The sequence below is a fragment of the Sciurus carolinensis genome, chromosome 10, assembly GCF_902686445.1.
Source record: "Sciurus carolinensis chromosome 10, mSciCar1.2, whole genome shotgun sequence".
NCBI lineage: Eukaryota > Metazoa > Chordata > Mammalia > Rodentia > Sciuridae > Sciurus > Sciurus carolinensis.
The window spans coordinates 129,895,563-130,039,741 of record NC_062222.1 but is presented as its reverse complement, the minus strand read 5'-3'; the positions used below and the strand labels follow the sequence as shown (position 1 = coordinate 130,039,741).

At 43.7% G+C, this 144,179-nt stretch overlaps 1 protein-coding gene and 1 pseudogene across 4 annotated transcripts; one reads left to right on the top strand and one right to left on the bottom strand.

Moving 5' to 3' along the window:
• Positions 1 to 37,423: 37,423 nt before the first annotated feature.
• On the top strand, positions 37,424 to 142,392 carry C1qtnf7 (C1q and TNF related 7). 4 transcript variants are annotated; one of them, XM_047567404.1, is made up of 3 exons: positions 37,424 to 37,692; positions 134,264 to 134,509; positions 138,807 to 142,392. In XM_047567404.1, exons 2-3 carry the CDS (start codon positions 134,272 to 134,274, stop codon positions 139,436 to 139,438), a joined length of 870 nt encoding a protein of 289 aa, XP_047423360.1. In that variant the 5' UTR covers positions 37,424 to 37,692; positions 134,264 to 134,271; the 3' UTR covers positions 139,439 to 142,392. The 4 variants fall into 4 exon arrangements, with proteins under 4 accessions (XP_047423360.1, XP_047423358.1, XP_047423359.1 ...); XM_047567402.1 differs by lacking the exon at positions 37,424 to 37,692 and adding an exon at positions 37,707 to 38,019; XM_047567403.1 differs by lacking the exon at positions 37,424 to 37,692 and adding an exon at positions 69,824 to 70,225.
• Positions 101,471 to 102,471, bottom strand: LOC124995017 (ELAV-like protein 1; annotated as a pseudogene).
• Positions 142,393 to 144,179: the final 1,787 nt, after the last annotated feature.

Genomic DNA, 144,179 nt, shown 5'->3' with positions numbered 1-144,179 from the left:
TGGGAGATGTATGCAGGTGTGCGGTTTTGGAGGGAACTGTGCTAATCAGAGAGGTCCCATGGAACAGCATGCATGTGCAGAAGGAGTCTGAAATCAGCCTTCCCCGAGAATGGGGACAGGAAGGCGGGAGGATATGTGTGTGATGGGGTCTATAGTTCTGTCACCAATGACAAGACACCGATTAACTTTCTCACGATGCTTTCTGCCCCGGCAGCTCCTTGGCGTGAGCCTAACTTTACTGAAATGGAAAAATGAGGTTCAGGAAAGCAGCCCGGGCTGTCATCGGTGACTGATGGCTTAGAAGGGATTTTGTATCATCCAGGTTACCATTGTAATCGAGTAAAAGTGAGAGGCGGACGTGGCGTCATTTGGGGCCTTGAATTCCCTGCAGTAAGAGAGCGCCAAAAAACAGATTGGACTAGACATGTTTAAAGATCTCCAGATAATTTAAATACATAAAATAGCATAATAGTAATGCTTCAGTGAACGACATAAAGCCTTGAACCTGGCAGGTACTTTGTGAGCGTTTGTTATTTACATGAGGGCCTATCCATCTCTTCTTAAATGTCAGACAGGGTCCTGAGACCACAGAGTGCTTTCAGGTTTAGACTCATTGACCTTTAATGACATCCTGTGGGATGCTCAAAAGGGCATGTGAATTCTTTTTCTCTTGATCACTGAGAAATCTGAGATATGAAGAAGTTAAGTGATTTGGGAAGATAACATTGAATAAATCATGGGTGAGGTCAAGAGAAAACCTGTCTCAAACTTCCTGCTTCCCTTGCGGAGAGCCTTCTGGCTCTGTCACTGTTTCCACAGTCTTGCTGCTAGAAGACACTAAGAACCATGAGGTCCAAACAATGATCTGGAGCAGGACCATTCTTGGTCCATTAATGAGGGATGATGCCCAAGGTAACCTTCCCAAATCCCTGCTCCGTGCCTTCTGTCCGGCCAGGTGTGCTCCTGATGAAAGATTCTACTAAACTGGCAAATTAAAGCGGATTCTTGGCTCAATCAACTTCTGGCCACTCTGGGAAAATGCCAGAACCCATCCCCAGCCCAGGAATATTGAACAAGAACTGGGAACAGGACCAGCCTGAAACCACAGGAGGAGCCATGGGCTGGGGAAAGACAGCCGCAGGCGTGACGTCAGCTCCTGCCTGGCTTAGCTCACCTTCCACAGAGGAGCAAGAGTGACTGTCGGGAGCAGAAGTGCCCCAGGCTCATGCCAGGGCTGAAATCACCCTGAGCGTGATGCTGGCTCCGCAAGGACCCGGGGCACCTCCAGATTCACAGACAGAAGACTTCCAGCCGGAGGTTGGCCCCGCACCCTGGAATTCGTTTTCCTGGGCCGTGGGTCCTGTGATGCTAAACTATGCTCAACTGTATTTGAGATGAACTCAATATCCAGGTTAGGTAGAAAAGGAAAATGTGTGACTAAATACGGAACAGTGAATGTGTTTAGCTCTTAAAAGTCACACTTGGGGAAACGAGTCAGGAGGTGAAAGGTCTTCCCTGCTGGTTCAGCAGCACTAATCTCCTTGCACCCTGAGTCATTTTCTCTATTGTGGCGAAGGCCCTGGTTGAATAGTTGGTCTCTTACCAAATAATCGCCCCACCTTGAAAATTTAAGAACCTCTGGACAAAATCGGTATTTTTAAAATCCCTTGGTTCAAGTATAGGGTGATTGCATGAACTTGGACAGATGAATCTCAGAGTCTGAGCTGCTTCATGATCTTTCAGATCTTCTGGGATGGAGGGTTAAAGGAAATAAACTATGTGAATCCTAACTCAGTGCCTGGCACATATGAAGAGCCCAAGAGAAGCTACTTCCATTTCTCCCTGTGTGACTGGTTTTCCTCTGACTGTTCTGAGGAGAGACATGCTCCTGATAACACCTCTCAAGTTGCTATGTGATGCTGACCAAGTGAGCAACCTCTCTGGACCTCATTTCCCTTCTCCGTAATGAGGAGGTGCAGCTGGGTAATCTCCGAGATGGCTGTGTGCTGTGTTATTCTGATTCTTTCTAGAGAGGAAGCATGTCTTGCTGAAGTCCTCAGCAGTTTGTTTCTTCCCATTTCTGTTCTTGTCCCTCCACATGTTATATATGATAAGGGTTTTCTACTTCCTGCTACCATAATGCTGCCTCAGTTGGCTAAAAGGCATATGAAGGGAGCAGGCAGGTATCTCCACCATAGGCCCATGCAGGAACTCTGGCTGGCTCTGTGGGGAAGGTCCCCAGTCCCTGGCTTCCAATGCAGTCAACTTTACTCCTAGGTGCTCTGGGAAATAAGGAGGGAGCTACATCACTAGCAAACCAAATGCAGGAAACCACACAGTTGTTATTTCATTTACTGTGGCAATTACAGCAAGAATTTACTATCTACAGACTGGCTGGGATCATAGATCAGAACTGCAGCTTCCTAACGGTGCAAACTTGAGCAAGTTACCTAACTTTTCTGTGTTCTAGTGTTTTAAACAGGCATAGTAAGAGTACTTGCCTCATAGGGTTGTTTTAAGTATTAAAAACTTCAATAATATCAAGTGCTTCCAAAAGCTCCTGGCACAGGATTGTGAGCCTTGTAGGGGATACTGTGCCTAATGTCCTGGCCCAGCACACAACACACCTGGCAGGTCCTGCTGGGTACTCACAGCAGAGGATGGCAAATGCCATGAAGGCAGCAGACCCGAGGAGCCTGGAAGCACGGAGCAGAGGCCTCCAGTGCAGACAGGGCTGGGAGGAGTCATCAGGGATGCTCTCTGGAGGTCTGAGAGACCTGGGATGATTGACTGTCAAAGATCAAGCCAGGTACAATCCTGGAGAACATTCCAAGCAGAGAAAACAGGACGGCCTGAAAATGTAGTGCAGGTGGAGTTTTCAGCAGACTTGGAAGAACCTGCAGGATACAAGGGCTCTCCTGCTAGTCCAGGTCAAAGGAAGTGGGATCGTTCTGAGGTTTTAAAAACAGGATCTTGAGTTAATTGCCCACAAGAGAGCAGTCTAGCTCCAAATGCAGGGCCCAATCCCCCAGATTTGTTTATGACAGTGAAACTTAGTGGTGAGGGTGGAAGGTCTGTCCCTGGAGCATCACCGGCCCTTGCCACCTGCATTTGATGTGAAACTTGACGTGAAATAGAGCTCCAGCTTGGCAGAGCTCGTCTTGAGTGGTCCACATGCTGCTCCTCCAAGCAACACCGTTAGCAGCGCGAGGACACGCAGCGCGAGGAAGGCCAGCACGAGCTCCACCTACGGAATGAGCAGAGTTTAAAATTCTGGCAGCTTCTCCCCAAGCCCAGGAGAATCATCAGGCTGGACTGCAATGCCAAAAGCAATTACAGCTCAGACTGCCACCGCAGGAGAGGGGTCTGCGGTCCAGCAGTGCTTAGGGTGCCTCCGAAGGTGGAAAGCAGACGCTTCTGCAACAAATGACCCCCAAGCAAAGCCAGTCCTCAGATGCCAGGCCTCTGCAGATTTTACCAGGAGTCACTTTGAAAATGTTTGCTAGCTCCCTGGTTTAGGAAGGGGAGTCAGAGAGACAGAGATTCAAGCCTCTGCATCCAGGGCCTTCCAGGACAAACTCTAGTGATCATGAAGAACAAGATGGAAAGGAGGATCAAAATGGTCTCAGAAGCCCCTTTTCTCAACTTTATGGATGCCCTGTTTACATAAAAAGATGTGGCAAGCAGCTGGTTTAGTTTGTCTGATCTCTATGCCTTCCCCCAGATTTTTCGGTAAGTTTAGCCTCCTGGCAAGGTGACCCAGGAAAACCCAAAGGTGTCAGCTGCTTCTCTTGGAGTAGCTCCAAGGGAAAACCATCAGATGAAAACCATCAGTCCCTATCACATGCGGATTTATAGAAGAAGTTTTAGGATATGCACAGTTTTTATCCAAAGATCTGCCTCTCTCGTGGCAGCTTCTCATCTTCTACCTAATTTGTAAATGTTAGGATTTCCCCTGACTCTGTCCTGGGTCTTTTTTACACTTATCTTCTCTCTTCAGGTAAAATCGTCAATCTCTAAGACTTGAGCGGCTCTGTGCTTTCAACGTCCGTACTTGTCAGTGGGAGTTACGATGTGCTACAAAAACAAACAATTCCCCAACCTCAGTGGCTCAAGGCAACTAAGGCTTGTTTCCTTTTTATACCAAGTTTTAGTAAAAACTTGGAGTCTGGATGACTCTGAGTTGGCTGTCCTCCATGTGATACCTCAATATTTCTCCTTTATGTCGGGATGAGCTTTCAAGATTGCTGTGGTACAAGAATTTCCACCATAGGCAAGTACCTGATATACCTGGAAGTAACATCCATTCACCTTTGGCCACATCAAACCACAGGGTCCTGCACATACCAGTCTTCCCATCATCACCTCCTACCACTCACACCTCTCTGCATCTTGTTCTAGACTCTGAAGATCTCCCAAAAAAGGATTGTATCCTACCCTAGGACTTCCTGGAATTCATTTAATTGTGACTGTAACTGAGTCCCCAAAATTCACTTCCTCAGTCCATGGTGCATTGATGGTTTCATCTCATGACTTGCTTTGGACTGGGGATGATAGAAAATGTGGCGCAAGCTGATATGTGGTCGTTAGTGGTTGCTGTCTCAGGCTATTCTTTGGAACCCGGAGAAAGCAACGTGAAGAAGCTTAACAAAACTGTCAGTAGATGAGGCAGGGATGTGGTTTCCCACAAGAGGCCTTCTGGACAAAAGCCCTGCAGCCCCTGGACAGATGAAAGGAACCCCCCAGACCTACAGCCCCACCAAGGTGCCAGCTGACCATGGCAATCAGCCATGCCAGCCCCAAGCAGGAAGCCACCCGGTTGCCCCCAAGGATTGTGAGACATAATTCACACTTGTCTTGGTGAGGGGGTTTGCCATGCAGTAAACAGCTAACTGATGCACAAAGACAGTTTTGTTCACAAGCTTCCCTCTCTTAACTCTTTGTCATATTAGCTTCCTTCTTCTCTGTTAGTTTTACATGAAAAATCAACATTTTTAGGCCCTCATCATAATGACGCTTTGATTTACACAAAATCATCAGCAAGAATACCCATAGCTTTTGATTGGCTGGGGCATCAATGATTATTGTGAAAACCTTTGTACTGATCATGCAAAACATCTATTATGTGCATTGCACAACTCAGCTCTGCTCCCTCTACATAGTGAAGCCACTGTCATTTCTAGATTTTTACCTTGCAGCTTCACATTTGGGTCCCTACTTGCCATGTCAACGAATCTCCCTGCGATATTGAATTTGGTTTAATAAATGCTTCTGAGCATCTACTGCATGGTAGGTGAGACACTGCCCATTTACAGATGAGCAAGCCACAGTCCACAGTCACTGAGCAAACAGGAGAACAAGTGGGAATCAGGAAACGCGATGGCCAGGATGAGCTGGAGCGCAGGGAGTGAGGCCCAGGGTCGCCTTGGAACAGGACCCTGGAGGAAGTGGAAAGATGGGGACATGCCTTCCAGGTGGAGGAAAGAACTGGAAATGAAAAAGTCAGACAGCACAGGGTGCGAGGAGCCAGGCTGGGGCTGGACTACAGGCTGCATGTGTCACTGGAGGGGAGGGTAAAGGAAAGAGCAGGCTGAGCAGGAGGGGACACGGTGATGGCAGACCTTGCAGGAAGTCTCTAAGGACACTTCAACAGGTGATTCTGCGTTGCTGGGTGGCTGGGAGAGGGGTCATAAATGACAGTGGCATAAACTGCCTAACGACAGGTTAAAGGAACCTGCTATTGCTGCAGGGTTGGGCCTTCCTGGACTATAAGGTAACCTGAAGGCCTTCCTTCAAACCCCAGTTCTAAGGGGCTGGGGAGATAGCTCAGTCGGTAGAGTGCTTGCCTTGTAAGCACAAGGCCCTGGGTTCGATCCCTAGCACCCAAAAAAAAAAAAGGGAACAAACCCCAGGTCTATTCAGAAAGATTTCAGACAAATCACTCAGAGTTACAGGCATGATTTTATTAGGAGGAATTGGAAAAGAGAAAAGGGGACACCCTCAAGGGAGAGAGGGGGTCCTCTCAGAGAAGAGAGGAACCGTGTGCTGCTTCTGTTCTCCTGTTTTATCGGGGTCCCAGGAGAGTTTCCAGAGAATCCTTCCCAGGTCCACCTCTTGACTTTTTACTGACAGCAGGAGACCAGACTTTCAAGTCCCCACTGCCATGACAACTCTAGGTCACTTTTGCTCATGCTAACTGGTTCTAATTGGAACCTGTTCTTACAGATTTTGTAGTTAGGGGAAATTGTTCTTACCTCCCTGTGTTCCAGGATCTAGTCTGTGTAGGGGTCACAAAAGTCCCCCACCCTGCAGGATAACGTGTGCGCTTCTCACCAGCACCTCAGAGCCTGCATTTCTCCTTCAGACAACAGGTGGTTTGCTGAGGAATGTCACGTGTCCCATGGACTTAAGCCAGGCAGGGTTGCAAGCATCTTGCTGTGTAAAAGTGAAAGTGAGTACGGGTCAACACAGTGGGTCCTTCCTATAGAATTATTCCTTAACCTCAGGTCCCCAATGCTCCTGTCTGTCTGTCTGTCCCCATCACTCCAGGACAATTACCAGACAAACATGAGATGGAGGAATCCAGGGAGATGGAATCCATGAGGAGAGTGGTCCCTCTCTGACTGTGGGTCAGCTGTCTGCATGGGATGTCCACTAATCATCAGCTCTTCACACATGCTCAAGTCCAGACTCGTCTATGGCACTTGGCTATGCAGGTCACAGCATGCGTGTTGCTTGTAATCAACACCCCCACAGCTACCGAAGGTAGCAGGGACTTTAACAGGCAGCTCTGGCCCTTTCGGGAGCTCCGTGCATCCCTCACTTAGATAGGCTTTTCCTCTTCTGACAGCTCGAATAGAAATCTGGGCTTGGAGGCCTCCCATCTGCAATTCCACGTCAAAAGGAATTTTATCTCCACACTCTCTTCTTTTGAATCCTGCCCTGCATTTCTGTCATGAGTTTTCAATTTTAAAGTGACCACAGGGGCCTTCTTCACCAAGAACTCCTCTCTGCCTTTCCACTTTGGTTGTTGCACAATTTACTAGTTGGGGCTTCCCTGCTGGAGAGGGGAGTGGACCTCCTTTCTAGAAAGTGTCCATTAAGCTCAGTTATTGGGTCCCATGCAGTTCTGCCCCTTGTGATGACCTCTCTCCTCACACCTAAGCCACTCTCTCAGCCTGTCCCTAAGATTGTCCTTCTGGTGTCCTCTGTCCTCTCTGTCAGAAGTCTTGCACCCTGGCCAGGTTCTCCCCTGGACAGTGCTCCTCCTCCTGTACTGTCCTGAGTCACTTTTCAGTCCGCACTTGGTCCAGATCCTCTCGTAGTGATTTCCTCTCACACCTGGATATTTCCTACTTCCTTACGATGTTTCCTTGTGACTTATGAACACTTCACACATTATGGAGGTGGACAGACCAGTGTCCCTGAACACCCAAAGACATCCACTCTAAATCGCCAGTGCTTCTGAATATCTTCCTTTCATGGTGAAACTGATGGCCCCTGAGATCAGAAGCCGATCCTGGATTTTTCTGGTTTGGCCCAGCGTAGCCACAGGGGTCCTAGAGATCAAGTGATCATGAGGACGCAAATAACTGCTGGCTTGGAAATGGAGACTAGGAGCCTTGGAAGAAGGAGGGCATCAAACCCCAGAAGCCAGAAAACGGCCCCTCCTGGGGTTTCCAGCCCAGACACGGCCTGCAGACACCTTGACTTCCAACCCAGTGAGAATTGCTGAGCTGCAGAACTGCAGAACAACACAATTACCTTGTTCAAGCCACTAAGCTTATGGCAATTGGTTAACAGCAGCTATAGAAAACCAACCCAGTTCCTCAAATGAGTCTTCTCAGAGATTAAAAATGGAGACTCTGTCAACTGAAATTATTCCAGAAACAGAAACTTGAGGTCTTCTTTGATGAACTGGAGGTCAGCTAGGACACACAGTGCTGTTTGTCCATCTCAGTGAGCTGGGTGCTTTCTGCGTTCTGGACACTCAGGATGGTGCAGGGACCAGCAGCCTTAGCAGCATCCGGGAACTTAATGGAGTGAAAAATGATGAGAAGCCCCCGACTTGGAATCTGCATGTTAATAAAATCTGCAGCTGATTCAGCTGCACATTAAAGGTCAGTGTACTGCTCTCCACATCTAACAGGGAACCTAAAAGCAACTGTGTTGATTGGTTGCTTTCCTGGAGCTAGTCAACATCTGTTTACACTGGTAGCCGAATTCCTCAAGCCAAGAGCTAGACAGCGACCTGAAATCGCCTCGAATGATGTCTTTAACAAGAACTTGGCATCCTCTCAGAAGCCCAGTATATAAAAGTGAAAGTGGAACTTTCCAATTAGAGAGAGGGTATAGGTCCACAGAATCCTTCCTCCCACCTCCTCCCCCTACCACCAGCCCTGGGGTGAACAGTATCTCTTTGAAACCTTAAGGGGTCCTTGCTGCACAGTTTGAAAACAGATTATAAACTAAAGCCTTCTTGTTATATGTGGGAAAATGAAGACTTGGAGAGAAGAGACTTACTCAATTGTAGATACAATTACTAAGTTGGCAAAGGTGGGCCTAGAAAACCAGAAGCTTCTCAACATGATAATCTGTTAATCAGCACACCAGATTGTGCACAGCCACAAGAGTGTTTTCTCTTTCAAAAGTCTCTCCAGGAAGTTGAACTCTCCTGCTGAGGTCTCAAAAACTCACTTGGAATGTTTCTGCAGCTACCTGTGGCTAAGCTCAATTGCTCAGCTTTTTTCTAAAATTCATGATTTAGCTGTTTCCCCAGTAGCTCAAAGCCAGGGATTCCTCCACTTCTGCTGAGTCTGCACATTCCCAGAATTGTTTGAAACTTGGTGGGGGTCAGGGGCACACTTGCATCTTTGAAAATAATGCTAATGGGTTACAGCTAAATCTGGTGACTCGGTGAGTGGGTGAGTGAATATTGGGGAATGTACACCCACTCTTTCATACAGCAGTATGAAGGAAGTCTCTGGAGATTAAGTGATTTGTGATGAGCCCACTAACAGGAGGTAGGAGCACCTACTGTCTGCCATGACTCTCTGGGATGTGTTAGCACACTTGAGCTTGTTTGATCCTGGCTTTGACCTAGGGAAGGAGCGTCTGTTTCATTACTGATGTGATGATTCTTTCCACATCAGAGAAGAAGAAATTGAGACCACAGGGCAATAGAGGATGAGGGAGATCCTTCCTAGTTCCAAAGTCTGTGTCTTTCTATCACAACTTACTTTTCTGGTAGGCTGATTGGAAAACACACAAGCCCACTCTGTGCTAGAAGAGGGCTTGGGTCTCCTGGAGGCCCTTGACGAGGTATGGGTGCTTCTTCTGTTACTCATACCTGTCTGCTAGTGATATGGTGTTCAGATGTCTGCCTGTCCGGCTCTGGGAGAGGTTCCCCATCCCCAGAGCTTAGTACCGTCTCATAAGTGCCCAGCAGAGGTTAACCAGATGCTGTGGTCCGAATATTGGTTTTCTACAAAAAATTCATGTCTAAATTTAACTCCCACTGCTATAGTATCGAGGAGGGGGTTTTTGAGAAGTGAAAAATCATGAGGGTCTCACCGTCATGGATGGGACTGGTGTCCTTACAAAGAAAGCTTACAAAAGTATTGAAGGGAGCAGGAGCCTGCCTGGCCTGGAAGGGCAGACCCGGCGTTCCTTCTTCCTGGAACATGAGATTGCAGTGGAAGTTTCTACCCAAGAAGTGGAGAGTGAACCCTCACCAGATCCCTAATCTGCTGACTTGGACTTCTCAACCCCTAGGACTGTGACAAACCAATTTCTATAATCTATAGTTTAGTCTATGGTATTTTGTTACAGCAGCAAAAGTGGACTAAGACCCAGATAAGTGAATGATAACAGTAGCCCGTTCTTACACAGGTTCACTCTGTCAGGCCTGCTCCTCAGGCCTCGTCTCCTGCTTTATGAAATGATGGGTGAACAAGCAGACACATGGGTGGAGAGCTGGAAGGCCAGAGATAAAGTATCTTCATAGCTGGAGGATCTTCACCAAGACATTGACTCTGGTTGAGATCCCACCCCGCCTCCCCGCCGTAGCTGGAGAACAGTGAGCAGAGCAAAGGAGTTGGCAGTGGTCCCTGCACACTTCTCCAGCCATTCTGGAATCAACAAGTCCTGCCCACTCGGCTCCATAAGAACAGGGCCAGCAGGAAGTTTCTTGAGGAAATAGCAACAGAGTTGCTGGAATCCATGACAGTACATGGGTATCGCTTTTAGGGCTTTTGAAAGGTTTTCTTTCTTTCTTTCTTTCTTTCTTTCTTTCTTTCTTTCTTTCTTTCTTTCTTTCTTTCTTTCTTTCAAGTTTTTCATTATTTCCCACAATAGCCATAAGCATATAGATGGCAAGGTTAGTATTTTATTCAATCTCTTTATTCCCACCTTGAAGCACAGAATCCAAAGTTCAGACTGTTTTAATAAATGTTGGACAAATGAATGAACGAATGAACCTGATTGTTATCTAAACACATTTGAATGTAGAGAGTGTATAAATCTGTCATTATTTCAACAAATGCTAATTGAAAGTCTGGTGTCCCTGGAGCTATCTTCTTGTCACTGTTAGGGATGTAAAGTATATGAAACAATGTCAAGGCAGACATTGCCAACTGCGGCTGGCCACCTGTGGAGCAATCAGTTGTAACAATAGGGCCATTCACTCAACAGGTATCTGCGGGCCAGAGACAACGTGCCAGCTAGTTGAGGCTACTTCATGAAGTTCCTTGAACACCACAGCAAGGATTGTAGACATCATCCCAGAGCGCATATGCACCTCTCGAAGTGCTGGAATTGAAGAGGAGCTGCAAAAAGAGTAATTGCTGAATCTAGAAAAGGAAGAGAAAAGGCTACTGTGAAACAGAAAAGCAACTAAGTATTCTCGCCCATAAATGCTTAGCTGTGTTTGTGTCTGTTGAGCTTGGTTTCCATTTTAAATCTAAAATATAAGAATATCACGTGGTGATGGAGAAGATGTCCCAAGACAAACAGGTGTGATTTTGAGCCCTGGCCACCCCTCTTATGAACAGTGTGACCTTGGGCAAGTAAGCATCTCTCTGGACCTCAGTGTTTGCATCCATCAAGGGGATTACTAATAGCACCACTGGTGCAGAATTGCAGTGAGCATTAAATGAGGTCATACATTCCAAACAGCCCTGAACATAGCTCGTGGTAACCACTCAGCAAATACCAGAGAACCAGAGTGTTGTGAATTCACAGGAGAATGGCCGGCCAGGTTTTGGCCACCTGTTCTGAGGCAGGCTCTCCACTCTATGTTTAAACATGTGCTGATTTGATGAGCTTCATTAGCACTCTCCAGCTATCAGGCACTGTCCTAGGGGTCCAGGCCTGTCCTGACCACCTTGAAGGATGTCAGGTGTACACAACGATTCCAAGTAGTGAAGGAAATAGAATATGAACAAAAGTCCTTGCCCTCATAGAGCTGCCATTCTGGTGAGGCTGGTTAACTCTCCTAAGTGCCTCAGTTTCTCCATCTGTAAGACAGTAATAATATCTATTGGAAAAGTTTGATTGCTAAAGATGAAACTCTTCAAAGATCATCAAACAGAGTAAGGACCATCAAGGAATTGCTGTTAAAATAGTTATGATTATTTTTGTGGTTGCTATTATCATTGCAGAGAATATAATCTTTTTGTACTCTGGCAACCACTACAGAGTGAAATGTGGGAATTATCTATCATTTGCAAAGAGGCTGAATAGTTCTGCTAAAATCACACACTGCGTAAAGGCAGAGCCGGAATTTAAGCAAAATCCACGTCCAAAATCGACACTCTTGCTCTCCACAAACATTCCCCAGTTCCCTCTCCACCTACCCTTGAGAAAAATTTATTTTATATTCACTGACTAATATAAACAGTTGTATCATAGGCTTCCTGTCCTGGAGTCATTTAAGCTCTTAATAGATGGGTCCTCCTGGTTTTGCCGTGATGAATGAGCAAATTAGCAGTACCTGTGGAATTCTGACTCCCAGGCCGACCCTATTAGCCTGGAAGACAGGAAGGCCAGACAAGGCTGTGTCATGTAAAACAGAGGCGGCTCTTACGCGGTGACAGCTTGCTTTGATTACCCGTTTTGCACCATGGAAATCCTTAGAAGTGACTTTTACTATGTGTTTCATACAAAACAGTAAGATGTTTCTGGAGTTCTGAGGTGTAGGCAGGGATTCTTTTTTTTTTTTTTCTGAAAAATGACTTTGAAAGTCATTTCAAATAAGTAAATTTGGTGTTCTTTCTTTCCTTTAGTAATGAACATTCTAGACCTCCTCTCTGAAGACAATTTGGAATCTTTTTAATCTACAGATTAACACCTCGTCGGAAATTACATTCTTTCCCTGATAAAAGGAACAAATAAGACAAAGATCAATATTGTGCATGGCCGTATTTCTCAAACAGCTAAATTCAATGTTAGAGCTGGACGCTTCAGAGGACGGTGAGCAAAGGACCCAAGAGGAAAGTTGAAAGATAAAGAAGAAAAAAAACGGATTAATAAAATCTAAGCCAGGGCAGGAAATCAACCTAGACATTTTTATTGAAGCTTTTTGACTTTCTGTTTAGATTGAATTTCAATGGCTTCAAACCTCCTCACACACACACACCTTTTTTTATAACATCTACAGATGCTTCTTCCTGAAGGAGGGGCTCCGCGTGACTATAGGAATCCCGGAGACCTGAGCTACTTCAGCTCCCAGTCCTTGTGGAAGTGTCTGGATTCTTCTGGTGAACCAGCCTCGCTGCTACTTTCAATGCCCTGGAGGAGCTCTCCATAAGCGCAGGCCTCTGACCGCACCCGAGCACCCCTGCACTGGACTCCAGGTGTGTGGGAAAAGGGGCGCCCACGTTCAAGGAGACACAGGCAACTAGGAGCAGCAGACACGGCCCTCAGGGCTCCCTTGCTGGCTCAGGGCCCAGCCACGCCTTTCTCCCTCCTGCTGACGGGAAAACTGAGAGGCAGGGGAGGGGAGGAACTCACACCTGAATTTTGAACTTTTCTATCAGGAATATAATAGACATAAAATGTAGTATCTTAGTCACTTTTAAAGGCATAGTTCAGGCCTTCAGAGAGCCCCAGTGCTGTGTAGCCGCCCTTGACCTCCAGAATTTTTCTGTCATCCCAGCTGGAAGTCCACATCCGCTGACTCCCTGTTCTCCCTCAGCTCCCAGAAGCCACCTGTTTTCTGTCTCTGTGAACTTGAATATCTTAAGTGTCAAAGTGGAATCGCATAATATTCATCTTACTGTGTCGAGCTTCTTCACTTGGCATGTCTTCAAGATCTGTTCATGTTGTGACATGTGTCTGAATTTCATTCCTTTTTAAGACTGAACAATATCCCATTTATGTGTTTATGTTTGTAGATAGGTATAGGTATAGATATAGGGAATGAGAGAGAGAGAGAGAGAGAAAGAGAGAGAGAGAGAGATCACGTATCACATTCTGTATATCTACTCCTACATCCAGATATGGAATTTTGACTTTCAGCCATCTTGGACCAAGGACATGACATCTCATCTGAAAACCTCCTCTCATTCCCATGACAAGATTGCCAGATTTAGCAAATAAAAATATAGAACATCCAGCTGATTTTCAGCCAAAGAAAAACACCATTTTAGCCTAAGTTGTCCTATGTAATATTTGAGATGTACTCAACAGTCACTCATTCTCTGAAATTCAAAGTGAGCCGGGGTCCTGTATTTTGTCTGAGAGCCTGGTGGTCCACGTTGAGCAAAACCACAAACGAGAATATCCCTGTGTGCTTGGCACCTTGAATTGCCAGAACTCTGACTTTTGGGCTACATTTTAATCAAAATTAGCATAAAGCAAGTGAAAGTACAGTCAAACCCACTCCTCTTATTCCAAAGATCTGTCTGATGGTTTCACCCTTCCTGTGTCTTGTAATTGTCAACTCTGCCTCTGAGGAGGAGAGCGAGGCCCACCCAGGTCACTCAGACTTCCAACTTCAAGCAGGTGGTATTGGGCACACTTCGGCTAAAATCCAAGACTCCCAGATTTCACATCCAGTCCTATTATCTCAAACATTTTACTTTAAAGTATAATGACATGGTAGAGAAAAGCAATTCAAATCATAGCAATTCAAACACAACATATTGTTTTTATTAAGCAAATAGCTGAATCTCCATCATCAGGCACACAGTAGTTGCCCCAAATGCTAGATTCAGCTGAGTGAATCCCGGGGCGCTCTGACTGTTGAGTGGTTTGGTGTCTGAGCCACACAAACAATTGGTTTTGACTTTCCACTTTACCACGACCACTGAGACACTTAATGGAGGACCATGGTGTCCACACAGCTGGGCTCTGGCTCCTCTCCCTGCTCAGCTCTGTCTGTGTCTTCAAACACTTAGCCACCACCTGGTGTCTCTTCTTATGCATGTGCCATTTTGCATCGTCTACGATTCTGGAGCAGTTAAGACGTGTCATCAAATCCCATGAAGTAACAAATGCTACCAACTCAACTGTGACATCGTCAGTTTTCATCCACATTTCAGAGATGTCAAAAAGTGGGGGGAAACTTCATCTAAAATCGTATGCACAGATATGAAAGTGGCCTTATGCATATAAAAATATACCCAATTTTATTTATAATGAGGCAAAAGTGAATTGAAACTACACTGATCCAGCAGTTCTCACCCATCACATTGATTGGAATCTCAAAACCTGATAATACCTGCATCGGTGAGGATGCAGGGAAATGGGGATCCGATACCTTGCTGGGAGAGTACAACCTGTGTGGAGGAAAATTTGACAAAAACAATGTAAAACAATTATCCATCAACCCTGCAATCTCATAGCTGGGAATTTACCCCAAACATACACTTTCAATATGAAAATACATAGGCACATATTTGATTATTTATGAATGATTATTCATTGCCTTATTGGTAACAGAAATATTAGAAATGAATTAAATGTTCACATGCAGGATGCTGGCTGAAAAAATGATGGTGAGCATACTTGATGGAATACTATACAGCTGAAAAAGAAGACAATATTAAATGACAAAAGCAAAGTGCAACAAAAGTACACTATCTTTTCTGTAAAACAACAACAAAAAAGAGACATAAATAACTGCTTATCTTTAAAAACCAGACACGTAGGAAAGATAAAGCCAATAATACTTGAGTTGGGGGCTTCCAGGGTAGAAGGATTGCAGGAGGAAGTACATTTTTATGAATTTTTGTCTGAATTTGGCTTTCAGAAGCATGTTGATGTTTGTTCTTCATATTTAAAAAGAAATTAAACCAATAAATGATGGGAGGGAGGAATTAAAACCTAAACTGGAAAACGAACTAAAATAAATCAGCCCACATGTTTGCAAAATGAATGCAAAATGCAAAATGCAATGAATGAACGAATGCAGAAACCATATTGCTGGCGGAGCGTGTCAGGAATCCAAGTAACGGGCACCGTGTGGGGTGCGTCCCTCAGTCCTGAGTGGAGTGCGGTGTGGCGGAGGACCGGCCCTGGGGGAAGGTTTGCTGCTCCCAGCTGTGCGGCTACAGCAAATGGCGTGTGCAAGGGGCTGAGCAAATGAGCATCACGTGGGCCATGCTGCTGGAGTCCAGGGCTCTGGCTAAGGAGGAAAGGTCACCGAGACACACAAGGAGGGAAGGCCAGGGGCTACTGCCCAGGTCGGAGCTGGAGGTTTCAGTCACTGCCAACTCGTGTTTTCCAAAAGAGCACTTATGTGTGTATGCACGTGTTGCTCACACACGTGTCATGTCAGTGATGAGCTGGAGACAGCCACACTGGCTCGGTAGAGCCTCTTTTTACATTTTGCAGAATTTTGAGCCAATTGTTTATCATAACCACAAATATTTACACCTACGCACTGGAAATCAGTAAATGCTGCAAAGCAAGACCTTCATCTTTGTGGTTTTCGTTTGTTTTGTTTCACCGAGGACCTGACTGTTAAGCATGTGCCGACGCATCATGTGTAAGGTCCGTGAATACATTTTCTAGTTCTACTCTGATTGCAACCTTTCTGAGCTCAAAGCCATTTCCAAATTGGAAGTTTTAAGGATGCACATCTAAGAATCCGTCTACATTCCCTTCTCCTTTGTGGTCTGCCAGCTCGTCCTCTGGAGCATTCCCTGGTGGAGACAGAGAAGAGTGGGACGTTTCTTACCTTGAGCGTCACTGTATCTAGCGCCTGGAATTCAGCCTTCCTGGAGGTGGGTGGGTGGTAACCTTTTGCCAAATAACAAAAGGACAAATGTATGACTGATCATTCTCCTTCAAAATTCAAGAATTTATCATAGGTTAATTAGAGATTCCTAACTTATCATAGTTAAGTGAGGAAGAGCCAACCAAACGATCCCAAACTTATAACCAAGTTTGAGTTTAACAGGCACCCTGTCCTGCATGGAAGGAGAAGGCCTCGGACATTCATGGACTTCGACACCCCGGCTGGAGTCTGACCTCCCCGCCACCACTGCAGGAGGACAGGGGCACCGGGCCGTCTGATCAGTGCCAAGTCTCGTTCTGAGATCAGTGCCTGGCGTCTAGTACTCTCATGATGGGTGACAATAGGATTTCCTCTGGCAGTTCTGCAGAAAATGAAGTGGGACCTCTTTCCTCTTGGATGAGCACCCCACTCCTCAGCATTCACACACAGTCCCCCTTCCTTCCTCAACGTCCATGTGACTTCAGATGAATTGAAGGAAGTTATTCTCAGGGGGAAAAGTGAAGAATCCAATTACTCAAACCAAGTCAATAGTAATAACATTTTTAGAATGTTATTTATTGAAAGCAAATATTGGCCAAAGAGCAAGCCCCCTGCAGAGCCTGCTGGGTCAGCGATACAGGGTGCCCACCCTGTGATGCCGTGGTTCACCATCTGCTTGGGAATTCAGGAGGCAGCTTTCTCCATGCAAGGGATCCACTGAGGGGTGGTGCTCAGCACCCTTCCTGTCCGAGCATAGCTCTGACCTCTGATTTGCTTCGGCTGCTTCCTTTGCAAATCCTTCCAAATCCTGTATCTCCTCCCAAAGTTTGAGGAGTTCATTCACAGCCAGGACCCTGAACTGCTTCCTACTTGAGAAGGGCTCCAGACAGCTTGCTCACTCCCTCCCTGCACTTGGAGAGGACCATGGGGCTTAGAAAAGAAAAGGAATATGGAGAAATTTCCAAGCCATTTAGCCTCAGAGCCTCCACTGGGATCACGAGACCCACAGAAGCAGCGCCACATTGACTCTTTTGTCAGGCCTTAGCAAAACCTGCCCAGATGTCTTCTCCGTCCCTTGAGTGCATCCTCTGGGAAGCAGAGGGCTTCTTTAATAAACACTACTGATCGCTTGCGGTGTCCGGCACTGTAGTAAGGGTGTTACGGTATTAACTCATTCAGTTCTCATAAGTCAGTCATTAATTACGGCCACCAAATATTTCCAGGTGTCCACCTTGCAGGTAATTCCTGGAGTGGGGAAAGGTCATGGGACTACTTCTGACCATTGGGTTGTGATCAGAATGTTGTGGGTGCCTTCCGAGCTGAGCGATTGATTGCCAGACCCTCCAAGTTCTCTTTGGCCTTGACCATGGGTACCAGCTATGGCTTCTCTGTTAAGAAGCAGGTGCTCACACAACTTACCCTCGGGCTCTTATCGCCTTCTTTCTGCACTTGAGAAAACCTGCGCGTTAACTCCCATGACCACAGTCACACAGCTCCTCGGCAGCGGAGTCGGCACCCAAACCCAACGGCCTGGGAGGGAATAGACTGGCTCTTTCTTTCATGGGGGCTATCACCCCATCGATGATGCTCCCACTTCCAGGCTATCGGTGCGGCCACCTCTGAGGACCATGGGACGGGTGTTAGTGTCCCAGGGCTGCTGTAACAAATCGCCACAAGCAAGGTGGTTTTACACAACAGATACATATTCTTTCAGTTCTGGAGGCCAGAAGTTCAAGGTCAAGGAGTGCTCAGGGCCATGCAAACTCTGAAGACCTTGGGATGATCACTTCTTACCTTTCCCAACTTCTGGTGGCTCCAGGAATTCTTTGGCTCCTGTCACATCACTCTGCCCTCTGCCTCCGTCAGCTTTCTCCTCACCTCCTTCTCCATGATTTCAGACCCATGGGGATAATCCAAGACGATCATGTCAAGATCCTTGTTCTGGTTACATTGGGGGGGTGCTTTATAAAAAATGTCCAATTCTGTGATTCTGTGCACATGAAATTTTGGAAGGTTATTCAACACAGTACAGGAGGGGACTGTCAGACACCTGCCCAGGATACTGCCTTTACTGGGTTTCCCAGAAATAAGCACTGCTTCCATGTTGGGCTAAAAGTGTGCCCACCCCTCCAATTCACATGTGGAATTCCAGTGATGGTATTAGGGACTTCTGCAGAAAATTAGACAAGGATGAAACCCCCTTGAATAAAATTAGCACCCTGATAAGAGGGACCTGGTGACCCTCTTTCTACTACATGAGGACATAGTGAGAAGTTAGCAGCCCGTAACTCAAAAGAAAGCCCTCATGAGAACTCAGATATGCCAGCACCCTGATCTCAGACTTCCAGCCTCTAGACTAGTAAGAACTAAATTTGTCATTTATAAGACACCCAGTGTGTGAAGCTTTGTTAAAGGACTTAAAATCAACATACTACAGTAACACAGCCACATCAATATTTATAACAATGCACAATAACTAGATTGTGGAACCAACCTAGATAACCGAATGGATAAAGAAACTGTGGTATAGCTATATAATGGAATTTTATTCAGCCATAAAAAAGAATAAAATTATGGCATTTGCAGGTAAATGGATGGAGTTGGAGAATATCATGCTAAGTGAAATAAGCCAATCCCAAAACGCCAAAGGCCAAATGTTTTCTCTGGTAAGTGGATGCTGATACATCATCAGGGGCAGTGTGGGTAAGAAAAGAATGAAGGAACTTTAGATTGTGTAGAGGGACATGAGTGTAGAGGGACATGAGGGGAGAGGAGGGGACAGGGGAAGAAAAGATAGTGAAATGAGACAGACATTACTCTTCATACATGTATAATTACATGAATGGTGTGAATCTACATCATGTAGAAATGAAAGTTGTACCCCATTTGTGTACAGTGAATCAAAATGCAGTCTGTAAAATAAATAAAATTTGAAAAAAAGAAAATAGTTCAGAAAAGTGCTTAAAGGATATGCAAACTTGGATATCGGGAGTAGGAGGCTCTAACACAGAGCAGGAGAAAGAATCCAGAGCTGAACCTTTGGCTTGGTCAAGCCACTCACTCTTTGGTCCCTGCAGGTGATGACTGGCACTGTCCAGGCCTCCTCCACTTCAAACCCTTCCTGTGTTGGGCAAAATTTTGCAGCAATGGGATATGCTGGATACCCAGGGCTTCTTTCTCCTCCAACTCAGAAGGGGGAGCTGGGCCCAGCTTCTGTTCTTCAGAGGGAACATGAACTTTTACTTTCTGCCTGAGGAAGATATTACTCTTTTGTCCTAGATATAGGAATAGGAAACTAATGTCCTTAAGAACTTGGCTGCAGGTGTCTTGTTTGGCCAGACTCCCCAGTTCTCCAGAAAGTCCTTGACTCTGTCTTGGCCTGTAGAGAAGGGAAAAGAATTCACATTTTCCTACCATCCCCATGCCCACCCTAAAAACATGAGTTTGAGCTTCTCTAGCATTTGTTAATGTACCTCACCACCAAGAAAATTGATTTCTTTCTGAGAATTTTTGTCTGGTCTATATTGAAAGTCCCTCACCCTCTCTTTGACATAACTGACCTCGTTCCTGGATCACTAATAACCTCAGTCTTATCACGCATGTCCTAGTCTCCCTCCACTCCTTCCTGCCCTGGTCATAAAACAAAGCCTCCAGCAACAAAAAGCCCCATGCCCCTCTAGTTTTCCCCATCATTAGGTTTCTTCACTTACCTTAGAAAGGAAAATCAAAGAAAAATTTCTGTTATCTCTGGATGCCAGTGATTTTGGCAACCCCCCGGGGATATGCTGATAGCATAACAAGATGGTTACAAGATGTTGGCGAGGAAAAGGCTTGATCCCAAAGCTAAACAGAGCCGGGCTCAGTCTAAGGTCTGCATTTGTCTTGCTGGGTAAACTTGCAGAGAGGAACCGCTGTCTTGCCCTCATTATAATTGGAGATAGCTCTACTGGCCAGAGCTAGATGAGATCATGGAAAACTTCTTACACTTCTTATATGGCAGAAACTATACAAATACACAAGATTGCTGCTATTTTCAATGTGGGCACTTCCAATTTCCTCCTACATGAAGCAATTGTTCTATCTGCATCCAGAACTGCCAACCCACCCTTGGTTTCCTTGGTTTGTAGAGTTGTTGACAAGCCCTTTGGAAGGCAGATGTGGACAATCAGAACGAGGACTTCAAAGGGGACAGCCAGCGCCATTATCATGATGATGCTTGGCATGATTTCAGGAGGCACCCTTCCCTCCTAACCATCCTTTCCCAACAATTGCTTTCAGGTCCCCTTACTGAGTGATTATAGCCTGATCCCAACTTTGGCTGCATGTCAAAGATAATCATCTCCATTGGCTGTAATCTGGGAAGCCTGTCGAATCTCCACCACACTCATCCTTTGAATAGGGTAAGGAGTAGAGTGCATCACCAACAGGGATGGGCATGAAAAACTGGAATCCACAAGGAATTCCTGTCATTTTATTGCGATATGGACCGATACTAATTAATAATAATAATGAACACCTATTAACACAGACTGAGCATCCCTAACACAGAAATCCACAACCCAAAATGCTTCAAATCTAGAATCTGTTTGAGGGTTGACATGACACCACAAGTGAAAAATTTCACACCTGAACTCATGTGACAGGTTGTAGTCAAAATGCAGACACACTAAAAGTGTCGTATAAAATCACTTTCAAACTATGTATATGTAAGTATAAGAAACATGCATTTTATATTAAGGCTTGGGTCCCATTCCCAAGTTATCTCACTATACATATGCAAATATTCCAAAATCTAAAACACTCCTGGTCCCAAACACTGCAGATACAGGGCTCTCCAATATACTTCCAGGGTGTCATTATGCCCTTTAACGTCTGTGTAACAGTTAGAGTTCTCCAAAGAAACAAACTCGAGGAGGAAAGGAGGAGAGAGGGAGAGAGAACTTAAGGAACTGGCTCATTCAATTGTGGATCTGTCAAGTCCAAAATCCGTGGGTTGAACCAGCAGGCTAAACACAAGAGCAGGATTTCCATATTACTATCTTAAGACAGAATTCCTTCTTTCCTGGAAAAAATTTCACTCTCTCCTTTTAAAAGCTTCAACTGATTGAAAGAGCCTCATTCATATTATCAAAGCTAATCTGCTGTATTTAAAGTCAACTGATTATAGATGTTGAATCTACATGATACCCTCCCAGCAACATCTAGATTAACTTTTGACCCAACAACTGGGCAATATATCCTAGCCAAGCAGACACATAAAACTGACCATCACATCCTTGGAAAGACTCTTATAAGCCCATTAACATGAGGAAATTGAGCCTCCCAAACTTTAGATAATTTATCCAAAAGGAGATGAAATTTGACCCCAGGTGAAGGACATTAAAGCCCTTGCTCTCTTCACTCCATCACATTATGCTCTGGAGACACAATTGAATTTGTTAAATAAGATAAATATAAAATGTTCCTAGGAAAAAAGTTATTAGAAAAAGAAAACACTGATTTTTTTACATGGAATATTATTGGTGGGAAAAAAAATAGTTGACTAATGTAGTAGTCAGCTTTCGTCTCTATAACAAAATAACTGAGAAAAGGGTTATTCAAGCTCAAGGCTTTGGAACTTGCAATCCAAAATCAAGTGGCCCAATTTCATTGGTCGTGTAGTGAGGTGGCATGTAGTGGGGTGAAGGGCGTATGGCAGAGCTGACTGCTCACCCCCTGAGTCAGGAAGCAAACAGAAATGGAAGAGAAAGAGACCGGGGTCCCACAATCCCCTTTGAGGGCATGTGTTCAGTTACTTCAGGACTTCCCACTAGGTCCCATCTGATAAAGGTTCCACCAGCTCCCAAAAGTCCCACCCTGAGGACAAGCCTTTACATGGACCTCTGGGAGACATTTATCCAAGCCATAGTAACTGCCTTCATTGTAATGCTTATCTTTGGTCTTGCTATTCAGCAGCATTGGTATCACTTTGGGGGTTGTTAGAAATGCTGAATCCCAGACTCCACCTAGACCCACTGAGTCAGATCTTCCTGCCAAGAGCCTCACATATATTCTCTTTCTATACCTGTGTAACACATTACCATAAGCATAGTGATTGAATAGTACCTGTTTATTAGCTTGCAGGTCAGTAGGTCAGGTTGGGAGCAGGGTGGAATACGAGTTGGCTGGATTCTATACTCAGAATCTTACAGATATGCAATCAGGCTGTTGGCCCAGCTGGGCTCTTGTCTGAGGGTCTTGCAGGGAAATCAGGGTCAAGCTCATTGAGGTTGTTGGCAGAATTTATTTTCACTCGCAGTGCAGAAGTGCGATCCCTCCTTCTCTTCTGGCTGGAAGCTAGCTCACCCAGCTCCTAGTGGCTGCCCACATTCCTTCTCATGTGACCCCCTCCAGGTTCAAGATCACAATGAAGCTTGAGTCCACTTGCCTCAAATCTTCTGCTCCACAACTCTGACAGCCTGTGTCGCCACCAGCTGGAGGAAGCTCTCTGCTTGCAAGGGCCCACGTGAGCAGGTCACCCCCACCCGTCACTTCCCTCCTGCAAGGTTGATGGTATCATAAAATAAGACATCACTGGTGATACCTCACCTCACTCACAGGCTCCAGGGATTAAGGCACAGTCCCTCTGGACTCCCAAAGATGCCCCACCCCAATTCTCTTGGAGCTGAAAGGTTACATTGAAGTCCACGTACCACGTCCATAATTCTCATTGTTACAGTTCGTCCACACTGTCAGTTCTTAAAAAGGACAGCACAAGAAACCGTCACAAAACAGGTGAGAAATGCAGTGCAGTTGAGATTGGACTTGTGTGTGCACTGTGCCATTAAATTCTCCAAGCAGCTTGGGTACCGGGGGGCAACTTCCTCTTGAGGATGGAGAAGCAGAGCGTCCCAGTCCGAGTCTGCCCAAGGTTACGTAGCTGTGCACAGAACAGCTGCTATTTAAACCAAAACCCCTGATTAAAAATCGAGCATATGCCCTCCCTTTCTCCTTCCTCCAAATATCAAGTCTACATACTTTGAGAGGTCACTTTCGGTTGTTTATTAGAAAAGTAACTCTGGTGGTAAGTTCATTTGTATTAAAGCACAAGAGACTGAAAGAATGACTCACTGATTTTTTTCAGTAATTGTTTAGAAGGTGACGTGCTGTGGGACAGGCTTCTCTCCAGTGAATGAGATGAACTGAACTGTCTGCTCTGGAGTGGCACGTCAACAGTCGGATGGCAGCTGACCCTCCAGGCGCTGAAGACACACATGTGACCGTGACTGATCTAGAAGTCCAGGAAACGCTTCCAGGGGGGTGTGCCATTTATAGGAGCAAATGTGAACAGATGGCATTAAAGTGACTTTTGAGGAGATATTCTTGGATCAGGGACCTTTCCTCAGAAAGACCTCAAACCACACCCTAGGGGCAACCTGGGCAGGAAACACGGACCCCAGAACTGGCATCAGCTGCCATCATTGGGAATGTCACGTACCACTTCCGAGCCTCGGATTTTGGAAACCTCCTTGGAGTGAAATAACCACGGGCCTTTGGTTCAAGGATGCAGCCCTAGAAATAGCTGTGAGAGGTGAGAGGGAATCATGAAAGGAGAGTCCAGATGACAGGAAGCCATCTCATAGAAGCAATGCTTGGCTCTGGGGACTTGGGGCCCTGCTGTCATCCACAGGGCCGGGAGGAGAGCCAGAGCTAAACATGGCCACAGAGCAAATGCTGGTGGCAGCAGAGTGGGCCAAGAAGAGGTGGCCTGGATAAACTCGGGGTTGGCAACTTTCTACTCAGGCCCACCTCCTGCCTGGAGGGCCACCGGCCTCAGTAACAGACTGGACCCTGCCCAGCTGTGGGACTTGAGTCCTGCCGAGAAAAGGGAACCAACCCTTCACGCCCAGCAGACACTTTCTCCTTTGACATCCTAACAGCTCAGATGGAAAGCTCTTGGGGACTAGTTTCTGAAGCCTGGTGAGTCATGTCATGAAGTTAAATGATGCCACCTGCATACTTTGTTTCATCTGGAAGGCTTTTAAAGTCTCTCTCTTTTTTTTAATGGAGTCTGAGCAGCTGGCCACCAGATGCCAGTCTCCACCCTCTGAGTTATGTTGGCAGCTGATAGTTGGGATAATTTAATGACCAAGCCTCACAGACATTGGTGCTTATTTACTTCTAGGCTGCATTTTTACTGTTATGTGGCATTTAAATCCAGGACAAGTGAAGGCTTTAAAAAAAAAAAAAAAAAAAAAAAAAAAAAAAAAGGGATAAAGGTAATCAGGAAAATAGTCCCAAGGACAAGGTAGCTGGACTCAACAAAAGTTTTGGGATTTTTAGTTTTAAACAATGTGCCTAGGTAAGTACACAAATTAAATATATAAAATAAGACCATCTTACAGGTCAAAATTCAGTACAACTTCCAAATCATAGCACACTTGAAGACTTCCTAACATTTATCAGACATAAGTTTGTGGTGCAATGAACCGATCACGCCCGGAGTCCTGTTCGGATCAATAAATAGTCACAGTTTTTGCCAACTATCATAACCTTCACTCTTCAGGAAAGCATGTGCAAGCTGAAGCAAAGGGTGAGAATTCTCAAGATCATTACAGAAATTATTAGCAAGAATTTTTTTTCTTTCTAAATCAACTTTATTTCACATATAATAAAATACAGCCATTTTACAGGTACAGATCCATGAGCTGCAGTGACATCTACCATGGTGACTCCAACCGATTTCAAGACACGGAGTGCTCCCATAACTCCAGAACCTTCCTGGAGCCCCTTGCCTTCACCTCCACCCCAACCAACTCCAGGCGACCTCTGACCTCTAGCTCAGCATGGACTGGCTTGGCATTGCATCATATTCTCTCTTGTGTCTGGCTTCTTAGTGGTTTTGATCCGTCCAAGTAATGTACAGCATATATCAGCCTGCTTTCTTTTTTTCCTTAGGATTAGTCCATTGTAGGGATATACCATAATTTGCTTATTCATTCATCTATTAATGAACATGTGTGTTTTTTCTAGTTCTATACCTGCGTTCTATCACATAGCTATCATATGGATATATTTCAAATTGTCTATTCACTTAAAGAATACTTTCATTTCTAGTTTTTGTTTTTGCCATTAGGAACTAGGTTGCTATGAATATTTTTCTATTAACTTCTTGTAGGTATACACTTCCCTTCATCTTGGGAAAAAACTCAGAATAAAATTTCTGAGTTTCATGATGCAGGTATATTTAGATCTCTATGAAAGTGTCAATCAAATCTCTGCTGGAGGTGTACCACTTAAATTCCCACCAGCATTGCCCAAAAGTTCTGGTTGATCCACACACTTGTCAGCTCTTGGTATTATCAGTGGTACATTTTAACCATGAAAGGAGGTGTGTAGTGTTACCTTCACAATATTTCTAATTTGCGTTTCCTTTATGGCATGAACATTTAAGATGTTTTTCAAGATTGGAAGAGAGGAGACCTGGATTTGGGCATCAAGAGGAAAGGCCTCTAATGGACAGAGTTTCCATACTCCAATGGGTCTAAAACAGTCCTGGTTTGCACCTAGTGTCCTGGTGTTATTACCAGCAGCATCCTATATTATTCAGAGTGGGCTGCCATAACAAAACACCACAGACTTCAACAGCAGGAGTTTATTCTCCACATTTCTGAAGCTGAGAAGTTCAAGATCACGCTACCAGCCAATTCAGTCCCTAACGAGAGTGGACTTCCTGCTTTGCAAATGGCTGCCTCCTCTGTGTCTTTGGTGTCAAAAAAGGAAGCAAACTCTCCAGTGTTTCCTTTTACAAGAGCACTAATCCAATCATGAGCCCATCCTCAGGCCCTCATCTGAACCCAGTTACCCCACAAAGACCCCATCTCCAAATGCCATCCCAGTGGGGGTGAAGGTTTCAACCTATAGTTTGGGGAATGAACACAATTCAATTCATTAGCCTTGTAATGATAAATTTGAATTAAATTGTGCTCTTTATGTGTGCATTGGTCAGCTATTTCTTCTCCTAGTGAAATACCTGAGATGAGTTGACTTATGAGGGGAAATTGATGTCCTTAACTCAGAGTTGGAGATTTGAGGGCAAGGTAGCAGTATCAATATTGACTCTGGTGAGGATCTTGTGGCAGATGGTGGAATTTGTGTGGGAAGAAGGATCATATGGTGAGGAAGGAAGAAGAGAGGGGCAGAGGCCAGGTTCGCGCCTTTCATAACCATCTTCTCTGGAGAACAGTCAAGAGACTGCTCAAGAAATACCTTGATCTCTTTCAAGGACATGCCCCCAATGACCTCAAGCCCTCCCCAAAGGCCCTGTCTCTCAAAGTCCAGCCACCTCCCAACACCACCACCCTGAGGACCACACTTCCAACACATGGACCCTGTACGCTGCAGTCTCCACCTCCATTTACCCTCAAAACCTTCCATAAATCTACCTTTCTTGTCAATATGCTTGAGGTTGGATTTGAACTTATAACTGCTTTATGTCATATTTCCGAGAGCAGAATTTACCCAACAAGACTTCATCATATTCATGGTACAATTGTTGTAAACAATTGTTTTAAAGTATGCATTATTATATGCTTTATATTGTTGAACTATTAGCTTTATTCCAAATACAGCCCAGGGCTTTAGTTTGAAAAACAAAGTTCGTACCATAAAGTATGATGAAAATTTAAAGAACCACTGTTATCAGTGAAATATATATTCTATCAAGGTCTGGCTAATCCCAAAATAAGTTTGAAGGTTTATCCTCTCACACATTTGTGTAACATTTTATTTTGACCCTTTGTGAATTGAAAGAATCACACTCCATAATCAAGTCTAAGTTTATCTGTGAAAGCAAAACAAAAGTTAAGCCAAGGATTCGTCCATCCCTGAAACCAAATCCAAGCAACAATGTTTTCTTGACTTTTGTCCCATTTCCTCTTTCATTCTGGCAATAAACTACCATCAAAATGCAATCATTTCAATCTCTCATGGTCTATCTCTTTCCTTGTTAGGATTCGCGATACGCAACATCCTGTCCCAAGCACTGTATCTGGTAGCATTTAATGACTGTTTGAAAATGGATAAAAACCTGCATGCATGCCTTCAATTTGCTTAAGTCTGACCACATTGTCACGGCATAACTTTTGTGGCTTCATTTGACAATTTTTAAGTAGGTATATAAACACAAGATTATTATGTGAGGCACCACGGGTATTAGAAAGCTATGAAGAAGTTCAAGACATGATTCCAGCTCTTGAGAAACTTATGCTTCAGGACAGAAAAAAAGGCTCAGACACGAAGAAATATGACATAAAGCAGAAAGCGGTAAGTACCCTGTGAGTGAGATAAACGAGTGCAGCTTGAAAGAATCCAATGTCCCTGTAAGCAATGCTTCACTCTGCCAAGAGCGCGCTGCAAGCTAGAATTAGTAGCCAAGTGAGGAATAAAGTCATGCTTTTATTAATAGCTGATAGAGTGCCCATTAATACCACCCTCTAGTTGGGAGAAGAGCTAGTCTGTGACTAGTGTTCAAACACACTTGTATTTTGTGCTTCAAAATACAAGTAAACACAGCCACCCGACTGTCCATCCCCAGATCTGTGAAGTCAATGCCGAACCCAGTTTCTTTCCTTCTTCCTACCTCTCTTTCTTTTCTTTTCCTTTTCTCCTCTTTTCTTCTTTCTCTATTTTTTTCTTTTTCTTTTTCTGATTCTTTTTCATTATACATAACAATAGAATTCATTTTGACATAATTAGAAAAGCATGGACTAGAACTTGCTCTCATTCATTCCCTAGTATTTCACCTTTCCCTTCCCTCCTCCCTCCCGCTGTTCCCTTCCCTCTCCTCTACTGATCTATCTTTCTGGTATTTACTTTGAGCCTGTTTTTAATAGTTAGTGTCTTGTGGATCACATGATGGTAAGATTCACTGTGGGATATTCACAGATGTACATAGAAAAGTTAGATCAGATTGATTGCACTCTTCTTCCCTTCTCCTGGTCCTTCTCCCTTCCCCTCAAGCCCCTTCATCTAGTCTACCCATCTTTCTCCTATTTTGATGGAATCCCCCTTTATCCTTTCTCTCTCTTTTTCTTTTTCTCCCCTAACCCCCACCTTATTTTGGACTAGCTTTCACATATCTAAGAAAACATTTGACCTTTGGCTTTCTGCATCTGGCTTATTTCACTTTATATGATAGTTTTCAGTTCCATTCATTTATTGGCAAATGCCGTCATGTCATTCTTCTTTATGGCTGAATAATACTCCATTGTGTATATATACCAAATTTTCTTTATCCTTTCATCCATTGAAGGGCACCTTAGTTCGATTCACAGCTTGGCTATTGTGAATTGTACTACTATAAACATTGATGTGGCTGTGTCACTGTAGTATTCTGACTTTAGATCTTTGGAATATATACCAAGAATGAGATAGCTAGATCACATGGTATTTCCATTCCTGGTTGTTTAAGAAATCTCCATATTGCTTTCCAGAGCGGTTGCACTAATTTGTAATCCCACCAACAATATATGAGTGTACCTTTTTCCCCATATCCTTGCCAACACTTACTATTATCTATAATCTCGGTAATTGCCATTCTGATTGAAGTGAGATGGAATCTCAGTGTAGTTTTGATTTGCATTTCCCTGATTGCTAGAGATGTTGAACATTTTTTTCATATTTTTTTGGCCAACTATATTTCTTCTTTTGAGAAGTGTCCATTTAGTTCATTTGCCCATTTGTTTATTGGTTTATTTATTTCTTTATTTGTTGGTGTTTGTTTTTAGTTCTTTGTATATCCTGGATATTAATACACAATCTGAGGACACGCAGCAAATATCTTCTCCCAGTCAGTAGTCTCTCTCTTTGTGCTCTTGTTTCCTTGACTGTGAAAAATGTTCTTAATTTGATGCTGTCCCACTTATTGATTTTGGGGTTTATTTCTTGTGCATCAGGGATCTTGTTAAGGAAGTCAGTTCATGTACAAACATGTTGGGGGTATTAGGCCTACATTTTCTTCTATAAGTTGCAGGGTTTCTGGTCCACTTTGAGTTGACTTTTGTGCAAGATGAGAGATGAAGGTCAAATTTTATTCTTCTATATATGGATTTCCCTGCACTGTTTGTTAAAAAGGTTATATTTTCCTCAATGAATATTTTGGGCACCTTTGTCTAGTATCAGATAATTGTATTTATGTGGGTTTGTTTCTACATCTTCTATTCCACTGGTTTTCATGACTGTTTTGGTGTAGGGCACATGTAGTTTTTGCTTCTATAGCTTGGTAGTATAATTTGAATTCAGGAATTTTGAAGCCTCCAGCATTGTTCTTTTTTAAACCCAGTTTCTTGATCAACTATACAGACTAAAATCCTAAAGCAGAATCAAAGAATGGTGAACTCACCCTGTGAGGAGATGATTTGCCTATACCTGTATGAAAACAGAAAATTGAAAATTCACTATATTTGAGAACAAGGGTGAAAAATGCAGATGAAAGGAAGAGCCACCCTGAAAAGAAAGATAATTTCTTGGTCTACCAAAGAAGAGGAAGAGAAGTCAGTGAGAGAAGACTTGAACCGCCTGAGGCCAGGGAACTTCAGTGTTGGACAAGCAAATTCTAAGTTCTCTCTTAGAGGAAAATTAGACAAGGAAAAGAAAGTCATGAAAAATGGAGGCAGTAGCCCTGTGTGATGGCACACACCTGTAATTCCAGCAGCTCAGGAGGCTGAGGAAGAAGGATCACAAGTTCAAACCAGCCTCGGCAATTGGATGAGAACCTAAGCAACTGAGTAAGAACCTGTCTCAAAATAAAAAAAATGAAAAGGGCTGGGGAAGTGACTTCATGGTTAAGCATCCCTGGGTTCAATTCTGGGTCAAAAGGAAGGAAGGAAGGAAGGAAGGAAGGAAGGAAGGAAGGAAGGAAGGAAGGAAGGAAGGAAGGAAGGGGGAAAGAAAGAAAGAAAGAAAGAAAGAAAGAAAGAAAGAAAGAAGAAAGAAAGAAAGAAAGAAAGAAAGAAAGAAAGAAAGAAGAAAGAAAGAAGAAAGAAAGAAAGAAAGAAAGAAAGAAAGAAAGAAAGAAAGAAAGAAAGGAAGGAAGGAAGGAAGGAAGGAAGGAAGGGGGAAAGAAAGAAAGAAAGAAAGAAAGAAAGAAAGAAAGAAAGAAAGAAAGAAAGAAAGGAAGGAAGGAAGGAAGGAAGGAAGGAAGGAAGGAAGGAAGGAAGGAAGGAAGGAAGGGGGAAAGAAAGAAAGAAAGAAAGAAAGAAAGAGAGAGAGAGAGAGTGCAAGAGAGAGAGAGGGAGGGAGGGAGGAAAGAAGGAAGGAAGGAAGGAAGGAAGAGAAGAAGCCCAGTGGGAGGCAGCACCCTGAGAACAGATTCACCTAATTCTCACAGAGCCCCAGTTAGTTCTCATGAAAATTCACTGTCACAGAGAGAACCCAGCCCACACACTTGGCACCCATTCCCCTTGTATTTCTCCACCATGTTGTAATGAAGCCAGGGAGCCCTCACCAGAACGTTTCCATGAGAGAAATAAGAATGTTCCATGCTCTTTGGATCCTCCAACCACCAGACTCATGCACCAAATAAACCTCTTCATTTTATGAAGCACCCAACATTTTGCTTCATTAAAAATACTTTACGAAGTATTTGTGATAGTAACAGAAAACAGTAAGGTACCACATGTTCTGGTACACTCTTTCACACTGACTCTGGACCTCACATAGACTTACTTGGCCAGTCAACAGCAAACTTGATACAAGAAAAGATTTTAAAAGCCCTTGCATATTCCTACCTCTTCTCTTGGACTCTTGTAAGTGCCAAGGAACATGTCCAGAGCATGAGCCAGTTGCCCTGGTCAGTGCCACCATATATCCACCAACCAGTCAGAAGACTGAGTCAGTCTCGGAGAAGACCAGAGCTGCCAAACCCAGTGTGGTCAAGCAGACACACCATAGATTTGGTAAGAATAATAAATTATCACTGTTATAAGACACTAAGTTTGAGGGGATTTTTAAACATAGAACTAGTTCATTTATATACCTTTCCTGAAGATTTCCCTACGTAACTAGTGTCATTTAAACTTTTTTTACCATGCACCCTTTCCATAGAACATTTCAAGATGTAATTCCATAGAAAATATCCCAGGGAAGCAAAGAGGTTAAAAAAATAATTGTAATAAACAGAAGTGCCCCAGGATGCCAATTTTAAAGATATAATAAAGAAAGACATTCAAGATTTGATGATGGAATATCTTGGGAAAGAAGAGGAAATAAAACCAATAACATATGTTTAAAATCCTAAGCACTTAAGAGAATTGTGGTAATAATGACAAAACTAGGCAGCTCAGGAAGAGCAGATTTGAGGGAAATTAATTTTGCTTTAGGGATATTAAACGTGAAGGGAATGCACCATTTCCAGAAAGTGAGAGCTAACAGACATTAGAAAAGGATCATGCCAGGGGAGAGGTTGGATTGTCCTCTTGGTGCTAAATGGTGAATAGCTGACTCATGGAAGGAGGCCCAGCAGAGAGATCCTGGTGAAGGTGGCCAAGTACACAGAGGCTAAGAATGGGAAAGTGACTTCTCAGGGATGGTAGCACAGCTGAGACTGTAACTCAGTCGGCTGGTCTCTAGGTCACCTTACCACACTGCTCATGACTCATTTTGCCATGAATTGGGTATCAACTCACTGGAGTGCAGCCAACCAAGTTGGTAACCTAATTGAAATCATGTTGCATGAAGAACAGTTGAAAAATCCAGAATCATTGAACTTGAAGAAAGGAAGATGAAGTTAGCGGGAAGGGTAGAGGCTGAGAGTTGCCTTTGGGTATTTGAAAGGTTCTTGTATGTGGAAAATAGAGCAGGAGCATTCGCTGATGCTCAGAGAACTATTTTAATGCCTTGTGAAGCCGTGGCTCCCTTTCCCTGGGAATAGTTGAGCTGAAGTGGCATAACTCTCTGCCAAGGTTGTGGTAATGATCATGAACAGAGTGAAAATACAAATTAGAACACTCTCAAATCTTCTTCCAAATGTGTGCTCTTACAATGTACAAATAGATCTTCTCTAGTCTCCTTTTCTAGTTTTCAATATCTGCAATAAACTGATCTGCTACCTTAACACCTTTATTTCTTGGTAGAAAATAAAAAGATACCTTCATATTTGCTCACTGTATGAGTCAGCTTTCCATTACTCTAACAAAACGCTTGAGATAATCAACTTATAAAGAGAAAAGGCTTTTTGGGATTCCAGTTTTAGAGGTTTCAGTCCACAATTAATTGGTCCTGGCTTGGGGAGAGGGAGCCTATGGCAAGGTAGTACATCATGATGAGGGCAGGTGGTAGAGCAAAACCTCTCACCTCATGGCCTGGAAGCAAAGAAAGAGAAAGAGGAAGTGTCTGGGTTCCCACAATTGCCTTTGAGGCAATATCTCCAGAGACCTTAAGACTTCACACTTGGCTCCACCCCTTAAAGGTACCACCACTTACTAAAAGTGCCACATTGGAGATCAAAATTTTAACACAGGGGAGGCATTCAAGATGTAGACAATAGCATTCACCGTGACCAGTACCCACCAAGGATGAGTCAGAGACTGCAAACAGAGAAACAACTTCTGCCTCTTCTGTGTCCTCAATACCTAACAGCAACAAGCACACAGGGGGCATCCGTGCACCTTCTGACTTGGGGGAGGGGCAGGACCTCCTAAGTGGCTTCATCTTGCAGCTGGTTGGTCCTTCCCACCTCTCTAAATGGAGATCATTTTGGTGAATCTCCAATCTCCAAACCCAGAATATGCCTTCCAAGATGAAGATGGAGTTTCTCAACGAGGATTGTTTCTCTTTGGGCCTCTGCCTTGATGTCTTCACATGTTTGATAGAATGCAGCAAAGACTTCATTATAAAATCCAGATGAAGCCACCTGGGTCTCAAGATATAATTTGAAACTTAGCTGCTGCCTGTGAGCCAAGGAGAAAAAAAAAATATTAAACATAAGAGCACAAAGTTTAATATAGAAAAATGTTCAAGCTTTATAATTACATGCAGATAGGAGTATGCATGCTTTCCAAGAATAATAACCTGCAGCAATTTAGAACATCTCTCAGAAGTAATCCGTAGTCATCTCAAATGTCCATCTGGCCATCGAGGCTGAGGAAAGCGCATATCCTGAGCACCTTCTCTTCACTTGGCATGGAGTATGTGTCTTCACCAGCATTTAAAAGCTGGGATTGCTGCAGCCAGACAGCCCAGGATTGGCTTCATATTAACCGCGACCATGAGCTCATCACTGAACCTCTGTGCTTCAGATGCCTTCTTTGTAAAATGGGGGTAACCTTAGCATCTGCTTTACAGGACTGTTGAGAGAATAAAGTGAGTTAATATGCCTGTTACTACATAAAACAGTGCCTAGTACATAGTAAATACTTGGTGAACGTTTGCAGTTATTGTCTCTGTTATTTTAAAATGGTAGAAGAGGGACAGATCTGGCCTTTTTAAAAGGGTTTGTGGAATGAAGGAAGACACTTTTCAGTGGAAATATTCCAAATACCTGAGGTAGAAACAAAAACGTCTGAACGGGACCTTCTGTCCCTCTATTCCAAGTAGCTCAAAGCCAGTGGGACTGAGTGTAGGGCATTTTTAGAAGACATCTCTCGGAGAGCATTAACAGGGAATTTACCTACATCCACTGAGAAGTAGCCTGTAAGAGTCAATGTCATGGCACAGTAAAACAAGTGTTCGGGTTAGTGGGGTTTATAAGCGCTAAATGTAAAGAGCGAACTTCACACGTATCTTGTAGTTAGTTTTCAGCTTCCTTTAACCCTTGATTTGAAGATGGTTTATGCAACTGGGCAGTAACTCATGGGGTGGTCTTGCATATATTGATATATGTTTAAAAGATGGGGAGTAAATTTTGTTTTCCATATCTCCTCGGTTCACAAATCTTTCCAGGTTTTTCAACTGGCTTAGTCCTGTAGTAAACAATTTATAAACTTTGTGCAAGGATTCACAACTGACCCATGGCTGTGTTATTTACGCACGAGCAAGAGGATGGAGATCTGTAGTAATAAAAACAGCTCTCAGAGAGCACAAAGTTGCAGTCTTACAAGGTGAGCGGGTCCTGAATCCACTGCCCGGCACAGCACACACAGATAACATTACCAACCATTTAAGGATTTGCCGAGAGTATAGATCTTAAGTGTTCTTATTACGAAATAGTAAAAAACAAAGCAGGTGAGAGTAAGCCTCTGGAGGAGATGGAGATGTTCGCAACATAGAATGTGCTGCAGGTTTCACATGTATGAACTTAACCTAAATTCATCAAGTTGTATACATTAAAAATGCATAGCTTTTTGTATGTCACTGATACCTTTAAAAGTTGGTTTTTTTTAATATCTTATCATTTATTGAGTACTTATGATTGTGTCAGGCCCTATTCTGAATTCTATGTATCTATGTTTATACCTGACTGCCTTCATTTAATCATCTAAGTATCTTTTTAGATGGCTCTATTAGTAAGAGCAATTGGCACTGCTAACTCCGACAAAGGTATCCCAAACTCCAGTGGAGGAGCACAAGATGAGCTTATATAGGGTCCAACAAGGTCTGGTGTAGGTAGGCAGCTCCCCAGGGCAGCAACCTGCTAAGGGATACAAAACTTTGAGGTTCCTTCTATGCCTCCTCTGAGTCTGAGTCCTGCCAGGTGCACAGAAGAGAGAGAAAGAACGGGGAGCAGGCAACCCAGATCTTAGCTACCTCGGCCCAGAGATACCCCACTACTTCTGCTCCAATCCCATTGGCCAGAAATCCACTTCATCCACCAACCTCTCTGTAAGGAAAGCTGGGAGATGTTGAGGAATATGTAGATATAAGCACATGCGACAAGTGTCTGCCATAGTGTACCCTCTGGCCACCAGGGTCCATTCCTTCCCTCTTCCCAAACACAGAGCAAGTCTATCTGTCCCCCAAGAAAACTACCAGAATGCCATCTGATTGCAGCACTCAGCTCCCAGGTCAGGGCTTCTGGGTTGTGAAGGTCCCTACATAGTTCAAATGGGACCAGCTCTTGGTCCATTAACCTATGAACTGAAGCAGAAGAGATCTATGAACAAAGCAGGCAAGCCATCTCTCTCTCTCTCTCTCTCTCTCTCTCTCTCTCTCTCTCTCTCTGTCTGTCTGTCTCTCTCTCTCTCCACCTCCTTCTCTCCAAAGTGTGAAACAGCAACAAGATAATCACAATAAAAACTCCCATTCAGAAAGGGAAGAGTGGGAAATACAAGGCAGCCCCTGACCCCCGTCTGGCAGGCAGAGTGAGGCCCGCTCCTGCGGGTGAAGGAGGTCCTAGTCCTGGGCTTGCTCGGGGAAACTCCCTTCACCATTGTCCTCTGCAGGGCCAGTTCTCCTGGAGGCCCTGTGCCCTGCTCCCCGTGGCCTCCATGGAGGGCCCACAGCACACCTCCTGCTAATGGAAGAAGCTCTTTGGGGTCATGAAAGACATTTGGAGCACAGGCTTACAGGAGTTGTTAGCAATACAGCTTTATCAATCTAGATTTTTAGCCCCTCAAGAAGTTGGCAGGTTCCTACAAGCCATCAAATGTCCTCTCTCCCTATTTCCTCTCATTCCTGTTTATAATGTAGCCGTTTCTCTCTTGGGCTTGTCTCGCTCTGGAAACACCTGGACAAGGGCAGTCACAGTGGACAACACACACAGCTCGTGTTTTTCCACACCCCTGCCTTGGAGCTACAGGGTTACTCAGCACATATCGCCTTCTGAGCCGCCATAGCTGTAAAGGCCACCCAGTGTTATGACTGAGTGAAACATGGAACTTCACCTTTCTAGCCTCTGGATCAGCTCTCTGGCCACTCATCTATGACCACTGGGCCAAGGCCACTGAGCAAAGGGTTTCATCAGAGCAGCATCATGCCTATTATCAATATTTATATTAGTCAGGAAAAGACAGGCTAGCTGCTGTGACAAACACCCCTTAGTCTCAGTGATCATTAAATAGCTCTCATTAAGTACCTAATACATAGAAAGGTGCCTAATTAACATTTGCTGAATAAATACTCTATAATATACATATAACCAAATAGTTTGTTTTCATATATTTAATCTGTCACTGTTAAGGAAATCCAGGTTCAAAAAATAAAATCATGCATAGAAAGTCATATACTGCAATGTGGTAGATTCAGGATCTGGGTCCAAATCCTTGACAGGTACTTGGGCCTGCAGGTCTCTCCTCAGTAACAACCAAAGAAAAAGTATATTCTACCTTATTCTCTGCATTCTCAACAAAGAACCCTAAAGCCTGACCATCTCCCTGTAGTTTTAGATCCTTTCTCTCCTTGAATGATTTTGGTCAGAGATATTACTCACTATCCACAACTTAATAGTTACTTTAGGTGACAAAAAATATAGTGGGAAAGAATCTATAGTTTTTGAAATAATGAGGGTTGGGCCTGAGACTTGTTCGTATAACTTGATGCAGTGAGTCTATTTAATGATTTGTGCCCATGTCAATATTTGTATTCTCTACTGAGTGGTTTATTTATTTAACCAATGTTTTCTATTCACTTAGGGGATTTTATTACTAGCTATTCATTAAGTCTGGCACAGGCATACATTGTCCTATGACTACTTCTATGGAGTTTGGACATATTAACCATCTCTATTGCATCTACACAAATGAGAGCCAAGATAGTCAAAAAGTGTTAATTGGATCTGAACATAGGCAATACTTCATTCATTCAATATTTATTGAGCACCTATTGTGTCGCAGGTACTGAGTAAGACCTGTTTTGAGATAATGCTATTTTTTTAATTAACTTTTTTAGTTGACCACACTTCATATTGTTTATAATTTGAGTTCACAAATGCTTGCAGTGTGTGTGTGTATATGGGGGTCGTACAGTCAGGGAAGGGATGGAAATAGTAACATTTGTAATACATTTACAGACTGAAATGTCAGAAGATTTATTCTGATTAGAAACTAAAATGTCAAAAGTTTTATTCAACGGCACAGACAAAAACTTGCAAAATAAGCAAACTTCCTAGAATTATGATTCACATATAGAATGAAACTTAAATATAACATCATTTTAAGTGTCTTCCCGTTTTATAAAAACATCAGGTACAATTATTTGACATTTTCAAACAGATACATTAGGGACACGTTGCACAGAAATAACTCGGCGAACACAAGCTGAAGATGTAAACACAGTTTCACGGGTATCTCCGTCTCCTGAGTTAAGGCAGAAAATTTCTTAAGTGCTTTTATTTTTTTCTTCATCCAACCAAACGATGCCATTGGGTCATTAGGTGTCACTTTAGAAGGCCAGAGAGAGGTGGAGTGTCCTGGCGCACAGAGCCACAGATGTGAGAAAGAAAGAGGGTGTTTAGATACCTGAGACCCTGGCTTTGGGTCCGCCTCTGCCTGGGGTTTGCAGGACGCTGCTCGCCCCTGCTCCCTCCTAACGAGTGTATATATTAAGCTCTTTGAAATGTGAGTATTATGGGAAGGATCGCAGTTGCTTTAAATTATAGGAGTTGGCAAGTGGCTGGGAGAAGGAGTGGGAGGCTGTTTCAACGGAGGAAGGGAGTCGGAGACTCGCGCCGCAGCATGAGTGCCCGGCTCCCCGCGCCTTCCCCTGCTCAGACCAGCACTTGATTTTTCATCGAGTCGCTTTCCGCCTTGTTTTGGAGCAGCTCCGAGCGATAAGCCTATTTCTGCTTTACATTTTTTTTAATGGTTTCTAAATTCATGGGACAACCAAAGCAAGAAAGCCTCATGTTTGGGGGAAAAGTTTGATGCCAGCAATACCCAGAAGAGGTAAGCTACTATATTTCATGACAGCTTTTCTCTTTTCTTTCCTCCTGTTTGGACTTTGTCAAAATATGTACTGGAAGGACTTGAGACAGCTACTTGTAAAGAAACGAGGAAACTTGTAGAAAGAATGTCAACAAATGATAAATCAGAGGTTGGAAAACCTCAGCAGCGGTGCCTTCTCCTACTTTCTATTCTGCTTGATGCGTGAATCTCTGTGAAATATCTTTGACTATTTGTAAAATGTCACTTCTTTGAGGAAATGCTGGAGGAGAGTCTCCAGAGTCTCCCATCTGACAGACCTAGCGGTGGTCAGTGTGGTGATGGGCTGATTTATGTCCAGGTCAGAGCATCTATGTTTTCCTATCCCATCATGTGCAGCTCAACTTCAGGAGCTGTGTTTCCTGCGACTCAGAAAACCTTCCCGGAGGTTTTAATATCATTCCCAGACTCCTCTTAATTGTGGTTATGATGACGTATTATAAACTTGTTTTGTAGGCTATGTCTTTTGTAGTTAAATAGATCATTTGAATTTGCCTTATAATAACACGGGAAGATGTTACAGATTCTATACATCCTTGGAGGAAAAAAATCTTGGACTTAATAATCGTTAATTCAAGTCACAGTCGGCCGACAATGTTGTTATCTCTGTCGGGTGACTTTGCCTTGCCAATGGTGCCTTATAAACAGGTAGGGAGCCGACGGCTTGAGAGACTTCCTTGTTTTCTGTGCATCGGTCCCAGACACAGCATCTGGGGGTTTGAGGTGGAGAGGCATTAATTGTGGAGTGCGCCGTTTCTGTTTCCCTGGGAACTCTGTTATCAGTGTTCCCATCTTTCCAAGGCAGAATTCCAGGTGCGAAATCGAGAGATCCACTGAGATCTGCAAACTCTTCCTGCAGGCTGATTTTTAACCGTCTCACATTGATTCCGCACACAGACACATGTGCTCACAGGCAGAGGTTTAAAAGCCCTGTGGGTCTGACTGAGCTCCTGTGGTTTGGGACATGGAGGTCGCCTCCGTCTGCAGAACCCACTGGGGTAGAAACATTCAGTCAAGGTGGCCAGGCCTGCGGGGAAATGTGAGGAGCTGCCAGGGACGCTGCTCTTGGGCTAAGAAAGGCTCTACCTTCCTGCTGTCCCCGTGACTGTTCTGTTTCTGGAATATGTTTTCCTTCTGTGTCAAGTTCTGGTTACATAAGGTGGATTAGCATGGCTTCCCTGACTTACGGTCTCAGAGATTAAGGTCAGAGGAAGGACATCCTGTAAAAAAGAAGGCAGCTCCATCAGCTTGTTGCGGGGCGGTCAGGGGGCACCGTTGTTAAACCTCTCTCTGTCCATCGTTCCAGTGAAGTAAGTGACCCGCTGCTGCCGAGCTCTTGTCCTTCTTTCTGGATTTCCTCTCTTCTGTTCTCCCTCCGCTCCGATCCATACCGACCCACCGAACGTTTCGGAGGGATCGGGGTTGGAGAGGCAAGATTATTACCCTTGCCTCCTTCCCAGTCCCTTCAGCCCATCCAGGCCGGTCGGGGAAGCCCCCACCCTCTCTGGAAGGGGGTCTCCGGGCCCCACCCATGACCTCATCGCAGGCAGCCGGGGAGCTGGGATGGCCAGCGCTTGCATGGCGCCTGAGCGCACCCTGGGGACGGGTGTGGCCTAGAACCGCGCAGTGTGGCATGACGTGGCTTCCCATCACGGGCTCCTGTGGAGGCTGGCGGCCTCTCTGGAAGACAAACCCGCCAGGCCCCACCCCTGAGACCAAGAAGGCCCCAATAAGGACGAAAACAAAGGGCGAGTAGGGTTGCTAACGAAGCCCGAGCCAGCTGGCTCATTGGAGGGCAGTCACGGGGGCAGTGGTGAAACCTGAACAGCGCCCTGGAAAGTGCAGGTCAGGGTGGTCCCCAAAAGGGTGCTAGTGACAGAGGCCTGGTGTGCCCCAACTGCACACCCTGGCCTCAGAGAGGCAGCCCATTCAAGGGGCAGGAGGCGGTATTAACTATAGAACTGCCAGAGGGTGGTGGCCAGGCCTCTGACCCACTTTGGATATGAACCAGGCTTAGCCGGGGTTGTGGGTTGCAGTCACAGGCCCCAGGCCTGTGTGCTGTACCCATTGAGCCAGGCCCAGAGATCCAGGCCTGGGGGCTAGGAAGGAGACATCGATTTAATTCAACAAGGCCTAACCCGGTTCCCACTCTGCAGGAGACACCTTAGCGCAGCTCTTTGACCACGGTTCTCAGCATAGACAAACCAGACGCCGACAGCAGTGCACAAAGCACCCAGGACACCAAGGACTGCTGTGCGATCAGCCTGCTGAAATCAAGGGAGCTTCTCGTGGAGTTGAGCTAGATCTTGGGGCTGAGCAGCTTGTCACAGAGAGTCATGAGGAACAGGGGCATCCAGGCAGAGGCTGGCAGGTGGAGGCACAGAGGTGTGAGGATCTCGGCCGCTCCATAAGCCAAGTTGCCCGGGAGGCCAGGCTCTGTTCCTGGGGCACATCTTTCATGGGTTATTATGAATATTTCCTGGTCAGGCAAATTTGAGAATGCAGAACACTGCACCCCCGTGGACTAGGGCCCCGGTTCTGGGTCAAAATGCCTGACTTCAAATCTAGTGCCCCCTCTTAAATGCCATGTGAACTCAGATCCATTCTAGTATCAGTTTCTTCATCTGTTAGTGAACATTTCCATCTCCAAGGGGCATTTTGAGGATCTAATTAGAGAATCCCTGTGAGAACCTACTATCAAAGTGCCTGGTGTATGAGAATTTAATGCATGTTAGCTGGTTTTTGGTTTAAGTGCTGGTTTCTCTACTGCAGAATCTCTCACACGTTTTACTTGGCTAATGTGTCCAATGACTCTCCATGAGAGGGTCATTAGAATCTAATATTTTCCAACTCATTTCACCAGGAAATAATTTTTTTTTTCCCCAAGTAGTATCACACAGACCACAAAGTGTGCTGGAAAATGGTAAGATAGAATAGGTCCAGTGAGAAGAAGCCAAATGTCCTTAAGGAGCACAAAGTTTCCCAAGACCTATTTGAAACGTACCAATCTTCACCAGCCACTTCACAAATGATCTTTCATATTTCTAAGCTCCAGAAGCCCCTTAGAACTTTGACTGTCTTAAATCTGTTTTCAACTTTTAGAAGGAAGGGGTGACAGCAACGTAAATTTTTGTCAGTGATTTCACACTTGAAAAGCTAGCCTCTGCCTATGATTTGAGAACTTACCGTGTAGAAGACAATGCAAAAGAGAGATACGAGAAGGAAATGTGATCCTGCTTTCAAGGAGTTATTGATTGAATGGGGAAAATAAGACATACCTTCCAATATCTGAAATGCAATATTAAATATTACAAGATATAATGTACAAAAGGCTCAATGTAAATGGGAATTGAAAGAAGAGACTCCAATAATCTGAATAATCAGTCACATTCTTTGACATCTATCATGCATGAGGAATTGGGCTAAGTCCTTTAGCATGCAATCAATCCATTTAAACCTTACAACAGGGCCATACAGCGGGAGTGAATTTGTTCATTTCACAGATGAGAAACCTGAGCCCCAGAGAAATTGAGTAACTTGCTTGGAGTCTTTCAGAACCCAGGCGGAAGCAAGTTCTCAACTTGGGTCACTCTGGTGCTCTGTGTCTATCACCAGGGGAAGACTCCTCCAAGGAGGGACCATGTCGACTGGCTTTGAAGGATGAGCAAGGGTTAGTGGAAGGTGCATTTCAGACAGAGAGACAAAAGCACCAGAGAGAAGAGCCCAGGAGGACAGACAGAACAGCAGCCCTGGCTGGACAAAGCACGTGTTCAGAGAGTGGAGAAGGGCGAGCTGAGGGACTCTGGGAATAATGAGAGCCTTGAATGCCAAACCACAGAGCTTGGACTTCTTTCATGGAATTATCATTAAAGGTTTGTAAACAAGAAAGTGACATGACCAGAAGGGATGATTAATCTGCTCACAGCAAGGACAGAGGCTGAACTTCAGTGGGGAGCTAGATTTGTGCAGGCAAGAGACAGCAGCAGCTGCGGCTCTCAGGGCGGTGAAGGAGGAGGGGCCCGCTTGGCTCAGCCTCCAAGGCCCTGACTGTCACCGTGGCCTTTCAAACAACCACCCTGAGGCCTCCCTAAGTCCAGAGTCCACAGGGGGCTCAGTTTTGATCCTGTAAAGTGGGAGAGGGTGGAGAACATAGAGTGCAGGAGGGACTAGTTGACCTGGGGGCCCTCCCAGCCCTCTAGCCATAAAGATAACATCCTAAGATGGAAATCATTAGCTGTGCAGTTCCCCATTCCATCCCCAGGTTCCAGACTTCTCCTTCATATCAAGCAGGCATGTTTCCAAAACAACTTTAGGGTCTACAAAAGTTTTATGAGTTTACAGCTATAGCAATTACATAATAATGGTATTGGCATGCAAGGATTGGGGGAGGGTGCATTCTGATATATCCCCTCAGGGGACGCTTCTGTCCATTTTCCTGGTCTCTGCCTCTTGCAAAACTCAACTGTCTATCTCAGACTGAGAACTCTCCCTGCAGCATGTACCATATCAGAGTCTTGCAGTGGTTTGAATGATAGTTAATTCACACTGGCGTCCTGTGACCTCCTACAACTTGTAAAGAGGTGATAAGCTTGCAGGGAGTAGAGATGAGTTCCTCTTTATTCTCCAATGCCTTATACCTGGAGCAGGTCTGAATGTTAATTGACAAACAAGTCTGCAAGAGACGTCGCATTTCTTTATTTTTCTCGATCCAACTTAAATCTGATTCCAAGAGTCTGTGCCAGTAAGAACTTCAGTTCCAGAAATCATTGGTGCTCCTAACGACACAATTTCCAACATTTGGGTCAGGCAAAGAGTCTGGAACATCCTCTGTCACATCAATTCCACCGAGTTTTTATGTCCCTTTTATAAGGAAAGAACCAAATGAAGGAAATAGGGGAGAAAGCTCAACAGGAACAGGTTTATTTGGGACAAACCTGCAGAGGGGGGACCCAGTGGATACTGAGACCCATCTTCTGCTTACAAGCTGAGGTAGATAGAGGGGCATGAAAGAATGGGGACATTTTTACCATTAGGCCATTGCTAGGGAAGGGTCCTTGTGGTTGTCACCTCCATTCTTTGAGGTGACCATTGTTCCATATCAGACCAGATGTTTTCAGAATCTAGTCCCAGATAACAGTTTCCTTATTTTGTGTGGTGAGGGAGTACTGTCTGAGGGTTAGGTCAGACCACGTCAAAGTGACCCTGAGGCAACTCTTGTTCTGAGATGGAAGATGTGTCCCAAAATGGCGCTGCCTGTGTCAAATTCTTCCCGATACCTCTCATGTCTGTGGATTCTACTTTCAAGCCCTGGTTGGGGACTGAAATTCACTGAGAAGCCTGGGAATCAGATATCTGAGTACTCTGGGCAGCCTTGCCCTCTGAGGTCAGGTGGCCACATGGGGCCAGCATGTCCACTTCTCAAAGATGTCCCCAGTCTTCCTAAGTTTGGAAAAATCTCTCATCAAAAGTCCATTACTTTCCCTTCCCACCATATACACCGAGGCTGGGACTCTGAAAAAAAAAAAAAGGAAGAGGTGCTGCTTTCAAGAAACTTCTACTTCTTGCTCTGCAAAACCCTTCAAACAAGGAAATGCAAAGGGTCAGGCAATGCTCTTGAAATGAGAAGCTGGAAATGGAGAAAGACACGCCGATTAACATTTTGGTATGTGATCCTGAAACGGGCCTACTCAATAATCATCAATAAAATATGTGCCCCACTAAATAATATCATGACTTCCTCGCAGTTACTGTTTGCCACTGGAGGAGGTATTATGATCAGATTCATAGTGTCTTTTTATTGAGTGCCTACTATAGGCCAACACTGCATATATATTGTTTCCATGTACCCATTTCTTACACTAGGAGAGGCAAATAGCTTATCTACCGACAGTAAGAGATGGAGCTAGTACTTAACACTCACGTTGTAACCATCTCCAAAACCTACGCCCTTTCCACACGACCACACTGAATCCCAAAAAGAACTCCTGACATTCTATTTGGCCATTTGGAGCTCTGACTAATCCTTCAGTAACCATTTCCAACTAAAATTTATTTTAAATGGAGTTCTTTCTTTTTCTCACCATAAACAGAGTGTAATTCTACTTGGTTCAGTGATAAGTCATCTAAAGAATTGTTTATTTCCCAACATGCAACTCATGGTGAGGTGGCAGGAGGGGAGATTCGATTCAATTTGAGAGGACAGCAAGGTCAAGCACTTTGTCTAAGGCCACAGTTGAAAGAGAACTCAAACTGCAGTACTTATTTGTCTTTCTTCTTCTGCCTCAAGGTCAAGGGAAGGAAGTCAGTCCTAACTAATGAAAGGCTATTTATAGAACAGTGTTAAATATTTGCAGTTTCAGGGCCTTTATGTGCTACCAGTAACACAGGACCAGCACTAATGTAGCTGCCTTAAAACACGTCCTAACAGATGTACTCTGAGAAGGCTTGAGAGCTGTTGTTGAAACACCAGAGCCTTGCTCACAGCTAACATCTCCCAACAGCAGATTTTCTTAGATTGATAAGCAATTTTTTTTCAGTTCCTTTTTTGAAGCATTAATTTATTTAGAAAAGACTTTCATGAAGTAATTTTTATCTCCTTCCACTCGAAGCTGGACACCACCGGAAGCTCAGTTAAAGGATCCTTGGAATGGATCAGAATTGCCAACACACTTTATCATATGTATCTCTATCAACTGCCAGGATCCTTCACAATTCCTCTTTCCTTCACAGTCAAAATCAGGCTCCTGGATGTGGCTTGAGGGTGTGCTATGATTTGAATGCCACTTCCCAAAAAGCATGTGCTGGAAACAGTGCTCAGTGCCACAGCTGGGAGGCGGGTCCTAATGGGAGGTGTTTAGGTCACAAGAGATCCACCCCCAGGAATGGGTTGATGCTCCCTGAGAAGGGTGGTGAGTCATATGGGACATGCTCTCTCTTGCCATTCTGCCTTCCATCGGGGGATGACACTGTAGGAAGGCACAGGGGCCCTTGCCAGACATAGGCCCCTTGATCAGAGACTCCTAGCCTCCAGGGATGAAATAAATAAAATACATTTGTTCTTTGTAAATTACCTAGTTGCATTTATTCTGTTACAAAACATAAAACAGATAACAAGAGGCCTTTAGAAATCTCTCTTGCTCTTTTTTTTTTCCCCAGTGCCACGGGATTGAACCCAGGGCCTCATGCGTCCTAGGCGATCACTCCACCCCTGAACTACATCCGCGACCCTCTGAGAATCTTTCTCTTGGCTGCCCTCCTCGTCCACCTTTGCTCCTGTCACTGTCCTCCAGACACTTTCTACACACAGTGAGCTCCTCAGTTTCCGGGGCAGCCCTCCTCTCTAACTGACATAGTTCTAAAGAATCTGAGTCCACGTCTTATCTTTGCACAAACTATGTTAAACCATATGAAATTACTGACCCTTAATCATTTTATTACTGACAAAAAAAATCACAATTTTATAGGATTCCAATATAATCTAGAAATGTAAAGACAAGCTCTCACTTCTTAAAGATGGTGTATGTGCCAGTTCTTACGTACAAGAAAAATGTGTTGATCATTCTCTGTCCCTGAGACTGAGATGGAACGGTGTCTAAACAGACTTAGAATTTATCTGAGCTGCAGACCTCACTTCAGCTCCAATGTCAGCAGAGGCAAAGCACTCATACCTAATAAAGTCACCCCTTCCGTGTAAACACCACGGCTCACCAGAACGCTCTTTCTCAAGCCAGAATCTAGTTCTTTCTATTATCTCATGATGAGTCCTTGTTTTACTTTTAGATGTAGCCAGTCCTCTTTCCTCTGGCATTTTAAATACTTACCCACTCTCTCCCAGAACACACAGGGAGGACTTTCCCAGATACCTGGGACTCACACACCATGTGCACTCCCCTCTTGAAACAGACATCTAGACTTGATCACCCGATTCTGAGTGATTTTCACAACCCCAGCCAACTTCATGTTGGTGACCTGGGATGGCACGTGGCTCCCCCAAGTCCTGTATTGAGAAAGAATCTGAACCCCATCTGGGCGACAGAAAGAGATCAATTAGTGATGTGCAATAGAAAATCAGATATTTTCCAGGGCTGTTCTAATTACTACTCTGGATATTGTCTAACAGCCCAAAGGACAGGGAAACTGTTACTCTTACTTAAATACTTTGTTTTCCTTAATGCTAATTTTGCATCAGTTTTGCTAATCAACTCCTCTCATGAAAAGATTGAATAAAACATTCAGATTATTTCTTATACTTAGTTACAGCACAGCTTGTTTTCACCCATGTTATGGTGCCACTTTTCTTTTTAGTGAGCTAAAACATAATGAAGTATCTGGAATTACAATCTCTTTCAGTTTCAGCTCTAACCCTTCCTCAGGGGTTGTGAGTTGATCGGCAAGTCATTTGAATACTCAGTCTTTGGATACCATTGAAACGGGAAATAGTACTTACCTACTCCACTGGACTCACTGGGAGTATTAAGTGAGATACTATGTTAGAAAAAGTGTAAGGTTAGAAGGTGAAATGTAAATGCTGGTTATTATTAGGAACCTGATTCTTCTAACTGGCCAGCTTAATTTCCCCCTGGCCTCTTGGTTATGGTGGAGTTCTTTTCTCTGGACAAATTGGCATCTAGCTGGAAATTAACAACAAAAATCCAAGCAACGGGAATGCAAACACACGGGGGACCTGGTGAATGGACTTGCCTGCAAGTGCTCACATGTCAAGGAAGAGAATCTCAGCCAAGATGGAAGTGTCTCCATGATGTGGTCAAAGCAGAGACCAGAAAAACCCAGGCAGCTCTCCCTGGCTTTCTTTGATGACAGTCATGTCCCCTTACTTGTGATTTCAATTTCCACAGTTTCACTGCAGTCCAGCCACATTCTTTGGTCAACCATAATTCAAAAATATTAAATAGATAAGTCCAGAAATAAATAATTCCCAAGTTTTCAGTTATGCACCATTCAGAATAACAGGATGAACTCTCACCCCATCCTGTTCTGTCCTGCCTGGGACATGAATCAGCCTTGTGTCCAGTGTCTCCATGCTGTATATGCTACTTACCTGTTAGTCACTGAGTGGTCCTTTTAGTTGTCAGATGGACTGTCATGGTAGAGCAGTGCATCTGTTCAAATAGCCTTAATTTTACTTAATAATGACCCCAAAGTACTAACTTTTATTGGAGTAAATTGTTATAATTGTTCTATTTCAATAATTACTACTAGCGTTGTCATTCTCTTGCTACACCTAATTTATAAGTTAAATTTTATAAAGATGGATATGAAGGTGTATACATGTGGGAAAAAAAAAACACAATATATAGAAAGGTTTATACTATCTGAATTTCAGGCACCCCTTGGAGGTCCCCTTGATAATGGGGTACTGCAGTATCCCAGGCTTTGAGCGTGTGGTTTGGGATGATTCGTACTTTCCTTTTGTTCACATAATTCAGCATTGATCTTCTAATTCTTTGGTCCACAGACATATATAAGCATTTCTCAGAGATGCATCATCAGCAAGACATTAGCATAGCTCTGGGCAACCCACTGAGTCAGGGGCCACGATGCTTAATCTACAGGCCAAGCAGAAAATGCTTGGTGTGTAAGCCCCATGAGACCCCAGAGGGCCAGGACTAGCAACTCCACCTGCACCAAGCAGATACCATCTGATGCAGGGTATCCCAGGAAAATGTGGCCCCGCAAGCACCAGTCATTTTATTTTCAATAAAATCCATATATCTAGATTTTTATGTGAAATGTTCCTATTTTTAAATGCTTGCTCTGTGCTTGACCTATGAAATGGCATTTGCATAGAGTTGAACTCACTGTCCTTTAGAGACTTTTCTTTGCTGTGTGAGAAATCTCACGGGCCTTTGCCGTTCTGCAAACTCGTTACTCTGCCCATAAGACCGGAGAGCAGAGCCCCCCACTCCAGCAAAGTGGAGACCTGTGCGAAGGCCTCAGTGTATCTTCCAAACACCCTTACGGGGCTCGTGTGGTGTCTACCCCTGTTTTACAAACGAGACCCACACCTCACCATTGCTCAGCAGTGACACATATAAATGGACACCCAATCTGCTGTCCAACCAAACTACAGTCCTGTGCCCTCTGCTAAGCCCAGAGGAAGAACTGTGGAATGTTACTGCTGCTCATGGCCCCGCAGGTGGACATGGAGTGAGCAAGGGTCCTCCTGTCCCCTCTTAGCCTTAAGCTCCCTGAACTTCTACCCCTCTGTGGAGAACTGGCCCCTCCTGCATGTCCCCTTTCCTAGTCCTTAACTTAGTGCTCTTCTGCCCTAGTCTGCTGCATTGTCTCTCCCTCTCCCACCCCATTCTTTGTGCCCGGTGTCTCTTTCCTTCCACACCATGTCTCTGGTCTCTCTTTCTGTCACCCACATTGTCCTCCTGTGCTCTTCCCTTCTGCTTTTCCCGCCCTTCTCTCTCCTTCTGACCACCTTCTCCAGAGTCCCTCCCTCTTTTTTCATTCTCTCCCGCCCTCTTCTCCACACCTCCCCCTCAAGTCTAAGATCTACTGCTCTGTTTGTATTTATGCTTTATTTCCTGTCACTTACAAGCCCCCAATAAATAGAGTGCCTAGCACAGAGCCTGGTGTGTGGTTTAAAAAAAAAAAAAAAAAAAAAAAAAAACCCTAAACACCAGTTGGCCCCTTGCACACATGATTTGAGGTTAAATTGAAAGAAATGTGCAAAATAAAGCAATTTAAATAGAAACAGAAAATTAAAGCCACGAAGGGGAGGAGGAACAAAGTACATGAACCACAGGACCAATCTGGTTACTGTGACTGACCGTGAAATTCTGCTTCCTGGCAGCCAAACCCAAGTCTTTTCAGACAAAAATTGGCCCGTATATTCTTGGGTGTGCTCGGGTCAAGGGCCAGTGCAGGGTGCTGAGCACCCTTTCCTCTGCCCTGACCCAGATCCTGCCTTGGAGCACATGCTTCCCCTGTACTTGGGTTTCATTTTCATTCACGGAGCCCTCGGTGCTGTGTCTCCAACTTAGAATGTTGCTTTGTGGGTAGAGAATACAAGTCTCATAACAAAGGCACTTCACAGCTGAAGCTGTTGCTATGGCGTTGCTAGAGGAAACCTGTGGCTCCTGGTTAATCTGAAAGCCTACTGAATACCAGTTCCAGCTGCAACTGGGAGAGATAAGGGAGGAAAGGAAAAGCTCTCCTGAGGGGTTTTTCCTTTGAGACACTCGTTTCTCCATCCTTCCTCCCTGTGCTCTTTCCTGTGACCACCACTTTCCTTCTGAGACAGATTTCAGGTTTTGGATATGTCCCTCCAGTAGGAATTCCAAAGTCATTTCCTGAGATTTAGTGCTTATACTTAATATTTTAATCCCAAAAGGCAGCACAGGGTCAGTAGTCTCTGAAGCTGGAACAGACTTTGTGGAAGCATGAGGTGCCTTTTTCTGGACTGGTTCCATGGGTCGATTAACTTGCCATCTTCTTGTTGCAAAAGTTGAGAATGATAGTACTCATTTTATTAGTGTTATTGTGACGATTTTATGAAATAATAGGGTGCCCTATAAGTCATAGCTAATATTAAAATTCCTGTTTCTACTATGGGAATGAAATAGAAGAGACACTATTAGATACACAGGGTGGTGACTGAATCATAAAGCATCAGATTTTTTCTCTCTTCCTTCCTCTCTCCCTCCCTTCCCTTTTTTTCTTCCATTTCTCCTTCCCTTCTTCCTCCCTTTATCTCCCTTCAGAGCTACCCAGCATGCACATGCATTCAATAAGCTTTCTAATTAAACAAAAATTGCAGATTTCTTTGAACAATCCCAACTATAAATTGCCTTAATTATAAGATTTGCATCCTTTATTACACAAAACAAAATTCTAAATGGGATTTGAGTGAGATCCTGAAAGAGATCCAGAAGTGCCTGGAAGTGGGAGAAACAGAGCGTGGTGACATGGCCTAAGTAGGGCATGAGTCTTGGCTGGTGTTCCCAGTCTTGGATGCACCCGAACAATCAACAGGATAGCTTGGAAAAACCCCCAAGTCCAGGCTGCACCCAACACCATTGCATCGGGGTCTCTGGGGACAGAGGTTGAAAGCTCGCTGATGTTTAGCCACAGTTGAGAAGCGTGGTTTGAGGAGAAGGCCAATGGTGTGGAAAGCATGCACATCAGGCATCCCAAGGCTGCATGGTGCACTCAGGTGTGAAGACATCCGTCACCCTCCATATGCCACAGAGCCCTTTCCGATTTGAAGAAACAGTAGTCATGCTATGAAAGGAAGGAGGGAGTGGCTTGGAGAGATCCACGTGGCCCTGTTTGTGCCTTCAACAAACGTGGTAGAACCCAGGTGGACAGAGAGGGAGTCAGCTGAGGGGTTAACAAAGCCAGGATGATCATTTTTAGAATGCAACTCATTTTTTGAATACAGGAAACCTGAGCACATTTAAGCTAAAACAAGTCTACCCTATCTGGTAAGCTTAAAACTTAAATTTTGGAAAAATGGTAAAAAAATATGTGTTTTCACCCATTCATTAGAGGCTCTTAACCAAGGATGTCCCCTGCTTCACACCTCACCGTGTATTTCATTTTAATTGCCATTTATTAAATTTCCTGCTGTGTCAAATATGCCACTTGGTCACTTCTCTTTACCCTCAAAAATCCTGTAAAGTGACTGCATCCCATTTCGCAGACGAGAAATTTCTCAGATGAGTAAAGAAACTCAGAGAGTTTCAAGAGTTTGTCTGAAGTCAGTCAGTGGCAAAACTAGGACTTGAGCCTAGGTTTGTGTGACTCCAAAGTTCAGAATCTTCCTACTCTACCCCTCTGAGTGTAAAGAAAAAATTTAATCCTAGGATAACTGCACCATACTTCCTTCAAAACCTGTAAAATGGAAAACAAAAAACAAAAACAAAGAAAAAAAGTCCTATGTCCTGAAAGATACACCCCATATCAACAGCCTCTCAACAAAATCAGTGAAAAGTGAAAATGTCTCCAAGGTTGAAGTTAAACCTTCAAGTTGCAGAAGGGCTTGATTTCAGAGAGAGCTGGGCGGGCGGGGCACGAGGTCTTTGCCATCATTGACACGGATGCCCAGGAAGGTAGTAGAGAAGCGTCCAGAATCTGTGTGACCCACAAGGACATTCAGGGGGAACGTGCAGCCTTCCGAGCTAAGGGCAGGTGGGTTTGGACAGGAATAATCACCCCAGCTCCACTCATGCCCACCATCTGCCCACTCTTGCCTCCTCTCCTGTGCACAGAGTCCTTGCCCATGTCCACCTGGAGAATCATCCAGTACGTGCCAGCTTTTTGGGTCAACTCTTCTTGCAGACACCCAATCTACACAGCCCTTAATTACCCTGAAAACTGATTAGAGTCCATTTGTAACAATTTCCTCCTGCTATATCCAGGTAAATATGGTCCACAGGGCTGCTTTGGTTTCTGGAATATTAACTTAGAAGATAATGAAATCTAATAAAAACATATTAGCTCCAAATAGCAGCATAATCTGTGTCAATGAGATGATTCCCATTTGGTCTGCAGAGTATAAATATAAGTATTACTTATCCTTTGTAATGAGACAGGGGAATGAGAAAAATATTACTTTCTTTCCAATGAAAAAATCTTCAAATTCAAGAATTGCTAGTGCAATGTCTGCTTGGAAGAGTCAGTGACATTTCATGTTGCCTTTTTAAAATGAAAAAAAAAAGGAATTTAATTTTATATTTTAAAAGAAACTGACTTTTAGGTTCATTCCAGGACAAATTCAGAATTTTTGAGAATAAAATTGGGTAAGACCATAACAGAGACTGTTTAGTTTGGACAGAAAAATTGCCAAAAATGCCCATAAAAGGGAGAATTGGCTAAGAATTTCTTTTTCAGCTCATATTTTTGGATTTTAAAATTTGAGAGAAGATATGATACACCCATAATATGCAAACACCTCATACACGGCTTGTGTCTCACAGAAAGTTGTCACAGGGAGTTTGTGGTGTTTTGGCCAAGGCTGCTGTCCATGATGCCCCTCACCGATCACAAACATCACCAGAAGAAAGGAAAGGAAAGAACAGGCTGAGGCCCTACTGTGCGTCAGGCTTGGGCCCTCAGTCCTGACTAGGCACTGGACAAGCACTCTCCTATGTGGGCCTCCCAATTACTCCCTTGAAGTGGGTGTTATTCCCTTTTCCCCCCAAAAAAGGAAAAGAAGCTGAGGAAGATGCAGTAACTAAACAGCATGACTGGTGTATGGGGTAAATCCAAGTTGGAAAATGAGACTGATATTCTTATTTGTCCAAAATTTGTTTGAATCAATGGATGAATGAATCTTAGAAGGCAACAAATTAGAGGAAAAAAAAAAAAAGGATTCCATCCTACTCTGAATCTCTAGGCCCCAGCTCACTCTAACCCTGGGAGACAGGAAGTGGATGTCTTCTGTGAATCTGTGCCTCAGTCAGGGCACATCAGGGTGGTCAGGAGCCTCCCAGAGGCACCATGGCCTCCTCCACAGATGACTGTGGATCGTGAGGGCTGGCATGGCCACTCACCCCTCATCAAAACCCACTCTCTAACTAAACGGCGTGAAGCTCCAGGGGATCAGTCCTCACAAAAGAGGAGGAATGGAAGAGTCTGGAAGAGATGGGAGAGTGCACATAGACAGGAACAGGGAGTGCCATCCTTAGGTAAGGCCAAGATGCCCTGTTTGGCCGAGAGGAATGTTCTGGAAGGAAAGTAACAACCTTAAAGTTCAGTGAGGATTCAAGTTCAAACTGTGAGGAGTTGGGAAGATAAGAGGTAACTCTGACTGTATTCTGAAGGAAGGGGGAAGCCTCCAGAGGCTTCCGCGTGAGGGAGAGACTTGTGGGAAGCAGAGATTGGGAGGATGGAGCTGTCTGTGGGAGACAGGGGTGGTGGACTGGAAGTGAAGGAGACCAGCAGGGGACTTCCTCAGCATCCCCTGGCTCTCGGGGTCCAGGTTGTGGGTGGGAGGACTCTGCAAGTCATGAGCTCTGCTGCCTTCTGTCCTGGGTGCCAGGAAGCGGTGCAGAGGAAGCGGCATCTGGGGCTGCCACGCTCTGCCTGATGTGTTCTCGTTGAATGAGCTAAATCCTCATGGCTTTTGATGTGGAAATGTCTTCGAGACATGAGTGAATTCCAGGAAATCTTCCAAGCAAGAGCATGTGATAAAGGAGGCCCCACACTCTATACGTGCTGCCCTCAGGAAGCAGGAAGAGCGTGATGAGGGGGAAACACGGTGGGGGAACAATGAGACTTTTCCCCCAATGCCCTGGGACATAAATTTAACTTATGGGCCCCAAGTAGAAACCACAGTAAGTGAAGGACTCACATGACTGTTGCTAATGCTTAAAAAAATGTCTGTAGCCAGGTTGCTTCTCGCTTCCTGCTCACATGGATCCTGGGGTTATCATAGCAATCAGCAGAGATCAATGCACTGGTCAGACCCCACCAGGACTCCCTTCTGAGAGGAATGGGTTATGATGCTGCAGGTGGTAAAAATTCAAGAAGGCCGTGTCAGGGGACTAGAATTGAACTGGAGTCCCCTTCTCAGGCATGTCGCCTTGGGCAAGTTTACTCATTTGCAGACTATCAATAGAAATCCATGATCTGATGGAATAGTGGACATGCCCGCACTTACTCAAAGCCAGGAGCTGAGCAGGTGGCGAGCAGGTCTCCCATCAATGCCGGCAGAGCCAGGCAGGAAATCCGAATGAATCCTGTGGGCTACGTGAAGTCCTGAGGAACCCAGGCTCCTGTGGCCCACCACCCAGCTCTCCGTACCAGAGGGCCACATGAAACAGCAGCTAGGAAACACTGCGGCCAGTCAAGAGAGACTTTTTTGCCAGGGAAGAAAGGCAAAAGCTTTTCTAACAAGGAAGCTCACATTTTCACTTTGTATTGAGCTCATAAATTTTGTCACTGACTTTAGAAGTGAGACTGGAGATGGGAAGAATCTCTGGGAATCTGACAGGTAGAGGTGAATGACAGTTGATCCGTGCTACTGGCACAGGGTGACACAGTCCTACCTCACGTAGAAGCATACAGGGCACTGTGGGACACTGGCATCCCAACCCTCCTGTCCCTCAACTAAAGGTGCCAATCCCAAATACCTCCAAAGGACATGATGCCTCACCCACAAGTCTGTGCTAAACCCACGGAGGGGGAGAAAACCAGGATAGTCAAAAGAAATGTTAGCATAAGAAATTAGATTGCTGAACCAAAATAAAAAATCTCCTCAGCATTGAACTTACTTGGTGGCCTTTGATCAAACCTCTGAAGCTCCTGACAGGCCACATGGAATCTCATTGGAACTCCTGTGACCTGATTCGCTATTGCAGGGACACAGCTGGAGTGGGCTTCTTTCCCTTGCAATGAATGGCTCTTTGCCCAGAGACAAGTCTGCCCAGTGAATGATAAACACAAGCAAGCACTCGTACCTACTCCTAGCCTCCCAGACACGGCCAGAGTGAGAGGCCAGCTCCAGCCCGTCACCTGCGCAGGCAGGGTTAGACGTCAGGTTTGGACTTGTCCATCAAGGGTCTGGCAGGTATAACAGCAATGGCCTGTTCACAGACAAGGCCTTCAAAGGCCTTCATGTGGACAGCCAGCTGCCTCTGAGAAGCCAGGGCTTTGGGGCTGTGTTGTCTAACCAGGCATTTGAGTACTGGATTTGGAAGGCAAAAGTCACCCATCAATCATAAAAGCACACACAGTCAGTTCTTACTGTCTGCATTATTTATGTTATACAAAGTCACCATGGATGTTGAACTAGCAAGTACTGAACCAGTGCTCTTAGGGTCAGGTTCCTGGTATCCTCAGGCACCCCATCTTCAGCAATGGATCACTACATAACCTCATTTTATGTACGATCAGCTTTAAAAACACCTTATTTCATATATGTTGCTCATCCATGAATGCTGAACTCAGGCCAGCAGCACTGTAACTCACACCTGAACAAAGCTTACCTAACACAGGCATTTTCTCTGTGATGCACCTGACAGCCTTCTTGCACTCAGAACCACAAGATAGCATTTCTGTGCTTGGGGCCATTTAAAACTGCAAAATCACCCAGAAAAGCACCAAAAATATAAGAAACATGTCACTAAATTATTGCAAAAAAGAACCCTTGCCTATAGTGTGAGGGCTAAAAGCAGAGGCCTCCAGGTCAGCTGCTTGATCTCAGCTGTGCCCAAGTGTAAATCACCATCAAAGCACCACGAATATGCCTTGGAAATTACAAATAAATTTTAGTACATAGGTGAGTCTGCATTTATAGAATCTGTGAACAGTGAGGACGATCTACAAGTCACTCACATACTTAGGCATTATGTTTGCACTTGAACTCAGCCTAGAGATCTCCAGTGAAGTCATAGCTATGTTTATATTAAAGGCTTCCGAGTGTTAACTGGCCTAGGGGACACCAGGGTTTCAAATGAAAATAAATTGCCCCACTGAAAAGTACTTTTTCTCTGAAAGGAGGAGGACCCCCAAATACATTCCTGACACATCGTTCCAAGATACTACCTAAGCTTCTGGTACATTTTAGCATTAAATTGAGAAGGTCTTCCTGTTAAGGCAGACTCTTTCCTTTTGTTTTGTTTTTTTTCCCCTTTTTTTCTAACTAAATTTTTTCATTATTTTTAATTGACACATAGTAACTATACATAATCATAGAGTAATACTTTGGCAGGTGTATATAATGAGTATTGATCATCAGAGAGTAATTAGCATAACATCACTGCAAGTATTCATCATTTCTTTGTGCTGGGAATATTCAAAATCCTCTTATCCAGCTATTTTGAAATATATAATAAATTATTAACTATGTTCACCTCACTCTGCTACAGCACACTAGAACTTAATTGCTTTATCTACTGTATTTTTTACCCATTAGCTAACCTGATCCCTTATCCCCTCCTCCCTACCCTTCCCAGCCCTGGTACCCACTATTCCACTCCACTTCTATGAGATCAGCAGTTTTGTCTGCTACATACGAGACAATGTGACAATGTGTGGCATATGTCTACCTGCTTCTGGCTCATTTCGTAATGAGCCCATGGCACTCAGACTTTCTGGAACCTGGTAGATATTAGCTCTGTCCTTGGAAATAACACAGAACATGGCCCCCTCCTTCACTGGGGCAGTCTTTCAAGTACTCAAAGACACTACCAGCTCCCTCTTCCAAGACTGCAACTGCCCCTTCTGACATCCCACTGGTTATGCTTCGCTATTCCTCCTCAGTTAACATCTCGGTCACTTGGGAACATGCTCCGATCTTCCAAAATCTGACTACCATCTCCTGCTTGGGCTCCAGAATTAAGTGAGTGGTCTCAAACTCTGCTGGTAGGACCCTAGATTCATAACTTTTCTGGGGCATAATCTGGCAATATATAAAAAACTCTTTAAAATGATCCTCTCCATGACTTAGAAATTTATTCTAAGGAAATATTCATGGGTGTGTGTTAACACTTAGTACAAGGATGTTCATTACAAGGTTCTTTGTTACTCCAACATGTGAAAACAGCTAAATCCCCAAATTAAAACAACAATAAAGAAATTATGACATGTCCATATAGCCATTAAATACTATGTAGGCATTAAACAACCGTGTAAGCAAATCTATGTTGACTTCCATAGGTATTCATATAATCATATTAAAGAATCCAAAGAATGAGTGCAACCTAATTATATTTTCATTAAAACATTCATTTATGGTGTGTAGAGAAAAATATTTCCCAGAGGTTAACATCCACTCTCTAGGTTGTTTCAATTTAAAGTATTTTTTTTTCTTTATCTCTTGTTTTCTGTAATAAGCTACTCCATTTGTAATAAGGAAAATCTATTCTGTTTAGTGTTTAGAAAGAGTGAAATTAAAAAACTTCTCAGTAGTTTCCCATTGCTCTCAGAATGAAATACAAACTCCCCAACTTAGGGCAGAACTAGTCCATCATGTTACGCCAGCTTGGGAACAGAAGACTGTGCAAGGTGTTACCCCAGGTTGGGAACAGAAGACCTTTTGTGATGTTACCCCAGGTTAGAGAAAGAAGACCATCCGTGATGGTACCCAGGTTGAGGACAGAAGACTGTCCATGATGTTACCTCTCTATTGTCATCTCCTTTCAGTCTTCACAAGCACTTTCCTCTTTGGCCACAACAAGCCTCCTAAAATTCCCCAAATCTGCACCCATTTACTACCTGCTACCTTCTCTGTTTGGAACATCCTCTAAGTTAAGAAACTGACTCAGGCAGGTTGTCCAAAATTGCACCACTAGTACAGTGACAAGACCAGTCAAAGGCTGCCCAACTCTGAAGCTCATGCTGTCTTCCCAGAATCCAAATTAAGGTGCTGTTTTGTTGTGCTACAATCTCAGCGTGAACAAGTTAATCATTTTTATGACATTATTTTAGGGGAAGAAAAACCCCGAAGCAAAGTCCCCTCCATTGCCATGTGTACAGGTCAATGTGTTTTTCCCTTTTGAAAGGATTGACCCAAACTATTCAGAGCAATATTTTAGCCAGACATTAAAGCCCAGTTTGCAAGCAGATGCCCTGTACTTTCAGATCTCGCAAATGTGGTCTACTCTGACTTCTTTGCCTCTTTCATTATAAGAATCTAATATGAATTTCAAAACCCACATGGCATAAATAAATTCCAGATGTCTTCCCAAATCCCTAAATCTCACATTAGCCTAAAAAGAGACATTGCTTTATGCAAGCGGATGGTTACATTTAGTTCCTTGAAAATCCAAAAAGATCTTCGGCAATTCTATAGCCTCCTAACAAAAAAATATGTGAGCTCTCTTGAGTCTTAAGAAGCAGAGTTCTCAGGATGCACAGCCCAGCTGTCTGACATCTGCTGTGCTTTCTTCCTCTCCCCAGGAGCAATAGCTTCATGGTAAAGTGCAGGGCACAGAAGTCAGGCTGTCTGGGTTCCTACTCTGCTGAAAGATTGGGGACACGTCACTCATTCTCTCCAGTCCTCAGCTCTCTCACTTATACATGGGGATAAGCCTAGTACCACACCTCGTAGGGTTGTAGTGGAGATTAATGAGTTAAGAATTTCAAGTGTTTAGCACAGCACCAACCACACTGCAAAATACCTGCACTCATTGTTCTCTAAGAAATGTAGGGCATAGGAGGTCCTCAATGGCTAGGAAGTCCCTTCCCTTCTTTCCCTCCAGATAAACAGGCCTGAGTCTCCCTAGCCTTCGATTACCAGGACACCCCTGCTTCATGATGAGCTTGATTTCACAGCTCCTTCCCCTGAGCCTGGCCCAGACCTCCTTACCTGCAACAGCATTCCAGGTCCTTTCATGCAACGCAACTCCACTGACAGAAGTAAAGGATTTGTGGAGGCGGCTTCATCTCTCCAGTTAAAGCTCAAATCTGTAGAACAGCACCATGCTCATAATTGTGATTAAAAAAAAAAAAAAGATTTTTCTTTCTTCTTTCCCTCAAGTCAACATTAATGATTGGCACCTATGTTTGCAAGAAAAACTTACTGAGAGCCAGGAACGACCTTCACCATTCACTTTCAACACAGCGTTTGCAGCCCATACCTCCTTCACAGAGCATAGCAGTTTCACACCTCTGACCATGCGCCAGCGCCAGATGGCAGCTGGACGGGCTTGGCGCTATTCCATACACAGCGTATCTTTTCACCTCCCAATAGTAACAAAAGCTCATGTAACTGCGTAATATTTTGTTTACAGAGCACTTTCATATACATCACCTTACTTACTCTCCCGTCAACACATGAGTACATAACCCTCACCACTACCATCATCATCACCATCATCACCACCACCATCATCATCATCATTACCACCATCATCACCACCACCATCATCATCATCATTACCACCATCATCACCACCACCATCATCACCATTAACACCACCACCATCATCACTACCACCATCATCATCATCATCATCACCACCACCACCACCACCATCATCATCCCCATCAACTTGCAGGATGCAAAACTAAAACCTGGGAAAATAAAAAGATTTGCCCCAAACCACTCAGCTGGTAAGAGGTACAGTGGGAATTTGAACCTGCATTTCCTGACTTATTTTTTTTTTACTTTTTTCCCTTTCAAAATCCACTGCTTAGTTACAGGATTAAAAAATACAAACCTTAAAAGAAGCCTCATTAATTCTTTGGTTGCATCATTTCCTTTGGATATATATGTGTAATTTTTTTTAAATTCTGATTTTTCTCCTTTGTCTGATTTTACCATGGTTGGCAAGATGAAGCTCAGCAGAGTCTGTCAGCCAGGTGGAGCTGTTTCTGTAGGCTATTATGATTGTGTATGGGACTGTCAGTTTTCAAAAAAGAAAAAAGATATTTTTTAATTGGTGTTTTGTTCAAGCAGGATCTTGTTATTCTGTGGCCAAATGATGCCTCATCTAAAAGGAAATATGAACTATTCCAGAAAATTTGCTCAAAAAGAAGCCAAATCTTTTGCAACAATAAAGTGCTGTACGCAAATCTGAAAGAATTCCATAATGAGCCTAGACTGGAAACAAGGAGAGATGTGTTAGAGAATTTGTTTGACTTTGTGCAAAAGAACCAACTTCAGCAGCCTGCTCAAATAGGAGTTTGTTTTTCTCACCTAAAAAGAGATATGCATCCATTGGTGCAATGATTCTGTCTTAGTCGGAGCTACTAGAACAAGAAACCATTCACTGGATGACTTAAACAACAAACATTTATTTCTCAGTTTGGGGGACTGGCAAGTCTGAGATCAAGGAACCAGAAGATCTCATCTGGTGAGGCTCCACTTCCTGGATGCAGATGGCCACTTTCTACTAATAGTATCCTCACACAGCAGAGAGAGAGAGAGAAAAAATCATCTCTCTCATGTCTTTTCTTACAAGAGCAATAATTCTGTTCATTGGAGGCTCTGCCCAAAGGCACCACCTTCAACTACCTCCCCAAGGATCCCGCCTTCAATTGCCATCATACTGGGGTCTAGGACTACAGCAAGTAAAATGAGGCTGGTATGCACAAAAACATTCAATCCCCAGCAGCTTCACAATGTCTTCAGAGACATAGACTCCTTCTATCTTTCTGTTCCTCTTTCTTGCCTGCAGGTCTCTCTATGGTGACCCCAGATGTTTACCTTAATATCAATGGCTGCATTGTCCATCAGCTAACTACAAAGAACAAAATCTGAACAAACAGCACCATCTGGGACTTTCTTCTTACTCAACAACCTGTTCCACAACCTCTGCTTACTTATGATTGTCCCAATTGGGTGGGTCACATGGCCTGGGCTGGCCACAGGAGAGTCTAGAAAGGTGTGCATGTACCTGGTCACATTTCCTTTCCAAACAAAAAACCCTCTATTAGTAAGAAAGAATGCGGAAGTAGACACTGAGCAGCTACTAGCAGAATCTGCCAGGAAAGCGTCATTCACTGAGGGCCTGCAACATGGTAGGCACAAGCTAAGACAACACTAATAAAGAAAGAACTCTGCCCTTGTTCTAGACCTTTAAAAAGTGATATCCAGAGAAATATACAATGTGAAATAAGATGCACATTTCTCAGAATATTGCTCTATGAATTTTTCTCATAAGATAACAGAGTAGACATTCAAAAATGGTTTCAAATATTTCCTTCTCTTTCACCTCTCTTTCAAATGAAATCAGAGATGCAACACTGGTTTCCACTTGCAATGCCATTACATTTGCATTGTCTAATTAATCCAGTGATCCAACCATGGCTACTCCTCGGGCCAATGTTTTCCATATCCCCCAACCCCTGGCAAACACAACTCTACAGACTTATTAGAGCCTGTCAAATTTTTCCTGCTTCATATTCTTTCACTTTGATTGACTCTCTAGAGATGGAATGATAATGTATTCACTTCTAACACTCTCAGCTAAGACCTAAATAGCCTTTGTTTGGTGGTTATCGGTCTCTTCTTTGAGCTTGGCACTGCATAGGTACTCAATGATACCTAATGAATGAACAAATCTCAGCTTCATCATTGACCAGCTGTGCCATCTTAGGCAAGCTCGATACCGCCAATCAGCGAAAAAAGAAATGTGTATTGTTATGAGCTGCTGGGATTTTGGAGTTGTTTATTACACTGCAGCATTTGAGCAGCATTAGCTTATCACTAGAACCTGCCACATGGAGATGGGAAGGAAATTCACTGGCAAGCGATGCTCATTGAATTATGCCAAAGGCATTTACACAGATTATTACCCATACTGTAACAAGCACATTGTGCCTCTAGCATTAGTTAAAATTATTAGATGGTCCTGAAAGGCAGTAACCTCACATACAAAAAATACTAAAGAAATGACACATAAACTTCTCAAAATCATACTCTGAGATTTTCATAGCATGTATAGAACACACCATGGAAGTCAAACACTTCCTGGGCAAGCATCCTCTTGTTGCATCGGTAGCTAAGCATATGGGACAAGGGTGATAAAAGCAAGTACCCAGAATTCTTATCTCACTGACACAGCTGTGTTGTCCATACATTGGGTTTGAGTTATGGGAAATGATTAAGCGGTCTCTCCAGAGTAGAATGTAAGACTCTCTCCTTTCGGAGGCAAGAATAGCACCTCTTGGTCGTCAGTGAAAACCAAAGCTGGAATGAGTTTGGAAATCTGACATATCCTCGCCTGGAGCTTCATCTCTGCAAAATGTAACTTAACACCAGAGCAGAATATCGTTTTCCATCTTGCTTTACACACTCGTGTGTCTGACTCCTCGTCATGAAACATCTGGTCAAACAAGGATTTTGGAAGCAAACAAGCAGGTGTTTGGCAACATATATCAGTTTATACGTGAGCTGAGTCAAAACCTAATGTGAGCTAGGCTATCTCTTGAGAGATTTTTTTTTTCCAAGCAGCATAAACACTAGAAATATACTGTATACCTTGGAATTAAGCAGATCTGGGTTGGATTCCTATGTCAACCACCTAATAAATGGAAAGCCTTGAGCCTGTTACTTATCACCAGTTTTTTTCTTCATCTGCAAAATGGAAATAATAATACTTAAATTGAGCCAAATGAAATTTCCCCTTTTGCAGTCAAGGGAATTTGAACATTGACATTTCACATGGTTTATCATATGCCTGTCTCACAGGACAGAATCTAGAACAAAAGAACTGTATGTCTATTAGTCACAACTGTTGGTTACACATAACAGGCACCCACCACAAACTAGCTTAAGAAAAAAGGGAACACATGAGCAATCTTGAAATAGGGTCAGCTTCATGTGTGGTGGGATCCAGATACTCAAAGGAGGCTCTGGGTATCCTCTGTCTCCCTCCCTCTCTCCCTCTCTCTCTCTCTCTCTCCTTTCACGCATGGTGGAGAAGATGCACCCTGATAGTCTTTCCTAAAAGGAAAAGCACTTCTCTCCCAAAGGCAGTCTTATTGGGTTACATGCTCACCTCTCAACCACTCCTCAACCACTCACTATAGTCAGGCACTTCAGATAGCCTGCTGTGCTCAGCCCAGCCTGGTACTTGCTTAGCGTGGGGAAGGCAGGGTCATGAAGGACAATACACACGATGGCCCAGCTGGAGCCATGTAAGATAGAAAATGGGTTACCCAAAGAACACTGGGGTACTGGACAGGCAAAAAAAAAAAAAAATATGTCCACTACAGGGAGCAGACAACACAGAGCACACGTGGAAGATGGGCCACGAGTAGCAACAGAGTGTCCTGCATAATGTGCAAAGGATGTAGGTGACCCATTCTGCCTAAAGATAAGGAAGCTAACTTTTCCCATTTTGCCAGGTTCTTTCCTGGCTCAGCACGGACGTCCCATGCTGTGGACTCCTCAGTCCCAGGCAAATCGTCCTGGGTTCCCTCAACAATCCCAGTGTTGAATCTGAAAATCCCACCTCTCCACCTGCAGGACAAACCAGGACAACTGGCCACCCAGCCCCAAAATGGTACTTCTAAGTGAAAATCCCTGAGGGAGTTGAGGTCTGAGGTCCGTTTGTGAGTCGTTCCTCCGTGGGAAAATGCATGGTACAGTAGACAGCCCGCGGGGACGGGGCAGGCTGCATCTGCTCCTTTGGAGTCTCAGGATCTGTCCTTCCTCCTCACCTTCCCACTCTGATTTTTGTTTCTTTTTCTTTCACTTTCTCCTTTTTACTCTTTTCTTTCCCTTCCTCCCTTTCTTCCGTCTTCCTTTCTGATGCTCCTTTTTTCCCTCCCTTGCTTTTTCTTTCTCTATTATTTCCCCTTATTTACCTTTCAAGAAATGTGTGACTTAGGTTTTGTTTCTCTCCTAAGTTGTTGTTGTATGTGACTTGACTGAAATAAGCCAGCCTCGGTAAATACACTTATCCTATAGAATCTACCCAGTAAGTGGAAGCTTCACTGTTCTGACAAGAAGGACAGGTGCCATTTCTGCGGGTGTTCTGAGATAGCGTGGTCATGATGGCCAAGTGAAGGGAATGGAAGAATTGGGGGGAAAAGGTGAAAAAAAAGTTGGTGATGATTGTGAGATGGGAAGATTGTGGAGGTGCATGAGATTGGGCTCCTTTAAGAGATGGCGTTTGGGTATAACTGTTTGTAGAAGATGTATCTATTAATAATGTCAGTTGCTAGAATTTGCAACCCTTTCTTCTTTTGCATGAGTCTTATCATTCATTAAGCAATGCAAACCAGGAAATACTTCTTGGCCACAAAGTATGCTTTGAAGCCAGTTCTGTATTTGAATGTCTTCAATCAAAATATTAAGATTAGAAAGGAAGCAATTTCCAGTCTTCAAAAGAGAACTGTTGCTGGAGAAAATAGTCTTCTAAATTATATATTTTTAGAATGTTGTGAATTTTGTTGCCTTTGTTAAAGTGTGAAGTTCTAAGAATTAACTCCCCTTTAGATGTGTATCCACATTCTTGAAAATAAGAATAAGTCAGAGTCAAGCCCCTGAGACTTCCTTCACGTTTGGGTTCTCAAATATCAGCATTCCCAATTCACTTTCACAATATTGTCATTATATAGTACCACCTATGTCGTTTATTCACTGGTATTTTTCTGTAAATTGATTTTTTTTATTAGACAGACTGAGCAGCCAATGCACTGACTGAGGTTCATGCATATCAGTCTCCAGAGGGTTCAGAGTGATCTTCAGATACTAACGTTTTTGAAATCTTATTAAGAAAAAAAATAATGTCATCTTCAAGAAAAGCATTCAGGAAGGGGTTGGAGACGCACCACATTTTTTATTTTTTTAATTTGTTCTAATTAGTTGTACATGACAGTAGAATGCACTTATACATTTTGATACATCATACATAAATGAAGCACGATCTCTCATTTTTCTGAGTATACATGTTGTAGGATCACATTGCTCATGCAGTCATTCGTGTACATGAGGTAATAGTGTCTGTTTCACTCTCGTATCATTCTTACCTCCAAGCCCCCTCCCCTCCCTTCACTCCCCTCTACCTAATATAAAGTAACTCTGTTCTTCCCTAGTCACCCCCTTCTTGTGAATTAGCATCCGCATATCAGAGAAAATATTCAGCCTTTGTTTTTTGGGGTTTGACTTATTTCACTTGTTTCTTATGTTGATCCTACCTTTCGTAAGCCTTGAGATTTTGGATAAGTTGACTTAAATTTTCTCCCAATACAGTGGTGAGGATTCATTAAGATAATGCCCAGGAAAATCACTGACCTGTGCTAGTCCATAACAAATGTCACCCTTGATTCTGCTCTTGGTCCTGTTGATGGAGAGAGGAAGATGTGTACATTCCTCAGTTCTTTAGGGAAGATATCTTATTTATTCTGGGAAAGCAAACCAAATGGTGATGGACAATCAAGATCACCTTCTGAAAACGTGATTTCAAATTGTTATACTGCTTTAGAGAAAATAATGCTTTCAAATTTTTTTTTTAATTTGGAGCTGGCAACATCTCTACAAACCAGGGTACTTTGAGAGGAAATGTGTCTTAAATACGAAGGAACAAAATAGAAAGTTAGGGAAGAATGAGAAAAAAAATACTCTGTTTTACCAAGATTTTATGTATCTCTGAAGAAAAGCTCAGCTGATTAAGAGCTCTAGTGATATAAGGTGTCTCTATGGAGGGAAGCTAATTTGTTTTCTTCATTGTTGTTTATTTGTTTGTCTAACTTTCCAGAAGTCTACAATTATTTTTAAGTAACAACTTTCTTAAAAGGGGACAGTATATAATCTCCAAGATATAAAAAGAACTCAAAAAACTTAATACCAAAAAAACCCAAATAACCCAATCAATAAATGGGCTAAGTAAGTGAACAGACATGTCACAGAAGAATACAATCGATCCACAAACATATGAAAAAGTGTTCATCACCTCTTGCAATTAGAGAAATGCAAATCATTTCACTCCTGTCAGAATGGCAATTATCAAGAATACAAGCAATAATAAGTATTGGTGAGGATGTAGGGAAAAAGGTACACTTATACATTGTCGGTGGGACTGCAGATTGGTATAACCACTCTAGAAAGCAGTATGGAGATTCCTAAGAAAATTTGGAATGGAACCACCATTTGACCCAGTTTTCCTACTCCTCAGTTTATATCCAAAGGACTTAAAATTAGCATACTACAATGATTTGTCCACATTAATGTTCATAGCAGCTCAATTCATAATAGCAAAACTATGGAACCAACCTAAAAACACTTAAAAAAGTGAATGGATAAAGAAAATGTGGCCCATATACACAATGGAATATTACTTAGTCTTAAAGAATGAAATTATGGCATTTTCAGGTAAATGGATGGAACTGGAGAATATCATACTAAGTGAAATAAGCCAATCCCAAAAAACCAAAGGCCAAATGTTTTCTCTGATAAGTGAATAATAATGGGGGGAGGGGCAGTAAGAAAAGAATGGAGGAACTTTGGATTCTATAGAGGGAAATGAGGGGAGGAGTCGGGGAAGGGGAAAGGGATAGATGGTGGAATATGACAAACATCATTACCCCTACGTACATGTAAGATTACATGAATGGTGTGACTCTATATCGTGTACAACCAGAGAAATGAAAAGCTGTACCCCATTTGTGTACAATGAATCAAAATGCATTCTGCTGTCATGTATAACTAAATAGAACAATTAAAAAAAAAAAGAAAGAAAGAAAGGGGGGACAGTGGAAACAACAATTGGAGAAAACCATGCTATTTTCTTGCCACTCAGAAGTATAGGATTGCAGGGAGCCACAGTTAAGTGTGTGATGTACGAAGCTCACTCCTGCAAATCTCATATCCGTTCACTGTTTTTGCTGTCTGCAACCGCCATCAAAGAATAACGTCCTCCACTTCCTTTCTGTCTCACACATTCTGTGGGCGCTCTCATCACTTGACTAACTGGGTCTCTGCTTTCAAAGGATTCTGGGAAATGTAGTTCCAGAGTCTTCCAGTCCACATTAGGGGAGCGGGGATACAAATAGCCCGGAAAGGACCAGGGATGATGTTGAGTTGAAAGCATATATCTCAACTCCCTGATATTTAACAGATTTAAACTTATGATCTAGACTTTGAAAGAAGATTAGAAGAAAGTTAATCAAAAATTTTAGTTTATAAATAAAAGAAATTAATAAATAATTCACTTTCCTGGCATGGTTCTCTAGTCTAATATTCTAGCTATCTTCATCCAGAAGAATTTATAATAAAAATATTTTCAAGGGATTTTTCCCAGTTTATAAAACAGTTCCACATGTACTTTCTCAGAGGCCCTCCAAACAGTGCTGAGAAATAAATAATCATAAAAACCCATAATACTTCTTTGGTGCTTTCATTTCTATTATCACTTTTCCCTGCAGTCCCTGAACAAAACATGCTCCTTCGTTTTCTAAGCTCAACATGCTGTCATTCCACGCCTTTGCCCGTGTGATCCCTTCAGCTAAAAGTGCCTTTCCCTGGTAGCAGTTCCTCCTGGCAGGCGCACCCCCTCTTCAGCCCCTGTTTCATCAGAGTCCTGCTTCCTACAAAGAGACTGAGGCTGATGGGATGTGAATAAGCTGGGCTGCCCTTGCAGGAACCCAGAGGGTGACTGGCAGGCCAGCAGATGTGACCCAAGATCTCAGCTGCCTCTCTTTGCTCAAAGAAATTCATCCTGGATTAGCCAAACCTGGCATCCTCATGCAAAATAGAAAGGAGAAGAATACACTTGGTGGTCATAGATGACTAAATACAGGGGCCCCATTAGGCTGTGCTCTCAGGCACGTTTGTAATTCTTTGCTGCTTCGGGTGAATCTCACCATGCTGTTCTACTACCATTAATCTTCTCTGGTTTACCTGAACTGAATTCCCCTTCTTCCCTGCAGACTCTCGCGCTGCTGTCCTCATGCCTGGAGACAGGTTAGGGAGCAAAACACCCCTGCCCTCAGGAAGCACACAGACTAGTGACCCATTATCTTAGAGGTATGTAAACACTGTTATCACCACTCTAGTGACAAAACATTGATGACGTATTATAAAAGGAGAAAAATCATGAAGGTGAATTATGGGAGAGTGTAAGAGAGCATAACAAGGGACAGCAAGTGTGGGTGAGTGGCAGATCAAAGAAAGCTTCCCTAAAAAGTAACCTATGGGGCTGGGGAGATAGCTCAGTTGGTAGAGTGCTTGCCTCGCAAGCACAAGGCCCTGGGTTCAATCCCCAGCACCGCAAAAAAAAAAAAAAGTAACCTGTGAGTTGAGTTCAAATCAGTGAACCATCAACAGAAAGGAGGCTGGGAAGGAAGCAGGGAGGACACGTCATAGCCGTCAGCCTCCACGCAGATCAGACCCTGAGGGAATCAACCCGACTTCCCTCCCTTTCCCTTCTCACAGTACGTTGGATAACAATGACCCACCTCAAGGACACTGAATTGGGAATTCGGAAGGAAAAGTCGAGGGTTATGACTCAGAATCTAAGAGAGGAGACGGGGGACCAGATGTGTCACAGAAAGAGCAGGGTCCCCATCCTCACCATTCACTTTGGACATTGCCACTTATTAGCCTTGTGACCTTGGAAACACAGCTACCAACCGCTCCAAGTTGTTTTAAGGATTCAATGAAGAAAGAAAGCAGTAGGCTTAGTCATGTTAGCTCTCTTAACTTCTCCAGGCTTGCTATAGAATGAATTGTGGCCCCTAAAGAATTCATGTGGCAGCCCAAGCTAAGACAAGGCTCAATTAGAAAATTGCTCTTACAGATGACAGAGTGCCACTCTTAACTGAAATGACATTTAAGGAATGAATTTGTGAAAGGGCAAAGGAAGTGAATGGAATAATCAAATATGAGTTGGATTGGGAGCTTGAACATTTTCGAAAGGGAAGCTGATCTGAATTCATCTGGTATTTGTGACTACTTCATGGATAAAGGTGACTCCGCGTGTCAAGACCCTGTGGGAGCTTTTCTCTGCAGTAGAGCGCCATTTTTCTTTTTGTTCTTCATTCTTACTATTGCATGAGGAAAGAGAAGGACAATTTGAACTAAAACAAAGAAAACCCATCAGGGCCAGCATGGGGGGACATATGGAAAGAGGCAGGTGACAGAGTAAGGAAAGTGAAATGTGCTCCTTAAGAGAAGAAAAGAAGGACAAGATGGAACCAGGACCACTGGCACTCAGGATGTGAGTCAATGCCACGATGGAAGGGGACATGGAAGTAGTGCCCTCTTAGCAACAGTATTTTCTCTGCATTATTTCCTGGAAAAAAAATTACTCTTAGTCCAATAGTAATGCTGCAGCCAAATGGCACAGATGGGGTGATTTGTAAACAATAGAAATTTATTTCTCACAGTTCTGGAGGCTGGGAGACCCCAGGCCCAGGTGAAGCAGGTTCTGTGCCTGGTGAGAGCCAGGTCTTTGCTTCCCAGATGCCATCTGGTTGCTGCATCCTCCAGAGGGGTCAAGTGCTGTGTCCTCACATGACAAAAGGGCAGAGGTGAAAAGGGGCCTTCCAGGCCTTTTAAAAGGTCCTCAATCCCATCCCTGTCCGCCTCATTCTCATGATTTAGTCACCCCCAAAAGGCTCTCTCCACAGCAAGACGAGCCAGCACAGCCACATGAGAGACTATGTCCCAGTGTGGTCTGGATCGTTTAAATGACCCCATGTTTAACTGGCGAGTCTTCTGGGCAGTGCCTGGAGTGTCCTGTCTGCAGATCGCTCTTCCTTCAGCGAATGCCTCGACAAGCTGTGTAGCCTTCCTTCTGATCTTGACCTGGTTACCCAAGGTCAGGAGTTTTCTCCATATCCTGTCACTTTTCCCCGACCAGTATGATCCTCACCCACAAGTCACTCCGTTGCTGCTATCCACATGGGATGTAACCTTGAGAGGAAAACCAAAATGGAGAGGAGAGCAGCAGCTGTGGGTGGGGCCGTGCGGCCCAAACTCCACTGTGTGCTCGAGGGCCTCCATTCTCCATGAAGCCCCTTCACAACTGTCACCGCACTGTGTGACCAAGCGAGGATCACTATTACCATGAATCCAAGTGTGCTGCTGTGACCACCGAGACGCAGAAGCACAAGGACCTAGTCTAGTGGCATGTGTCCTAAAGATCAAGAGCCAGATCTCAAACCCTGGCCTTTACCTCCACCTGCCAGTGGTGCAGAGGACACTGACTTGACAGTCAGGAGGCCCTTGGATTCTGGTCCTTCCACTTCCTGGGTGAGGCTGGCCAGGTCTCCCCAGCCCTGGGCTGCTTTTCCTTTGACCGCCAACTGAGGGGGCCAAACTTCACCACCTCCAAGAACACCCTCATAAGGAGTTGGGAAGAAATCCTCACGACAGCTGGACAGAGGAGCCCCAGTTTCCCCAGTGTGAAAGAGACGCCGTTCAACTTGAAGATTACGCTCTCAGAACAAACACTGTCCAGACTATTTGTGCTGTTTCCCAAATATGACTTGGGGAGTGAGCCAACAGATAAAGAAGACATTTATTTTTGTTTGTGAGCCTCCATCAAACAATGGGGAGGTCCGTGGAGGCCACGGTGTCATTGCACCCCTGTGGCTTTGCACGCTGTCTCTCTCTGCCACCGTTCAAAGCCTAGGAGAAGGCTTTTGAAAGCAAATCAAGAAATTGCTTATCAATCTGAAGCCGCAAAGAATTATGAGCGCTCCTCACTGCCAAAGGGAAGGGGATTTTGAGCGAAGACTCCACATCTGCGCGCTCTGAGTTCAAAGAATCCAGCTGTTGGACAGCCTTGCGAGCTCTGTAAGTAAACAGCCCTCTCTCGCGTCCATGCGGACGCCTTCGGGCTTTTTTCCTCCTAGAGACTAGTCCTTTGGCTCATGTCGGCAATACTCCCTCTGTTCTTCTCTGATGTTCCTGGGTGTTTACTGACCAGGGCTCAGTCAATAAAGCATCTCAAGGGGATGCTTCCGGTGAACCGCATAGGGAAAGCGAAAGTAGCCAGATGGGCTTTGCGGGAGTTGGTTCTGCACCACCCCGGGCCTGGCGCTGCTCCTCCCGAGCTATAGATCAGCTCAATAGGAGCAGGAGGTCGACACAGACTGGGGAGGGAGCAGAAGAAGCTCGGCGCCTCCCCCTCCCCCCGCCTAGAACTGATTTGTCATCAAGTCTCAGCCTGTGTAATTCAAGTTTAGGATGCGTCCTGTGTTTTGATGTACTGCAGGGTCTTAATGGAGGAAAAAGAAAACATTAAAGCTAACATTGTTCTGTGGAGATTTCTTTGTAGTGGTATAAATCCTGTGCTCCATTTAGTTTTGGTTAAGGGTGCTGATTTATTTACTGTCTATTTGATGATTAAACAAATGTGCTCATCATTCCCCCTGGATGCGGGGGGATAAAGTAATCATTGCAATATATTAGCATAAGCTTCTACATTTGTTGGTAAAACTACGGGTTCTTATTAATGGTAATTATATGAATGGATTGCATATCGTAAACAATGCATCGTATTAGCGTGCAATTCTTTTGCAGGCGTCGTAAATCAGACTATGGCTAATAACCAGGAAGTAATTGAGGGAGTATAACAAACTGAAAAGAAATAACTGTGTTTAGATCAAGCTTTGTTCCATGACCCTCCACATTCCTAGGAACTTGAGGGTCCTTTTTCAGGTTCCCTTGTCATGAGTTCTGTGGCTGCACAGAATGTGTCCCCAGATGTCACCCTCTGCCCCATCATCAGATGGCATCTTGCAGTCGTCCTCATTCTTGATTTAAATAATCAAGTCCCTTACCCTCCACTTAATGTACACATCCCAAATCCCTAGAATGCTCCCAAATTGGCACAGACACCTGCCTTTGACTCTGGTTGGTAGTATCCGGCTTTGTTCTTCTCTCTGAGTAGTTGGGCTCACACGTGGTCGTCCCAGGGAAGGAGCCTGATTCTACCCTCAGTACGTCAGTAACATCAGCACATGCAAAAGGTGCTTGCAAGGTTCAAGCCCCTGGAAAAAGGGGCCTAGTAGTTACTGGGAACTTGTAAGAGCCCTCTAGCAAACAAGTCGTCAGGACATCAGCCTGAGTTGAGGGCTAACCTTTCACCTTTACCTAGGAAATAGAGATTAAGTGCCTGGCATGTGACAGCAACACAGAATGAATGTGCCACTTCTCCCCTCTCCTTGGATGCACGGCTGCAGTTTTATGAACCCAAGTGAGCTTTCATTTTCACGGGCTGTCACTTAGAGAAGGTGGTGGCTGTTTGAGTTGTATGGTGGGCCACGTCATAAAACAGAGGGATTCAAGTTTGGAAAGTGAAAGGAAATTATTCAAGTGTTGGGAAATATTTGCTGAGTGCTTGCCAAGTTCCAGGCCCTTGACTGGCCCTTTCTCACCTGCTGCGTGAAGCAGGAGGGTCACTGACAAGGAGTTGAGGTGCAAAGTCAGAGTGCCTGGGACACAGACCAGACTGGCCTGGTGTGCTCCTGTATTGGTTTCTGAACTCCTCTGTGCCGCAGTGTCCTTTCTATAAAATAGAGGTTGTAACAGCAGGACTCAGGTAAAGGTTGAGAGTCCAGGTAGGTGGTATTTTTGTCTCTTTTGTATGTGAGGAAACTAAAACTCGGGAGGTTAACTCACCCTGGGCCACACAGAGGGTTGAGGGGCAGGCTGGGATTTGCAGCAATCTCCTTTGATCACAATGGAGAAAGTTCGCTCCTGAACCACTGCCTCCTTCCCCTTGGCACTGGATCCTTCGCGTGCATTCCTTTCCCACCTCTCACAATGCCCTCTTCATAAACATTACTAACCTTGATGATTTCAGACAAACAGACTCAAGTTCAAAGACGTGAAGAAACTCGCCCACAGTCACACCTCTAGCAATTTACAGGGCTGGGATCCAAACACAGGTCTCCAAATTCCAAATCCTGCGCTCTTTTCATGACCCCCTGTTCCTTCCTTGTCTTGCGGATCTGTGACCAGGTCAGCTGAGTACATGCCCTGTGGAGAAGAGTGAGCTGGACAGTGGTGACAAGGACACATCAGTTAGGCCCTCACTGCCTGGCCAGTGCCTCACCAACTAATGTATGTCCCCATGCCTCTTTGTGAGGAACTTCTCCAGATGTTTCTCATGTGCATCATATTTTGGAAGTTGCTCTCCTCAGACAGTTCTGTGACCTGGGAAGAAGTGAAGATTATGTCCAATGGGACCTTCACCTGAAGAAGGTAGAAAGTTCTGTTAAGGAGAAGGTATTTGGCATTTCCCATCCACTCAGTGCTGTGGATTATCCTGTGGTCGGAGTCGATAACACTTCAGGGTTATTTACTGCCTCGTCTATATTCCAGGGCTTTCTTCATCTTTTGGCACATGTCACCTTCTGAGCCCTGTGACCATTGGAACTTTCTGCCATCAATCCCTTCGATTGCATCAGTCTCCATTAATCAGCAGATGGCTAACTTTCTTTTGTAGGCTTTGTTGCAAATTGGTGCAACTCAATAGAATACATCAACAAATTAAGAGAGAGGAAGGTATGACATCTATAATCTGAGAAATATGCTCAATAAACACAGAAAAGTCAGAAACAGAGAATATTTACTTGGCTGAATAAAATTGATTCCAGTTGATTTCTCTGAAGACTACTGCAGTACAGAAAGGTACAAACTAAAAGGGGAGAATGCCAAAGGATGTACTTGGAACCTGGGAGCTTTATATGCCTGGGAAAGAGGTCACGGAAGGTGTCATGGGACGGGAATTATTGAACACCAGAAATAATTTCCCATGGTGTGGTGGCAAATGTTAGGACTTGAAGGGAAATGTCACTGGTTTTAAATTCTCTCTTATCACTTTCAACTTCAGGACTCCAAGCACGTCACTTACTTCTTAAGTGCACCTAGCAGACATAACTAAGCACAGCACCAAGCACTACAGGTGCCTAACAAACAAGACGTCCTTTCTTCTCCAACTCTGGCCCATTCAGTTCAGAAGTCTCCATTGAGCACTTACTCTGTGCTGCACATTATTCTAAACATAACAGTGAAGAAGAGCCAAAGTCCCTGACTTCTTGGAGTTTGCACTTTAAAGGAAGTGACAAATGACAAAATCAGTAACCAGAAAGTAACAGCAAGAGTAAGTGCTTGAGTAATCCAAAATATGTCACTGACACAGTGACCAACAGTGCCAGGAAGAGGACACTTCTTTAGCTAATGTGTTCAGGACTGCCCATCACCGAAGTGGCTTTTAGTATAGACTTGAATCGTAAGAGAAACACAATGACACAAAATCACGGTTAAGTACTAACCACATGGCACTGAACACATAATTGCAACTCTTTCTAGGCCTCTTTCATCACCTGTGCATCAAAGAGCTAGAGCAAAGCCCTCTGGGTCTTCCTTCAGCCCTGAAACTCTGTATTGGAATTTTCTTTCTCGTTTATAGTATCACGTACTTTGAGTAATTGTACAAAAAGAAGAAAAAAATCCACTACAGTGTTGCTTCATTCTGTCATTCTACTTTCTGGGCTTCTTAAAAATGTTCTTCTCCATCAAATATCCATTAGTAGGTCCTAAGTGAATGAAGATTAATTAATGATTTTTTAAAAAGTTTAAATCGTCACCATTTCTAGGGATTACATTGTTGGAGAAGATAAGAACCACTGTATGGCATATTTTTAGGGATGACTTGTGTGGCTTCCCAATTACTTCATGTGTGGCTGCAAGTCTGAAATTGTACATATGCTTGTGAAGCCAACATGCAAAGCTGCCAGAAGCCAATAGATCCAACGCTCTTAAAGCCAAGAGTTATGTGTACAGCTTTTAAAAACAGTCCATGGTCTGAAACATTTCCTTTCTTAAAATGGTGTAGCAGACCTCACTTGAGTCTGAGACAGCGTCTACCCAAAAGGAAGGTCACAAAGCAGACAGTTTGCACCAGAGGATCCTGTCTTTCAATTAACCAAATAATTATAGCCAGAATATTCTTGGCTGTCATAATCCAAATAATTACTTTATTTTTGCCTTTGTCACCAGAGTGCAAACCTCAATTATGGATTCACAACCTAGAATGAGAATCTGGGGTGCCCAGTAATATAAACTAGACAGGTTGGTGTTTCCAATTTTCAAGTTCTGATTTCATTTTTGCTGTTGTTTGTGCTTACTTTGTAAAAATGCAGTCTCCCCAAATTGCAAAACACATTTTTTAAAAATTGGTTTGCAAACAAGTTTCCAAGTTCAGATTCAAGGATGGAAAAGTAAGAGCAAAGAGGGTAAGATTAGGAAATTGGAGTTAATTAGCCCATACTAGGGAAAGTTGTAGAGAAATTCCATGATGTCCCTGGGGGCTCTACAGAACTTTCCAGAGGGAGTGCAGTGGGCTGCTGTCCAGGGGGGCGACGGGTGGGCACTGCAGCCAGGCACATGGTGTTTTCAGTGTTTAGCACATCATTCCTCACCATGACCCCGGGGGCCTTAGTATAGCTTTGACCCCTCATTTCATAGTTAAGGAGCCAAGGTTCAATGAAGTTAAGTCACAAGGAAGTCCCCTGGCTAGTAAGCAATTGAACTACAGCTTAACCCGGGACTGCCTGACTCGACAACCCACCAACTTACTCTGCCTTAGAAATCAAAAAGACACTTCCTTCAAACATGCAATACGCATTCTATTTAAGTAAAAGAACTTACTGACAGTTTTTAAATGTTGAAATGGCCTCCTGAGGGAAGAGGCTGAGGAACTGTCTTCCTTGGAGGTCTATTAAAACCAGATTGGTTATCATATATGTCTGGTATGACTTCAGTGTGGTCCTTCCCCAAGGTGAAAGAGAGACCAAATGATCCCTCAAGTTCCTTGCTCAGCTTTCCAGGCAAAGGCCAAGTCTACATCCATACAAAGCAAAATGGGGGAGACACGTGCCGTCCAGCCCTAGACCCTCTTGCCCACCCCATCTGGTAGTTTTGGCTGGTGAAGCCCAGATGGTCTCCTAGATCACAACTGTAGTGACCTTTTCTCACAGCCAAGGAGGAGATGAAACTCTCTTCCAACTTGCACCCAACAAAATGAGCACTGTGCCTAAGAATTTATTGTCCACTTTCCAATGTTTGGGGAATACAGATCAGGACAAAAACTGGTGTGAAATAAAACTGTGTTGAAAATAGGAATGCCTTTTAAAATTCTATTCTATGTATCAGTATTTGTCTGTATGAGAAAAACCACTTCCTTGCATATCTAAAGGTTTATTTTTCCCTCATAATAAGAAGCTCAGAGGTAGGTGGTCCCAGGGTGGTATAGCTGTTCCAGGAAGTCATCAAGAAACCAGTCTCCTGCCGTGTTTCTGCTCCACCAATGCTACCATGTGGCTTTCATTTTTATGGTGGTAACATAGCCATTGTGTTTTCAATGTTGAGTTTATATTCAGCAAAGACTTCGCCTGTCAGACTTTGCCATTTAATTTGGGACGGGAAGCCCTCTTCCAGGACATACCATTGGCATCTTATTAAACTATGTACGTAACATGGCTATTTTAGTCAGCTTTTACACCCCTGGGACCACAAGACCTGACAGGAACAATATTAAAGGAGGAAAAGTTTATTTGTCACTAATGGTCAGTGGTCTCAGTCCATAGACGATTGACTCCATTGCTTTGAGCCCAAGATATGGCAGGACATCATGGCAGAATAGTGTAGTGGAGGAAAGTGACTCAGGATATGGCCACCAGAAAGCAGAGAAAGAAATGCCCTTCACCACGGAGAAAATATATACCCAATGGCATGCTCCCAATGACCCACCTCCTCCAGCCACTCCCTACCTACCTCCAGTCACCACTCAGTTAACCCCTATCAGAAGATTAATGCACTGATTAGGTTAAGACTTTCATAACCCAATCATTTTATCTCTAAACCTTCTTCCATTGTCTCACGCATGAGTTTTGGGGGGACACCTAATCTAGAAACCATAACAATGGCCATCCTTAGTAACAATGGACATCTGTACATTTTGCTTTCTAGAGTTTAACATAGAGAAAAAGCAAGGGAAAGTGAATTGAAAGGGCTTTGAGTATGTACCTGTCAAAATATGCCATAAATTCCTATTTATGAAAACAAAAAATTTGGAATTTTATGCATAAATCGGACCCTTGCACAAACATACACTAGCTGCATCTATTCCAATATTTAACAATTCTTGTAAACATGAAAATATTTGTAGAGCAAGCAATAAAGGAAGGTAGAGACAGAATTTTACCTGAAGTAGATGAAATGGGAAGAACATGGATTTGGATATCAGTTAAATGTCTAAATTCTGCCTGAACCTAACTAGGTGTGGGATGCCTCAGATTCTTTACATTTAAAATGAGAGCAAAAATAGCTACCCATAGAATCGTTTTAGAATTTAAAAAAAACTATATAGATTTTTTTATATACTACATGAAGCATCTGGCATGCAGTGGACACTCAGGAAATGATAGTTCTCACCTCCCTTGCTTTGCTTCTTTTATTCAGCAAGTTCATAAACCTTCAAGAAACTCAACTCAGACAGAGAAGACAAATCTTCACCAGAAATTAGAACAAACCCACTGGGTAGCGAGTCACCCTTCTTGTCCACACACGCCAAGATTCTTTCATTTGGGGCTTTATCACATTATCTTAGCAAACCAGACAAAAATGTCTAAGTGATTTTGTTTTCCAAAATGTGTTGTATCCTTCAAAGTGCCATCTGTTTGTGACTAGTTACAAAACAGAGTCAACAGAGACATTTGGTGACATTTTAGAAAGGGACTCCAGTGTTCGCTGCAAAGGGATATAATTCCTAGAATTAGTGCAATTTGTTCTGTGCTGTCGAGATGTGAAATAAAGCCTTCACAGAGGCTCCAGCTGTTTCTATAACAGTATCCTCATCTTAACCCATGAAGCCTGGTTTTCAACAGGATTTCTTTCCATTTTAATTATTCCCCCATGCTACTCCGATATTTTCAGTCAGAGAGGAATGCTTAAAGTTTCTCACCTCAGAGTAATCAGTGCAATATCTAAAACATGAAATAAACCCAAAAGAGCCCATAGATTTGCATGTAGTCAAAATATGTCCATGAGCCAAAAACCCTTTTCTGCAATATGGCAATGTGGAAATTCTAGAACATTCTTCTAAGTCATCGGTTCCTGTTCACCTCTGGATGCTGAGACCATTCAAAAGCCACCATTTAGCATCATTCTCTAGTGTTTCACCTAGAAAGAGGAAAGATCATACCTATTCCACCCATCTTGTCTAGTTGATATGAAAATAATTGAGATCATCTCTCCATTTCAATGAATAGAAGCACCATACAAAACAGGCACCTACCCTTAATCTGGACTTTGCTGATTCTTCTTGGGATCTACTTGATTCCAGCCGTCCACACTAAGAGTTCTCCTTTCTGCAGTCTGACCACCCTCTCCTAGTATGAATGCAACCTGATTCATTTTGTCAAATTCATTGAAAAAATATTTATTAGTACCTGCCAAATCAGGTATGATAAACAGACAAAACTTGATGCCTTCCTGAAAGCATTCCTCTGGCTCGTGAGAAACCTCAGCAGTCCAATGTCATGCTTGCTCCTCTCACTGAGCACCTATCCCCAAGCACCTCTGGGTGTTTCTGGGATATTCACACATGTGTTCATAAACTCCAAGGTAATAGTTGTTATGCACATCACGGTGGAGGATGTCAACCATGGACCTGATGGTGCCCATCTTGAGAAAATAACACATGAAGGATGTAATCACCTGTCTTCCCCTACAAGGGTAATCTCCATGCAGCCAGATTTGCTAACTTCTGGGCAGAGGTAGAAAGGAAGCTGCTCCCCAGGTTGAGTTGCTGATTCCCAAACTAGTTGCACTTATACCCCAAGATTCAAGTCTTCAGTGAAAATGTCATCTTAAAAAACCCTACTGGAAACATGGCTTTCAGCGTCTGACATTAACAACTATTTCCATAAATCTTCAAAAGCAATCACTGGGAAGAGAACAGAAACCATTTATATCTTCTATTGTCTTTATATAACACCTCCCCATTCAGATACTTGTACATACACATTCCCCAACCCACTCGCCTTCAATGGTCAATCTCCAACTTCTAGTTGGTCTTAGCCAGAACACTCTAGAAATCAATGAAATCTGGAAAATCTTTCTGAAGCTTTGTGCCTTCCAATCGGTACAGTTTGAAAATGGTTCTTACCACATACTGCAAGGAGAATAGGCAGAACCAACTGTTTCCAAATTGAATCAATTTGAAGGTACAAATTGAAGGGAGAGAGTGTTGACCATGAGCATCTAAATGCTTTCAGGTAGTAACCTCTCTAGCATCCTTGGAAAGAGCCAGTTTGCTTTCTTCGCCCCTTCTTGGTCCTACGGGATGCCTTTAACATTCCAGGTCACTTTTCCTTGGAAAGACAGAGATGCATGGTGATTAGAGCTCGGTCAATGGAGCTGAGTCAAGGTTAATTCAGAATGGAAGAGATTTGAACATTTGTATTGGTTGAAAATGACCAACCAGTGATAGAAGTTGAAGATATCAGAGAATGAGAAGTGATTGTGTCAGGTGAACCTGGAGAGACAGAAGGTATGTGGGAACAACGACACAGGTGGAGGACCTGGTGTTAAGCAACCCAGTATCCTGCCCCATACCCTGTGTTCACTGAGACAGGAGGGAAGCCAGTGAGGATGAATAGGAATGTGAATAAATTAGCGATAGTCGGGAAATTGGCGGCACTATGAGGATGATCTCTGTTCTTTTCTAGGGGTTTAGAACTGGAATCATTGTTTAAGATAACGACAGTGAGTTGATTAAATGTGCAGAGATAGCCAGGTCCAGGCTGGCCATAGAGTGAGTGCCACTAAAGGAAGACTGAAATTCATAGCAAATGTTTATCTGCAAAAGATTCATGTAAAAATAGCCCACAGCACCACCCACATTTCGCTTTTTAAGTGAAACACATGAACCTAGAAACTTTTATTTTAAACTCTGAACTATAATGACCTCTCTAAATAAAATAACTCAGCCCGGATGCATACTCTCAGAGAAACCCTTTGACCACACATTCTCTCTTCCATGACCCGGGAGCCTGGAGAGTTCTGGAACCTCGCCAGCAAGAGGTGTGTGTGGGAAGAGAACTAAACTCCAGACTTTCTGTGTTTTGCGTTGTAAAAATGGTTCCAGACATGACAAATGAGAGGGAGATAATCGAAAACACGGGCCATTTTTGTGTTTGGCCTTTGAAGATTTTAATAAGCACCAGCTCTCCTGAGCCAAATCAGGTTCTTGGCTTCAAATGGTTCAGATTTGGACGGTCTTCCTTTGATTGTTGGAGATCATAGGGCTGGTCTGGGGCGGGTTCGTGCTCAGACTTGAGGGCAGCTGGCAGACAGACCTGTCAGGTAGAGGCTTTGGGGTGGGTGCTCAGGAGTCTCCTTCACTTTGCCCTAAAAACCCTACCAACCACGAGGGGAGGAGCAATAATGTGGGTGGACAGGGCCCAGATGGAGCCAGAGTCGCCCCGAGAGGAGAATTCTCTTGTGAAAACAGGGTAGAAGCTGGGGATTCCTGGAAAACAGTCTCTGGCTTATCTTTTAAAAATTCTAGTCACCCAAAAGACAGGTATAACAATACAGAACTTGGGTTCAGGATTTACAAAGTGCCTGGCCTCATGGTAGGTCCTTGAGACAGAGTTGTGATCAAAGCCAACAAACTCCTTCCCTCTGGGTCTTTCGAGTCCTGTTGGCTGATAGAAAACAGAAATCCAAGACATTCAGGATGGGAAGAGCTTTAAAAAGTAAGCAGAGCTAGGGACAGAAAAGGACAGGTGGGCCAGCCACGTCCAGACCACCGAAGGCAACACTGAGCTGAGAGCTCTCTGAGGTCAGCATCCGGGACTAGAGTTCTGGGCTGCAGAGTCACAGGCAGGAGAGAGAAGGCAGGATGGACAGTGTGTGGCCCGTTCCAGGAAAAGCACAGATCCCCGGCAGCTGGGCTGCATCGCCTGTCTCTCGTGCCTGGAATGAGGAAGGAAGGTCAGAAGGAAGCGGGAAGTCAACCAAGGTCTTTTGAAGACTGGTCTTCGTGCTGGGGGTGGTGGGCAGCTTTGGCAGGTTTTGAAGCAGCCAAGTGACTGGTTCTAACTTGAAATCTGAAATCCCATCTGTCTGCTGTTTGGAATGTCGCCTCTCAGGAGGGAAGGCAAGGTGGAGCCTCACGTCCCTGCTCTGTGCTCAGCAGGCAGGACGGGCAAGTTCAACAACACCTGCCAGCTCAGAGATTCACAGGCCAGATTCAAATGGACACACGAAAAAGTGTGACCACCATCTACCTTACAGTGGATACTCTATTTTAGATTGCTGTGTTTGAGGACAAATTACATCATAGCATGGTAATAAAATGAAATTAATTTGACTAAGGACTATTCTATTTGTAGCATTTTATTTCACCAGCCAGAAAGCTCAAATACCAGACTGTTGTGTTCAAAACCAGAACTGGAAGCCAAAGGAAAAAAGCTCTCTATTCACACTCCTTTTCCTTGGACTCGCCTCTCCTGGCAATCAGAGAGAGGACCCCCAGAGAGCAGGGAGGATGTCCACATCCCAGTCAGACTCACCAGGGTTTGTGGGCAAAGCTCCATGCATGGCCTGGTCTCCTGTGCATGGGTTTTTTCAGCCAACTATGGAGGGGTCTAATACAGAAGCTAGCCTATTGAAGACTGGGAGGTGAGAGGTCATAGTTCCCAGTCAAATACTGTTCATCAACCTTTGTAGCCTTTGTTTCAAGATTTTGCTCAACAAGTCCATGACCCCAGTATGCACTTGGCCCCGTTCTAGATGCAACAAAGAGCACAGACAACAATGCCCACCTGCATGAACCTTCCAGAAAATCTGTCCTGGGAAAAAAACAAGATTCAAAAAGGAAATATGTACAATAAGAAGTATGTTGGATAATGATCCTTGCAGTAGAGAAAATAGAGGAAGAGACAGGGAGTGGTTGGGTTTGCAGCTAAAAAAGAGGTTTCATTAGGAAAGAGAAATTTGAGTCTAAACATGAAAGATAGTGGAGAGCAGGATGAGGGTATAGATTAAGTTATAAGTTGGTTATCTGTACAGATGGTGTAGATTGATATATAGACACCAATATACATGCACACCTGAGAGAAAACTCTTTCTAGGCAGAAAGAACTGTATGTGCCAACATCCTGTGGTAGAAACATGAGACAGTGAGATCAGAGCTGAATGAACGAAGGAGAGAGAAGCAGAATATGAGGTTTGGGGGCTCATTCTAAGCCTTCAGTTTTTACTCAGAATAAGAAGAGTGGTTGTTGGATAGTCCTGATAGGATATCACTGTCAGGATGGCTGGGTGGCTTCCTTAAGGGCAGTAGCAGGAAGACCACGTGGAGACTGGCAGTAAATTAGGCAGAAGATGATTTTGAAAGAGAAAAACGTGGCAGCAGTAGAGATGGTGAGAAAGGGCAAGATGCTTGAGATGTCTAAGGACAACTGGGAGGATTTGTTGACACGGGTTTGCAGGAAAGAGGAGAATTGAAGGACACTCCGTGGTATTTGGCCTGAGCATCTGAAAGGATTTGTCATGAGTCATTGAGATGAGAAGGTACAGGCAGCAGAGTGAGAGGGGTCAGGACCTGGGTACTGGATGTGCAAGGTTCATGTGCCTATTGCCAGTGCCCCTGGAGCTGACTGCTGGGGACGAACCTGAGTCTGCCATTCAGGAGGGAGGTCTGGGCTGGAGGTGGACATTTCACGTCATGTGACTGGATGGGATCACCCAGGGAGAAGGTGCAGATGGAGAAGTGAAGGGACTCAAAGATGGCGCCTGGGAAGAGGACCTGGAGAAGGGGCAGCGATGGAGACCAAGGCGCAAGAGGAAAACCCAGGGAGAGCGAAGAAAGGAGGAGGAACAACACGTCAAGTACCAAGAGCCTGAGAGCTGACCCATGAGTAGACTCATGGGAACTGCACGTGACCCTGACAAGGCAACTCAGCACATAGTGGGGCAGAAGCTCCGTGGGTGAATTTAAGAGAGATGAGCGGGACGAAATCCCGAACAGTGAGCAGAGGTGATTTGTTCAAGGAGCATCCAAATGAGACACTGTCTGAAAAGAGATATGGGAAAATATTTTTTTAAATAATACACATAGTATGTATAAAGAAAAGGTATATTCAGCATATTTTATTCCATATGTAATTACTTATATGTCTTACTCCTACACTCATTATGTTGCTAGGTGCATATATTAATACATTATTTACTTTATTGTTAGATATGTTATTAACAGTATATATGTACATGTTTCTATTGATATGGTGAATGACATTTATTGATTTCCTGATGTTGAACCACCCTTGCATCCCTGGGATGAAACCCACTTGATCATGGTGCACTATCTTTTTAATATGTTTTTGTATGCGATTTGCTAAAATTTTGTTGAGAATTTTTGCGTCGATGTTCATTAAGGATATTGGTCTGAAATTTTCTTTCCTCGATGTGTCTCTGTCTGGTTTAGGTATCACGGTAATATTGGCTTCATAGAATGAGTTTGGGAGGGTTCCCTCCTCTTCTATTTTATGGAATACTTTGAGAAGTATTGGAATGAGCTCTTCTTTAAAGGTTTTGTAGAACTCGGCTGAGAACCCATCTGGTCCTGGACTTTTCTTTGTTGGTAGGCTTTTGATGACTTCTTCTATTTCATTACTTGAAATTGGTCTATTTAAATTGTGTATATCCTCCTCGTTCAGTTTAGGCAATTCATATGTCTCTAGAAACCTGTTGATGTCTTCGAAATTTTCTATTTTGTTGGAGTATAGATTTTCAAAATAGCTTCTAATTATGTTTTGTATTTCAGTCGTGTCTGTTGTGATATTTCCTTGTTCATTCCGAATTTTAGTGATTTGGGTTTTCTCTCGTCTTCTCTTTGTTAGTGTGGCTAAAGGTTTATCAATTTTGTTTATTTTTTCGAAGAACCAACTATTTATTTTGTCAATTTTTTGTATTGTTTCTTTTGTTTCAATTTCGTTGATTTCAGCTCTGAGTTTGACTATTTCCTGTCTTCTACTACTTTTGGTGTTGGTCTGTTCTTCTTTTTCTAGGGCTTTGAGCTGTAGTGGTAGGTCGTTTATTTTTTGAGTTTTACTTCTTTTATTAAATGCGCTCCATGAAATAAATCTTCCTCTAAGTACTGCTTTCATAGTGTCCCAGAGATTTTGATATGATGTTTCTTTGTTCTCGTTTACCTCTAAGAATTTTTTAATTTCCTTCCTAATATCTTCTGTTATCCATTCATCATATAATAGCATATTGTTTAATCTCCAGGTGTTGGAGTAGTTTCTGTTTTTTACTCTTTCATTAATTTGTAACTTCAATCCATTATGATCTGATAGAATACAAGGTAGTGTCTCTATCTTCTTGTATTTGCTGACATTAACTTTGTGGCATAATATATGGTCGATTTTAGAGAAGGATCCATGTGCTGCTGAGAAGAAAGTGTATTCGCTCTTGGTTGGATGGTATATTCTATAAATGTCTGTTATGTCTAAATTATTGATTGTGTTATTGAGATCTATGGTTTCTTTGTTCAATTTTTGTTTGGAAGATCTGTCTAGTGGTGAGAGAGGCGTGTTAAAATCACCTAGTATTATTGTGTTATGGTCTATTTGGTTTCTAAAATTGAGAAGGATTTGTTTAACATACATGGATGAGCCACTGTTTGGGGCATAGATGTTTATGATTGTTATATCTTGCTGATTTATGCTTCCCTTAAGCAGTATGAAATGTCCTTCCTTATCCCTTCTGACTGACATTGGCTTGAAGTCCACATTATCTGAAATGAGGATGGATACTCCAGCTTTTTTGCTGAGTCCATGTGCATGGTATGTTTTTTCCCCATCCTTTCACCTTTAGTCTATGGGTATCTCTTTCTATGAGGTGAGTCTCTTGCAGGCAACATATTGTTGGATCTTTCTTTTTAATCCAATCCGCCAGTCTATGTCTTTTGATTGATGAATTCAGGCCATTAACATTCAGGGTTATTATTGAGATATGATTTGTATTCCCGGTCATTTGGTTCATTTTTTAAATTTTATTTATTTATTTATTTATTTTTTGACACATCTTGGTTCCTCCTTTATTTGACAGTTCCTTTAGGATAATTCCTCCCTTTGCTGATTTGCTTCGTTTTTTATTTCTTCCTCATGAAATATTTTGCTGAGAATGTTCTGTAATGCTGGCTTTCTTTTTGTAAATTCTTTTAGCTTTTGTTTATCATGGAAAGATTTTATTCATCGTCAAATTTGAAGGTAAGCTTTGCTGGGTATAAGATTCTTGGTTGGCATCCATTTTCTTTCAGAGCTTGAAAAATGTTGTTCCAGGACCTTCTAGCTTTTAGGGTCTGGATTGAAAAGTCTGCTGATATTCTTATTGGTTTCCCCCGGAATGTAATTTGGTTCTTTTCTCTCACAGCCTTTAAAATTCTGTCTTTATTTTGTAGGTTAGGTATTTTCATTATAATGTGCCTTGGTGTGGGTCTGTTGTAATTTTGTGTATTTGGAGTCCTATAAGCCTCTTGGACTTGATTTTCCATTTCATTCTTCAGATGTGGGAAATTTTCTGATATTATTTCATTGAATAGATTGTTCATTCCTTTGGTTTGTTTCTCTAAGCCTTCCTCAATCCCAATAATTCTCAAATTTGGCCTTTTCATGATATCCCATAGTTCTTGCAGATTCTGTTCATGATTTCTTACCATCTTCTCTGTTTGTTCAACTTTGTTTTCGAGGTTAAATATTTTGTCTTCAATATCTGAAGTTCTGTCTTCCAGGTGTTCTATCCTATTGGTTATGCTTTCATGGAGTTCTTAATTTGGTTTATTGTTTCCTTCATTTCAAGGATTTCTCTTTGGTTTTTTTTCAATATCTCTAACTCTTTATTGAAATGATCTTTTGCTTCCTGAATTTGCTCTGTTAACTGTCGATTGGTGCGATCATTCAATGCCTGCATTTGCTCTTTCATCTCATCATTCAATGCCTGCATTTGCTCTTTCATCTCATCGTTTGCTTCCCTAATCATTTTAATTATGTACATTCTGAACTCCCTTTCTGTCATTTCTTCTGCCATGCTGTCGTTGGATTCTATTGATGTAACATCTAGATTTGTTTGGGGCATTTTCTTCCCTTGTTTTCTCGTATTGTTCAGGAATCAGTGGGGGAAGAGACAAAGGAAAAGGTATGAAATGGTTACAAAGAAGAGCAGGTTCTCATGCAACAGGAAATATTACTGTTGATGGGCGGCAAGAATCAAGGACACTTCCGAGGTGAGCGTCAACAGGCACTGAAATGGAGAGCACTCAGCATGATTGTGTGTTTTCCTGCAGGGCATCTAGCTGAAGTGATGCATTAGTCAAAGCTGGCATAGAAAAGCAAGAGAGGAGCAGGAGTCAAGGATACGTTTCAGAGAGTAATTATCATAGGATTTAAGCAGGATAAGGAAGAAGACAACAATGAATAAGGAATAGTTTAGAAGTGGGAGTGTCCATGTGAGGTCAAAGGGCTGTTGGCTCTTAGGTACTGGATGGATGAATGAGTGGGCAGGGAAGATGGGCAGTGGGAATCTTGAACTCGAGTTCATAACAACTCTGTTGTTATTTGGTGGTGAAAAGCTCAGGGAGATGATCGAGGGACTGAAAGGCCACTGTTGAATGGAAGACAAGGAACTGTAGGACCAGGGTATGGGACGAGTCTTCTGAGCAGGTACAGAGATCCCTGAGAATTTCCACAGTGATATTGGAGAGAGCCAGAGCTGAAATCTTCAAGAACACCTTCAACTCAAATGCACATAGATTGATGTTCCACAAACGTGTGAACTGGTCAGAAGTCTGAGATCTCTAGGGAGGGAGGCCTCCAGAAGGGCAGGCTGCAACAGTCAGGCAGGAGCTGGCGCTGTGCTTGACAGGTGGAATTTCTTCTCCATCAGGGAAGCCTCAGCTTTCCTCATGACCCATTAAGTACCAAGTTTTCAATTCTGTGAACATAATCAATATTCAAATATTATTTCAAGTTACCACAAGTGGTCTATTGGTTGCTCAAATTAGGTTTCTGCAGGTGTTCCACCTCTGGAAGAGTAGGGCAAGTCCTTTCAGTTGATTGAATCAAGCCACCTGGATTACCTAGGAAACTTAAAGTCAACAGAGTATGGAATTTAATCCCATATACAAAATTCTTTCCCAGCAAAACCTAGTGTTTGATAATGACTGGGGACGGGAGGCTAGCCAGGTGAATACTTAAAACTGATCAGGATGAGTGTGTTTTCCCTAAAACCTATAGGTTCATGGCTGGAGGCTTGTTGTAAACACAGTAGGGAGTTTGTGTAGCATTGTAGGGGGATGCGTGTCCACCTTCAAGTTCAGAAAGATTAGATCTTCATGCTTAAGTGGTAAGAATTCTTAGCAAAGAATTTGAACAAACAGTACTAAAAATAAAATATGACTTTCTCCATTGCAAATCCATGTGAATTATAGTTGTTCTCAGTGGGAAATAAGGCAAGTTGGGAAGAACCCCAAAGAAAAGTTATTCCAAATTTCCCTGGACATCTCAAGAAAGAAATTATTTGTCTAGTGTGTAAGGATTTTTAAGTAACAGATCAAATTCCCAATAGCTATCCAATCTTCCATCAAAGACATATTTAACACATTGATGAGCATTTGGGGTACCAAATCAGTGCCCAGCACTGTCATGAAAATGGGGAAAAAACTGTCCACAGCTCCCACCAACCCCCTTACCCTAGGGGCATCCTGTTTGAGGACTCCATCAGTCAGCATTCTCTCAACTGAAAGTGACAGAACATTCAATTCAAATATTTCAAAGCAAGAGAAAGCAGGGTGTGGTGGGACCTGAATACATACAACAAAGTCGTGGGGAGACCCCCACTCCAATTTCTGTTGCATCCAGGTGCTCTAAGCACATGGTCTGCACTGTCCTTCCTCATCTCTCAGTTCCACTTTTCCTGATGTTCTTCACTGTGGCGAGGCCTCTCCTGGCAATGAGGAAGAGCAAGAGCATCACCAGCAACCCCAGGCAGGGAGACTGCTGGGTCCCAGGAGGAGTAGAATCCCAGGCTGTATCTCAGTGGTCTCTCTCTGACACTTGCCCTCCCACCCATGGACCCTTGTGACCAGAGTGGTGGAGTAGTATGGAGATGCTGGACCATGGGACCCCACCTGAACCACATGTTCTTATGGAAGCAGAAGGAAAGGTCCCCAAAGGCAAATCCAGAGGCTTTTCCAAAAGAGGGAACAGATCAGGTATTAGGTAAATGGTGAAAGTCAGTATCCTCCACCCAGACATTACAACTCAGAGCCTAGACACCCGTGCACATCAGGATAGAGCTGAGCGTCCCAATAAACCTCTTTTCCTAAGTGAGTGGCTGTTACCCATCTCTAAAAAGAGAGTAACAACTACACTTAGTATGTATCACAGCTACAAGGATTATTAAAAATCAAATAAGTTAACACGTGCAAATCTGCCCATAAATAAAAAGATTATATAAAAAATAAAGTGTGTTGACAACTTCCCGGATGAAGAAGGATTTCAGTTTGGGCTGAAAAGACAGAATCAAGGAGGAAGAGAACAAGCAGGAAGAAGTGCCCTGTTTGGGTAGTTAACACCACAGGTAGAGAGGGCTTTGTTCTGTTTTATTAACGTAGCCCACCCAGGCAAGGCTTTGTATTCGGAGTTCCCATTTGCAAGGATGAATTAAAACAATAGTACTGAGAGTTATAACTTTGTTCCTTCCTAGCTGTGTGACTTTGGGCAAGTAATTTAACCTCTGGTTTCCTCAGTTTCCTCATCTGCAAAGGGGGATGTTAAGAGTACCCACCTTGTTGTGAGAATTCAGCATGGTGGTAGACAAAGCACTGGGTATATTCTAAACATTTCATAAATATTAACCATTGCTATTGGCCTTCAAATTCACCTGAAGGGGTAGGTATCCCCATCTTCATTTCCTGATTAAAAATTTGATGCATAGGGAATAAAGTAGACAACCTGAGACTTGAAACAGGGCTGACTGATTTTAACCTGTGTTCTTTCCACAACATTGCAATGCAATTCTCAGAAATAGAGTCAGGAATGGGAGTAGGGATGGAGGAATGGAAAGAAGCAAAGTGTTCTAGAATAGTCCATTAGTCTTGGATTGACAGATACTAATTTGAATGGATTTTTTGAAGAATATTTTAATGAGGGCAAAAGGAACTGAAATTTTAGGAATGTGCCCTAGATACCAAAATGAATTTAAATGTTGAGACTCCCTAAATCCCTCCACCCCTCCAGACATGGAGAAATGGGACTCCACGTCCTGCCAGGAGACTGAGACTCCACACTCCCTGGAGCCACGGTCCACGGCTGGGGACATCTAGGAGGCATTTGCACATTCACCGTCCTCCACAGCCCCTCTGTGAGCTGACGTGACCTTCGTCCCAGCCCCACAGTAAGACACGAGGGCGTGGCAGCCAGCGTGTGAACCTGACCTCCCGCCCTGAGGCCAGCGCCCCTCTGGCCCCACCACAGACACCTGTGCAAGAGGAGCCACTGCCCACGCCACAGGCCCCACCTCACACACTCCATTCAGCCCTAGCACATCCACAGCCCTCTGTGCCCAGCTCGGCCTCTCCAGGATGCCCAGGTACAGCCCTGCGTCTCGTGGATTGATGCCACCAGGCTCCGAGGCGCCAGCAGGGGAGTAAAGATCTCTCGGGAAGCTCTGGGCCAGGAATTCCTCATGAGTCTGCTTCGCCTCTCTGCAGCCCGTGGCCTCCCTCCATCTCCTAGCAATAAATACCAATGACTACAATGTAAAAGGAAGCAGTGGGGAGTTTCCAAGAGGAATGTGGGTGGAGGGAAAGTACAGAGGCAAGAGTAACCAGGACAAGTTCAAGTCCAAGGCCCGGAGCCTCTGCCCTCCCAGGAGCAAGTCACCATACGATTGCAATAAGGCCCGTGACAGAGGACCAGCTGGTCTGGGAGACGCAGTGCAAGAGTCCTGCAGACTGGCCTGCAGGGAGAGCAGCAGTGTTACTCCCCGTGAGGAGACAGACCATGCCGTTCCCTACAGCAGCAAGGACTGCACCAAAGGGAAGCGGAATGGGGCAGCGGATGGGCCGGGCCAAGCCGGGAGCCTTCTCTTTCATGTAGAAGGGCAGAGAGAGGTTCAGAAATGCTGGCATCTCAGCAAGGTCCTGAGGGAGGTGAGCCATGAGCCTGTGAGGCTCCAGCATTCCAACCAAAGGCCCCGCAGGGGGGACATTCAAGGAAAGCGAGCCAGTGTGGCTGGGAAGAGAGGTCCTGGCCAGGGTGCGGGAGAACAACCCAAGGCAGGTCACGTAGGGCCTTGCTGAAGTAGTAGTTGAACTGACAGAGTTAAGGAAGACCCAGCAGCACAGCAGTAGGGAAATGTCTAAAGAAGCAAGCTCACTCATCCTTCAGAACCCTGGGCAGAGACGGACAAGCTGTATAAGGTGCTGAGAGAAAAACTTATGTTTGGAAAATAGGTCTGTTTATAGCAGCACAATTAGCAGCAGCCAAACTATGGAACCAGCTTAGGTGGTTCAACAGATGAAAGAATAAAGAAAAGGTGGTAAATATACACAGTGGAGTTTTATTCACCTGTAAAGCAAAAGGAAATTATGCCATTGCAGGAAGATGGATGGAACTAGAGGCCATTATGTTAAGTGAAACAAGCCAAACTCAGGCGGTCAACTTTCTTTCATATACAGAAACTAGAGAGAAAACAGGAAAGAAAAGGTGAGGAGGGGTCATATGAAAATCAAAGGGAGATCAGGGATGGGAGACAGGGAGGGAAGGCTGGGTGCTGAGAGTGACATTGGCCATATGTTATTGTTATACTGCGAGCATGTAGACAATGCATAACAATGATAAATCCCACCATTATGTAAACTATAATGTCCCAAGAACAAAACATGGGGAAAAGATAGCTAAAAAGAAGAAAGGTGTCTTGTTCTTAAAGGAATATCTGTGTCAACTGTACTTTAAAATGTAAATAGCATTTTATTCCATCAAGAAGCCAAATATGAGAATTATTAATAAGTGATTCTCTGTAAATTTTTAAAAAAAGAAAGGAAATAGGTATGTTGAGATTCCATCTTTATTTTAAAGAAATTTACCTCGATATGTGTACACATTTGTGCAGAGTAAAAGAGTGTGGAAGAATGAATGCACACACACGAGACTATTAGCAGAGGGGACCTTGGAAGGACTGACCTCAGAGGAGAGACCTGCACATTAGGACTCTTCCATTTTATGTCATATCATTTTTAAGGTTTTGAGAAATACATTCTTTCTGTAAATTTTAAAGAAATCTATGTTGGACCCAAATTAAACTGAACTCTCTACTGTTCCCCTTTTGGGATTGTAGAAGAAATGCTAAGAGGAGTCCTGAGCCCTCAGGCGTGGCTCTGGAACTTTCCTACCTAAGCCATCTTCCCTAAGTGCCTGAGGTAAGAACTCTGCACCCAGCTGAATTCTAATTACTAATAAATGAACACCTCACCTGTTTCCCAAAAGGATTTGAGGACTGTCTCAAAATATTCCTAGGGATTTTAATTTGTGGAGGTGACTAAGTCACAACACAGGCTGATGTTGTGAAAAGAGGATTTTTATTATTTGTATTTTCCAGGAGGAGGAGGAGCACCATGCACCAGGGCCACATGGGGAGGGACGGTTTGGCTGGGGTGGGGAGTATGGAGTGAGGACAAAGCCTGGGACCGAGCGATTACTGTGTTCCTCACAGGAAAGTAGAGCTGCCACAGAGTAAGCAGTTTAGGATTGCCCAGCTGGAATAATTCTTCGGGCTTTGAGGCAGAGGGACTGCATTGAGTTGACTCTTACCTGGTCCTTGGGCCATTTAGAGCAGGGGAATATTGGCTTGGTACTTGGAGTTCAGTGAAGGAGATGGCTAGCGCATGGCTCTCATTGGTTGGTTTGCACAGGACAGAAGTGCCCCCGGGCAAGTCCTTTATCATCTCTAAAAATTGGATAACCCTGAGTAGGTCATTCTGTCTCTAGTCAGACTTCAGAGCATTGAAAATATAGAAAATAAGAAAATATAATTATTCCAAGTGGCCCCACAATAAATGAATACCAAATAGACAAATTTAGACTCTAAGAAAACATGTTTACAACTATTTAATTAAAAGAGGCCCAGCATCCTGGGTCTTATCTCAAACATTCTCTGCCAGGAGGCTCAGTGGGATGGTGTCTGGGGAGTGTGGATAAAATAGAGGGGGGCAGTCCAGGACTGAAATCAGGTCCAATAATCCAAATGATACTGAAAAAGTAGAAAACCTACCTTTACTGAATAAATACAGGGAACCCTACATATATTATCTGGGATACCCCTTTGAGCCACATGTTATACTATCATTTTACAGATGAGAAAAATGAGGCTTGGAAGGGGAATAAGTATCTTGCTCAAGGTCATCCAGCCCGAAGATGGAGGAAATGGAATTTAAACAGTAAATTCCATTTCAATCTCCAAATACAATATTTTACTTTAAAGTCCCATTCCTCAGAAATTTGCACCTGAACCTAGGCAGATAGTGATCTCTAAAGAAATTGGTTCTGATATGGGGGAAGATGTGAAGAGGGCTCTAAGCAGTGGTGGCTCCTGGTCAGGGTATAGCCACATGACAATTCCAAGTGGAGTCTCCAAATAAGTTAGTGCAGCTGAGACCTTCACAGGGACCTCCAGGCAGGTTCATTCCAAGCAGGAATGGATACGGGCAATAGCCTGAGTGCACTCAAGTGTGACTACTAAGCCACTTGTACCACATCCTGGGCCCCCATATCCAGATTCTCACCAAGGTGGTCCTGAGCCAGACTTAGTCAGGATTGGCTACAAGGCGGAGATGGAGATGGAGATGGAGATGGAAATGGAGATGAAGATAATGGAGTTGGAGAGAGAGACCTTGACTGTGGATGGGCGAGGAGCAGCACCTCCCAGTGGCAGGGGCAGGAGTTTGACAGCCACTGAGTCAGAGGACCATGAAGAGCACACAGCAGGGCAGAAGATGCCCCATCTGGAGGTCAAGTGAAGTAGTGCAGTTGATCACTATCTCCTCCAGCTCCTGGAGTTAACCCTGATGTGGGAAGTTGATCAGATTTATATATTCAGCTGGTATTTATTGAGCACCAATCAGAGTATCATATTTTATTTTTCCCTAAATCAAAGACTTAGGAGAAGATCATTTATGTGTCTAAAGTAGGAAGTAGGAAAGTGAGACAGAGAAAGTATAATGAGGCCAAAAAGTGTTGTGTCATCAAGTGGATTAACACTGTGAGCCACAGGGGCGCTGTCCTTCTGGGAACTCTAAGGACCTGTGTAGAGCACACCTCAGAGTTGTCCCCCCCGGGGTAGGGGCTTTCATTTCTGAGAAATGATGCAAGCGAGTGCTGGAGAAGCAGTTGCATGCTAGGTGATTGGTTGGAATGGACCCTGGGACCGCTCATCACCAGCACTTCCTGGCAGCCCAGACTCTGGCTGGACAGGCTCCTGTAGTTCCCAAGAAAGCTCCAGACAGGGAAGAAAGGGAAAGTCCCAGGCATGCTCAAGGAAACTCAAACTCACACTCAAGCAGTCAGAGTGGACAGGGACTTCTCTCTGCAGTTCCAAGTAGATTCGGAGTTGGGTCTAAGACCACAGAGGAGAGCAACCACAGTTCCAAATATACCAAGATCCCAATACACCAAGAGCAGACTGTTCTTCCACAGTGAATTATCCACCTGTTCTGCAACCATCTCAACCAAGGGTCAGGGTTCCTCTGAGTGGGAACCTCTTACTCAAATTCAGGGTTGAGCATGAGCAAACCTCTGCCAGATCTTTCATGACTATCCAACCTGAAGCAGCATGTGCCTCCAGTACCCAGGGATATCCGTAGAGGCACAGCAGGTAGTGATTTCACACAGGTGCTCCGAGCCCCTCTGGTCTTGAAGACAGTAAGTCATGGCGCTCCTCTTCAAGGACCTAACGTCTGAAGAGCTAGAGAATCTCAATACCCGCTAGACTGTGAACGCTCCCAGGAGTCCTCAAGGCTTTGCTTGACAACATGTCTTCTAAGAAATGAAAACACAAGCAACATCTATGGAATCAGCTTCACTCTAATTAATCAAGGATACCTCATAGCTCAGCTACCAAAGCCCCACCCACAGCCAGAGAGTTCTATGAACAAATCACATAAGCTTCTCTCTATGGTTGCTGGTGACTGCCTACTTCTACTTCCACAAATCCCCAGATATCCAGACTACTTTTGAAGTTGCAAGAGTGGTACCATCTGCAGGGGGAGAGAGCCCCAGTACCCTCACTCCTCTCCCTACAGAGTCCATCCTCAACTAGCCAACAGATGAGCAAACCCACAATTCTGATCTTTTCTATTTTTTTCTCACTTTAAGTACTATCACTAATCTGGGTCTTCATTCATTTATTCATTTCTTCATTTACTCATCCAACAATTTACTAATGCTTGTCATGGGTCACATACTGTATTTGGTGTGTTCAATGCAATCACGAGCGAGATACAGCCCCAGGTGAAAAAGATCTGACTGGTCATAGAGATTATTGAAATTTTATTCTTCCATGATCAACTGGGAATTCTAAAAGTAGCTGGTGTTACTGCAGGTTCTCATGAACCCAACTAGAGTCCACTTATCAAACACAAAAGGCAAAGCTAATCATATTAGACTGATGCTTACCATCTATCATTGCCTTTCAATGTCCAAGCTCCTATATTTGACCATCTGAGCACCTGCATCAGATTCCTGCCTACTTCCTATTCAAGTCTCGTCCTCCAATGCAAACTTTCACACTCTGTGTTTCCTCTGTGAACTGTTGGTAGTTACCCAGCATCTCTCCTCTGTGACCAGTCGGGAACAGGCTTAGGACGCCTCTGCCTGAGTGGGCTTCCTCCACCCTCATCTCAGGCTGAGCTCAGGCATCCCTTTCTCTTGGTCCTTTCTTGGCTCTCCATCCTGACGTGGTAGCTGTATGTCTGGAGCTGTCACGGTCAGAGCTAAGCCCGTGCACTCAGAGTAGTACCATCTGCAGGGTCTCTCCCACTGCTCCGTGGCCGGGCAGCTCCTTCACATATCTGACCTTGGTTTCCCTCCTGTCTGGAGTGGGGATAATACTAATAAGGTCTGCAGAGGCTAATAGTGTGCATGAGAAATGATCCCTGTGAAGACTCACCCCAGCACTTGAGCTCATAGTAAACCCCAAATGTCCGCTGTCGTAATCTCAGGATGGTATAGTCTGAGAAGCAAATCTCACTTTAATGGTTAGTTTAACCCAACTATCACCTATGTCTTGCGTAACTTTAAATCCAACTGTCCAGTCGAGTGCCTGGTAAATTGATACTAAGTGCATGGACAAAGGAACTGAGATGACACTTGAGAAATTTGCAAGGTGCTTTCAAGTTGTACGTTCTGAATGCTCACTTGGCACTAGGCACTGTTCCCAGAGCCTTTCCCACATTATAGTTCATCTGCTCTTTCCAATATTCCTGTGGGATTAAAAAAGTTATTCTTGTATTTTTATGAGTGAGAAAGATTATGTGATATTTTCCAAGGCCGTGCCCTTAATGAATGGCAGGATGAGGATTGAAGTCTGCCTTCTATGGTTCTGGAGATGAGATGACACTGTTTCTAGTATGTGACTGAACTTTAGAAAAATGAAACTGGAGCTAAGATATCTACCATTGTCACTCGGCCCAACAGTAACCCAGAGATGCGAAGTTCTATTCTTCAAAAATTTCTTGGATTGTATACACATTTTTTTTCTAATTGTAAAGAGAAAAAAAAAATACTCGACTGAAGAAAGGAAAAGGGAAAAAACATTTATAGACTATAAATTGCAACAAGACCCCAGGGCAGCAACTCCCATGGCTCTTTGAGGGATAGAGATGATCCCTCTAATCCATCATAAATCAGCCAAGTTTGTTCAAGGGTATAAATAATCCTGTCAACAGCATTCACTTCAGTGCGCAAGAAGATATATTTACACGAAAGGAAGCAGAGAGAAACAGAAAAAGGTTAGGTTCCATTGGTTTGTTCTCGGTGAACACAAGCAATCTGAAACCCTCTGCAATGAGAGACCCAGACTTTGGAGATTCTACATTTCCTTCCAGCACCCAAGGACACTATTGCAGCTGGTCGGAGTACCGGGTGAGTGATGGATGGTCAGCTCTGATCCATACATTCCAGCCACCCACGTGACCACCTCCATTCCCAGTCTTCCTTGGGTTTGCTGCACAAATTACTGGCTTTTGTTTTGCAGCAAAACAAAATAGGTTTTGCAGCAGTAACCGACAAATTCTAAAATCTCGACGGCTTCAAACAGCAAAAGTGTGTGAATTGATGATGCTACGTGTTCATGGTGAACCAACTGGGACTTGTATTTACTGTGGGCACACAGGGACCTGCCAACCTGACCCTTTTCCAACAACACCATCATAGCGTAAGGCTTCAGAGCTCACCATGGAATGGGAAGAGAGCATGTAGGTGATTCAGATTTTGCTGCCCAAGCCATTTTTCAGGTCCAGCTGGCCTAACTTTGGAGAATGAGGAAGGGTGACCTGGCTATAGGTCTCAGAAGAGGGCAGAACCAGAAATACTGGTAAGCATATACCCAGTGCTGCATACCACACATGGAAGAAGACAGACTATTTCCATAAAAATCTATTTCACATCGCAGACTAGCCAAGAGGAAGGGAGAGGCCACTAAATGAGAAGGAACCAGGAAAAGATGCCATTTGTGTTGTTTAGGAATTGACTCTGGTTGGGAAAGACTGCGTGGGGTAGAAAGGGATAGAGAGGGTGTGGAGGGGTCCAATCCTTGAGTCACAACAAATCTGCATTTTTGAGGGCTTCCTTCTGAACCACGTTGATCTCCTGAATGCTAAAACCTAGGGGAGACATTTCACCAAGACAGGCTGAGTAGAAGGAACCACAAATCTAACATGGATCCTGATTAACTGTGGCCTCCAAGTCTCCTTTATGCTGTTGTTGATAAAACAGCTGGAGGTACCTATTCATGTCCCAGTGACATAAAAATGGAAACCAGACAAGGGACAAAAGCAAAAAGCAGGCGATGGGGAACAGGAAGAAAAGCAAACACGGAAGACAGGAAAAAAAATTATATGCATCATACATGATCTACCCCTGGAGAGCACAGAGGTTAGTTCTCATCAGTCTTAAATGAGCTAAAGCATAATATGTCAGGGAAAAGAAAGTTTATCAAAGAAACAGATGTTATCAAAAGAGAAATAAAATGAAGACCCATTGAAAAGTGTACCGGAAGAGCTCAGGAAATCGACAGAAAATGAATGTAAAACAATTATCAAGACAGACATCAACTTAGCAACAGAAAATCAATAAATACCACAAAAAGCCCAGACAAACTTAAGAAATCACGTGCAAAGAAACAGAAACAGCGAGATTTAAATGAGTACAGACAAGACAGTAAAAATGGAGGAAAAGGGGAGGCTGACATGCTCAAATTGGTGTTCTAAATAGAAACAAAAAAAACAGGAAAAAAAACTTCTTAAATTCAAAAACGTTTCTTGAAGTAAAGAGAACAGGCATCTTTTCATTTGAAGAACCCACCGTGTCCCAGGAAAGGTGAGTGAAATCAGTGATATCAAGATATGTGCTCTGAAGATATGGATGCTCACAAGTGGGTCAGAGAACCTGAGTCACAAAGAGAGATGGCAGTTTCCCTCCATCTCTGCTATGACGTTCAACACTCACAAACAACAGAGCTGCATCCACCAAGACCTAAAACAGAAAAGGATGACCCAGGAGTCTTCCTGTCAGCCAACTTGTACTGCAACCATAAAAGAAACAGGCCATCGTTCTTAAGCACGCAAGAACTCAAGGACTGTACTAACAAAGCCCTTCTTGAAAACGTTTGATGATGAAATCCAGCATAACAAGACATGCATCAAAATTAAACATTCAGCAACAGAGACGCCACCATAAAAGGAGGAGAGCAAGCATCTGATCCATCTAAACATAGAATCAAAACTAAACAATAACGGGAATTAGTTGACAGAACAAAATAGAAATGTTATAGTTCCTGACATGTCAAAAATAATGTTATGAACAAAAATTGGGAGGCCAGGAGAAAGAAAAAGGAAGGCTACAAAACCCTCCTCTTTCCTGGAAGAAAGTAGATAAAGATTGACTAAAGCCAAAATATACTGTTTTTAAAAAGCAAAATTCTATTTTCAAAACTCCTCATTTTTTTTATAATTGCCCCCTAACCTGAGAAGTACTTTTCTGGAATTAATATGCCTTGTTATGGACAAGCAGTTATCTGAAATTCAGTCATTCCTTCAGTTTGATTCAAGTTTAATTTTCTCCTGGCACATTCCAGTAGTCTTATGTTTACCAATTTTTATAAAAACAGGGTGCATAGGATAAATCTATTTTTGCAAAATTAAATTCACCAAGGCCTCTGGCTAAACTATATCTAGAGAAAATCCAGTCCGATGCTCATCAAATATTGACAGAATGGTTCCTGTGAGGCGGTTGCTTGTTCTGCTTGGTTTTTTCTTTGCTCTTTCCTGAAACTCTAATATTTTAATAAGCAACTACATTTCCACAAATGTGATCAGCACAATCTCACTGAAGTAATCACTCTCCTACAGATAATATCAGCAATACGGGCCCCTGGAAATCAACCTGTCCCTGAGTTGTGTGCTGCCCCAGTCCCTGTGGAAGACCAGGAGCTTGCTCCTCTGGGGGGTAGGGGTGCTTGTGGCCAGTGAGCAGCATGCTCAGCTCTGTTTCTCAGGGTTCTCGGATCTCTGTGTGTTGGTCTCCTCCTCTCTCGCCCTTTTACACAGGCGTGGCATTAGTGTCCTAGGCTGCCATTACACATTACCACCACTGAAATTCATTCTTTCTCACAGTTATGGAGGCCAGAAGTTCACAATCAAGTTTCGGGCAGTGCTGGTTTCTCCCGAAGCTCTGAAGCAGAGTCCTTTCTCAGCCTCTCTCACAGCGTCCAGGGCTATCAGTGATCCCTAGCGGTCCTTAGGTTGTAGGTGCCTCTAACCAGTCTGCAACGAATCTTCACGGTGCCCTATTATTCTGTGTCTTTTCCCCTTTTCTGCTCTTCTAAGGACGGTTGGCTTTGGGGTGTGTCTTAATCGAGGGCAATCTCTTCTCAACATCCCTAAACGACATCTGTACAAATCCTATTTCCGAATAAGATCACAGTCACAGGTTTTGGGTGGACCTTTCTTTTGGAAGGCTGCCCTTTGACACACTGCAAGTGCTTTCTGAAGAGCTTTTAAACCAAAACCGTCAGTTGCTCCTCCCGTGCAGTCTGTGTATGGAAGCAGTGAGCTGCCGGCTAGTTGAAGGTTTCACTCAACACACGGGGCCCAAGGATGCCAGAGAGCACAGTGAGTTTGGGAACCTGGTGTGTCAGAGTACCACCTCTTCTTACTTAATTGTATGACTTTGGGGAAATCACTGGACTTTTCTGAGTCTTGATTTTCACCAGGAAAATAATCTCTAGTCTAAAAATCGTAATGAAGACTAGGTGAGGATTAGAGATTAAAGTGCTTCTTGAAGTGTCTAGAATATAGTAGGTGTTTATTATGCTAGCATTATAAATCACACTTCAGAGAGATTATGTCAGGGAGACCCATCTCAATAATCTCACCACAGAAGAGGGGACGAGCCAAGCCCAAATGTATTTGCATAAGTCCATGACCAGGATCACTAAATTGTATGTCCTTTGATTTTGTGTGTGTACTTGGGACTTTAAAGTGGCATGGACAGAGCAGGGCTGACAAGAGTGTCATTTCATTCTTAATGGGAACAAGATCAAGGGACCCAAACAGCCTGAGCAGAAAGGAAACCCCAGTCACCTTGGCACTAAAACCTTCAGCATGGCTCACCTCTCTGCACAGCACTATGGGAAACACTGTCTATTATGTGACATTTCATGGCACTTCCCTGTAGCCTCTGAGATCAGGAGCCCTAATTCCATGGCACACAGTCCTCACACATTGGATTCAATGACTGTTTCAATTTTAATACACATTGTGATGGTCAGAACTCCAATGATTTGTGGAATCTCCCGTGGAATCTCTAATTGAATCAGTTCCCACTTTTCCTCACTGATTAATGAATCAGTTAGGAACACCTGACTGTAAGCAGCAGAGTACCTGAGTCACCGTGGCTAAAACCAGCAAGGTTTTTATTTTACAATATGTCGGGTGGTCACCCGCATTGACTCTGATCCTCCTTAAAGCCATTAGGAACCCAGGCTGCTTCCCTCTTCCCGCTGTCTATCCTGATCTACCTTTCATGCCCGTCATCAAATGACAGCAAGATGGCTCTCAATTCAGATGTCACATCTGCGCTGGAGGCAGGCAGAGGAGAGAGGGAAGTACCAGTTGTGTCTGTGTCTTTTCAACAGAGGCAAAGCCTATAAGAAGAATGCCCCCAAGATGTCTGCTCAGACCTTGTAGGCAGACGTGTGTCCAAGGTCTCCAAAGCCCATCTTCCAAAGGATGCTGGGAAGTGAGAATGCAGATGAGCATAAGTTGCCACCCAGCACATCAAGCTTCTGGTAGCAAAGGTATAGCAATTTAATAACAGTAGGTGCTGTTGGGAAGATCAGGAAACTCATATTCAGAAGCCCAATTGCTTCCTCTCACCAGCACCTGCTGAAAAGCTGTCCTCCTCCCTGCCCAGGGCTCATCCTGTAGGTTGATTAGTTAGTTCAAGATGAAACTTGAGCAGAGGGATCTCTCTCCTTTTTTTTTGTTCTGAGCAAAACAAAATCAAATTTAATGGTCTTAAATGCAAAAGTAAAAACAAACAAAAAACACAAAAAAGCAAAAGAAAATTAACAGAACAACCCAAAATGTCAAGGCAGTTATGAAGAGAATTTTGAGGGTTAATCTTTAAAACTACAAATCAAAGATAACTGGCAAGAAGTAAGTACTTTTTCTGTTGAGTGTCCATATGAAAGCAAAATTCCAAAACAAAATTCGGCTAACTTAGAAAAAAGTGTAGCACTCACAAGGAGGGAAGTGAGAAATACAATGCTCAAATGTTTGTGTGTTGTTAAAAAATAGAGCTATCTTATGTATTCAAGCTATGTTAAATGCTCTTGGAAACTGGAGAAATCGTTGTGAACATCAGTATCTGATGTGTGGGGCACTGTGCATGCAATGTGTGGACAGAAATTCGGGATGTCAGAGCAGTGACAAGTTTTCAGGTGTGCCTGGAGCTCAGGTCTGACTCTGGAATATAATGGAGTTTCCCTGAAACTCTTTGGTCCATTCCCATTGGTGCCCGGGCTTATGAAACACCTCTGTGTCCTTCTCTGGAGGGCCCAGCCTGGCCTGATGTGTGGGACCCTCCCCTCCCTGGTGGTGGCCCACGTCGCACTGGCCCACTGCCACTCCCAGGACCACTTGGCAGAGCCCAAAACTGAGTGAGCAGGAGGTGGCAGAGGGACCTGCTTGGGAAAGTAATTTCCTGTTAACCAAAGCATACATTGCTTAAAATGCTAAAGCAGTTGAGAAAACGCACACTCGGCATCTGCCTAACATCTTTAGATTAAAAACTAAAACTAAAAGATCATGTTTTTTAAACCAGTTTGTGGAGACATCAAATGAAACAAGTGTTAGAGAGTCTTAGAAGTAAAGCATGCTTCAGTTTCACCACCATCCAGAGGGACTGGTTAGTCAACGCAGTCTGCTTAGGTTTCTGTTTAATGTATACTTTAAAGGAAATAACTTAAGAAACTTAAAATTGGTCTGACATTGTGGGATTTTAAACATTTGAACATGTCAATTGCATCCCAGAGTAAGAAAACCTTTTCACTTCTCATTTAGACTAAGACAAACACTTGGTGAAAATTGACGCAAAATGAGTTGTACACTAACAAAAAAGTTTCAACTTCTTCACTCTTAATTATCTATTCCATACAAAAAAAAGTATGAGCCAGTTATTTGTGGGACTTGTTGGTTTTGAAGGAAACCTGTAAGATTTTGTCCCCCAGGCAGTAGCCGTTCAGACTTGCTATGGCCATTGCAGCTTCTTCATAGTTTGTCATGGTCACAAAACCAAACCCTTTGCACTTGTTGGTGATGAAATCACGAATCACTTTCACATTGGTGACTGCGCCCAAGGAGCCAAACACCTGCCAGAGGATGCCCTCATCAGCGTCTTGCCCAAGGTTGTAGATGAAGATGCACCAGCCCGAAGAAGGTTTTCTTGGGACATTGACACCAGAAAGCCCACTCAAGTGATCTACACCCACAGGGGAGACCTGACCCTCTGCGCCTGGTGATGCACAGGGTCCCCGAACCGCCTCACAGGCGAGTGGAGCTGGGAAAGGAGCCCCACATTTTTGTTCTGGTTGGGATTGGCTGCAAACTTCACTGTGACGAGCTTGGAGGAACCTGGGGGTTTATGACCATTGAAACTGGAAATTGCCTCTTCTGCTTCTGACCGATTGTCAAACCGGATAAATGCAACCCCTCTGGACAAAACTGTGTGGTCTGATCCACAAGGACCCGGAAGTTGGTGATTCACCCGAACTGAGAGAACATGTCCTCCACATCCTTCTGGGTCACGGTCCTTGGGAGCCCACTGATGTGCAAGTTGGCATCTTTGATGACCTCTGAGCTCGGGCGAGCATAGGACACCTAGATAGTTTTCGACTGGAGCCTCAGGCCATTCAGCGTGTTGGTTGCTCTTTCTGCATCCTTGGCGGTCAGGTAGTTCACAAAGCCAGAGCCCAAGTTGTGCCCTGCTACTTTATCCGGAATCAGTTTTGCAGATTCAACTTCACCAATGCTGCTGAATAGACTACGCAACTTGTCCTGGGTCATGTTCTGAGGGAGGTAGTTGACGATCAGATTTGTTCTCCCGATGTCGTCCCTGCAGTCTTCGGCCATGTGGTCTTCATAACCATTAGACATTGTATTTCTTAAAAATCTGGACGCAGGCAGGCGGGCGGGCCCAGGGCTACTCTGGGGTGGGCGGGTGGCAGCGTGGCACTAAGGGCTCTGCTCAGCCTCAGTAGTGGTAGCAGCAGCAGCAACAGCGACAGCCCAGAGGGATCTCTTAAAAACAAAAACCAGGCCATGTCCCTCTCCTTATTCCTTCAAGAAATTTCCATTGACTTTAAAAAAAAAAAATTAAATTCCCCCCCAGGGACCCTGCATGGGCTGATCCCTGTCCGGCCCCTCCAGTCTTCAAGGCCTCACCCTCTGCCAGCTCACTCTCCTTCGCAGCTCCTGCTGTGCACCACATCTGCAGGGACCTCTCATTCCTCCACATCCTCTGGTCACAGCTGGCATCGTTAGACGCATCCTCAGAGAAACCTCTGATCTCCTCCTCAACTAGCGCCCAGCGTCTCCCCATGATCCCCTCTCCTGCGGATGACTTTCTAGTCTTCGCAGCACTTCTGACCTCTGAAATGACCACTGCGTTTGCTCACTTGTCAGATAGCTGTCTGCAACTGCATAATGCCATTCCCTGAGGGCAGGACTTTTTTCTCTTATTTTCTGCTGTTTTCCCAGCACACAGATTCATTTTTTGCACATAGCAAGTATCCAGTAGGTCTCTGTTGAATGAGCGAGGGTGTGGACCAGAGCCCAGAACATAGATGGCAAATGTCCAGGCAGAACCAACCATGATGACACAAATTTAAGATAACAGACTGAGAGTAGAAACACACAAAGTTCCCTCCGCCGTGCTAAGTGTTAGAGGGGAATTGAAGATGGGAATCCATGGGTTCACTGTCCTCAAAGGAGCATACAGTCCACCTGGGAAGACACCGCATGAACCAACAGTGTAAGGGGTTCTGTAAAGGAAGTAGGAGGAAAGAGGGTGGGACTGATTACGACGGCTTTCCAACATCTTAATTGGAAAGTGGTGCACAAAGATGTTACTAGAGGGATGCTTACTGCAATATTATTGGCAAAAACAAAAACTGAAAACAACCATACCATCCAGCAATTAATGAAAGCAATTCCAATATATCACATAATATAATTTAACAATTATGTTGTGAAATTGCATCCTATTACATGGAAATTGATCAGCTATAGTAAGGGACAATAGGATATGCAAAAAGCAAAGCACAGAACAGTGTGATTTTTAAAAAAGGAAGGGAGAGAGAGAAAATGATTTTCCAGTTGCAAATCCCAAAATGATAACAAGGTTATTTCTGGGTGGTCTAATTACAGCTGATTTCTATTTTCTTGCTTTTGTTATCTGTATACTCTAATTGTCTATGATAAATATGCTTTAATTGAGTAAACTTTTTCCAGATTGGAAGAACTGAATTAGGGTACGTATTTTAAATCCCACCTCAATAGAATGATCAAAACACTAGCTATCAGAGGTCCGTCCTCAGAGTGCAGAGCAGCTGCAACCAAACATTCCTCCAGACACAGGCAAGTGTATCAGAACACCAGCTGGACATGGGACAAGAATGCCCAGAGGTATCACCCATCGTGCAGCCAGGACAAGAGCTGTAACTTGAAGGACAAGAGCACCAGATAGACCTGAGAAACAGCTGCCGCAGTCAGAATGCCACTTAGAATTGTACTCTGTGCCAAACTCACTCTTTCCTCAAATCTTGCAAAGTTAGATTTGGTTCTCCCATTTTAGAGATACGAATCCTGAAGTCCAGGGGCTCAGGGGCTTGTCTGGTGTCTTCTAGAGGGCAAAGTGAGACCCACTCTGCTTGACCCCAAAGACTTTGCAGCTTCACCTGGGTGGTGGCGGATCCTCTTTTGTCTCGAGCCCCTCTGGAAGAAAGACACCTATGATCAGTTAATCTGGTGCCTGTCCAACAGTTCCTTCAGCCGTTGTTCTGGAGACACTGGCTTGACTAAAAATCTTAATCAGACAAAATAAGACACTGAGTGCATCGTGATATCCCAGATTGGATTCTGGAAAAGTCAAAGAGCATTAGTTTAAAAAGAAAAAAGACTGAAGAAATCTGAACGCCTGGAGTCTAACACTAAGCATACACTGATGGGGAGCTGTCTTGAGGGACGATGTGGGGAGAGGGCAGGGCGTCTGGGCTAGAAACCTGTCTGCCCGGTCACCGTCACCCTCCCCACCTCAGCCCCAGGACAGCTACCCCTGAGCTGGTCCTGTCAGTTCCCTCAAACCTGCAACTGCACCCGCCGTCATTGGCAGAGTGGACAAGAAGCCCAGTGTTATGGGTTGAATTCTTGTGCTCCCCCTAACCTCCAATATGGTGGTATCTGGAGGAGGGAACTTTGGAAGGTGTTTAGGTTTAGATTTAGGTTTAGATGTGCCATGAAGGTGGGGCTCCCATGATAGGGCTGGCGACTTTATGAAAAGAGGAGGAGACCCAGGAGCTCTTGCTCCCTCCTCCACCTCTCTCTCCCTCCCTCTCTCTGCTCTCTCTCTTCTCTCTCCCTCTCTCTCCCTCTCCCTCCCTCTCTCTCTCCCTCTCTCCCTCCCTCTCTCTCCCTCCCTCTCTCCCCCTCTCTCTCCCTCCCTCTCTCCTTCCCTCTCTCTCCCTCTCTGTCTCTCTCCTTCTCTCTTTCCCTCTCTCTCTCTCTCTCTCTCTCCCTCCCTCTCTCTCCTCTCTCTCCCTCTCCCTCCCTCTCTCTCTCCTCTCTCCTCCCTCTCTCTCCCTCTCTCTCCTCTATCTCCCTCTCTCCCTCTCCTCCCTCTCTCTCCCTCCCTCTCTCTCTCCCTCTCTCCTCCCTCTCTCCCTCCCTCTCTCCCCCTCTCTCTCCCTCCCTCTCTCTCCTTCCCTCTCTCTCCCTCTCTGTCTCTCTCCTTCTCTCTTTCCCTCTCTCTCTCTCTCCCTCTCTCTCGCCCTCTCTCTCCTTCCCTCCCTTTCTCTCTCCTTCCCTCTCTCTCTCCTCTCTCTCCCTCTCTGTCCCTCTCCCTCCCTCTCTCTCTCCTTCCCTCTCTCTCTCCCTCTCTCTCTCCCTCTCTCTTCTTCTCTCTCCCTCTCTCTCTCTCCTTCCCTCTCTCTCTCCCTCTCTCTCTCTCCTCTCTCTTCTTCCCTCTCTCTCCCTCTCTCTATCCCCCCTCCCTTTCTATCTCCCTCCCTCTCTCTCCCTCCCTCCCTCTCCTTCTCTCTCTCCCTCCCTGTCTCTCCTTCTCCCTCTCCCTCCATCACTCTTTCCCTCTCTCTCCCTCTCTCTCTCTCTCCTTCTCTCTTTCCCTCTCTCTCTCTCTCCCTCTCTCTCTCCCTCCCCTTTCTCTCCCTCCCCCTCTCCCTCCCTCCCTCCCCCCACAATGTGAGTACACAGCGAGAAGGCATTGACTGCAAGCAGGACATGGGCCCTCACCAGGAATCCAATCTTCCAGCACCTTGATCTTGGACTTCCAGCCTCCATAACTGTGAGAAATCAATCTGTGATATTTTATTAGGGCATCCCAAACCCACTAAGAGATCCAGTCTTCCTCCAGCTCATACTTCTACCAATACACCAGCTGGGGCCCAAGGACAGAGGGAATTTTCAGGTCAATTTTCAATTTTGCTTCTGCTTCTCCATGTAAATTATACCACTCTTTTAAATTGATGAATTTGACAAAGCCAAGAAAAAAATTGTCTGTTTTTTTTCTCAAAGTCCTATCATCCTGAAAGACTGTGTGTAACTGAAATTTCATCGACATACCCAGGGTTGACGTACTGGTTTGCTAGTACATTGGGCGTCCCTGTACCCCTGGAGTGGTGGCCATCAGTCCCAGGCTATCGGGGAAGCTTGTTGACAATCCACATTCCTGGACAGACCTAGGAGATTCTGAGTCATTAGATCTTAGCAATGGGTCCCTGGTGTCTGTCTGCATTTATTTAGTGCTCCCCAATTTCATTGGTGGTCTCAGGGAAGAAAAAGCAGGGAATGAGAGATGATATGGGAGGCAGAATTATTTTCAGTGCATATGCTTTTTATTGTCTGAATCTTTCAAAAGTCATTGTGAGCGTGAATAGGGAGCTAGGGTAGGGAAGATGTGAGTCCAGTGAGATGCTGTTGAACTTCCTGTAGAGTGTTACACAGAATTACCCCGGGGCTCTCGGGGTAACCACGTGCCTGGGGTTCCTAGGTAACAAAGTGAGCTGCAGAATCCAACAACCCTGGGTCTGAACCTCCTTCCTTTTCAATCAACACACAGCCCTGTGCACGTTTTGTTCACTTCCCTGAGCATCTCATCTACGAAATCTGTAGAAGACAGCTATCTAGCAGAGTGGTGAGGCTATACTAAGATAATGCATGTAAGCATCCCACACAGGCTGTGGCACACAGTCAGCCCTTCATAAATCATCAATAGAATTATTCTTTGTATTTTCCCCATGCCCCAGTGTGAAGATGGGGGTTAATGAAATGATCAGAATTATTTGGAGAAGCAAATAATTCTGCATGAAATCAATCAGTTGCCTTAAAGGCAGAAAGTGTACGTGCTAAAACAGTTTCCGCAGCCCTGCTAAGTGTTAATGGTCAAAATTTCTCACCCAACTTTCCAACCACCAAAAACAATTAAGGAAATCACAGAACCCTCTGCATTTTAACTTAGAGTTATAAGCGTGGGCATGTACAACTTTCTTGGACATCTTCCACACTATTCTAAAGCTTTGGTTTATTGTTTGATATTTTCATTTAACTAATTTTTATCTTACAGACATAAATAACTGTATTCTTAAATATCTAGAAAATAGAAAGAAAAAAATTATGCACGATTGTGCCACCTTAACACAGTGTCTATTGGTATTTTGATATATTTTCCACTAAGTTACTAATGGGTGTTTCATAATCATTATAATCTCAGTGATTTTTTTGTCTCCCAATTTTTCTCATAATAGTTTATTGCACATGTAGACCTTATTATGGCAAAGTCATTAACACCACACTTTGAACTAGTTGCATAATATTCCACTAAGTGACAAGATCACTGTATATTTAACTATTCCACTCTTGTCTAGCATTTCAGCTCATTCCTATCTTTTTCTGTTTTTAAGAATGCTGCTATGAACATCTTTGTATGCTTTTATTTTTAGCAAATTCAGAATCAATTCCTTGGGTTAGATTCACACAAGCAGTAAGTCTTCTTTTTAGAAAATACACTAGAGAACAGTATTACCCTAACTAGGTAAACTTAGAAAAACCACAAAATGCTTCATAGGCATGTGCTTCCTCCTTGGTTTTCAGAACTATCAGGGGAATAACTTTCACAAAGCAGCCACAAGGCAGCCTATGATCTACCAGAGACCAGCAGAATTGCAAAAGGGTCAAAGGGCGTCACTTTATCTGTCTGCTAAAGCTTCAACATCCGTTGGAAGTTACAACCACGAAACAAAACAGATTTGAAAAGCAGCAGTGCCTGTCATCCAAATTGAATCTCTTGTTCCACATGTGAACAGGAAGGAAAATAAACTGCCATTGGCCCCCACAAACCACTCTTGGTGCAAATTCATGTGTATACAACTAAAATGATCCTTTGGTATTATTCAACAGCCAGGTGAGTTTCTACCTGTTTCCTGACAGCAATCATTCATTCATCTTCCATTGTTCCAGGAAAACACTAAGTCCATTCCAATAAGACTCCATTTACATTAATGACCATTGACATTTATTTGTGTACCTACAATGTCCTAATATCCTTAAAAATCCTAACCCTCTCCTAACTTTCATCCTGTTTCACAGCAGGCATGCTGTGACACAGAGAATCTGTCATTTTCTCATAATTAATCACAAGTAGGTACATGATGGGGCTGTTCTTCAAGCTCACATTTTCTGGCTTCAGAAATCATTAACCAGTCCCATAATCCCACTTCTTATAGTTGCATACAGCTCTGGCAGGATCTCCTGTTTTCACATGCTGAAATAGCAGGTATTGGTTTTCTCTTGCTGCTGTAACAAAGTATCACAAAGTTAGTGAGTTAGTGGCCTAAAGCAGCACAGTTATTATCTAACAGTGCTCAAGGTCAGAAGTTTAGAATGGGTTCACAGGACTGTGTTCCTATCAGGGGCTCTAGAGAACAAGCCAGTTCCTTCTTTTCTATCCTCTAGAGCCCACCTGCCTTTCTTGGAGAGTGACCCCTTCCTCCATCTTCAAAGCCATTGGTGTAGCATCTTCTCTCTCTCGTCGCTTCCCTCTGCTTCTGTCCTCCACCACCTTTTCTCTGACCCTCCTGAGATCTTGCAGGAATGGAAAACTATTTAGAATTCTATCAGTCCTAGCACAGCCAGCAATAGAAGAGAGAGAGAGAGCATTAGAAGACCATGTCTTTAAGCTTCTAGAAAGTTCCACATACTTCACTTACCTTACTTCATTGTCACAACAACCCTAGCAAGAAGCAGCCTGTCTCCAAAACAAGGAAGGGAAAGCTGAGGCTCAGAGTAGGTATGCAACTCTCCTGAGGTTCGCCAGCCCTGCAATTAGGACCCAGGTGGGTCCACTCTAAAAGATGACTGGTACCAACTGATCTAAACAAACAGCACCCTTTAAAGACACCAAGCAGAGGGACCTCCAGTAGCATGAGGCAGCCCTCTGCACCAGAGTCCATCCCTGCCCTCCGCTCCGCATGTGAACCCCACTCTAGACTTCAGACCTCGAGCACTGTTAGAAAATAACTGTGCTGCTTTAGGCCACTAACTTTGTGATAATTTGTCACAGGGGCAAGAGAAAACAAATACAGCTCAGCACCTATCCCATATTTACTTCCTGTGAGTATTTCCTGTTGCTTTACAGAGGTTAGGGCTTGCTTATTGCCATCTGTTGTCACCCCAGCTCTGAGTACAGGACAGGCACAGAGTAGGCACTAAATAAATGTTTGTGTAACAAATGAATAACTCTTCTTTGACCCAGAAATAACCAATGTGAGCAAACCCAACCAAGTGCATCATGGATGGGATGCTAAAAATTAACAGGCACTCCAAAAGAACTTCTCAACAGCCAACACAAACAGCACCAAGTCCAAGTGAATGCACAGGCCCTTTGGAAAATCCCTTGAGATCTATTCCAGAGTCCGTGTTCTCTTTTAAGAAACTGGTTTCTAACCCATTTCCGGAGTTCTTTATTGCTCAATTTCTCCTAAAAGGGATGTGCTTCAGTTATAGGTAAAATTAAAAAGGAAGATTATCTATCTAAGCAAGCCAGGGGAGCAAGTTTACCACACAAATATAAAGGGAGTCAGAGCCGCATCAAGTCCCAGCCTCTGCCGGTAGAGATAAGGAATCACTGTGCTTCTCAAATCAACTCATCCCAAAGTCACAACAGGTCCTCTCAGTTTTTAGGTTTCATCTTCTCAAACACTTGGAGCTGCACAGAACAGCCCGAGCCCGAGACCTGCCCTTCTTCCCTTCATGAACTTGGGGTATTGTCATCACTGTCCTGTGCATTTAACTGTCTTCAAACTTTGATTCTCTTCACACAGTTTAATGGCCATTGCCTTTTAAATTCACACTCGGACCCCAAGTCCACCTCTCTCGTGCCAGTTATTCCCTTCTTCCCTCTTCGTCTCCCTCCTAGAGCGCCACAAGCATCCTCTGGGCAGAGAAGGGATTTAACCAACTTTGAATCTCTAAACCCAGTGATTGGCACTTTATGTTAGAAGAGTGGTTGAATCTTTTATTACAAAGATGAGGCGTGATCATCAAGAGTTTCAGAAAATAGAGTGCAGGAGAGGGAAACCAACAGATCCAGGATCATAACAAAAAGCAAGTAACATTTTGTTGGATTTCTTTCCGACTTCTTGTTGTTTTTTAATATAAGGTTTTTTTTCCTTTCCTTTCTCTCCTTAAAAATCATACACACACATTTCAATGTTAGGACTCTTGTACTAGACTTTATAACATAAGCATTGCCCATGGCAGCTCTTGGCCTTAAGCTTGATTAAAGATGAAGAGTGTTCTCTAACAGGGCTTTGGGGGGTACAGACAGATTTTAGACCATTGAGGGCATTGTGAACTTCAACTCTGGTGTGATCAAAAGAGAACTCGGCTGCAACCCAGCTGTTACAAATCAGGCCACAGTTCCCCGACTTGACTAGAAAGTCCTTTTGTTTTGCTTCTTTTACATTTTATACTCTGTGAACTAAATTTAGATTGTCTCCTTTTCTCCTTTCTCTGATAAGCAATAACAGCCCTCTAAACCCGTCACCAAAACCCTCCACCAAGAGTCTCTTGGCAAAACAAGGTGTCAATCACTCTGATTCTATTGCTGTTCTATTTTTTTCCTACCAAAATAAATGTTTTCATGAACTCAAAACGTTTTAGTCATAGCTATCATAGAGTTCCAGTTGATGATTAAAAAACAAACGAGGTTTGGGATGCAATTCAAAATGCTTTCCATACTCCAAATTTGTTCCTCGTCAACAGAGAACAGGGGCCAATGCCTTGAAACCAAACATATTTTTTATGAAACCAAACATCATAAAACACGAGTGAGAGAACCCTTACATCACTCAGGCTGCTAAGATTAATTGACACGCTGAAAGCATTTGTTTCACACTTGCTCAACTGAACAAATACATCCCCTCGCAAAACAAGTCCAAAAATCTTGGCCATTACCAGATGTCTAAAATCCAAAACTCCTTGCTTTCAAATTCCTCAATGAGAAAGCATAGGAAAAGAGAGTTTGGGACTTTAACCCAATGTTTAAGTCTGGCACCAACCAGAGAAGGAGCTAGAGTTATACATTGAAGAACCAAAAGAAAAAAGGTTAGGAAGTGGGAAGAGAAAGAGAAAATACGCTAGAAGAAATAGCCAAAAATATTCTTTTCTATTATCATCTGTTTATTTCTTTGAGAAAGGGCGTGTCTCACGCACGTCGCATGTTGCCCGTCGGGTGGGAAAAGAGGGTTTGCTTTGGTTCTCTGCGGCATTTATCAACTTGTTTCTAAAACCACAAGGAATATGCTGATTGCCTCTTGCAGGAAACTCGAAAAATACAATAGAAATGAAAGCAGAAGATATAAATCATAACCCTCCCCCACAGTGATCGGTCACATTAATATTTTGGTTCTGGGTCTTCTCATCTTCTTATTGGATGTGTATATTATATTTAAACCAGAATGAATGTTCCAAACTAGAACTACCCTTCAGTAGCCTATGTTTTCCCTAAGAAATACATTGAGAGTATTAGCTTTGGTCATTAAATGTTCTTATAGGGCATAGAATTTAATGGTTGCAAGAGAGTGCCTTTGTTGATGTGCTATTGACATTTTCGACCTCTAATTTTAGACAAAATCAATTATAACAGTGAAAAATGGATTTCACCATAAACAGCAAGCAGACTTTTACCTCCAGTTTTGACTCTTATTGTTTTCTTAAAGTTAAATCAGGGACGTGTGCAATTTTAAGACTCTGGGTATAGTTGTCAATGTAAATTCTGCATCCTAAGAGACTACACAGTGCTACTTTGCAACTCCACAATATGCATGACCGGTTGCTGGTTTTTATTCAGGTATCTATCCAGTACCTTATATGTGCCAGGCTTGGCTCCATAGCTTCCAGAGAAATGGCTGCATCCAATATGTAACCTCCTCTTTCTTTCTTTCTTTTTTGGTGCTTGGAATTCATCCGGGGGTGTTTTACCACTAAGCTATATCTTCCGTCCTTTTGGTTTTTGATTTTTGAGCCAGGGTCTCACTTTGTTGCTGAGGCTGACCTCAAACTTGCCATCCTCCTGCCTCAGCCTCCTGCATTGCTGAGATATGCCACCGCATATTTCATGACCTTTTGTGCCTCTCACTTAACCTCATGTTTTTGAGATTCATCCTGGAGCACATATTGGTAGTCAATCCCTTTTTGCAGTCAAATAATAACATAACACGCAAACACGGACGAGTTTGGCTGGGTTCCAGGCACACTCGCCTGCCACCTGCTGCCTTGTGGCCAGGTTTCCATTTTGGAGAGGACACTGCGAGGACCCTGCTCAATGCACACACCTGGCTGGAGGAAGAGACGCCTGTAGTAGAGCCGGGCTCACACAGGGGTCCTCCCCAGCACTGCCGGAGTAGGCACGTGGCTCTAGCACTTCCAAGTTACATGCATGTGTGAAAGACAATGGGCCTCGTTGTACCTTTACTTCCTCATCTGTAAAATGGGGATGGAACCATAGCCACCTCCTGGGGGTTGGAGCACAGTCCGCACGTGGGCACGTATTCTAGAAGCTGTGTAGTGATCGGTCGCCAGCAAGTGATCGACAGATTTTAAAAACACTCATCAAGTACCAACTCCGCAGCAACCCCCAGTCTAGTGGGACAGAAATGAGCAAAACAATTAGCAAAACAGGCAGCTCGCAGTGCAGACAGGAAGCTGATGAAATAAAGTGGAACTGGTCACTCATGACATAGGGCGGGATGCTAGGGAAGCAGAGAGAAGGCACTCCAGGCAGCCAAAGGGAAAGCACTGAAGAGGTTCCCATCAGGACTCAAGCAAAAACGTGTTTCATATCTCTCCATTTCTCTCTTCAACCCCTGGTGCCACAGTAACCAACTGTGATCATCTTTGCCCTCTTAGCTGTATTAACCACCCTGCTGGTCACCCTCCTCTCCTTGCCAGCCCTCTCTGATCCTTTCTCTACAGAGCCCCTGGAAAATCATGCTAAACATTACGAACAGCATCGCCTCCCCTGCTCGAAACCCTTGCATGGTTACGATTGCTTTTAAAGCAAAAGTCAAGCTCTTCGTGCCCTGACCGATTTGACCTCACCTATTTCTCTGACCACTTTTCTGGGTTACTTTATCCTATAAGCTCCAAACCCCTGTCCCTTAGTTCCTAGAATTCCCAGTGTCCCCTCCTGCTCCAGGTCCCTGTCACATGCTGTTCCCTTTCCCAGAAGGCGCCTTCTGCCCTCCCTGGATAAGTCATCTTTGAGTGCTCCCTAAAGCGTCCTTTCCTTAGAGTGACCTTCCTCATCCTCAAACAGAATCTCCCCCATCTCGATCTCAATCACCAATCCCTCTTTTTCTCCACCCTTTTTAGTTTGTACAGTTACTTATTGAAAAGAGACGGTAAAACACAGAGGTGTCCTAAGACCACATGGCCTCAAGAAAATGACTTGTCCCTTGAGCCTCAGTCTTTCCATCCGAGCAATGGAAATAACATGCCTGTCGTAGGAACTTCCTTCCACTGTTACAGGAAGAGTGAAAACACTCACCCGCATGAAATGTCCAGCGTGGGGCCTTGGCCACAGCAGATCAGCAAGGGTCCTGGGGCTGTGCAGCCCGGCACACGGCACACTTGGGCTACATTGCCTCTGTTCTGTGTGTGACCAATGCCTGGGTGTGTAGCTGAAGATTAATAAAGGGGCTTTTAGTGAGAAGGGAGTTGGACCAAGTGAACAAATGGAAAGAAAACCTTGCAGCTTGGAAAAGAGTAACAGGAACAAAGCCCCAGGCTCTGCGAGAGCTAGGGGTATGGGACCCTAGCACTGGTGTGTCCGACCCTCGCCACCAGGAAAAAGCAGGCACTGGACCCGGGAGATGCTCCATGAGCTTCCATGGAATGAATAAACTGTGTGGAGTGGCCAAGGCCAGCTCTTGCCTAGGACTGGGGAAATGGTAGGTTCTAGATTGCCTGAGCAGCAGGCAAAGACCAGATAGCACCAACGGTCAACCCAAAAGTCACAGGTAGAGCTGGGTCGGTGACACCTTGGAAGGGGAAGACTTAGAAGTGGATTCTGCCCCCTGGGCCTCTGACTGCCCTCCGATCACCTGACTCCTGACCACATTGCCCAGTAAGGACACCTGGGAGCTTTCGAGACTGGCCTATACGTCAAACACCCTGCATAAAAAGCTCCTCAGGGGTGCAGGGCCTCTGGTGCCCTTGAGCCCTGGCCACATTGGAAGGGGACTATTCTGTTCCAGAGCCATCAACCCACAAAGACACTGAGATGGTAGCTTCAACCTAGGCTGTTGTCTCACCACCTACCTCCAATTCTGCCAGTATAGATGGAGCCCGCACTGTGAGCCAGGCACGGTTCCAGTTCTGAGAGATGACAAGTCAACAACCCAGCTCCTGGCCACAGCTGTGCAGAATTTGGGGTTTTTATGTAAAATTACTTCTGAGCTGCCACTCAACCCAGAGTCGGTACAATTACCAACACCACCGTGGAATAAGCTGCAATGTTCTCTCCACGGTAGACATCAGCTTTGCAGGCCTTGAAAGTGACTTCCAAATCTGAGACTCTGAGGCTCTGTCTGTGTTGCAGGGACAAAAGGTGCCTGAGAGTGAGGACTGTACGCTTCCCTGAACTGTGTCTTCACTCGGGTGGGGCAGTACCAATTCACACAGCCTTTTGGAAAGCACTTTGGCAGCACACACCAAGAGGGACATAAAACATGCAAACCTTTTGACCCAGTAATTCCAATTCTGGGAACCTATCCTAGGAAAATAATCCTAAATGGGGATAAGGGCCTGTGCACAATGTAATCTCATTTAGAATAGGAAAAAAAAGGGAAACAGCTTAACTGTCCAATAGTAGGAGGGAAAGGAATTAAATAAATTATAAAACAACTACTTCATGGATATTATTTGGCCATTCCTGGCTCCAAAGAATAATCAGGGAAATACTTATGACATACTATTGGGTTAAGGAAAAAGCAAACAGCAACCGTGGACAGGTAATATTCAAAGTCTTTGACTAAAGGATCTGTGCACACACATGCATGCATGTGCACACACACATACAAAGGACAAAAATACCAGAAAGAAATAAACTATAGTGGTAACTGGCTATCTGAAAGATAGAACCGTAAATAATTTTACACTTATTTTTTAACTTTTTTTTTATAAGTTTTGCTTTAATAAGCATACATTTAAAATAAAATGTTAGTAATTTCCTATGGCAATTGTTATGGTTTGGATGTGAGGTGTCCCCCAAAAGCTCACGTGTGAAACAATGCAAGAAGTTCTGGAGGAAAAGGTTTGGGTTCTAGCCTGAACCTAATCAGCGAATTGATCCCTGATGGGGTTAACTGAGTGGTAACTGGAGGCACGTGGGGTGTGGCCGGAGGAAGCAGTTATGGGGTATATTGGGGTATATATTTTATATCTAGAGAGTGGAGTCTCCTCTCTCTCTCTCTCTCTCTCTCTCTCTCTCTCTCTCTGCTTCCTGATCATCATGTGAGCTGCTTCCCTCTACCACGCTCTTCTGCCATGTTTTTCTGCCTCAACTGGAGACCTGAGGAATAAAGCCAGCTGTCAATGAACTGAGATTTCTGAAACCATGAGCCCTTAAATACACTTTTCCTCTTCTGCAGTTGTTCTGGTAGGGTCCTTTAATCACAGGAGCGATAAAGCTGACTACAACAGCAATTATATGGGCATAGAGAGCATAGAAAATAAACAGGACATGTATCTTGATTGGAAACTTTGGAAGTAATTAATAAGAAAAATATTAAGAGTGAATCACATACACACACACACACACATCTGAGTCCAACAAATAAATAAACAAACCACAATTGTGATGGCCTGGTAGAATCCTATTAGAGTCACGGCTGATATTGGGGTGACTTTGGTATCCACCTTTCCCCAAGGATGCTATCTGCCAGAGTCCCTTTATTCTTGCTTCCTCCAATCGCTTCTCCAGATCGATCCAAGAGATCTTTCTGAAATGCATATATGGTCTCCTTACTCCCAAACGTATTCCTCACTGGCTCCTTATTGCCCCTAAGATCTAGCCCAAAACACCCAGCAGATTTTGAACACGTGTAGTTATCCTCTGCCATGGTCTCCACCTCGTCTCCAACATTCCCTCAGCCTCGCCACCTTCCTCTCACTTCCTCCAAAGTACCTCAGTTTCTCTCAGTGCCATTAGTTCTTTCTGGAAAGCTTACTCCATCCCACCCTGAAATCTATTTTCCCAGATACCTCCTAGTCATCCTTCAGGTCTCTAGGAATTGTTTCCTTGGGGAGAGTTTTCCTGATCATAGAGATAAAATTGACCTGGAATCACACATCTAGAACTCAATGGAGGTGTCTCCAGAGACCTGCATGTCCTAGCCTCAGCAAGAGGGTTCGGGCACCCCTGATTTGAAGCTGCTCCCCACCCCCATACCAGAAATCAGCTTTCCTTGAGTGGCACTGATATATCAGCTAATGAGATGAAAACTTCACCAGACTCTACCGATCTTCCTTGGTTTGGGCATTTTTAATATTTCAGTTTATGGAGGAGAACTCCAAGTCTCCAGCAGAGTGACATTTGCCCACAGCAATTGCCTGAGGTCACATGGCTGGACAGTGAGGGCTCTGGCCATCAAAGCCAGAGGAGTCACCCACCAGCTGCACAGAGGGATGTCAGTAGGAGAGGGAGGACGTGGAAGGCCCACTCATTTAGACTCGAGAATAACATTCCATTGCTTTTGTCTTTTTTTGCCAAATTGTGATGCTCAACTGTCCTCGCCAGCACACTGTGACTCATGGCTGGATTTTCCACTTTTCTCTCCACTACAATAGATCTGCCGAGGACACTGGGCTGGAAAGGGATGTGTGTGGAGGAGGTACCACCTGCCACTAAATCTGCCTTCGTTGAGTCTGGGGTGGCTCCTGACCCTGTACTTGGCTCATATCCACAGGCCTCCTTGCCAGGAGGCCCCATGTGCTTGCTGCAAGAAGCAAAGCAGGGAACATGGGTTTGCCACTCTCTGGGCCATTTGAATAGAACTGAGATGCCTAAGAAGTGCATTTAGGAGGTTTTCCTAGTCAACAATAAATCTAAGCTATTATTAGTATTATCATCACTACCATTAGGCATACAAAATGTCACACAAGTCTCAGGTGGAGAGGTGTGCCTCAGTGAATGGCCATGTTACCTCTAGGCCTCTGGCCTCCCTGCCGCCCACGCTGGCACTCTGAAGGTTTGCAGGTGCAGAAATGAGAGGCATGAAAAACACAAGACAGAGAATGGCCCTGCGCAGAGAAAACTAGCCAAAGCTGCGTGCAGTGACTGTCAGTCACCCGGGATTCACAGGGCACCTAGTGTGTGCTTGGTAACCCATTTTCTGTGAATTATTTCGATTAACCTTTATAACAGTCCAAGGAATTAAGCACAGTCACTGTCCTCTTTTAAACTAAGGGTTTGTGTAAGTGGCCAGACAAATCCAGGTTTGAATGCCAAATCTTTTACTCCACAGCTGCAAGACTTTAAGCAAATTTTCCCATTTAGAAGCCTCAGTGCATTAAGAAGACAATATGCCTACTTCACTACGTGGTCAGGACGCAGGGCTAGCATACAGGAAGTACTTAATAAATGGGCACCGTCCTAGGCTGCCTTTAAATTAGGAGTCCCTGGGTTGCCAGTTACCACCCTTCAGATAGATCCTGGTCCTGGCCTTCCAGCAAATAGCCTGGGATGCCAGATGTGGGCACTGCGGTGGCCACACCTGCCCACCAGAGAAGGAGCAGCCATGGCCAGCTGGAAGCCAGAGTAGGTTTCTTGGCCACCAAGGTGCTATGGAGATCCAAGAGTACGGTGGGTCTCACCATTTCAACCAGTGCCACTCATGTGCTGGCCAAGAGCCCTCCTTCCCTTTGCACCTCCTATGGTTTCCCCTTGTGTTTGCCCCCAGCCAAGTTCTGTGTAATGAGATGCCCTGGAGCCAGCTCCTTGTTATTCTCAACAGGCCGGAGGTTATTATTAGCAGGCTGCCAGGAGCTGCCTACTTCCCCTCCGGCAAGAAAAAGATCTCAAGTCATCCTTCCCTCTTAATGTCTCTCTTTTCTCTCATGAAGGGACTTTGCCCAGAGTCAAGATGCTGGCTCCTGAAACTCCCCTCCTTTCTCTTTGTCTTACCCCAAATCAGCCCACTGTGCCCTGGCCAAGATGAACACCCCAACAAGATCTCTTGGCTGTTCAGACCCACCCACAGCCTAGCTGAACACTTTAGGAGAAGAAACTGTGATGGAAACTTGGGACCCTAGAAAGTTCCACTTGAAACCAAACACTTGGCATCTCTGCTCCAACCATGACCAGCGTGTGCCTTGGGACACGTTCCTTCCCCCGCTGAAGCTGTGATTTACGTAGGCAGGCAAGAAGAAGTGCTTTTAGGAGGTTTTCCTAGTAAACAATAAATCTAAGAGGAGTATAAAATCATTCAGTGGTGACTGTGAGAGCTTCCTGGGATTCCTGCACTGATCTCATGATGAACGAGTCCTTGCTTTTGAGGACTTGCTTAAGATCATGTCCTCATGGAGCTTCTATCAGGGCATATGCATCTCATGCAACTCCTAGGAAAGCAGAACCAGTGTCCACGGTGGCACAGTGCCTGGAGAGTAACATTAAACACAAGTTAGCTATCATCTTCACCATCAACATCATTATGATTGTCATCACTGTTATGAATGATTGTATGTATTTAGAATCCAGTTGAAAAATCAAAGTGTTTTCAAATCAGGCCTCTAGCTTCAGTTGACACTTTGACATGGGAACTCCCTATGAAAGAGGTTGAAATTCATTTTATACCTTAAGTGATATATTTATAAAATTTTGCAAATGCCTAGCAAATAGATCCACATGCATTTTTTTGCAACATATTCTTTGCCCCAAAGATTTATTTATTTTTCTTTTGGTCAAATAAAAACAGAGTGCATTAAATTATTGGAATGATTTTAAATAAGGAAGTTATATTAATTCATTTACCATATATTCATTTATCAAATGCCTGCTGTTTAGGTTCACCTTAGCAACAGACTAGAGGTTGAACTTGAAGGCAAAAAACTCCAAGTGCAGAAAAGACAGTAAAGAGGCTTTCACCAAATGTCAGTCAAGAGACAACAGGATGGAAACTCGGTCGATGCTGAATGAAAGGAGAGAGTTGGGTATTGGTACATACTCCTCAATGGTCACCTCCAGAATTCAATCAGCATTAAAGACTAATTTTCCCACTTGTATTTTGGTGCACGATTAGAATTAGAGGAGGAGCATTAAAATTAGATGAGAGTTTAGATGGCACGTTGCTGATTACAGTCACTGGCACCATATGGACGACACAAAGATAAATAAGATGGGATTACCGCTCCGAGGAGTTCCCTGTGTGGTCCACATACTTGTGCCTGGTTCTGTATCAGGTGTGACTCATGTACAGGAGCCTGGCTTCCCCTTCCAAACCCTACCAAGGGAAGCTTGGCTTTCTCACGTGAACCAGGGCCCCCAACAATCGTTTTCATCTTCCCTGTTGGAGAGTTCCACGAGTAGAGAAATGAGGTGAAGGACACGCTGACAAAACCAAAACCAACCAAGTGAGAACAAGGGAGTCGGCCACTGAGACTCAAAGTGACAGAGAAATGGAAAATGTCATGGAATGAAAGGGAGGCTTCTGCCCTGCCCTGGTTGGAGGCTTCCGCCCTGCCCTGGTTGGAAGCTGTGCAGGTGGGGAAGCTGGAGGTGGCAAACCAGAGGTAGGGCCTCCAGGGCGAGTGGTGAGGGGTGCATATCTGGTTGTCTCCAGATGGACTTGAGTTGGAAGTGGGGACAAAACTAGGGAAGTTGTCAGTTGACAATCAAGTCCTGGCTGTTTGGGACTGATTGTTCCAGCAGGTAGTGTTTGGCTTCCTGGATTGTTACTGGAGGTAGCGGTCGGATGTTGTACAAGTCTTACTTATAGCAGGCTGGCTTTCCCGGTTGATTAGTGTAGATAAGAGCTTGATTCCCTGGGAAGCTGATGGGTGTGAGTTCTGTTTCTCTGTGTCTGACTACCATTCATTTTTATATTAAATCCATCAATATGGGGGGAAAAAAAAAACACCAAGTATTTCTCCAGAAAGTGAGCAAATTGAAGTTAGCACAGCTGTGGGGCTCCTGTGGTCTGCCTTCCCGGCTGTCCCGCACAGTGCTTGCTCTGCCCCTGTTCTCCGTGGCTGTGCAGCATGGAGGTGGGAGTAGCATTGCCCTGCCTTCCGCCCACACTCCAGGGTGACATGCTTGGTTCTGCGGCCACCACCTCCAAAGGCAATTCGGGTCTCCCTCAGCCTCTGCATTCCAAGGTTCTGGGATGACCTAACATTTTAAAAACAGTGCCAGTTCTCTAGTGTTTCCTAAACAATCTTAAGGCAGTATGACAGGTTTTATTAGTAAAAGCAAAAATTGGAACACTTGACAGCCACATCACCAGTCCTCAACGTGTTGGGGAATTGAAGATTAGCTCCACCCACGTCCTTTCCCCAAATCCACCATGCACAGATAGGCCTGTAATGCACCCAAGTCTTCTTGGAATTTCTATAACAAGTCATCAGAGAGTTCTCCCTGCACTCTGAGAACTTCACTGGAAAGCCTTGACAGCTACATAAAATCCTATTTCAGAACTTTGAGTGCACCAGTATTCTCTTAGACATAGGTTCCACGGGGTTTCCCTGCAGAACACTCCGTAACACCCTGGACTTCTTCAGAGAACTCTGCAAAGATGATCTAGTGGGTCAAATGCTCTGCCCCATCCTTCACATGATATAAATAAGAAACAGTTTCATTTTTTTTCCCATCAGTTGTCCTTGTCAAATTCTGTTAGATCTCTCTGTCCTGCCCTTCCATGACATCTCATGCAAATTCTTTAGCTTTCTGGTAACTCTCAGTTACAGGAACAATTTCATTGGTCTATTGTGACTCATTTTCAGATATTAAAAAGACAAATCTAAATCAAAACTTCTATCGCACATCTAATACAAACGTTTCGTTTTTTCTTAAAAGGCCTCAAGGGCCAAGGGAGCTGTACAGTGTCAATCATTCTATTATTATCCAAGATGATAAAAATTCCTAGTTTTTATAGAAATAGTTATGGACTAAGTGATACAATGTCTGGAATTTCCTTGAAAATATACAAGATGCAAGTGTGAGGAGAAAATAAGACGAATACATTCAGAGTGTCAATAGAATAATGTCGTGCTTAAGAAATCCTTGAAGCCGGAGGCTGGTGCATGGGACTCATCTACTTATCTCTATTTCTGTCTATGTTTGAAATTTCCTGTGATTTGTTGAAGTTTCTTGTGTTTTAAGATATGAAAAATGATATTTTTGGACAAGGATCAATATTATGATCCGAGATGATGTTAATTCTCAAATATTCACAATAATGGATATTTATGTATATTGGAAACTCTGAAGTGTCTTCTAGTGTGAAATTAGGAATCAGGTCTGATGGGAGGTTGCGCTGAATGGAGGAGAGAATCTTGGGCATCACACAAGGACCTGAGTTCTAGTTCTGGCTTAGCAGGTAAATATAACACGAGGCATGTCTCTTCCCAGTCATTCACAAAATGGGAAAAGCACGCAGAGGTCTTGAAAGGCCCTTCCTTCCTTAATGGCATGGACTGGGTCCCTCAAGTCTGCAGGTCCAGGACCCAGGGTGGCACCTGGCATATAGTATGGTGACGTTTGTACATTCAGTGAGTGGGTTCACTGCCCTACTCTTCATAAGCAAACTCCTTTTCACGTGACAACCTGCCTCTTTCCCTACAATGAAGGCAGGTCCAGAAGCCAAACCAAGGTGGTTCAGTTTGCTGAGGTCACCCTGAAAAGCCGGGAGGGTGGCAGCAGTCACCACCTGTGCCGATATCATCCTTATTACTGAAAATCAGCGCTGAGGGAAAGAAACAGCCTGACCCCTAAAACCTTCTCGCAGTCCTTCAGGGGCTCCTACCCACCCCAAGATAAGACCAGAACCTTCTGCGTCCCACAGAGTCTGAGCAGGAGCGGTGCACCTCCCCTCCGGGCTCATGTTCTTCTTCCCTCCTTCTCAGAGGCTGTCATCCCACGCCCTCCTCCTCTGCCACCTCAGGGGTCTTTGCACGTGCATATTCTCAACCTGGAAGCATCTTCCTGCTCCTGGCCTGATCAATGCCACTGCTGTTGGATATTTTAGGGCAGATGTCATTTCTTGAGGCAAGTATTCTCCTAGCCATAGCTTCAACGGGGCTTCCCTACAGAACACTCCGTAACACCCTGCACTTCTCCTTCAGAGCGCTCTGCAAAGATGATCCAGTGGGTCGAAGGCTCCGCCCCATCCTTCACATGATATAAATAAGAAACAGTTTCATTTTTCGCCCATCAGTTGTCCTAGTCAAAATCTGTTAGATCTCTCTGCCCTGCCCTTCCATGACATCTCAGGCAAATTCCTCAGCTTTCTGGTAACTCTCAGTTACAGGAACAATTTCACTGGTCTACGGTCACTCGTTTCAGATATTAAAAAGACAAACCTAAGTCAAAATTTCTATTTCACATCTACTACAAAAGCTGCAGCCCAGCTGCTCTCTGCTCTTCCCCTCCCCTCGTCTCCCCGGCTCTTCTGCCTTTGGCAACTCAGATCAGAATGCAGGAGAATTAGAAAAAAGTGATCAGATTCCTCACCCAGCGCTGCCTGCATGGTCCTCCCCTGGCTGTCCAGGTACTGAACTGCTGGCTTTCCCAGGATGAGTGTCTTCCCAGGGCACCAGGGTCTTCCTAAGGGCCCCCACGTTGTACACTTTCCTGATGTGAGTGACAGACGGCTTGGTTGATAGCTTGGTTTACCCCATGATGGCCCCAGCTTCCATGCTCAGGGACATACTCAGTGGCCTCCTGCCCCCTGGGAGGACTTCTTGTTGGCTCAAGGGGCTCCATCTGGATGACGCATTCTCAGCCGCCTTCCTCAGAACCATCCGCCTCCTGGGAAACTCGCCTCTCCAACAGCTACCCCTGCCCTGCTCTTCCCTCCAGTCAGCCTTCTCCCTCACAATGCTCAAGTTGGCATGACCCCAGAGGATGTGCAGGACGGGGGTCAAGCACCCCACCACTTCTCTATCCCATTTCTCTGATCCTGTGACAGCCGCAAGGCTCTCAAGGATCTTGGCTTTACAGGACAGCTAGCATCCCACACTGCAAGGTAATAAGTAGCACCCCTAATATTTTCAGTCACTTCCCTTGGGGCCTTGTCACTTGGGAAGGAAAGGAGAAGCATTTCAACACTCCTTCATCAGCCAAACAACTCTCTGCTAATCCTTTTTTGAATCTCTATTTTTTTCTTACGTGGTTTAAAAATGGATGATGCTCTCAGGGTGCAGTGGCACATGCCTGTAATCCCAGTAGCTCAGGAGTCTGCGGCAGGAGGATGGAAAGTTCAAAGCCAGCCTCAGCAACTTAGTGAGGTCCTAAGTGAGACCCTGTCTCAAAATAAAAAAATAAAAAGGGGCTGGGGATGTTGCTCAGTGGTTAAGCACCCCTGGGTTTGATCCCTGGTACCAAAAAAAAAAAAAAAAATGGATAATGGTCAATGTCAAAACGAGTTGATTTTAAGTTCTAAGCACATGGATGAGCAATGATTGCTCATTGTTCTCTGCTTTGGTTCCTCAATCGCAGTTCCAAGATGATGGGAATTCCCAGTTAATATCCTGTCAAACATGGCTCCGTGATTATTTGAAGAATGCCTGTCTTACTCGCTAGATTTTATCTCTACAAGGGCTCTCTCTGATAGCTTTAAGACCAAGCATTCAACATCTGGCATTTAGCAGCACCCCCAATCAATTTGGGATGAAGCAATGAATAAAATAACAGAATGAGAGACAGAGAAGACCAGATTTATACCAGGGAAATTCCTTGACTGGGAAAGACTAACAAGCAGGACATCATTGGAACCAGAGTAGATGGGACACAGATCCCCCAAGTCATGATGCCCCTTAGAATCACACAGCTTTTAAGAGCTGTAAATGCCTAGATTTAATCCACTGGTGTGAGAATTCTATAGATCTAGTTAAGAACTAGTGAGCCACAGTGGGTAGGAGAGGTGAAGAGAGCAAGTGAGGAGGATTCAAGGGAAGCCTCGTACCTGCTCCAGAGTATCAAGACACTTCCTGGAGAAAATGATGCAAAAGTAAGATAAATATAAACAGATGGAGAAGGGGGCATGGGGCACACATGCTTGGCAGGGACTTGGAGCCACAGGAGAAGACGCAGACGAGGTTCTGAGGCAGGCTACCAAGAGGAGATTCACTCCTAAGAGAACTCGGTGCACCTACCAAGGGGGAGACAATGGGGCAGCCCAACTGGTGGCAAGCTGTTTTGATGCAGAGAGCTGCTGTTGGAAAGTTAGCAACACCCTAGGGAGGGTAGAGATGTAGAGATGGGGTGTGCAAACTGGCTCGGATGCCTGAAGTACACATCCACGAAAGGAGGCTAGAAGATCACTCCCCTCCACAGTCGTGGTGAGGATCAAGTGATGACTGATGTCCTGGCACATTGTGGGTGTTTATTAGAGATCAGCCAGAACCACCTTTTTAAAATCATTCCAGTGCTTCGCAAAGTGGCTTGCGTGTGTGTGTGCGTCTGTGTGTGTGTGTGTGCGAGAGAGAGAGACACAGAGAGAGACAGACAGACAGACAGAGACAGAGAGAGAGACAGAGAGAGAGAGAGATCAGTGTATACTGACCCAGCTCAGACCAGTCAATAAGGGCCAGTTCTACACACAGCTTCACAGCTTGGCATTCAGTAAATGTCAGGCTGGTAACTTGAAAGTGACCACAATGGAGTATTTATTTACACCCAGAAAATTGCAAAATATCTCTCTTTCTCTCTCTCTCTCTCTCCTTCTCTCTCTCTCTCAATCACTTATTTTCTCTCTCTCCCTCTCTCTCGCTGGTTTCCCATCACATTTGTTAGATTCTCTGGGAATGTTGACTGCATCGAAATGAGTTGACCTAGATTCAGTTGAAAAATCAGTAAAATTACAGGAAAACTAAAGCAAACACTCAAAGGGAGAACCTTCCTAAGAAAGAGAGAAGGAGACCTTGACCAGGGGCCAGCGGCAGGTGAAAATGGAGTCTGACTCGGAGCCCGTGTTCCTGGGCACACTGTCCTATCCACACATCTCACCTCCACTTCTAGAGTGAGTGTGAAAGTAAAAGAGTAAAGTTAACACTGACAAGTTCAATCCACATGTGAATGCTCTAAAAGACCAGTTCAGAGGCTCATTGGGAAAGCATAGATTATATTAGATTAGCTGAGATGAAAAATAATTTTTTAAAAAGGAAAAAATTGAATAGTGCAGAACAGACAAAAGATTGTAATACTTTAATGATACAAGAGATCTTATCACCAGAAGTGTGTTGACATGTATGTAGAATAGTGAGTAACAGAGGTTGGGAATGGTGGGTAGGGGAGATGGATAGAGGAAAATCAGATATGGTCAGCATGTGTGGTATTAAGTAGCATACCAAACCCCACTAGTATGCACAAGTCGTATGTGTTGATAGAAAATAACTTAAAAACGTGGTAAGCAACATTAAAGGGAAATGATGGGCATTGTGAATGATACAAAAAGCAAATATGAATCCATCAGTTGCATCAACACTTAGCCAAGTGGAGACTGGGGATGAGGCACATCTGTCCTTCTATTGGTCAACAATCATCCGGGGTCCTGGACAGAGATTGTTCTATTCCAAAGACGAAAAAATAAAAGCCCATGTAAGTCATCAATTGTGAACAAATAAGTAAATAAATAAGCTGACCATGTGAGATTAGCTTGTCAATGACTACTAACACTTGGCACCAAAATTTTGTTAGAGAAATTTAAGCAGTATTAGGAGCCTTAGAAATAGGTAAGGGCAACCATTTTATTTTGAGGATGAAAAAAACCAACCCAGGGACTCTGTATGATGAAGATTCTCATTTAGAAAAAAAAATGCACATATGACTAGCTTGTATATTTAAGATACTATTTTACATGCCATGAGGGCATTCAGATTCTGAGAACCAATAAATTCAAAAAGACCATCTCCTCTAGATTGGAGAGTACATATATGCAGCAAGAAAAAGCTGATCAGAACGGAGAGCTCACTGAAATTCTTGGTCAAATTTGTGGTCAGTGTTCACTTCCCTAACTCTGAACATTTCTTTCCATTAGACATCTCATTGCTAGAGAAGAATGAGAGAGAAAGCAAGATAAAAATGACACTTTTTTCAGTCACTTAATTTCCTTAAATGACATCATGAATTATATATTGCTGTTGCCAAGGCGATATAAGAAAAACATATCAGAAGGAAACAAAGAAATTGATTGCACCAAAGATGACTAGTCTTAGGCTTTGGAGAATCATTTTGACTTTTGAGTTGTTATGATCAGTTCTCTATAGGAACAAAGACATATTAGTCATCTAAAAATACTCAATCATTGTCTCCATTCAGCAAAGAACAAAGAAAATATCAGGGCATGCTCAGCCCTCTTTCTTTCTGCAGCACATAGAATTGAAGGGCTATTTTCCTGCCACATTTATCAAGATTAGGCACAGTGCTCCCTGTTATTGCATGAAACCCCATCCTATGTCCAGAATCTAAAGAGCCCCCCTCAAACACTCTCAAATAGGAAATGACTTTTTTCTCTAAGTTAAAAAATAATTTCCAGGCAGTGAGTAATTTTTTTCCTGAACCATCCACTCAATGGAAAACAAATGAAGAGGGAAAAAATGAAGTAAACAAATCTGAAAAAGAGGCCACTACACCCAGAGATGGAGAAGCCTGCACACTTACCAGTCACAGGGAGCAGGAACTTAGAGTTTGTCCCAAACAAAACCATAATTTTAACTGGTCCTTGGGTTGAGCTTCACTGGATGAATGACTTCCAAGGCCTCTGGCTCTTTGGGACTAAGCGAGAAGATTATTTTTAGCACAACTATTTGGAAATCTTTGAGAACTTGGACCTGTTATTCTGTCTGGTACCAAAGCAAGCTTTTCACTGAGCTCTCATGAAAAATCCTCAGTCTCGGTGCATTGAGCATCCCGCAGCCGCTCACGGCCAAGAGCACGGTATGGTGTTTACTCTTTTACAGGTTTGTGGTAAATGTGGGTACAATGGTCTTTTTCATTATGGTAGGTTTTGGGTTTATTAAACAGGTGGTAGTTGTGTAGGGAGAATCCAGGAAGCTAAAGTTCTGGGTCCAACCCTCTGGTCAGACATTCGCTTCATGACCATAGACAGTGGTCTCTGGATCTTGGGTCCCTGTCCAACCTGCCACAGAATGTCTTTGAGAGGATGGAATGCTCTTAGCATTACTCTGCAGACCATGAACTGTTTTGCAGGTGTCAGAGTGCTTTACTGCTGTGTCGTCAGAGCACTTTAACAGGACATAGTCAAAACTTTATAAATCATGAACTGTGGATGGTAAGAAATGCTGACCAATGTGTATGTTCCTCATCCTGCCCTGTTGAACTTCTCCTGTGGGCCAGTCTCAGGCTTATGCATCAGTGATACAGAGCTTACCTTTTGCTGGGAAAATGAGCAGGAAATGGTCATAACACAAAGGCTTTTGTGTGACCTTGTGGGACCTGAGAGGTGTCAGGAGAAGAGAGAGCTCACTCAAATGGGAAAGCAGTTCTGCTAGGAAAGTGGGAGCCCCAAAGCAGGAAGCTGAATGGTCGCAACACAGAAGGATCAGGGGCATGAACAGCCAAAGTCCCCATCCTATCCCCAGTTCAGTGCTCCTCTCCAGCAGGCAGAGAAGGACCCACCTGCTCTTGTAAAATCTCTGGGTCAGAGCCTGTTTCGGCCATCCTCGGTGACCTTTCCTCTTCCTGTGACTTCCAGGCAAAGCACATTTCAAATTGAATTCAGAATCAAGTCCAGCCCTCTGTCTTCCTCGGTCTTAAAGTAATCTGTTATAGTCTCCTTCACATGATGTAGAAGAAAATTCATGTTTGGAGACAAAAAGAACTGAGTCCAAATCCTGGCTGTACCATTTTATGACCGTAGATGTGACCACAGAGCACTGTAGAATATTTGCCTCTGGGAACTTCATGTGAAAGGAATCATATGCATTGGTCATTGGCTTATTTCACACAGTGTGATGTCTCCAGGTCCATCCATGTCGTTGTATATATTGAATTTCCTTCCTCTGTAAAGCTGAATAAGATTCCATCGTGTGACTATGTCATGCTTTGTTTACCATTCATCAGTGGACACTGGGTTGCTCCTCCCTTTGGGCTGTTGTGAAGAATTCTCCATGAACGTGGGTGTGCAAATTTCTGTTTGCGTTCCTGCTTTCCGGAAGTGAAATTGCTGGATCCTTTGATAATCCTATATTTAATTTTCTTGAAGACTCACTACACTGTTTTTCATGAAGGTTGTACCATTTTATATTCCCACCGACAGCGTCTTTTATTTTTAGAAGAAAAAAAAAGTCATAGGTTATTTATAAAGGGATTTCAATCTGTGAACACACTGTCTGGGAGTTCAATCTTTGCATTGATGTCATCAGTGTTTCTTCAAGAGATTTTCATGGCTGTTTTAGCAAGAACAAAGGACTTCTAGGACTTACAGAAGTTTACAAAACACTATATATGATAACCCTGTCTTAAAGATTCAAAACATACATTAACATGAAAGCTCTGGTATGTATATGTACATATGTGTTCTAAATATGGTGTTTAAAAATTTAAAAACTTGTTACTTTATTATCCCTATGGAAAAATAGGATACAAAGTCATTTACAATTATCAACCAGGACAGATCTGTTCAAGATTAGCATTATTTCCAGAACTTTGATTTTCTAACTCCAAAGGAGCACAAAAGTGGAAATATTGTACTTCGAATATGTAGCACATATTCTGCATAAATTTGCATAATTCAATTGAATGCTTTAAAGCACACTGTATGAGAAGTGACTGCTAATGAGTATAGCTTTCTTTTGGGGATTTTTGAAAACATTCTAAAGGTGGATTATGGTATGCATTGATTGTATACATTGGTTAATTTTATGGTGTGCAAATGATCTCTCCGTAAAACTATAAAAATTATTATAATGTTTATAAAGTTGTGACACACATGCCCCTTCCCAGCCAAAATAACCAAGTTCACTGAAGGGCAGCAGGCATTCTGTGATGGATTGTTCCAGACGAGGTGTTGGAAACATAAAAATGGATCTCTACCTCTGAGTTTTTAATCAAAAAAATTCTAACAAATGAGATTTTTTTAAGTGACAAAATGAAACAAGAGAATTGAAAGAAAAGTGTATTGTGCTTGTTTGTTTCCACAGTACTGGGGATTGAACCCAGGGCCCCACCCATGCTAGGCAACAGAGCTACATCCCCAGCCCTAGAGAAAGAGATTATTTTTAGTTTCTTAAAGTGGGGGAAACTTTCTAAACACAATAAATTTGACTTCAAAAAATGTTTTTACAGTAAAAATGTTCTTTTTTAATACCTGAAAAAAGTAAAAAGACGAACTAGGAAAAAAATTTTTGCTGTACGTATCATGAACCATGTGCAGATAAACAAATATAAATATTCACTGCACTGTCATTTAGTAAAACAAAAGAATGAAAAGATCCCTCCTGTCCATCAACTACTTAAATATAACATATGATGAATATTCTATAGACACTGAAATAACAAAGATAGCTCTGTCATTGCCAGTACAGATACATGAAGCTGAACCTGCACATCCACAGGTTCCACATCTGTGGATTCAATTAATCACAGATCAGAAATATTTTAGAAAACTGGGTACTAAACATGTACGGACATTTTTCTTATTATTCTCTTGGCAATACAGTAACAATTACTTACATAACATTTACATTGTACTAAGTATTACAGGTAATACAGAGATGACTTAAAGTTTGCAGGAGGATATACATTGGTTATAGATGAATATGACAACATTTTATATCAGAGACTTGAGCATGTTGAATTGGGGGAAGGGGGAGACATGGACTCAATCCCCCTCGGACACCAAGGGATGACATTCTACACACCCTTACAGAAGCCCAGCAAAGAGGCCAAGTGCAAACCATGGTACAGAGGAAGCCAACATGGGGAAGGAAGAGGCACAGGAAACTGACAACAGGCACCATCTTCAGGGAGGGAACTGGGTCTCTAGAAAACAGAAAAATAAGAAGAGATTTACTTGTCATTTTGTACCCTTTTTCTTTTGAATTTTAGTATGCAGATATTATATATACAAAAAGAACTTGCATATATTTTTTTATTTTTTTTAATCAGACTGCATTTTGATTCATTGTACACAAGTGGGGTCCATCATTTCGTTTCCATGGTTGGACACGATGTAGGTTTTTAAAAGCACTGTTGCGTGTACAAAAGCAAGACAACTCAAGTCCTTCATAGGTATTTCTTAAACACTGTAAAAGGGACCCATAGACCCCAGAAGGTCTTCTTTAAATCCTCTTTTCCCTTTTTCTCTTATAATATTTCATAGCCCATAATTTCTCACCAGTTTTTATTCAACAAAACTCACACCTCCCCCCAAAAAAAGTCTCCACTTCTCCCGCTGGGGCTTTTGTACTGAGCACTGTTCTAGGCTGACTTCCATTCTTTCAGACAGAAACGTGCAATATAAAATAAAGGCAGGAATACCGCAGCGGTTCACAGATGGTGAGTACAATGGAGAAAGAAAAGCAGAGCAGAAAGAGGGAGGCCCGGGAGGGAGAAGGCAGGCTGCACCTGGCAAGGGCTGGACTCCGGGAACAGATGGCATGGGACAAGACTTTGAGCAGGAGCCACATGAGCATCTTGGTGCAGAGGGCCTTCGATGGTGGGGAGAAACATGTGGAGGCCTGAGGCAGAGACCACGTGTCCTTGGGGAGCACCAGGGAACCCAGTGACTGGAACTGGAGAGTGAGCACAGTGGAAGTCAGGGGAGCTGGAGACCCCCGCGCACCACGGCACCAGGCAGCGAGAAGCCCTTGGCCCCGGGTGCGGTGGTGAGCCATCCGGAGACACCACTGTGGCTTTCCATTACGATCCACACTCCCTTTTCCTCCTGCATGAACTGAGTCCCAAAATTGGAGTGACACTATCACGGGGCCATTGTCACCCATCAGGCACCTTGACACGTTGTGCCTCTGTGTCAGAGGAGGATCCTTAGTGGGTGATCACCTTGAGAGCCTTTCAGGAAGCCCTGATTGGGGATGTGCCTTTAGACTGGTGCAGACGATTCACCAGTGCCTTTCTCAGTGAACAGCAACCCACTGGTTCAATGATGGATCCATTTCAGTGGCTCTTATCTGTCCCTTCTTCGAGCCTTCGTTGCCTGGCTATTGGCAGCGTTCAATACCCTTTCATCAAGCACAGCTTTTAGGTTTCTGCTTCCTCTGTTCATCAACTAGATGTTACCATGCTCTTCTTCCAGACTCTACCCCTGACTGTTGGCATTGTCGTTTTCATACTCCATCACTGCCAGGGCACCTTCCTCCAGATCATGTCAAGTCTCTCTTAAAAACACCTCCTGGCCTCAGCCGACTGCCGTCTGTTCCGTGTGGGTTGGGAGGCTCAGAAGTTCTCCACTTACACATCCCTTCTCAGAGCCTCCCCATGACCAGTCTTTTACAGAGAGCAACAGGCAACTTAATCGATGTATCTAGTTTTGGCTGTAGCCAGGATTGTGCATAGAGGGTTCTTACCATTTTCATTCATCTACAGCTCATTTGGAAGCACTGGTGTCTTTAGCAGAACACTGGGACTGCCAGAAACAACCTTAAAACCATTCACGCAATGGGATCAATCACTTGGGGTTTGTGCTCACCTTGATTTGGATATGGTGTAAGTGTGTTCCCCAGGGATCATATGTTGGAAACTATGTCCTGTATGGTGGTGGGACTTCTAAGGGGTGGGGGTCTATTGCACAGTCACAAGACAGTCCACTCCCTTTGCTGAGGCCTTCTGTCTTGCCAATTGATCTCTCCCTTTCACTTGCATTTCCACCATGATACCATCTTCCCTGAATTGATACAGTCAATAGGATCCTTGCCAAAGGTGGCGCTGTACAGTTTGGACTTTCTACCTTCATAAGTATGAGCCAAATGAGCTAAATAGATCTCTTTTCTTTGTAAGTACCCAGTCTTGAGTATTTCATTACAGTAGCAAAAAAAACAGTTTAAGACAGCGTGGTATGTCAAGCCTGACAGACAACATGGCAAAAATAATCTCTTTCATTTGGTAGGGAAGAAGGGAGGCTGGAAGTACTGAGATTTGGTAGAGAATATGGAGTCTATTTGAATAAGAGGCTTTGGCTTTTCAGTAATAAGATTTCTAGGAATCAGGCTTAATTCAAAACCTCAGAGCATCTGTGTTTTCCTCAGTTTGTTGTTCCTATGCTCTGTCAAATTTCTGGGTCTAACTCTAGGATGTTGCAATTTCCCCTACAGGTACCATAAAAGTGGCATGGTATATGTGGTTAAATTCTCTGAGGTGGTTGTCTAAAAATAGCAAACTGGGCATGGCCGCGCACACCTGTAATCCCAGCAGCTCGGGAGGCTGAGGCAGGAGGATCACAAGTTCAAAGCCAGCCTCAGCAACTTTGCAAGGCCCTAAGCAACTTAGGGAGACCCTGTCTCAAAATAAAATATATAAGGAATTGGGGATATGACTGTGTGATTGCTTGTCCCCAGGTTTCATGATTATTTCCTTTGGGAGAGTATAATCCAGATCAAGCACTGTGCAGATTTTTTGCTGAAACCCAGGTCCAGAAAGACCATCAGAGAAGAGGAAGGGTCTCAGGGGGAAGAGGAAGGGAAAATAGAAAAGGGCAAAGGGGAATGGATATGATCGTAGTTCATATAATCTGCCTGGACAAGTGTGCCACCATGAAACCCATTATTTTGTATAATCAAAAGCACTAAAAATCAAATTCAGTTTCAGCCATCCATAGTCTCCCCATTTACACAAAACCAGAACCTACTTCTCAAGAAACTGCTTATTCTGAGGACCGTTTAGCCTAAAATATCAGGTATCCACAGTCTTGCCACCCCTCCCCACCCTTAGCCTGTGTGCCAGGATTCCTGCTAATAAATGGTCCAGTCTCAGGCCTTGTGGAGGGAAAACCAAGACCTATCGATTAGCACCAAAGAGACCCGTGCCTGCTTCACCCAGAGCACATGGTTTAATTTCACGTGGTTCTTTAATTGACCCCCAGTGCTAACGGCTTAATAGGACACCATGACATTATGTCCTGCAGATTCTAAATTAAAGTTTGAGACTCCCCTCAGGACATGCACAGTACTCCAATTAACACTAATTGGCATTAGGCATGATTATCAAGTGAAAAACATGGTTTTCCTGCAAATGCCTCTTCCTTTCTCCTGCTTTAAGAATCCCATAACTTCTGCAAATACTAATCATGGATATATGCAAACAGTAGTTAGGATATGTCTGATGTGCTGTTTACCTTGGCAGAACACTGGAAACAAATGTCCATTATGAAGAATTACATATGTGTGTGTATACATACATTAGCATGTCTGTGTATGTATATATATGTACATCTATATATATAAAATAGTAGAGACAAAAGCAACAATTTTAATGTGAATAACTTTTGACATAAGATGTTTGTAATATTTTTAAGTAAAAAAGGATGAAGAATTACAAGATTGCTTTTCTCCATGGCACAGACAATAAAGACTGGAAGCATGTATATGTTGGAGAGTAAAGGGTAATTATCTTGAGTGATGAGAATAGTGCTGATATTTATCTGATTCATTTGCATCTCTAATTTTCTACTTTTTAAAAATGCATTACTTTTACAAAATGAAAGCATCATTTTTCAAAGTCTATTACTGATTCTGTAGAATAAATGCAATGCAGTGGTTTCCTTTGAAAAATTTTTCATCAGGCCTTTCTCTACACCAGCCCCTGCGTGGGGCACTGAGGACTCCACATCAATGTTATTTTCAGTGGAATTAAGAGGGAAAACACACATAGAAAGGTGAGCACGAGAATGAGAGGCTGCCAATTCCAGTTCCCATGTTCCAGCAGAATCAGCCATGCCAATCCCCACCCTGCAAGGGGACCTGATGAGTGTGTGTTTCTTTTCCAGAGCCAAAGATGTTTATCTTGCTCTATGTCACAAGTTTTGCCATCTGCGCAAGTGGACAACCTCGGGGCAATCAGGTCAAAGGAGACAGCTACTCCCCAAGATACATCTGCAGCATCCCTGGCTTGCCTGGGCCTCCTGGGCCCCCTGGAGCAAACGGATCCCCAGGGCCCCACGGTCGCATCGGCCTTCCAGGAAGAGATGGTAGAGATGGCCGGAAAGGAGAGAAAGGTGAAAAGGGAACCGCAGGTAATGGACGATCAAGCTACGTAACACTTCACTTCACCCCCACCTTAGACCAACTGCTTTCTCTGACACTTCATCTCATAGGAATTGCTCCTAAAGTCCCTTCTCTAGCTCACCTTCAATGGTCATAACGATTCACTGAGCTCTTACTGTGCCTCAGGTGCTGCCCTCAACTCTTCACCTGCATCCTTGCTGCGTTGTCATGACAACTGTTTCAGGTAGACAGGATCACGCTGTATAGGTGAGGAAACTGAGCCACAGCCTGACTAAGTGGAATAGTGGAGATGAACAGGCACCGCACAGGAGATGGACTCAGACACCCGATGCCTGGAACCACCCAACTATTCCCGCTCCAGACCACGTCTGGTCATGGATGGATAGACAGACAGATGGGCAGGAGGGAGATGAACAAACTAAACAGAGGCAGAAATCAGAGCCAGACATACAGGTGCCATCTTGCTCAGTGCTGACGAAGGTACCAAAAGGGCCTCTGGATTTTATTTTTCACAGGTGAAAAGGCAGTCACCTTTCCTAGCTCATTGCTTCCCACTTGTCCTGTAGCAGTTAAGGTGTAGATTTCTTATAGCACTTTGAGGCAATGCAATTGTCCCCTAGTCCTTCAGTAATTTTCACTTTTTTTTTTTTTCTCCATCAAATAAGTTGGTCCGGGCATCTTGCCAGACTCTGCAGTCCTTCCTAGTCAACCAAATTGAAATTCTAGAGAGACTCTGTTAACTCCAAAAGATTCCGAATCAATCTTTGAAAACAAGTTTCTGAGTGTAAAAGTTAGGACCAAAAAGAGGAAGGAAAAAGTCAATAGATTTGAGATATATGCCTCTATCTAATCATCTCATCTGATTTACTGGAGTTCTATGAAACAGAACCATAATGTATATTCCGGTTATTGGCCAATAATTCATGTCTGAATTTCCCATGCAAAAATACTTGGCAAATCAATGCTGCCAAACCTATGAACATGGTTCAGTATTAGGAGAAAAACTTTAATAAAGGTTCAACATCAAATAAAGAACCTTGAATGTGGAGCTCAAGTGGAATTTTTCAAAGGTTTCCATAGGAAACGCCCATAAATCTAAGTTATCACTGAGCTGAGATTATGAGTGTCCTTGAAATCCTGCAGTAACATCAGGATTACAGTTTCATATTCGTGACCCTTTTGGTGTGTGTCTGAAAGAAACCATGTAGCGGCTAAACCAACAAGCCCTGGAGCCAGAGGATTTAGGCTCAAATCTTGGCTCCTTTGATTACTTGACTTAATACCCTTAGGCAAATAACTGGGAGCCTCAGTTTCCTCATCTATACACTGGTGATAGTACCTGTGAAGTTCAGGGCATGAAGCCTGAAAAACACTCCACAGAATTACTGCCACCTGGAAAACATGAGTAAATGTCAACTGTCATCATTTATTACATTTTGATCTGCAAATGTGTGTCCAGAGAAATCGTGACTATCCAAAGCCAGGTAATAAGCTAGAAATCTGCTTCATGAGGTAGTTCCAATGTTATTTCATATTACATTAAATGTTCATAATTGCTACAAGTTCAACCTTCTGTGAGGCTAGTCCTGCACCCAAATGCATCCATTCATTTATTCATCCATGTCCCCTTGAGTAATTCACTCAAAAATTTTTATGCACCTGTAAGTATCTAGTATTTTTCTAGACAATGTTTCTCAGCCTCTGCATTAATGACATTTAGGGATGGACGTTTATTTGTGCAGGTGACCATCCTGTGCACTGTAGGACTTTGGGCAGCATCACCCTAATGCCTCTCTCAATGGCGACAACCAGAGTATCTCCAGACACCACCAACTGTCCCCTTGGATAGGAGGTGAGCAGTGCAAAACTGCACCTGGTTGAGGACTCTGGGAACAAAACCATGAATAAGACGTTGTCCTTGTCTTGAGAAGCAGACATTTGTGTAGGGGAGGCAATATGTGAAGGCATAATTACACTGTGTCAGAATAATGACCTTTCATTAAGAACTCACTACCTGTCTAGAACTTTAAATTTAGTATTCAATGTCCACCATTAAATTTTTCAATAATGATAATGAGCAATAAAAAGAATGTTATAAATTTAAAAATTAATATTCAAAAATAAAATGCCTCTGCCAGCCTGAGATTATTTAAACCCAATATACACATGAGGCTATGGATCAGCTCGGAAAGGAAAGGCAAGAAAGAGAAGCATTCCTCTTAGAAACTACAGCCTTGGGTTTTGGGGATATGCTTTTAATGTGGCTGGAACTGACACAGGGGGTTTCTGCTCCCTGGTTCTCCTCTAATGACACCACAAGCCTCTTTTCATTGGTCGCCCTTAGTGAACACCCACCACATCCACCCCAACCAAGTCTAGGCAGAACCAAGGGTATTTTTTTTGGTTCAATTTCCCTACCCTAAACTAAAAACATAGAGCTGATTATACTAAATTATAAATTTTCTGTAAAAAAAAATAGCTATCTTTCTCACTGGTCTATAGCAATGATTAGGGTAGAATACTAACATTTCATTTAATTTGAATGTGTACCCATAAAAAATATTTCCAAATATCACTAGAACTAACACATGAAACAGATCCCTCATTCCAGTTTACTGTATGTCTTTAAGGTATCAATTAGCTTAGCTATGACCCGTATTTGCAGATTTCAAGATAATAACAGCTAATTTGAGAATGGGACAGGTGTCCTTTTTGCCAATGTCACACCCAACCCTTGTCACAATGACTGGCATATGGTGGATGGCCAACGAATATTAAATGGATGTATGCATAATGCATAGGACCACGGATGACAGATGGACGGATAGATAAAATGGTCCTGAAAAGGAAATCAAGGTAAATACATTTCATGGAGAAGTAAGAAGAAATTATTTCAGTCCAAGCTTCAGTACCTAAGTGTAGACTAACCCTTACTCCCTCATTCTCCTCTCTATCTGACGATAGATCTGACTAAACATGGAGGGGAAGAATGTTTCGGCCCTTCTTTCTGCTCTTAGTGTGTAGCCTTCAGCATATGGACAAATTCTTCATGCACAAAACATGAATTACTGTAAATTATTACAGTTAGTCCATGACTGCCTATCATCCAGCAGCTCAACACATTGATGAAATGTGAAGGTAGTGAAGATCTTTTCATGTGCAACATTGTGAAATTTCATCCCAGTTTTTATGATTTGTTCTCATTGAATTTTTAAGAGGATGAGACTTAAGCAATCTAGTCTAAACTGTCATTTCAACTATTAGGAGACTGAAGTCAGAAAGCAAATGCACCTAACTAACCCATGGCCAAAGTGGGTTTTATCCCAGATCTGTTGAGTCACTATTGACTACTTTGCTCACTAAGTTTGGAGTAGATTTAGGTCTACTTTTTTTTTATAAATGTAGTTTTTGAAACCAAGAGTAATGTACCCAAAATCATAGAAGCAAGGGGATTTGAGTTCATAAAGGAATCTTATAGTTAAAATTGTTACTGAGACGAAAAAAATTGTATTGATACGTAAAAAATCTATGATGAAGACAGAAAAAGTTAAGCCCCTGTTGAAGATAAAATAGCAATTTAGGAGTTGTAGTCTTTGATTCTAAAGTTAATTTAACAATAAAATTATATTCATGTTCCATTTCTCCCAAAGAGAAACAAACATGGAAAGATCAGACTATTCTGACCTTGTTTCAAGAAATAAATATCAGAGTGCTCTGGTTGAGTCTAGTAGAGTTTCACCTTAACAAGAAAAATCACCTGCAGGCAGGAAGCAGAACTGGATCAGTAAGAACACTGGTCCTGACCCACCAAGTAAAGGTTACATTCACTATTTGCATTCTCAATGCAGAATAAATTTCCAACAGCCACTTTTCAAAACTATTAAATCATAAAAGGTAAAGTTAAAATTTTAATTCTTCCCAAATTTACATTACCCAGAATGCTTTATTGCTACCTTTTCCAATTCACTGAAAAACAAATCAGAACTCACACAATGATGTATGTACAATATTCAAACAAATGATGTCAGAGCACTATCAAGATAAAAAGATTTACCCTCATGAAAGTTAATCATTTTAAATTAGACAGGTCCTAAAATGATGTGTAACATACTCAGGAAAATGGACTTGAAATTTGATGAGATTTTTCTCTTTTCATTTTTAGGGTGTCAGTGATTTTTTTAAAGGACTTGTTATGTAGTAGTACACTGTTAAAGGTGGACTGAAAAGACAAAGTCGGGGTGTGCTGGGACCGCGTAGGTAATGCTGTTCATGACTCTTTAATTCAACTATAAACTCTCTTTGAAGGTCTGAGAGGCAAGACTGGACCCCTGGGTCTTGCTGGTGAGAAAGGGGACCAAGGAGAGACTGGGAAGAAAGGACCCATGGGACCAGAGGGAGAGAAAGGAGAAGTGGGTCCAGCTGGGCCTCCTGGACCAAAGGGAGACCGAGGAGACCAAGGGGACCCAGGGCTGCCTGGAGTTTGCCGATGTGGCAGCATCGTGCTCAAATCCGCCTTTTCAGTTGGCATCACGACCAGCTACCCTGAAGAAAGAATACCTATTATATTTAACAAGGTGCTCTTCAATGAGGGTGAGCATTACAACCCCGCGACAGGGAAGTTCATCTGCGCCTTCCCAGGAATTTACTACTTTTCTTATGATATCACGTTGGCCAATAAGCACCTGGCCATCGGGCTGGTGCACAATGGGCAGTACCGGATAAAGACCTTCGACGCCAACACAGGGAACCATGACGTGGCTTCAGGGTCCACCGTCATCTATCTACAGCCGGAAGATGAAGTCTGGCTGGAGATCTTCTTCACGGACCAGAACGGCCTCTTCTCAGACCCGGGCTGGGCAGACAGCTTGTTCTCTGGATTTCTCCTCTACGTTGACACGGATTACCTGGATTCCATATCAGAAGATGATGAACTGTGATCTGCACGGCTGACCTGAAAGTTCCCAGGTCACCACGGCTGATACCTTGATTTCATCTGGGTTACTGGAAGGTGGAGCGAGCAGCAAGGAGTTCCAAAGAGACTCCTACGCAGATTCCAGGGCATTTGCAGACAGTTCCGGCAGAATTTATCAAAACAAGATAAACCACCACACAGCTAACACCACACCAACACGAGCTATCTACAATAACTCCAGATATGAATTCTCTTGAAAGTCATGTTCATAAATATTTAAACAAATTAAAGACAATATTAATAAAATTTTATTAAATGCCCATTGTGATAAAATCATCTGGTGATGATATTGTCCCATTAAAAATTCATAAAATCACATTTTGTCTGTTATTTAAGACAAACATAACATCCCAGGCAGGGTTTGACAGTTCTCAAAAGGCTATATATAAGGGACTGGGGTTATAGCTCAGTTGGTAGAGTGCTTGCCTAGCATGCAAAAAAACCCTGGATTCAATCCCCAGCACTACCAAAAAAAAATAAGTAAATAAAGAAGGCTCTATATAATAGATCAAAAAATAAAGGTAAGAAGTGCTGAGCATTTTCAATCAAACTAAAGTGATAAGTGTCTTTTATGACTTAGTTCTTTGTGCTGGTGTATATTCACTCAACAACTCATTGGTGAGTCTGTGTGGACCAGACACCATGGCGCTGAGTCAGATGGATTACTGAGTTAGGACACAAGCCTGACCTTCATCAGGTAGTGTGTGGGGAGCACACTGTCACGACTCAGTGCTATGGTTGATTCAATGCTAGAGCTACGCAGGACCTGCTCTTCCTGGAATTGGGGACCAGAGAAGATTTTACACACAGGAAAACAGTAGGCATACCAAGGTGTATTTAAATAGGTGTGCTGGGTGGAGAGAAAATGAGGAATTCAGTATTGGCTTACTCCCGCTCCCTCAAAACATGGTATTTTCAACTGGGAAGGCATGAAAATCCTAAAGATAGAATGGAGACCTGGAAGGGGTAATGGAAATGAAGATGAAAATGGAGAGAATCAGCCGGTAGGTCATTCTCCCAAACCTTTCAACACCATGTCTCCTAAATCATACATCGGTCCCAACAGCATTCTCACAAATAAGGCCGCTGCTTTATATCACGCTAGTGAAGCCAGAATTGAGGGCAGGCGGTTAGTGTAGAAACAGGGAATCTGGTCAAATTGAGGAATGGAGGCCATCAGGCTGGGAAGTTGGAGACTGACCCTGGGAGATTGGAATGTCAGAGTCTCCAGAGCCCCTCAAGATTACCTGCCTAACTGCCCCTCCCAAGAAGTTGCAGGCTGGGAGTTGCTAATTAATGTCCCCTGGGTACCCACCTGCCTGAATCCTCCCTGTGGCCCTTCCCCCTGCCATCTGCTTCTCATCTTTTTTGTCAGGCCATCTCCTGGGCCTAGTCATGAAGACAGGAAGGAGAGAGATAAGTGGGGAGAGAACAAGAGAACAAAAGAGACCCTAATCTCTAAAAGATGTAAGTTGTGCTCACTTCTCAGGACTCTAGAACATCAGCCATGGCCCCTTTCTCCCTCCCAGGAGAAATCTGTTTTATTATCTTTAAATAAAACCTGCTTAATATGCTTGACTTGGCGTGCTTCTCTAATGTTCAAACTTCAACATTTGAGGAAGCAGAACTCGTCACCAGTAAATGGCGGTATCACTAGCAAGTGGCTTCTTCTGCATTTCTAAGTCTTGTATTCAAATGAGGCAAAGCCTGTATCCACTGATCCCTGAGTGCTAGCTGATCCACAAGTGAGCTGATCAGAGAATGGACAGGAGGAGGCAGGAGAGCTATCAAAAGAATAAATAGCTGTCTCCTCCAAGTCCCCTGGTCCCACTTCTTATTGCCCACTGAACTGCCATTCGTCAGCTGATCTCTTCTGTGGTTCTTCTCATGTCCTGCTCCCTTGGTTTATAGCAGTCGTGTTCCCTTAGGCTTTTCCTTTCGGTATCTTCTAGCTCCTTCTATGTATTCCTTTCTTCGCTTGCTAATGTAATAAACATTTCAATGCCTGGCCTGCCTGAACCACGTCCCCTCCTTTGTGAAGACAGAGGAACACCAAGATCACTGCCCCTGCCGTCAGATCTCCAAGGGCACAGGGATGCATGCATAAAATCATCTATAAGTCTGGAAAAGAACACCCTAAAACCTGCTAAGAGTTAGACTGGGGATAGAGACAGACGCTGTAAATGAAGATGAAACATTTACTTCCAATTGTGAGGTGACAGGAGAGGGCCAAGGAGACCTCTGCCCACTGGGCCTTGGGGGATGCTTGGACTTGGAGTGAACCAAGTGAGAGGAAAGACAGCAATGTGGACAAAGCACAAGGTGACCACAGAGACCCAAGACAGGCATTGATGGACACTGTTCGTAAGAGTCCCAAAGGCCAGCCTGAAGAGAGAGAGTGAAGATCTGCATGTTCCAGAACTGGGTGCGACCCTTACCAGAGGTGAGACTTATAATGATCGATAGGTTTGACTCCCCCTTATTTTAGGTCTATCTAGTCCCCATACTCTGTCCACTTGTTGCTCTCCTGAGTCAGACAATAGTCCCAGGAGTCCCAGAGCAATGAGGATTAGACCAGGAGGAAAAAGCAAAAGTGGTTTGAGATAATCAACTGCCCACGCATTATAGCTGAAACCAGAATTCCCGGAAATAAAGTACAAACAACAAAAGCTATCTAATCTGGGAAATAGGAAATTTAGGCCATTTCAGGACAATAGAATTTGCTGGAGAAAGTAGAAATGGAGATGTCAAGCAGACAGTCATGACCCATGAGATTGTTGTGTAAATTTTTTCTGAGCATGATCTACAAATGCATTTATTTTTGGACATTGTTTACTTATCTTGTAAATACTGTTCATTTCAAAGCCTATTTTGAGTAGCATTTTAAACAAAGTTTCTCTTATTAGTCTTGTGGCCTCAGATAAATTTTATCTTGAGCTATCTGGTGGGGTGGTGATGGGGATCAGACAGTTCACATGGGAAAGGAAAGAAAGTTTTGGTATTAAAAGAATAAAATCTTAAGCAAATAAATGCCAGTGTCTTTTGTTTCATAAAAAACTAGCAGGTAGAATTTTTCCGCATTTATGAGTATTTGTGTAAGGAAAATGGAAGAGTGATTTTTTTAAAAAAAGAAAAATCAAAGTCTCATTCCAATCATTCTACATCAGGGCTAACTTGTAATGAATATTAATTAGGCAATATGAATTAACTACACACTATCTTGTTCTAGAAAGGCTTAAAGCATCTTAGAAAAGTAAAATATAGATAGAAAACAGCAGTAACAGTCAGGATAGAACAAAACAGTTGTTATGGTTTGAATGTGAGATGTCCCCCAAAAGCTCACATGTGAGACAATGCAGGAAGGTTCAGAGGAGAAATGATTGGGTTGTAAAAGTCTTAACCCAATCAGTGAATTAATCCCTGAAGGGATTAATTAAAGTCATACTGTGTGGCTGGAGGAGGTGGCAATTGGGGCGTGGTTTGGGGGGTATATGTTTTGTATCTGGAGAGTGGAGACTCTCTCTGTCTCTGCTTTCTGATGATGTGAGCTGCTTCCCTCTGCCACACTCTTCCGCCATGATGTTCAGCCTCACCTCAAGCCCTGAAGAAGGCAGCTGGCCTTCCATGGACTAAGACCTCTAAAACCATGAGCCCTCAAATAAACCTTTCCTCCTCTGTAATTGTGCTCGTCAGATCCTCGAAAAAGCTAACTAACACAACAGCAAAACAAACAAAAAGGCCAGGGTGAGGCTAAGACCTTATTGTGGATCAGAAACATGGATTTACCTGGGCAACCATTTCCTAGAGCACATTCTGCACAAGGATGCACCCAGGTCATTCATCACTGCGAATAATGGTGCTTATTGTAAAAACTAGATTTCACGAACTCTGAATATGCTTTTTCTGTACCACCTTGGGGAAAAGATCCTGAACATAAATAAACTTCAGATACTAGCTATTTTTTGTCTTACATTGTCCTCTCCCTCCTTCCGTAGTGATACATTGCATCAGTGTCCATGATGTCACCAAAGCCACAAACTAAGTGCATCCTAGATGTCTTCTTTTCCCTCCCCCACCCCCGAGTCAGCACAAATTCTTATGGTACTAGCTCCTAAATTACATTTCTGAATCACTGAAACTTTTCATCTCAACACCAAGGTTTCATCCATATATCCCTCATCACTTCTCTTAGTTAGTAGAAACCTTTGCAATGACCCCTCACCTCCAGCCACAACCCTCCAACTCATCCTCCTTACCAAGTTTAATATATTCTTCTAAAATGCAAACACAGTCATGTCACTTCACAGCTTAAAAAACAGCGATCTCTAAATATAGAAGGTGTCTTGAACTTCTCTGGGTCTTTCTAGCAGGCATGCATTCCATACTCTTTTTCTGATATCCATACCCAACTTCCTTCTGAAGGAATATCCTTCTTTACATGCTTAGCCTGTGAACTTCTCAGCAGAACTGACTCTTTCAGATATAAATCCCTGGTTTGATCAATCAAAGAATAGCATTCCCTCACCAAAGGAATAGGTTCAGGTGATTCAATTAAAGCCAATGAGTCTTTGCTGGAACTTCTTTGGAGAGAATCTCATTCTTTCCCCCTTGGACTTGAGCTATTGAATCTCCAGCTGGCATTTTACATCACAAAGCTAATACCACTTGATAATGGATTCATCCACAAATGAAGGCAGATGGAGATA

Coding starts and splice junctions, on each gene's coding strand:
- C1qtnf7 (XM_047567401.1), top strand. CDS start 127,179: ATGAAAAATCCTCAGTCTCGGTGCATTGAGCATCCCGCAGCCGCTCAC. Junction 127,240..134,263: donor CGCTCACGGCCAAGAGCACG/GTATGGTGTTTA, acceptor TTTCTTTTCCAG/AGCCAAAGATGTTTATCTTG. Junction 134,510..138,806: donor AGGTGAAAAGGGAACCGCAG/GTAATGGACGAT, acceptor CTCTCTTTGAAG/GTCTGAGAGGCAAGACTGGA.